At 34.6% G+C, this 142,760-nt stretch overlaps 12 protein-coding genes and 1 pseudogene across 17 annotated transcripts; 6 read left to right on the forward strand and 7 right to left on the reverse strand.

The window, feature by feature from the left end:
• The first annotated feature begins 18,671 nt into the window (after positions 1–18,671).
• On the forward strand, positions 18,672–25,447 carry LOC145564231 (uncharacterized). Of its 2 annotated transcripts, none has more exons than XM_081624558.1 (7): positions 18,672–18,987; positions 20,678–20,768; positions 22,184–22,299; positions 23,388–23,447; positions 23,529–23,594; positions 24,760–24,959; positions 25,037–25,447. In XM_081624558.1, exons 1-6 carry the CDS (start codon positions 18,931–18,933, stop codon positions 24,949–24,951), a joined length of 582 nt encoding a protein of 193 aa, XP_081480684.1. In that variant the 5' UTR covers positions 18,672–18,930; the 3' UTR covers positions 24,952–24,959; positions 25,037–25,447. The 2 variants fall into 2 exon arrangements, with proteins under 2 accessions (XP_081480684.1, XP_081480685.1); XM_081624559.1 differs by having other exon boundaries at positions 25,040–25,447.
• Positions 25,448–27,328: 1,881 nt separating this feature from the next.
• LOC145562601 (uncharacterized) lies at positions 27,329–40,423 on the forward strand. Its single transcript, XM_081622931.1, has 18 exons — positions 27,329–27,888; positions 28,933–28,991; positions 29,067–29,198; positions 30,235–30,375; positions 30,568–30,624; positions 31,106–31,200; positions 31,999–32,131; positions 32,859–33,035; positions 33,616–33,806; positions 33,933–33,999; positions 34,384–34,517; positions 34,686–34,752; positions 36,765–36,827; positions 36,981–37,222; positions 37,314–37,443; positions 38,423–38,515; positions 39,327–39,527; positions 39,971–40,423. Exons 1-18 carry the CDS (start codon positions 27,552–27,554, stop codon positions 40,256–40,258), a joined length of 2,607 nt encoding a protein of 868 aa, XP_081479057.1. The 5' UTR covers positions 27,329–27,551; the 3' UTR covers positions 40,259–40,423.
• Positions 40,424–40,868: 445 nt separating this feature from the next.
• LOC145562602 (transcription factor IIIB 60 kDa subunit-like) lies at positions 40,869–61,117 on the reverse strand. Its single transcript, XM_081622932.1, has 20 exons — positions 60,984–61,117; positions 60,616–60,695; positions 59,993–60,074; positions 59,822–59,897; positions 58,523–58,608; positions 58,358–58,434; positions 56,594–56,650; positions 56,273–56,385; positions 55,640–55,719; positions 54,998–55,084; positions 52,578–52,658; positions 51,431–51,598; positions 51,166–51,321; positions 49,342–49,396; positions 49,112–49,227; positions 46,735–46,815; positions 45,894–46,028; positions 43,884–43,964; positions 43,591–43,647; positions 40,869–41,236 (listed from the first exon to the last, which is right to left on the reverse strand). Exons 2-20 carry the CDS (start codon positions 60,684–60,686, stop codon positions 41,027–41,029), a joined length of 1,869 nt encoding a protein of 622 aa, XP_081479058.1. The 5' UTR covers positions 60,687–60,695; positions 60,984–61,117; the 3' UTR covers positions 40,869–41,026.
• Positions 61,118–61,997: 880 nt separating this feature from the next.
• LOC145562603 (uncharacterized) lies at positions 61,998–64,162 on the reverse strand. Of its 2 annotated transcripts, none has more exons than XM_081622934.1 (4): positions 63,994–64,162; positions 63,496–63,565; positions 62,325–62,503; positions 61,998–62,216 (listed from the first exon to the last, which is right to left on the reverse strand). In XM_081622934.1, the coding sequence occupies exons 2-4, from the start codon at positions 63,561–63,563 to the stop codon at positions 62,158–62,160; spliced, it is 306 nt and encodes a 101-aa protein (XP_081479060.1). In that variant the 5' UTR covers positions 63,564–63,565; positions 63,994–64,162; the 3' UTR covers positions 61,998–62,157. The 2 variants fall into 2 exon arrangements, with proteins under 2 accessions (XP_081479060.1, XP_081479059.1); XM_081622933.1 differs by having other exon boundaries at positions 62,000–62,219.
• Positions 64,163–64,707: 545 nt separating this feature from the next.
• Positions 64,708–69,040, reverse strand: LOC145564232 (uncharacterized). The gene is made up of 7 exons (XM_081624560.1): positions 68,839–69,040; positions 67,644–67,938; positions 67,279–67,556; positions 66,811–67,147; positions 65,834–66,708; positions 65,657–65,744; positions 64,708–65,568 (listed from the first exon to the last, which is right to left on the reverse strand). Exons 1-7 carry the CDS (start codon positions 68,950–68,952, stop codon positions 64,991–64,993), a joined length of 2,565 nt encoding a protein of 854 aa, XP_081480686.1. The 5' UTR covers positions 68,953–69,040; the 3' UTR covers positions 64,708–64,990.
• A 1,533-nt stretch (positions 69,041–70,573) lies between these two features.
• LOC145564233 (stress-response A/B barrel domain-containing protein HS1-like) lies at positions 70,574–73,686 on the reverse strand. The gene is made up of 2 exons (XM_081624561.1): positions 73,476–73,686; positions 70,574–70,934 (listed from the first exon to the last, which is right to left on the reverse strand). The coding sequence occupies exons 1-2, from the start codon at positions 73,613–73,615 to the stop codon at positions 70,745–70,747; spliced, it is 330 nt and encodes a 109-aa protein (XP_081480687.1). The 5' UTR covers positions 73,616–73,686; the 3' UTR covers positions 70,574–70,744.
• Positions 73,687–82,600: 8,914 nt separating this feature from the next.
• Positions 82,601–84,230, reverse strand: LOC145565461 (stress-response A/B barrel domain-containing protein HS1 pseudogene; annotated as a pseudogene).
• An 853-nt stretch (positions 84,231–85,083) lies between these two features.
• On the forward strand, positions 85,084–91,696 carry LOC145562604 (uncharacterized). The gene is made up of 3 exons (XM_081622935.1): positions 85,084–85,843; positions 87,903–88,897; positions 89,944–91,696. Exons 1-3 carry the CDS (start codon positions 85,659–85,661, stop codon positions 91,158–91,160), a joined length of 2,397 nt encoding a protein of 798 aa, XP_081479061.1. The 5' UTR covers positions 85,084–85,658; the 3' UTR covers positions 91,161–91,696.
• A 9,262-nt stretch (positions 91,697–100,958) lies between these two features.
• LOC145562605 (DNA (cytosine-5)-methyltransferase CMT2-like) lies at positions 100,959–109,104 on the forward strand. The gene is made up of 21 exons (XM_081622936.1): positions 100,959–101,289; positions 101,711–101,745; positions 101,887–101,992; positions 103,300–103,407; positions 103,733–103,852; positions 104,056–104,149; positions 104,410–104,603; positions 104,693–104,758; positions 104,863–105,114; positions 105,264–105,322; positions 105,409–105,475; positions 105,583–105,912; positions 106,379–106,447; positions 106,540–106,626; positions 106,697–106,784; positions 107,683–107,798; positions 107,888–107,989; positions 108,190–108,233; positions 108,334–108,403; positions 108,500–108,603; positions 108,700–109,104. Exons 1-21 carry the CDS (start codon positions 101,050–101,052, stop codon positions 108,890–108,892), a joined length of 2,544 nt encoding a protein of 847 aa, XP_081479062.1. The 5' UTR covers positions 100,959–101,049; the 3' UTR covers positions 108,893–109,104.
• A 64-nt stretch (positions 109,105–109,168) lies between these two features.
• Positions 109,169–114,302, reverse strand: LOC145562606 (altered inheritance rate of mitochondria protein 25-like). Of its 4 annotated transcripts, XM_081622938.1 has the most exons (12): positions 114,165–114,302; positions 112,571–113,008; positions 112,006–112,092; positions 111,806–111,847; positions 111,648–111,692; positions 111,354–111,419; positions 111,204–111,260; positions 111,055–111,116; positions 110,859–110,979; positions 110,418–110,495; positions 110,196–110,311; positions 109,170–109,828 (listed from the first exon to the last, which is right to left on the reverse strand). In XM_081622938.1, the coding sequence occupies exons 2-12, from the start codon at positions 112,991–112,993 to the stop codon at positions 109,792–109,794; spliced, it is 1,134 nt and encodes a 377-aa protein (XP_081479064.1). In that variant the 5' UTR covers positions 112,994–113,008; positions 114,165–114,302; the 3' UTR covers positions 109,170–109,791. The 4 variants fall into 4 exon arrangements, 3 of the variants coding, with proteins under 3 accessions (XP_081479063.1, XP_081479064.1, XP_081479065.1); XM_081622937.1 differs by having other exon boundaries at positions 109,169–109,828; positions 111,055–111,260; XM_081622939.1 differs by lacking the exons at positions 109,170–109,828; positions 110,859–110,979 and having other exon boundaries at positions 110,195–110,311; positions 111,055–111,260.
• Positions 114,303–117,705: 3,403 nt separating this feature from the next.
• Positions 117,706–124,792, reverse strand: LOC145562608 (altered inheritance rate of mitochondria protein 25-like). The gene is made up of 12 exons (XM_081622940.1): positions 124,650–124,792; positions 123,956–124,407; positions 123,051–123,137; positions 122,514–122,555; positions 122,356–122,400; positions 120,943–121,008; positions 120,796–120,852; positions 120,488–120,549; positions 120,279–120,399; positions 119,073–119,150; positions 118,864–118,973; positions 117,706–118,094 (listed from the first exon to the last, which is right to left on the reverse strand). The coding sequence occupies exons 2-12, from the start codon at positions 124,379–124,381 to the stop codon at positions 118,061–118,063; spliced, it is 1,128 nt and encodes a 375-aa protein (XP_081479066.1). The 5' UTR covers positions 124,382–124,407; positions 124,650–124,792; the 3' UTR covers positions 117,706–118,060.
• Positions 124,793–132,468: 7,676 nt separating this feature from the next.
• LOC145564235 (gluconokinase-like) lies at positions 132,469–136,422 on the forward strand. Its single transcript, XM_081624562.1, has 5 exons — positions 132,469–132,515; positions 134,690–134,740; positions 134,815–134,857; positions 135,568–135,647; positions 135,769–136,422. The coding sequence occupies exons 2-5, from the start codon at positions 134,722–134,724 to the stop codon at positions 136,194–136,196; spliced, it is 570 nt and encodes a 189-aa protein (XP_081480688.1). The 5' UTR covers positions 132,469–132,515; positions 134,690–134,721; the 3' UTR covers positions 136,197–136,422.
• Positions 136,423–139,333: 2,911 nt separating this feature from the next.
• LOC145564236 (cell division cycle 20.2, cofactor of APC complex-like) lies at positions 139,334–142,070 on the forward strand. The gene is made up of 4 exons (XM_081624563.1): positions 139,334–139,697; positions 140,062–140,328; positions 140,731–141,000; positions 141,093–142,070. Exons 1-4 carry the CDS (start codon positions 139,638–139,640, stop codon positions 141,813–141,815), a joined length of 1,320 nt encoding a protein of 439 aa, XP_081480689.1. The 5' UTR covers positions 139,334–139,637; the 3' UTR covers positions 141,816–142,070.
• The last annotated feature ends 690 nt before the right edge of the window (positions 142,071–142,760 follow it).

Below are 142,760 nucleotides of genomic sequence, written 5' to 3' on the forward strand. Positions count from 1 at the left end.
ATTCATGAGAATTAAGGTGAATTTGGACATAAACAAACCGATGAGGGGAGGAATGTTCATTACTACTGGTGCAGCTTCCTCGAAGTGGGTTGATTTTCAATATGAGAGGTTGGCTGAATTCTGCTTCTTCTGTGGAAAGCTTGACCATACAGAGCGTGAGTGCCTTGCAAAAGAGGACAGTGTTAACTCATCTGCTGAGGTAGTTTACCAATACGGCCCATGTTTAAAAGCTTCGCCCGCCAAACGAACTAAAACCTTGGGGATTGATCGTGAGAAAGAGAAGAAGTGGCTGAGTTCTCTGTCATCTAAGAGCTCTACCCGTACGATGTGCTATAATGATCCTACCACAATTAAATTGGGACCACCAGGGGCTGCTCGAAAATTGCTCTTTGCTCCGCCCTCGAAAGAACCTGACTGCTTGAACATGAAACGTAAGGAGGTGAGCCTTGTTGCTGTGACTGATCCCAAAACATCTAAGGTGGTTCTTCGGCCTAAAATCTTGACTAATAAGAACGAGACTGTTAAGAACGGTGGAGACGTGCAGAATTTGGAGCAACATTCGCATACTTCTAGGGAAGGGCAGAATATTACTAATGAGAATCCCTTGGCACCCCTGGTTTCGAGAAGCAACATCTGTTAACTATTCAGCAATTTTCTGCCAATGCTGAAGCTTCTGTCATCAGTTCTCCCTCTCTTGAAAATCAGAATAACAATGGAGTTGCATTTGAGAATACAGGAACAACAGAGAAGCTCACGAAGTCTGGGGCCCCAAAGAGATCTTGGAGACGTATTGACAGAGATATTGACAGCTCTATGGAAGAACATTCTTCTCTGGTAGGGAAGAGAAAGCTTACTGGAAATTCTGGTGAAGTGGATTTAGAGGAAACATCTTTTGGGAAGCGAAGCAAATTGAACCCTGAGATGGACCTTTCTTCTACTAGTCCGGCGGAGGTTGACATGGTTCAACCCCGCCCTTTACAATGAGTACCCTCTGCTGGAACTGTCGGGGGATGGGCAAACCCCGGGCAGTTTCGAATTTCAGGAGGTTGTGTACCTCTTTTGCCCCGGAGATCGTATTTGTTTCGGAAACTAAATTAAATAAAACAATAGCGGAAGATTTGAAGAGGAGAGTTGGGTTCACAAACTCTTTTGGTGTTAGTAGCATTGGTCGTTCGGGTGGTCTATGTGTGTACTGGAATGAGGCTATTACATCCTTCAAGATCAGTTCTTATTCGAATAACCATATTTGTGGTGATGTTGCTAGTCCCATTACTGGCAATTGGAGATTTGTTGGCATATATGGGTGGACGGAGGCTGGGAATAAACATAAAACTTGGGACCTCATTCGTCATCTTTGTGAAATTAATAATGTTCCGACACTCTTTGGAGGTGACTTCAACGAGATCTTGAGCTATGAAGAGAGGGAGGGCACTTCGGATTGTGAATGCCCAGCTATGTCCGGGTTTAGAGATTTGTTACAAGACTGTAATTTGCACGATGTTGGCTATGTTGGTCAGTGGTATACCTGGGAGAGGGGCTTGACGGTTCAGACCCGAGTTCGGGAGCACCTTGATCGTTTTATTGGTAATATGGCTTGGTTTGATAAATTTCCCAACACCCCAGCGCAGCACTTACTAAGGTACAAGTCCGATCATAATCCAATCCTTCTAGAACTCCGAACTCAACGCAAGAAGAAAAGAAAGAAAAAGAAAAGGGAGTTCAGATTCGAAACTGGATGGTTGCTAGACTCAGAATGTGAGAATGTGGTCCGCAATTGCTGGAGTTTAACCACGGGCGAAGGTATGACTATGAGGTTGGGCTCAATGGCTGCGTCCCTTTCGAGTTGGGGAAGAGGCAAGTTTGATGATCTGGGTAAGAAAATTACAGATGCCGAGAAACTCTTCAAGGAAGCTCAAGGAGAAGGAGTGACAGAGGGGTCAGTGCAGGAATGTATGAGGCTGGAAAAGGAGTTAGATGAGCTTCATGATCGACAGGAGGCATATTGGTTTATTCGGTCAAGATCCTCAGAGGTGAAGGATGGTGATAGAAATACCTCTTACTTCCATCACAAAGCATCGCAGAGAAAGGCAAAAAATACAATCAAAGGTCTTAAATATGAGAACGGGGTTCGACAGGAAGATGACGAGGTTATTGAGCAGATTGTGGAGAACTTCTACAAGAATCTTTTTACTTCTGATGAGCCCACCGAGAGTGCTAAAAAGAAGGTTCTTGAAGCTATTGATCCTGTCATTGCAAATGAAGCTAATGAGGAGCTCCTCAAACCGTTCACAAAGGATGAGATCTATGCTGCTCTCTCTCAAATGCAACCTTGCAAAGCGCCGGGGCCGGATGGTATACATGCTATTTTTTATCAAAAATTCTGGCATATTATTGGTGATGATGTTGCTCGTTTTGTATGTGATATTTTGCATGGTTTAATTTCCCCGAGTTGTGTTAATGGTACTAATGTGGTGTTGATCCCAAAAGTAAAGGATCCGGAATTAATCTATGAATTCCGTCCTATTGCGTTGTGTAATGTGCTCTACAAGATGGTTTCTAAAGCTATTGTTATGCGGCTAAAAAATTTTCTCCCTGGTTTGGTTTCGGAAAATCAGAGTGCGCTTGTTCCAGGGAGACTTATTACAGACAATGCTTTAATAGCTCTGGAAATTTTTCACACAATGAAGAAAAGGAGTAGAAGTAGAAAAGGTACCATTGGCCTTAAGCTGGATATGAGTAAGGCTTATGACCGGGTTGAATGGTCTTTCCTGAGAGATCTTTTGAGCAGATTTGGGTTTGCCGAGAACTGGGTTCGATTGATTATGTCTCTAGTCACAACTGTCTCTTACTCCTTTATTATTAATGGCCAAGTATGTGGTCATGTCACTCCGACTAGAGGTTTGAGACAGGGAGATCCTTTATCTCCGTATCTTTTTATTTTGGTGGCGGATGCTTTCTCTGGTCTTCTCCATAAAGCCGTAATGAACAATGTGATTCATGGAGCGAAGGCCAGTAGGGGGGTCCGAGTATCTCTCATCTCCTCTTTGCTGATGACAGTTTGCTTTTTGCAAGAGCCAACCGACAGGAATGCTCACAGATTGTTGAAATTCTCAACACATACGAAGCAGCTTCCGGACAGAAAATTAATTATGAGAAATCGGAGGTCTCTTTTAGCAAAGGCGTGTGTGTGTCGAAGCAAGAGGAACTTGTTGAGTTACTGGGAATGAAAAAGGTGGAGAATCATGTGAAGTATTTGGGGATTCCGACGATCATTGGAAGGTCGAAGAGGGTAATCTTTAATGCTCTTAAAGATAGATTATGGAAAAAGCTGAAAGGGTGGAAGGAGAAATTGTTGTCGAGAGCCGGGAAGGAGGTGATAATTAAATCGGTCATTCAAGCTATTCCGACCTATTTAATGGGTGTTTATAAGCTTCCAAGTTCTGTTATTGATGACATTCGAGCTATGACAGCAAAATTCTGGTGGGGGAGTTCGGACCGGAAAAAGTGTGTTCACTGGATCAAATGGGATGTTCTATGTTCCCCTAAATGTCTGGGGGGGAATGGGTTTTCGTGATATGGGGGTTTTCAACTTAGCGCTCCTCGGGAAGCAAGCTTGGAGACTCTTCAAGCATCCATCATCCTTGTTTGGCAGAGTCATGGCAAAGAAATACTATCCGAATTCAGATTTTTTGGAGTCCTTTCTTGGTCAATCAGGGAGTTATTCTTGGTCCAGTATCTGGTGTTCGAAATCTATCTTGAGAGATGGTTTGATTTGGAAGGTTGGTGATGGAGAAAATATCAAGGTGTGGGGAGAACCTTGGGTTGCTGATGAGCAGGGCAGTCACATCACTTCGAATGTAATTCCAGAAATTACCAAGGTGCGGGATTTAATTAATCAAGACTCGAAGGAGTGGAGGTATGATTTTATCTTGGACAATTTTAATACTCGTGACATGAAGTGCATCCTAGCTATCCCACTTAGCATTCGTTGCCCGAAGGATGAAATGATTTGGGCGTTTTCGAACAGTGGAGAATACACTGTTAAAACCGCTTACTTTCTGGGTAAGGGTTGCGATCTTGATGCGGTTCATGAGGCATGGGTTACAATTTGGAACCTTGATGCTATCCCTAAGGTTCGCCATTTTATGTGGAGAGCTTGTACAGGAACGCTCGCTGTTAAAGACTATCTTAACTATCGGCATATGACTGAGGATAAGAATTGCCCATGGTGCCCGAGTGAACCTGAAACTTTGCAGCATGCTCTGTTTGGATGCTACGCTGTAAGGGATATTTGGAGGGAAGTAGATTGCGAGCAGCTAGTGTGGAATGGGGAAGGTTCTTTTGCAGACTTAGTGGTGGATTGGAAGAGCAATTCGAGCAGCAAGTGCAACCTGGGTGCTGTTTTACTTTGGCAAATTTGGAGTAGGAGGAATGAGAAGGTTTTCAATGGAGTGGAGGTTGATCACCACACTGTAATTGAGCGCTCCAAACGGCTTGTGGCTGACACTTTTCTATACACAGAAAAGGTCTATGGGGGTACTCGCAGGCCACCAGTTCACAACAGCCCCAAGACATGAAAAGCCCCTCCTCACGGGTTTATAAAAATCAACTGCGATGCTTCATTGAGTGATGCTGGGTGGGCAGGAGCAGGTGCTGTAGCGAGAGACTCTACTGGAGCAATTATCTTCTCAGCTACTAGAAGGGTGCGAAGTTACTGGGATCCTATCGTGGCTGAAGGGAAGGCACTATTGATGGCAGCAAGGCTTGCTCATAGATTTGGCCTCAAGAGAGTGATTTTCGAATCTGACAACCTCACCATTGTCTCTAAACTCTCGAAGGCATCCATCTTCTTGACTGAGCTTGATTCTTTACTTGAGGATATTTTCTCTTTTACTGCTTGCTTTGATGTTGTTATTTGGTCTCATGTAAAACGGGATGGCAATCATGTTGCGCATCACCTAGCTAAGTTAGTCCCTTTTGGGGTAGAGCAAGTTTGGGTGAACCATTGCCAGTCTGAGATTAGCCCTTATGTATTGTCGGATTCTCTGCTTATTAATTAATTGAAGGCTCCGTTTGTTTCAAAAAAAAATTTAGATACTAAAGGTCTAAAGCCATGTTTAATTCTACTTTTTTTTTTAAGAAAATATGGGGGATTGTTTTGGGAATGCCCTACGGCACTGTGAGTGTTAGCCAGCAGCTAAGTAAGCTACTACCCTTACCTAACACAGATGTTACGTTGCTCTTAAACTTGTTCCACCACCTTAATGCCCCCACTTCAGTCACAAGCTTCTGTTGCCAATATTATTAATTTTACTTACTGGTATTTCAGAACAACTTAGTGAAAATATGAAAAAATAAGGTTTTTTTTTTTTTTTGGGGGGGGGGGGGGGGGGGGGGGGGGTGAGAGGGGAATGAAAAAATAATTTAATTATGATATACTTTAATTTTTTTAAGTGTGGTTTTTATCGCTATATATATATCTTTGATTTCATAATGAAAATTACATATTAGTAAAGGGTAATGCAATAAGGGTTATGTATAAGCATTAAAAACAGCCTTGAAAATTGTATAAAATTAGGAATTCATGGCAAAAACACGCGTAGATCAGTGTAAGTGTGTTTTTGTCATGATTTTCTAAGTTTAAACAATTTTCAAGAGTATTTTTAATGCTTATATGTAGTCATAAGGGCTATGTATAGCATTTTCCATTAATAAAATACACATTACTACATTAGTACAAATTTAACAAGATCGTACCAAATCAGAAAAAAAAAATAGATTAAAAAAAATTAATTTCAGATCAAATTGGATAATAAAAATATGTAAGGTGAGCGATAAGAGGGACACACAATGTCGTGCCCTCTAGATATATAGTATTTGACATCATTTACTTCTTGTTTACTTTTTACTAGTTATTTAATTTATTACCAATTTCGCTTTAATAGGGTTTGGGATTTGGTTGCAAAATGTAATTAAGATTGGTAGGGAATGTTATGAAGTAACTTGTGTGAATGCCACACAATTGTTGGTTTTTGGTCATCACCATTAAATGCATAGGCAATATTTTCCAAATCTAGTAACCTATGTATGACTTATGTATAGCTAGCTTTCTACTATAAATACACGGTGAAATGCATTTGCAAATTCACCCCATTTTCTCATTTCATCTGTAGTGCGATAATATTACAGATAGTAAAATACTTCCTTTGCTCTCTCTATATATATATAAATCATAACACGTTATCAGCACCATCTTCAATCAGGTATACTTATACCAATTATCCAATTTTAGAAAGATTTCAATTTCTTTCACAAAATATATTTTGAGGAGTATGCTCTATAGTTGCCCATACGGAATCCTCTATACCAGAAACTCACAATATATTTCTCCACAAAATTACTCTACATAATTAGCCATGTTGATAAAATAAGGATATTAATACATACTATATTTATGATATTTAGTTTGGTTACTCTCATGCATGGTTATAGAAAGTAACATATAATTACTTTTACACGTGGAAATATTTGTTGCATGCATGTTAATAGAGTAGATTTTCATGGTCACACGTTTCATGTTCATACTTACATACTTGTGCATAATTACTAAAATGAAAAAAAATGATGTAGCCTTCATATTTATTTAATTTTGGATTACACACTTTTTATGTTTCTTTCAGTTTTCGAACCCTTGATCACTTGAATAGATTAGGGTTCTCGGACCACTACAGCTTGCATCCCAGTGTGATACTTATTTACGTTTATAAATATTAATACCAATTTTACTAGTCTATTAGAATGTTGTGTGATATTTTTACAGTTATGTAAAACTGAAATGGATAATTTACCCCCTATAAAAGCGGATTACACCCCCCTTATTTCACCATATAATCCTTATCCCCTCCTCACCTTTACCCAAATTATTTCCTCTTCCTCTTCCTCCATTCACTCCGGCCACACACCATGGTCCCCGTCGACAACCGACAACCACCACACCCTTTTACCTTTGAAGAAGATTTAAGGAAATTAAAGCTATACTTAGTTTTAATTATGGCCCTAGTAGTTTTATTAATGGCAATGATGATTTTCATCATTTTACATAAGTAGCGCTCGGTTTTTCGACAAACGGAATTGATGCATGTAATCTCGTAGTACTTCAAGTTTTTTTTTGTCTTCTAGGTAGATTATAAGTGCATTTTGTTATAATAAATGTTCCTTTTGTCTTATCATTAATGATGTCATTAATATTATTGTTATTATTATTATTGTCGTTATTGTTTGTCGGTGAGGTAGTAATAGTAGTAGTATTTATTGTTAATATTATCTTTATTGTTGTTATTATCGTTGCTGTTGTTTAACTAACATAATTATCATGCTTTATTATGTAAATCATAATAATAACCCAAGGGGGAGAAGCAAAATATGTTTTAAATGGCTTATTATTATGATTATAATTTGATTACTTTAATTATTACTTGCTTAATTGGCTTAATAATAATTATTTATTTGATTGTAGTTAAAATGGGAGACTTGATGAAAAGACAATTTGACGTATTAGACTTGTCCGGACATAATTATCTTGAATGGACAGTTGATGCTCAAATGAATTTAAAGGCTCGGGGATTGGAACATACAATCAAAGAAATTACCATCCCAAGAAACGAAAAAGATGCTCCTGCTCAAGTTAAAGTTCCTACTGATCAAGAGAAAGCAAAAGCTATAGTTCTCTTAAGGCATCATTTACATAACAGTTTAAAAATTGAGTATTTAATGGTGGAAAATCCCAAAGAACTATGGGATAGCCTGAAAGAAAGATATGACCACCACAAAAGGGTACTCCTTCCTTCAGCACAGTTTGAGTGGACAAACCTGAGATTTCAGGATTTTAAATCTGTTAGAGATTATAATTCTTCACTATATAAAATTGTATCAATATTGAGATATTGTGATCAACCAGTCACTGAAATGCAAATGATAGAGAAAACGCTCTCTACATTCCATGCTAACAACATTGTATTGCAACAGCAATACCGTGAAAGAGGTTTTGCAAAATATTCAGAGCTTATTTCTACATTATTGGTTGCTGAAAAGAATAATGATCTTCTGTTGAAGAATCACAACCTAAGACCAACTGGGTCTCAAGCATTCAATGAAACAAATGCTGTAGAAAGCTCAAATCCGCTCGAGACAAATGTTGCTCATAGAGGTGGACGTGGAAAATACAATAATCGTGGCAGAGATCGTGGAAATTTCCGCGGACGTGGCCGTGGTAGAGGCCATTTCCCCCTAGAAACAACACTCAAAGGGGGAATCAACAAGGAAACAAAAATCAAGCCACCACAAAAGGAAAAGACACATGTTATAGGTGTGGCATGACAGGACATTGGGGACGTACTTGTCGTACGGCCAAACACTTGGTAGAACTTTACCAGGCTTCCATTAAAGGGAAAGAAAAACATGCTGAAGCAAATTATGTTAATGTCCCTGGAACTAGCCTTGATGTGTCTGATTTTCTCATAGACAATGGTGAAGCTGGTGGTGAATTTATCTTTGGAGAAAATAATCATGTTTAGATAATTCATCAATTACTATGATATGTATTATGTTTTCTTTATGTATTTTTCTTTTATGTTTTTCATGATTAAGTTATGTACTTTTAATTTTCATTACTAATAAAGTAAGTCCGGTTTAATTATCTTAAACTAATCTTATACTTATTATTTTATGAAGATATGGATCTCCCAGAAGTTGGTTCCAAATTTCAATGCCTTTTGGACAGTAGAACAACACACACTATTTTGAAGGATCGAAAATATTTTTCAAAATTAAAAATGTTTCAAGCAAATGTTAATATTATTTCTGGGTCAGCCAAGCTAATAGAAGGTTCTGGAAAAGCTTGCATAATACTCCCAAATAGAACAAAACTAATCATTAATGACGCTTTATATTCGAGTAAATCTCGAAGAAATCTTATAAGTTTTAAAGATGTGCGTCAAAATGGTTTTCATTTAGAAACAATGATAGCGGGTCAAAAGGAATATTTATGCCTCACGGCAGAAAAAACATGGCAAGAAACATATATATGAGAAATTGCCAGCATATTCTTCAGGGTTATATCATATAGATATACGACCAGTTGAAATAAATTTGATATCTAACCAAAAGTTAGATAATAAGAATTTGCTAGCTTTATGGCATGATCGTTTGGGTCATCCTGGTACAGGAATGATGCACAAGATTATAGCAAATTCAATTGGACATTCAATTAGGAATGTCAAAATCCCTTGATCAGATGAATTAACATGCTCTGCATGTTCACTTGGCAAATTAATAATAAGGCCATCTATGAACAAAATTGCTACTGAATTTCCAACATTTTTAGAAAGGATTCAAGGAGACATTTGTGGACCAATTAATCCTGCATGTGAACCATTTCGATATTTTATGGTATTAATAGATGCTTCAACTCAATGGTCACATATCAGTCTCTTGTCCAGTAGAAATGTTGCTTTTGCAAAACTTCTTGCTCAAATCATTAAATTAAGGGCACAATTTCCAGACCACATAATAAAAAGGATAAGGCTTGACAATGCTGGGGAATTTACATCCTAAACATTTAATGATTATTGTATGTCGATTGGAATTGTTGTTGAACATCCAGTAGCTCATGTTCATACACAAAATGGCCTTGCTGAATCATTAATTAAGAGACTACAATTGATTGCAAGGCCATTATTGATGAAATCAAAATTGTCTTCATCTGCCTAGGGTCATGCCATATTACATGCTGAAATTCTAATTAGATTGAGACCAACTGCTTATCATAAGTTCTCACCACTACAATTAGTTTTTGGTCGAGAACCTAATGTCTCACATCTTAAAATCATTGGTTGTGCGGTGTATGTTCCTAGTGCTCCATCCCAACGAACAAAGATGGGTCCACAAAGAAGACTGGGAATTTATGTTAGGTTTGAATCACCCTCCATAATTAAATATCTTGAACCAATGACCGGTGATTTATTTATGGCTAGATTTGCTGACTGTCATTTCAATGAGACAATATTCCCCAGCCTTAGGGGGAGAGAAAGTGGACCCACGAAAGAAAGAAATAGAAATCATTTGGAATGCAACACAATTGTCAATATTTGATCCACGAACAAATATGTGTGAACAAGAAGTTCAGAAAATTGTTCATTTACAAAGCATTGCAAATCAGCTGCCTGATGCATTTATAGATACAAAGAAAGTGACAAGATCACATATACCAGCTGAAAATGCCCCTGCACGAATCGAAATTCCATCTGGTGACAAGATCACTGAAAATGAATCTCTAGCACGCCGAAAGCGTGGAAGACCACTTGGTTCAAAAGACTCTAAACCAAGAAAACTTAAAAGATCTGATGAGATCAACAATATTCCCCTTACGGAAGATCAAGAAAGACAAAATACAGATGAGAATAAAGAAAAAGATGATAATCCGAAAGGGAATGAACAAGATGACCATGGCATCGATAACAATGAAACTTCAATAAATTTTGTTTCTACCAGGAATCATTGGAATAGAAATGATGTTATCGTAAATGAAATATTTTCATATTCCATTGCAATTGAAATGACATCTGACGAAAATGATAGTGAACCAAGAACAGTGGAAGAATGTCGTTGCAGGCATGATTGGCCAAAATGGAAAGAGGCAATGCAGACAGAGTTAAAGTCACTCGAAAACCGAGAAGTATTTGGCAAAATAACCCTTACACCAGAAGGTCTAAAGCCAGTTGGGTACAAGTGGGTATTTGTGAGAAAACGAAATGAGAAAAATAAAATCTTTAGATACAAGGCAAGACTTGTAGCCCAAGGTTTTTCTCAAATTCCAGGGATTGATTATGAGGAGACATATTCTCCCATGGTTGATGCAACTACGTTAAGATTTGTGGTAAGCTTGACAGTCTCAGAAGGACTAAAAATGCGATTGATGGATGTAGTGACCGCATATTTATATGGATCACTCGATACGGACATTTATATGAAAGTCCCTGATGGACTAAAATTACCAGAAAACCACAAGCCTAGACATTTACTTTCCATAAAATTAAAAAGGTCACTTTATGGATTGAAACATTCTGGGAGGATGTGGTATAATCGCCTTAGTGAATACCTTATGAAAGAAGGGTTCAAGAATAATCAAATCAGTCCTTGCGTTTTCATTAAGAGATTACAATCAGGATTTGCAATTATTGCAGTTCATGTTGATGACTTGAATATCATTGGAACTCCAAATGAACTTGAAAGAATTGCAAAATACTTGATGAAAGAATTTGAGATGAAAGACCTTGGACAAACGAAATTTTGTCTTGGATTGCAATTGAACACTTAAATAATGGTATTCTTGTCCACCAGTCTAACTACACTGAAAGTGTGTTAAAACATTTTTTCATGGACAAAGCGACCCCAACGAACACCCCGATGATTGTTCAATCTTTGATCATGAAAAATGATCCATTTAGACCTCGAGAAGAAAACGAGGAAGTTCTCGGTCCTGAAGTACCATATCTAAGTGCAATTGGCGCGTTAATGTACCTAGCTAATTACTAGACCCAACATAGCTTTTTCAGTGAATTTGTTAGCCAGGTATAGCAATGCACCAACGAAGAGACACTGGAAAGGAGTAAGACACTTGCCACGTATCTACGAGGAACGAAAGATTTTGGTTTGTTTTATCAATCAAGGAAAGATGCCACCCTCATCGGATATGCAGATGCTGGATATCTATCAGACCCACAAAATGCCAAGTCACAAACTGGATATTTGTTCACCTATGGAGGAACATCAATTTCTTGGAAATCAACAAAGCAAACTTTGACGGCAACATCATCAAATCATGCTGAGTTGATTGCTCTCTATGAAGCAGGACGTGAATGTGTGTGACTAAGGTCAATGATTGGTAATATCCAGGAAGAATGTGGAATGAGAGGAGTAACTGGAAATCCAACCATCATTTACGAAGACAATACTGCATGCATCGCGCAAGTGACCGACGGGTACATCAAAGGTGATAAGACTAAACATCTATCACCAAAATTGTTCTTTACACACGATTTACAGAAGGAAGGAAAGATAAATGTCCAACATATCCAATCATGTGATAATCTCGCAGACTTGTTTACAAAGTCCTTACCTTCAAAGAGTTTTGAACGATTGGTTCACAAGATTGGAATGCGTCATCTTCATAAGTTACATTAAAATCAGGGGGAGTATTATATGCACTGCACTCTTTTTCCCTTCGATCAGGTTTTTATCCCAATGGGTTTTTCTTGACAAGGTTTTTTAATGAGGCAGTACACTACGGCATATAATAGAATATTGTTTTTCTTTTCCCTAGCAAGATTTTAATTAGACAACATTTACTCAGTTTTGTGTGGGCATTCAAGGGGGAGTGTTATGAAGTAAATTGTGTGAATGCCACACAATTATTGGTTTTTGGTCATCACCATTAAATGCATAGGCAATATTTTCCAAACCTAGTAACCTATGTATGACTTATGTATAGCTAGCTTTCTACTATAAATACACGGTGAAATACATTTGCAAATTTACCCCATTTTCTCATTTCATCTGTAGTGCGATAATATTACAGATACTAAAATACTTCCTTTGCTCTCTATATATATATATATAAATCACAATAGGGAACTTTTTTTTTGGTTTTTTTAAAAAGAACAAATTGGTAGGGTTCTAGTTAAAGACTTAAAGTAGGTGTAGTAGGCCCTAGGCTGTTGGATTTTTTGTTGGGAAATTAGTTTCTTTTTCCATTCATATGTTCATGCATTTAATTACGGTAATTGTCTACACAAAGGTTAACCAAATTAAAGTAACAATGAAGTGTACTCCTCGGTAACTTTACAGGAACTATATTAAACTATTAATTACAGAAGATTTTTGTATTCTTCATTCACATCAAAAATTATGATACTTCTTACATTCTTACATGTTCATAAATTTGTCTGACAAATGCATGCATACATACCACTTATTAATGGAAAATAATTGAAATGCGTGTACCAAAATCCCTTATCTTGTTTAATTTGTTCCACGAAAAGATTTTAAATAGAAAGAACATAAAAGATCTTAGGGAATTAAAGGATTACTTTAGTTTCCCGTTCTTTCTAGAATGTTTAATCCCCAAGTGATCTTCTCGATTCATCCACCAACTTTTCAATTTTATTCAACTTTCATATCAATTCCATTAACTTCCCCAAGCAATTCATGGTTTAAATCTCCCAATCTTTTCCCATTCTTTAATTAAACTAGAATCAAACTTCATTCATAAAAATTCTATAATAATAGTCACTTCACAAATGACTAGTAACTTTTTCCATTACTCAAAATCATGCTCATTATCGAAATTTGATCTAATCCGTTCATCAATTCGTTTAATTTAGTAATAGGAATAATGCCAAAATAGGTTTAATTTCTCCTAATTTTTCATATGAGTATTTGGACACCAAAGTTTATAATAATGGGGGTGGTTTAAATACTTCAAATAATACTATGCTTCTAGGTTCAATTCCATCAATAGTAATAATGATCCACATCAATAATTTGAGGTTGGAAGTTTGTCTAGGTGTAACATATATGTCTACAATTGACTTTTAGCCTTCATGAATATCACCACAAAAAAGATGTTTCACTATTTCTCATCAATCTCAAACTTGTGACAAGCTGTAGACAAATTCATGATAGGACGAAAATTGTGTCAAATAAAATTCATCATAGAATAAAGGAAAATTTGTCAGATGAAACCTTTTAAAAGAAACTTTTTGTCAAAAATAACCTTTTAAACTTTTAAAGTTCGTATTTTGCAAATTGCAGCCATTTAAAAACAAAATTGCAAATTGCAGCCCAAAAGTTCGTATAAATTGTAAATTGCAGCCCGATTCAACTTTTTCATCGGTTTACAAGTCGAAAAATCTTTGATTAAGGTCTTAGGAGCCATTTTAGATTTTAGGGGACCGAATTGAGCTCGGAATTAGCAAAAAAATAACGCAATTTACAATTTATACGAACTTTAATTTTGGACTGTAATTTGTAATTTTTTTTTTAAATGGCTGCAATTTGCAAAATACGAACTTTAAATGGTTGCAATTTGCAAATTTTCCTAAACTTTTTGTAAAAAAAAAAAACCTTTTAAACTTGTTTTGGCAAAGTCAAACCTTAATAAGAAATTTTTTTTGTTACAACTAACATTACTCCACTTTCGGGCTTTATTGACAAATTTTCAGTGTTAACTTGATCACTTGTGTAGGGCATGTGACTCTTACTTTCCTTATTGCACCCTTTTTTCCTTCTATTTAATATGAGTAATATATAAAGTTCAAGTGTATTTGAAATCTCGATTTGAATAGTTTAATATGATTGAAATGGGGGTGGGTGCAATTAGGGAAAATAGGAGTCACGTGCCCTATACAAGTGAGTCAACGCTGGAAATTTGTCGGACAATGCGTGAAAGTTGAGTTAGGTTATTTCTAACAAAAAACATTTTAAAGGTTGTTTTTGATAAAAAAAAAATCTCTTTTAAAAGATCTAATTTGACAATTTTTTTTTTAAGAATAGAAGGTAGAACGCGACAATGAATGAATGAACGACTTGGCGGAGGATTCATTTGTTGCGGAAGTATGCTTTTGCTTAACTGATTATATGGAGTGGTTGGATTGCATTTTTGTTTGTTCATTCAAGTGTAAGTTTGTGCTTGTACATTTGTGGTTGTTTTTATTGTTTTTTTTTTTTTTTGTTTGATTTGGTATTTTCTTACATTCATTCTACAACTTTAAATGATCAAAATATAGTATTAAATGAGTAGAAAATACCCTTAAATGCATGTTAGACCCGAAAAATATAAGATGAAGGACTCTACTGCACCGACTTTAGTAGGTTTCAAACTTGTGACTTTGAAGTCACAAGGTGAGTTCCCTACCAACTTCATCAAACTTTGCTTGGTCTCTCTTCCATGTACATGAAAGAGAAAAAATAGTGATAGAGACCACAATCTACCTGTAAGATGGGTTAAATTTACCATAAAAATATTTAAAGTTTTCCTATATACTAAAAAAGTTACCATATTTCTAATGTAAATTTTACCCTTAAAAAACACAAAATCAATCATATCAGCCTTCATATTATGTATCCATTAAAAATTACTCATTAAAATACAATAAATTTCATAGACCTGATCAAGTCGAGCCCGGCCCGATTTTGGGCGGGTTTTGGGCAGTTTTTTCTGACTCGGCCCGAAAAATTAAAAATTTTGGGCGGGGACTTGGGAAATCAATTTTAGCATATTTAGATAATTTTTTTGTTTGGGCTCAAAATTGGCCCGAAAAGCCCGCATGTCCCAGGGTAGTTTGGGCAGGTTTGGCAATTAGTATTATGTGCACCATGGTGCACCTAGAAATAGGTACACCACGTCTATACTTTTGAACATTTAGTAAAAGACAAACATTTTACAAAAAATAAACATTTAGTAAAAAATATGAACACGTCACTGACAGACTATAGGCGTATCACCTAATCAAAAGAATAACCTAAAACCACTAACTAATAATAGATAGGGAAGTAGGGTTGAATCCACAGGGAAACAGTGTTCTTCTATTCTTAATTAATTATTATAATCTAAACTATCAAGTAATCAATTTTATTTTTAAGTGAATTAAACTAAGGAGAAAAAAAAAAAGATAAATCAATAATAAGAAACCTAGGGTCACAGGTTCACCAATAATTAATATTGCGGAATAAAACATAACAATCAATAATTAACATTGCACATATAACATGATTAACAGGCTCTCGCAATTTATTAATCAACATAGATCTAACAGGCTCTCGCAATTTACTAGATCTAAGTTCCTATTGAAAATAGCCTTTAATATCAAATTAACATCTGCTCGATTCATCAATGCAATATTGCTATACTTTTACAATCAAATCACATCTGCTCGATTCATAATCTAATTGTAAAGAATTAAAACAATTCAATAAGACATTAGCATGCAATATTAATAATCAACAATAATAATGCCCCTTCATATTAATTATGGATGCTCTAAGAACCCTACAATTAAACTACTCGTACATAATTAAATCTACACTAATTAAAGCAATTAAAGAAAGCATGATTAAAAACATTAATTGTAAAACTAATATGGAAACAATAATAAAGAAAGCTAATAAAATAACTAATATGAAACTAATAATTAAAAGTCACCAATACTAAAACAAAATAAAAGAGCAAAACTTAAAACTAACTAAAACTAAAGCTACCTAAGAAATTACCTCCCTCAAAGCCTACGTACTACTTCCTTATATATAGGAGTAGAAAAAGAAGTTTGACTCCTAATCAACTTCTAATCCCACTAAAAGTACTACTTTCCTAAACAATGAACACCGACTGAACAAAACTCAAATCTCAAATCGACAACAACAACTTATAGCAGCAGGGCCAATTGGAGTACACTCGCTTGACCGTGCAGGGCACGCCCGTCAGCCTTTTCTCTTCTTTGCTTTAATTTACAAGCTCGGGCCCCTTTAAGCTTTTGACCCAACTTCTTTCCTTGGTTGGTCTGTAATAATAACTTGTAAAATCTTGGACCTTCTCATATATCAAGTCCTTAATCATCGAACTAAATTTCTTTAACTCGGTCTTGGGCTTTAAATATACGGTCATACAATACGATTAAACTCCAATATATTTGTAGTGGCTCAATAAGCTCGGAAAGTAACATAAATCTGCAAATTCCTACAAAATAATACCAATTCTACAAAGACACTAGAAAACGTATATTAGTCATAAAAAATAGCTCCGCAGTGCTCAAATAAGCACAAATATGATCGTGGAACGGGGAATAAAAATATATATAAAATAAACTCATCAGTCACAAAAACTGAACATAAATATGCAATTTTATGTTCATATTTTATAAAGAAATGTTCATTTTGTATACAGTAAATGTTCAGTTTATATTACTCCCTCCGTTTCAATATGATAATCTCATATGGAATCAATCACATAAAATAAGAAAAAAAATAATATTTGGAATCTAACATTAAAGTACAAAACTGTTCAAAATTAATTTTTCCTTATTTATTTATTTATTTATTTATTTATTTTTTTTGGAAAGTATTAGCCATAATTGCATAATTCAAGGGTGGGATTTCCTTACTTAGAGTCATGATATCAATCAACAATTAATTAATTTAACCAATTAGAATTTAATATGTATAAAATAGGAAATAAAAACTAAGTTTAAAATGGAATATATTCAATATGGGTACATCTTTTTTAAACGCTTAAATTAGTATATGGGACTAACATTATGAAATGGAGGGAGTACAAAACTATTGAATTATTACGAGTCAGACAAACTTCTTTCAAAATTTGTCTGACTCGTAATAATTCAAAATTTGCGATTGTTCAGATTTTTTTACTAAATGTTCAAAATTTGTTATTGTTCATATTTTTTTTTACTAAATGTTCAAAGGTATAGGCGTGATGCATGCGATTGTTCAGATTTCTTCTACTAAATATTCAAAATTTGCGATGTTTAGATTTTTTTACTAAATGTTCAAAATTCCCAATTGTTCAGATTTTTTTTCTAAATGTTCAAAAGTATAGGCGTGATGCATTGCAATTATTTAGATTTTTTAACTAAGTATTCAAAATTTGCAATGTTCAGATGTTTTTACTACATGTTTAAAATTTTTAATTGTTTAGATTTTTTTACTAAATATTAAAAAATATATGCGTGGTGCACCTAATTCTAGGTGAACCATGGTGCATCTTAAAATTTGCGCGGGTTTGGGCACATATATTCCGGCTGTAAGCTTAGCCCAACCCGGCCCGACCCGAGAAATTAATTTCTCGAACCCGACTTGACCTGCCCATTGATCACCTCTTAAATTTTACTACAAATTAAAAATTATCGTTAAAGGTAGGGCTGAGCAAAACTACCCGAAAAACCAAAAACCCGAAAAACCGATCCGTAACCGTTCCAAAAATTAGAGTACCCGATCCGATAACCATAATGGTTCGGGTACCCGTTCCGATAATTTGTTATCGGGTATGGTTATTGGGTATCATTTTAAAATTAACGGTTACCCGATCCGATCCGATAAGATTTTTTTTGCTTTTTTCCCTACTTAAATCTATTTTTTTTAAAAATCTAAACTCTTACTTTAATTCATAATTACTATATAATATCAATGATTAGTAATATTATTAATAATTTGGTCAAAATCATATGAAATTGTTGTTAATTAGTGGTAAATTATATCATAATAACTACATAAATTAAGTTTAATTATCATTATTGGATATCTTATTGGGTACCCGGTAATCGATCCAAAAATCCGGGTACCTGAATTTCGGAAACCTGAACTTATCAGTTCGGGTTATGTATATCACTTTTAGAAATTTTGGTTATCGGGTACCCAAACCGTTAGTACTAACAGTACGGATACCCGTTCCATTCTCACCCCTAGTTAAATGGATTATTTTACATACTCCACGTAAAAATTTATAAAGTTACCTTGACCAATACCAAAGGTTGTTGGTGTCAATTTTTTTTTTTTTTTTTTTTTTTTTTTTTTTTAAATTATAAAAACAAAAAGAGACTGAGTCTTGACGAACAAAGTTGAAGAAAACAAACGCTACCAATTTTAATTTTCGATCCTTTTTATAATCTCTCTCTCTCAATTGATCAACCACGAACCCAAATTATACCCAAATTATATTACTACTACAAAAAAATTAATCCAACTCATTAAAGTTGATCATTTCTTCTCTCTTTTTTTTCGACCCCATTTTTTTTTTTCCTACAATTTTCTGCAATTTCTAGAGAGATCGGTGTTGTTGGAGATAGTAGTGAGAGTTCTTGACAAATGGGTCAAGCTTTTCGCAAGCTGTTTGATACTTTCTTTGGTAACACCGAAATGAGGGTTAGTCTTTTTATTTTGTTTTTGTTGATTAATTTCACGATTTCATTTGATTGTTGATTATTTTTTGATTGTGTTGTTTATGGGTTTTAAAAAATTTAATTATGGTTAATCATTTATTTTTCCTTGGATTGTCTTTAGTTTTCTCCGTATTATTGATTATTAGGTTACGTTAGCTGAATTACACCTAAATTGATGATTTCTCCTGTGTATTGATTAATTACTTTAATAGGGTGTTTATTGATCCTGTTTCTTATTATAGGTTTGTTTAGGGCTTGTTTGGCATTGTTTTTTGTTTTTGGTTTTCAGTTTTTTAGAAAACAAAAAACCAAAAACAGGAAACAAGAAAAAGGTGTTTCCACTAAATTATCGTCGGTTTTCAAAATTATCATGAGTTTAATAAATTTGACTAATTTTTTTATTCATTATATGATATATATCGTATGATTTTGAAAAACAAAAAACCAAAAAAAAAAAGAAAACCACAGTGATGCCAAACGAACCCTTAGTTATTTATTGTTGTTTTAAAGTTGTAAATCTTGCAATGCATTGTTGAAATTGTTATTTGTGTGGTATGTTACTCGGGTTAGGTTACTTGTGTTGGACACGGGTATGTGTGATGAGTCCAAGTGTCTAACTCGGCTATTTTGTATAAATTTTCCTTGATTTTTGCCCAAAATGAAGTGTGAGGATCTGACATGGTAGTCGAGGTGAATTGAAGAGTACGAGTGACATAGAGCTGAAGGGAAAGTAAAACAAGCTAGATTAGCTTCATTAGCGGCCTGTATAGTTTTCTTGTATGTTTCTAAAAAAAAATCAATCTATTGGGTTTGCGAGTAATATGAGTATTGGAGGCTTGGAGCACAGGGGTCAGTCTACCGGTTGAGGAAGTGGGGATGGGGTGAAAGAGCTGGATTATTTGGCCTCTCCTCAGTTTAATATTGAAGTTCGACTATGATATCTCTTATAATGGATTGATATTATAAAAAGTAAACATTATGAAAGTTATCTTTAATGCAAATACAACAATATTTTCATGTTGTCAATAGCGTGATTGAAGATAAATTGGCTGTCGAAATTAGATATTGTAAAATCTTAATGAAATATTGCATTTGATTGAGGGAGTTATTGCTAGTGATGCTGGTCTGTCAGGTCTGATGATTTGGGTGGTACTGAGGGACTATATAACATCAAGCTTCTTTGGTAGATAATGAAGTCAGGGAAATTTTCTACTACTGAATTAGACTGTGGTTGTTGTTGAAGAAGTATATATGTGGGAAGCTTGTTTCATGCGGAAGTTATTGGCACTAGACAATTAGTATTCAGTATAAGAGTAGTGGTAAATGCCTGCAGCCATTGCCAAATGTTGTTTGGATGGAAGCATATTAGGCAGGTTTTAATTGTATCATCTGTCACCTAGGTGAGTTTAAGTGTTTAACTAGTCACATATTGGGGCATGGGCGAGCTCTTAACTGAAGAGGACCTCTGGGTGCTTTGGCGTGGTTTGTATGTTTAATAATGTAGCAATTATTGCTTTTTTTTGGGCTGTTCATCGAACTGTTCTCTGTTTTATGTTTTCAATGTTTTTGCACTTATCTGCATTTGTTTCTGTCTTTAATAATTAAAAAGTAATTGGTGCTTGAGATTTGAGCGCATTATCTGAAAATGCATTTTTCTGTTCGAGTTGGATCAGGTTGTGATGCTTGGTCTTGATGCAGCTGGCAAAACAACCATACTGTACAAACTGCACATTGGTGAAGTTCTATCTACTGTTCCAACAATAGGTACATCTCATTAACATTTAATTTGTTTCTGTTATTCTGTACCTTGAAAAATTACTCTGTTGTAGAATAGTGTGGGAATGGCTGCGATTGACCTGCCACTGACCATAGACCAATCATAGTATGCTGATTAGGACTTTTTTGCTTCCTTCCATCCCCATGAACCCTCTTAGTTTTGCAGTATGCTAGTACCATTTTTCTTTTGATAGTTGTGAATTACAAGTGGCATTTTTTTTTTTTTTTTTTTTTTTTTTTTTTTTTTTTTTTTTCTGGTACAAACAAGCCATAAGGAAATACATATTACAAATGAGGGTGGGGGATTTGAACTTGCGACCTACTGTACACGAACCCTCAGTCTTAACCACTAAGCCATGAATTTATGGGTTGTAATTTTTATTTAAAGATAGAGTAAAACATTAAATAAGTTATGCCTCCAAATTTGCAAGTTGAATTGCAATAATTTTTCTGTGTGGCTTAAAGAAAGTATAATTTTGTTTGGTTTGGTGGGTCTCCATCTCACATACTTGAAAGAATAGTATTGATTTATCGGAAAGGACTTATCATTCCTAAGTTAAAGTCTTTTCAATCAAACCTTCGTATTTTTGAATCATATTGATGAAACTCAATCTCTAAGAAACTATAAAATAGATTTTTTGAACATTAAGCTAGCTGCATGAAACTGGAATGCCCTATTTTATTTTGTTTGTTGAGAGATGAGGTATTTTTGCAGACCGGTAAGGCATTTTCACAATTTTGTGACCGAGGGAGACTGAAAGAGACAACAAGGCAACTAACTATATAAACAAGTTAGTAAAATGTGCTGTCCTATCTCTTCTTATTTTAGGCTGATTGTATCTTGGAACACATAATTGAGTAAGTAATTTTAATCCCTTGAAGCCAATCTTGGTTGTAGAAAACTATAACATTATTATTAAGAGGTACAATGCTAGAAATTTGGCTTCAGAGCTTTTTAGGCTTAGAGGGGCTTGCTAGTTGATAGATGATGAGCGAGAGATAGGATTAAGAGTTGCAGTGATCTAGTTGGATTTTGAGGTCAGAAAATCTGCTTTGTTGGAGGGATTAAATTTGGCTCTGGGAAGCCCATCGGCCTATACGGATTAATCATTTTTGGTTGATGTAGCCGACCCCACTTATGGGATTTAAGGCTTTGATTTCTTTGATTGGGAAGCCCATTGGCCATCAGATCTGTCTACACTCTACACTCTTGAGGATCACAAGCTACGACCATGGTGGCATGATTTCCTGGCTGTGTAATAAGTTTAGAACCCTAATGCCTGTTATTTATGCAATTATCCTAGAGATGTGTAGTATCCTTACCCCTTGGTTATAATTTGCTAGGCTGAAGTTCATAAGGTGTAATCTGAAACTTCAAACTGATATGTTTTTCCCCTCTGTAGGTTTCAATGTTGAAAAAGTCCAGTACAAGAATGTAATGTTCACTGTGTGGGATGTTGGAGGTCAAGAAAAGCTGAGACCGCTTTGGAGGCATTATTTCAACAATACAGATGGGCTGGTATTAGTTCATATCTTTTTTCATATTGCAGGCATTTTTTTTTTACTTCATATGTTTCAATAAAAATTGCAACACTTTACTTTAGCACGCTTTTTATGGAAAGATGAGAGATGGGGTAAAGTAATGTATCTACCCAATTACCCATGATCCCACATCATTCATGTCTAGCAACCCCAACCCCAACCCCAACTCCAACTCCAACTCCAACTCCACCCCTTTGCGCAGCCACCCTTACCAGTGACAAATTGACAACCCCATCCACCGTCACTCAATACCAGATTAACTACCATACCACCCTACTTCCACAATAACCTCGAATTACTACCTTTAAGTCTCCGCCGCCACGACCACCTCCCTAAGAGCCTCACCCAACCATACCAGTATACCACAACAATTAAAAAAAAATTGAATGAGGAAGTACTGCTTTAATCTCTGGCATAGATTTTTAAGGGTCAAATTTGAGAGCTAAAACTTCAAATCATGAGTTGGTTGTTGAATATGACTATTAAACCCCCTTCGATGACACAATATTCTTCAACGAGTTAAATCCCTTAAAATCAAAATTTGCTAACTGTTGACGTGAAAGTAGATGGAGCCATGGAAGTTGTGGTGGTGCCATGGTGGTTGCTACTTGGTTCGAGGAAGATAGGGAGTGGTGGTTGGTGAGTGAACTTGACGGTGGTGGTTGGTGAGGGTTGTGTGGACTTGAAGGTGATGGTAAGGATGGAACATGGAAATGAGAGGTTGCCAGGTTGGTGGTGTGGTCGGATGTAAGAGAGGGAAGTAAGGGGAGGGTAGCTGTTCAATATTTGGGTAATTAAGGGCATATTTGGTATTTGGATTGGTGAAACTTACTATATAAAGAAAGTGTTGCAATTATTGTGAAACTTCTCAAAACAGAAAGTTTTGCTTTTTTTTTTTTTTTTTGATTTTATTTATTTATTTATTTTTTTTGAAATGGAGGAAGTATATATTTTTAAAATTAATTACAGAGCTTTTATTTTAGTTTTCATTTGTTTATTGTCGTGTATTGTGATGTTATGGCCATATGGTACTTTGGCCTAAATTTATCCATTCTATGGTTGCAGATCTATGTAGTTGATTCCTTGGACCGAGAACGAATTGGAAAAGCAAAGCTAGAGTTTCAGGTGATCCTATGATGAAATGGGAAGAGTTCCATTGTTTGGTACCATCAATTTCTTGAACTGACCTCCTTGTTCTTCTTTCAGGCTATCATCAATGATCCATTCATGCTTAACAGTGTTATTCTGGTGTTTGCAAATAAGCAAGATATGGTATGAGCTTACTACCTCTGAAATATTCTGTATAAATTAACACAGCAACAGAAATGATTACCCAGTATAGTTTTCACCTAATAACCTAATGTTTGGACAATCTTCACCAGATTGGACACTCACACGCACACACAGATATCACCTGTATCCTGACCCGATAAGGCACGAAGAGACCATTCAGTCTAAGCAAGTGCAAAAGGCTTTTAAAGAGTGTAATTATTACCAATCAGTCTTGCTAGCTTCAGTTTGATAAAACACATCATGTTGAACTTGTTTTTCTTTTGCCATTGGTCTATGGCAAAGGGTTTGTTTAAGATGTGATAAAACCTGCTGTGTCAAATCTGAGCACAGGATTACTATAGGATAGTTTTGTTATTTTAATTTCCCCTTCAATTTAGGGGTTAAGTGAAGGATTGATTCTAGTGGGTTGAGCTTAATTGCTCAAGTAGGTGGAGGTGATAAGGTAGTTAAATCAATGTCATGGAGAAAATACGATTCTTGCCTTTGTATGTGATGCCTCTTCCCCTTTTTTTGGTGGTATGGGGGTTTTTGTTCTATTATCATTATTTTATTTTATTTTGGAATTTTGTTTCTGGTAGTTAGAAGCTGTTAAAGGATCTCAAATGATAGTTTGACTGGCTGGTGAGTGGTGACTATGGCTGTGGAGGACTGTAGGATTAAACTAGTGAAGGAATTATATTTGGGAAGTTTATTGTCAATATTTGAACATCAAACACAAATGGCTGTTGAACTTGGTACTCTACTACCGTTCTCATAAGTCATGTAATCCAATCATGAGATCAGACCAGATCTTTTGGTGTTCATTAGACTGATGCGGCCTTTTCTTTAGGATGTTTTGGACCCTTTAAGCCATGGGATCATTTTTACACTCCATTTATCTCTGTCAAATTTTTTTCACCTTCAAGGCAATATGCAGGATTTTGAATCAGATACCCTTTCGTGAAATTGCTTGCTGTTGTCATTTGCAATTTTGAATCAGATCTGACTATAAGTCTTTGCCCATGCTATAAGCAGTGATTAAAGCTGTTCTACAGAAAAGATTTTTAAACTATTATATGACATGTTTTTGGGTTGTGGCTGGAACTTTTTGTAGATGTGTATCTTACAGCTCCATAGCTAACAAAGAAGTGCCTTCTGTTTACAGAGAGGAGCAATGACACCGATGGAAGTTTGTGAAGGGTTGGGTCTTTTTGATCTCAAAAATAGGAAATGGCATATTCAGGGGACTTGTGCTCTAAAGGGAGATGGTCTGTATGAGGGTTTAGATTGGTTGTCTAACACCCTCAAGGAGGTAAGAGCTGCAGGATACTCGTCTCTGGGGGCGTCATCCATCTGATTGACCAGGTATATTCTTTAATTTCTGACGCCTTTCTAGAATCAAGATGTCTTCATATTGCTTATGTCGTATTTCACACTTCCAGCAGGTGGACTCAAGGCGATATCTTTTGAAGGAAGTAGCGAGAGAGCTTACCATTTACTACGAATAGCAAGTGTAGGTAATTCTCGGGTTTTGTGGTGAGAACTAATGATGCTTTGGGCATTTGCTTTTGGCGTTGCCTTGCCTTCAAATCTCCTGACAACTTCAGATGTATATTGACATGACATGTTCACTGTATGGCTGTACCTCGCTGGGGATCTGTCTAGTACATTCATAGAAAGTGTGTTTTCAACTGAGGTTGATAAGCATCAATTTCTCTCACTGTGAGTTTGTTTCAGGGCTATCCTGAAATGGATGCAGATCTGTTTGTAAAAGTTCTTCATGGCAGTGTGATTGTACCATTCTCGAATTGCAACATATTAGCCATTACAGTTGAGCAAATTTTTTGATTGTGTCCGAATGTCTTATATTTAGGTTTACTTCACGCTGGTGAAATATCTAATTGTGTTAGACCATGCATCCCATTGAATTACCTATTATACTTTATACGGATTATCATTGTTCAGCAACTGTTTATAGAACCCTGAGTGGCTAAGACACCCGAAGAAATCTAACTACACTATAATTTTGTCAGATTCTTGAGCTGTGTATGTCACCTAGTTTCTTTTTTAAATTTTCCTCTTCGAAAAATTGAAATTTGCACTACATTTGTGAGATATTATATTAGAAGCATTGCGATAGTTACTTATTTTGTTTATGGCCATGTTTGGTAATTGGCTTTTTAATGGCTTTTTGGTTGGCTTTTGGCTTTTGGCTTTTTTAGGTGGTCAAACAGCCAAAAAATGTGTTTGGTAATTGGCTTTTTAGTCAGCGAAAAAGCTGGCTTTTAAGCCAAAATGAAAAAGCTGCTTTGAGTAGCTTTTTTGTTGGCCCACAAATTATCTAATAAACAGCCAACAACCAACAATTAATTTACCAAACACTTTTATAAACAGCCAGCTTAAACAGCCAATTTCAAAAGCCATTATAAACAGCCAAATATTCCAGCTGGTCAAACAAGCTAAGTGAACCAGCCAACAGCCAACCGCCAACAGCCATTTGCCAAACAAGGCCTATGTATTACTTTTGATATTCTCTTTTAGGATGTTCACAAGAATTTTGAAAAATTTCCTTACTCAACTAGCTTTTTTTTTTTTTTTTTTTTTTGAGGAACAACTAGCTCTTTTAACCTACCAATGTGTAGGAGCCCAACTTATATACTCCCTCCGTTTTTAAATACTTGCTCCATTTCTATTTTTTGCACTGTTTATTTGTGCTACTTTGACTAAAGTTTGTGATTTATAAATAAGAAAAAATATAGTCTTGTGGGTACTTGTTAGAATCATCTTTTTTTTTTGAGACAACTTGTTAGAATCATCTTAATGAATAGATTATTAATTTTCAATTATTAGAATGTATACTTATTGATAATTAAAGATATTATTAATCAAAGATTAACATCGGCATATGTGTTCAAGAGACATGAAGCAAGTATTTAAAAACGGAGGGAGTAATAGACTAATAGTAATGGTTTGTGACAACGTGATGTATTGTATAGCAACTCCATTGGTTGCCTATTTAAGGTGGGCATCAAGAGAGAGAAAGAGATAAAGTATTTAATAAAAAATCAAAAGATGAATAGATGATACTTTCGGAGAGAGAAATCTAATGACCAGGTCCTGGCCATGACCATTAGTCAAGATTGGGCAAACAATATGTATGTGCCACTTGTCATGGTATGAGTGGGTTGTTAGTTTTTTATTTTCTTATTTTTTGATGAATATTTATGATTTATAAAAATTTAGAGGGCAACCAAAGAGTGTATATGGACATAAGGTGAAAGAGAGATATTAATAAAAAAAAGTTGATGAACACCATTGGCTTGGGCGATCAATGATTTTGCTCTTACTAACATTATGGCATCAAATAATGAATCTGTCCTTCGCTCATCTATATATGTCACATAATTTGATAAACTTTTCAACTTGCACTTAATCTCTCTCGGTTTCTCCTTATTAATAAATATCGCTACACTATTCTAATGGACAAATATATTATAAGAAAATGTGATAACGTTTAAAAGATGTCTTATAAGATTAACTCGACAAGTTGGCATCACGAGTTCACGACTTAATGAAAATAAAACACGTATAAGTAATTTTTTTTTTTTGAAACACGTACAAGTAATTAAGTATGTACAATTTTAATTTTTTTCCGATGTACTGTTTTTCTTTTTTATTTTATTTTATTATTATTACCAATTTATGTTGGTTAACATTTTAACAGACAAGTTCCTCCCCTTTCATTTCCCGCAAAATTCCAACCACTTATCTTACTCCTCTCTCTCTCTTTACTCTTCCCCAATTTGGCGATTTCTCTCTCTTCCCCTAGTTTCCTGATTTTGAATTTCCACTTTACAAACATTTCATTTTCCTGCAAATTACTCAAAATCAAAACCCTAATTTCTGAATTCTGTGCACAATCAAAGGGCGAAAAATTAAATTAAAATCAAAACTCAAATGATCACATGCCACCCATCAAATTTACCAACAACGACGAATTTCTCAATGTTAGGGCAAAGAACTTCCACCACTACAATAAAATTATTCCATAATTTTCGCTGGAATTCCCGCCATTTTCGCCCCTTTTACCCTCACAAAGTTGGGGGTTCCAAATTTGTGATTAATTCTTCACTTGGCCCACTTTTCGCCTCGGCAGCAGCTGTTGGTTCATCAACTCATGCCGCTGTGACTTCCACCATCACCCAGGTGGCTGTTTCCGCTGTCGCTATCGCCTCCGGTGCTTGCCTTTCTACTAAAGTGGACTTCTTGTGGCCTAAATCCCATGATCAGCCTAGTATGACCTTTTTTTTTGACAATCTTTTTTATTTTTGTGATTTTCTAGAATTTATTATCTTTTTGTAAGTTTTTGCTTAAATATAGTAAGGAATTCTTAGTTTAGTGATATTGGTATTTGGACTTGTTGAATTACATACTGTTTTATTGGTAAACTAACTTTGAGTGTGATTTACATTACTACCTCCGTTTCATATTATTTACAACTTTGAAATTTTGTATGTCTCACAAATATTACACCAAAAGTTGCAAATAATATGAAACAGAAGTGTAACATATGATATGGAATGGAGGGAGTAACATTAGTGCATATGTGTTTGTTTCTTCGTTTGATATCGGTGGCACATAAGTATGGATGCTCAGCTTGCTGTTGTGACTAGAATAAGTTAAGGTGGAGTACCGGAAATGTTAAGGAAAACTTTAAACATAGTTTTATGCGGTGTTAGTTAGCTTAAAATGCCAACTCTTTCTAACAATAAAGTGGCTCTTTAAATAATTGTTCAAGTGACAAGAATCACAAGATTTAGAGAGCTATTTAGAGTAGAAGCATTGATTTTATTTCTGGAAGGAGGGAGATTGCTTGTTTTGTTATTGAATTTCATTACACGTATTTGGTAGTGGAGGTGCATTGCCATGAATATTTACATAGTTTGTATATATTGTGAAGGAGCTGCAATCTAGATAATAATTGCATTTTTTCTATCCTTAAACATAATCTATCTTTTGTTCGTCTTTTAGTTATAAAGGGTAAGGCTATATGCATCTGGACCTCCTACCCTTTGTTTTTAGTGGGTATTATTGGATTGTTGTTGTTTAGTTGTATTCATTAGTATAGCTGTTTCAAATTTATGTTTCTGACTACATTTCACTCGAAGCTGAAAGTTTTTACTCTTAATTTGGTGATGTTTTTTCTATCTTTGATGGATTGAAGTGGATGGGTGTCTTTATGTTTTAAATGGATTTTATTTATCCTTTTTGGTTTGCATTTCTGGAATTTTTTCATGACTTATGTTTGTACATTATTCCCATGCCCCCTCTGATTCAGGTCCTCTTATACTAGAAGGAGTGGATGTGACTGGCTACCCCATATTTAACAATCCCAAGGTTTCCTATCAGTACTCTAAAAGATATGTATACATAACCTTCTGCTGTATTGATGACAATGAATTGTGAAATCAGGTTCAAAAGGCTGTGTCTTTTGCTAGGAAAGCCCACCATGGGCAACTACGCAAAAATGGAGAGCCTTACTTGGCTCATTGTCTTCATACGGGAAGAGCTTTGGCTGACCTAGTTCCATCAAGTGGACAAAGGGTATGTATATGATCCCATGTATGGCCTTTGTGAAGCTTATTTACTTTAGAACCTCTCTTTCTTACAGTAGCACATATGCCTATGGAAAGTTGCATTGTCCTCAACTGCATTGCAAGATTTGCAACAGCAACTTATTGATGTGTTAAATGAACATAATGCCATAATTCTTGGAATTATACTGTTGTACACAATACTATCCAGCTAGAATCTGGTTGTCGGCTACTGCTAGGTCCAGGATTATGCTATTTCTATTTTCAAAAATTCACAGAGGATAATTTTTCAGTTTTTAGAAGTAATTTTTTTTTTTTAATTGAAATATATTTTTAGCTGATATCTATGTGTTTAGCTTGCAAACTTCTTGTAAAGTAAGTTGATTATCCCTGTTTATAATACTGTAGTAAATAGTATTTATCAGTACTCTGATTGTTGCATCTTAGGATGGAAAGCAATGCATAATCATGCGTCTAAAATACTTAAAACGTTATGTCCGAAGCTTAAAGGAACTGGTGCTGCTGTCTATTAAGTTTATGTTGTCTAAGTGTTTTATATGCTGTCCGTACAGTAACAGTACAACAGATATAGATATAAAAACTTTGTTGTTTGATTGAGCTCCTCAAAACTGATGAAAGGAAGAAAATGTCATTGTTTGTGCTATTGGACTACTGGATGAGATGAAATAGATCATATGCAGCTATGATAGTGCATGATATTCTCATAACGTCTAGTTTATAGTGGCTAGTTAATCTGTAAATGTATCAGCTCCATCTTTGGTGCCACAATACCAAGAAGGCATACTTGACTGATTCCACATTGCAAGGTGCTGTATTGCAGCTCCATTCTTTCATTTCCACTTGTCATTATTTTATTGTTTGGTGCTTTTAATTTCTTTTAATTTATTATTGTTGTTATTATTATATTATTTTTTTTTTATATATTTGTACTTGTAGGCTTGTAGCCTCTACTGAATGGATGTATGTACTTATATTGCTCTTTACCATGGTTACCCTAGTTTCTATCTAATTAGATGTTGCTGCAGGCTGCTGATACAGTGGTGGCTGGAATTCTTCATGATGTTATTGATGATACAAGTGAAACTCTGGTCAGTATAAGAGAAAATTTTGGCAATGATGTAGCTCAGCTTGTTGCTGGTGTTTCCCGCTTAAGTTATATTAATCAGGTATAGAAAGCTTGAATGTATTCTTGATGTTTCTTTTACTTTTCTCCCTTCTCCTTTAGCCTTTTAGGAGTTATCTTCTAATCTCTACTGGGATAACTTCCATTTTTTACAATTTGGATGCTAATATTGATTAGAAGGCTATAAAAGAGCTACACTGCAGCTTTAACAAAGAGTCATTTCATGTCTCTACAGTTGTTAAGAAGACATCGCAGAATTAATTCAAGCCAGAGCAGTCTTAGTCATGAAGAGGTAAAAGTTATTTCAGCTTGCTGAACACTAGCTCTATCAATCGCAGTGTTTTCAAATTTGTCTTATTTGTGTTCTTTATGTTGTTGGATCACTTAAAGAAGTACTTGTGTAAAGTGTTAATGTGTAACTATCAGTTTAACACATTCCTGTCAAAAAAAAAAAAAAAAAAATGGAAGAAATGGTACTGGCACAGAAAATTCTTCAAGTTATATTTAACTGAAAGTATGAAACTATTTATAGTTATATTGACATATATATTGTTTAGAGACTGGCTCATGCTATAGGCTTTTAGAAACTCCATTTTATTGTGTCTCCCTATTTCACCCGGATGCCTATTTGTGCACCACCATGAGAATTAGAAATGTGTATTAAACGCTTAAAATCTTACATAACCAAGATAAACATGTTGGCTCATGGATCATCAAGCATGTTAGAAAAGGCTAAATTGATTGATTCTTTAATTTCTTCTATTTTTTATCAGGCGAATAATTTGCGAGTGATGCTCTTGGGCATGGTTGATGATCCACGTGTGGTACTCATAAAGCTTGCTGATCGCCTTCATAACATGAGGACCATGTATTAGCTCTCTTTATGTAGTTTTTTTTTTAATTTTTTTTTTTTTTTTTTTTTTTTACTATTTGTGTTCATTATGAACTGGTCATGAACTTTTCACCTACAGTTATCTTCCTGTTTGGGAGCTTAAGACTAATAATGTGTTAGATTTCTTCTCCGTTAGTTGTTGATCTGTCTAATTTTCCAAGAACTTTAATCTTCTGACATGACCTCCCTCTTTTTTACCGCAGATAGTTAGAATTGTTGGAGATAGAATGGGTAGGTTGGAGACTGACTGAACTAATAACTATCCAAGGAACCTGGAAAGTCAGGTGAATTTCAATCATTCAAAAAGGAACCTGGAAAGTCAGGTGAATTTCAATCATTCAAAAGGGGAATGCTTAGGGTATATGCTAGTTAATTGGAAAAAAAGCTAAGTTATTATGTGGGAATTTAGGAGACAACAAGAATGTATCAATTGCATTTTTTTTCCCCGCAAATGTACAAGTTTAGCAGAAAAGTGCATGTAATTTAGAGTACATTACAAGATAAGTAGGTCAAGAAAAGTTGTAATCTGTGTGTACGTACATAATAATATATGCTAAGTGTTTTATTTTGAAGAGAGTTTCTCTCTTAATGACTTTGTGGATGAAATTACATGTTATCATAAATCTGAACCTTCTTTTGTATGTAGAAGACACACCAGGAGTACAATTAGTGGATTCTTTGTTACTACAAGAAACGAGAAATACCAAACCCTTTATTTTATTAGTATACATGTATTGCTTTTACAGCTATGTGATTCTTCTTATGATTGTGCAGTTATGCTTTGCCACTTTCCAAGGCTCAAGCTGTTGCTGAAGAAACTTTGGTAGTTTGGTGCTCTCTTGCTTCGAGACTGGGCCTTTGGGCTTTGAAGGCTGAATTGGAAGATCTTTGTTTTGCCGTTTTGCAGGTTTGCACAGTGTAATTTCATTCCTCTTGCAGGGTCTGTGCTGTTTTACTTCAGTCCAACCTTATCACATCGACTGGATTTTGTATTTCTTGGTCAAGTCCAGAGATGAATCTGGAAATTTTACTATTACAGGAAATTTTATGGGTCAGGGCAGCAACCACTTTTATATTCCTATGTGTCCCTAAGTAGATCAATAAGTATACTTTTAACATTTTAAGACTAAAAGATCAATTTGAGAAGTTTTTCTGATGTGCGCGCTTTGTACTAGTTGATATAATATCTTCAGTGCAAGGGTCCTCTCGTGGAGGGATTGCCAGAAGGAGGGAAGGGTGTGGAAGGATGCCAAGCAAGTGGTTTTAACTTCATTTATAGAGGACTGTATACATCCTATCCCTACTGACTGGAAAATACCGTTAGGCTTTCTGCTTTGCTAATTCTTAACATGCCTTAGCCCCACCATGTTCTGCCAACCACTGTTAGCGGCGACTTCAATAAACAGTAAAAAAAATGCACTTATTTACAATATTGCCACTAGATAAACAACTGTTGTTTATCATGAAGATCAACTTGTATTTTCTCATTTCCCGAGTGTGTATCAACATTCCAATTTATGCCTTTATGGTCTTTAGACTATATTTTATTTGGTGTTTCACTGCTCTGTAAAATGCTAACAAGTAGGAACAAACCAGCAGAATTGGCTTTAAAGTCTCGAGTGATGTTTTTGCAGCCTCAAATGTTTTGTCAAATGAGAGCTGAGCTGGCATCCATGTGGAGCCCTTGCAGAAAGGCAAAAAATCCCCGAAGAGTGTCCACAAAGAGCAGTTTGCTTTCAGCCTCTGATACAACTGCATCAAATAGCTTTAATTGTGCTGTGGCTACTGAGGACGATGATACAGAAATGAAGGTAGAGCTGTCATCAGTGAAAACTCTACTTATATATACGCTATCATCATATGCCTATGCACTAGTTTTACCTTGTATATATAATTAAATAATAGTAAAAAAGTATAAAAGTTGATATTATGAAAATTTATATTAATAACTATATTTCATGATAAAAATTGTTTTACTGCTTTAAAGCTAATATTTGAATAGCAAAAATAAAGTCAAATTTGTCAATTATTTTGGGACAGAGGGAGTATTATCTATCATGTCTATGTTGATGCGTTTGGAGTACTTTCCAATAATTCTGATGCATGTTTTTAAAAAATCATGCTTGTTAGTAACGCATGAATCCCTATGTATTTAAATGACTGTACCCTATTTTCTTCTATCAGAAATTGAAAAAACCTGATCCTGGACCTCTCTTGTAGCAACTGTGTGCATAAGCTGGCAATACTTTCAGCATGGGATCTCCCTTCATACTCTCTGTCAAGTGCTATTTCTAAATAATTGATGTTTGATACCAATCATGCTGTTTCAATATTGATTGTATCCTGTCTTCTGTCAAAGCGTTTGTTTTCTGAATGATTTATCATCTGCAGGATCTTCTTGAAGCAGTCTTACCATTTGAACTATTGTTAGACCGAGGAAAACGGATGAACTTTCTTAGTAATCTTACAAGCCATTCTAAGATTTCAACAAAACCGAAGGTTGTGAGGGATGCTGGAGTTGCTCTGGCGTCTTTAGCAATGTGCGAGGAGGCACTTGAGCAAGAACTTCTGATATCAACCTCGTATGTTTCCATCTTTTTCTAAATATTTTTATTGTGTTTGACTTCTTATACACATCTTTGAAATTGCTCATTACTGTGACAACTAAGGGTTACATGATGTTCTATGTATACATTCTGTATTTACAGTTACGTACCAGGAATGGAAGTTACTCTATCCAGCCGCTTGAAAAGCTTGTACAGCATTTATAGCAAGGTTCGGTTACCTTAAACTTATTTCTATGTTGTAGTGGCACTTTTGAGAATGGATTCTGAGACTAAATCGATGATAATTGGACATCTTCAAATTATGTTGAAGATCACTAAATAAGATTCACCTTGTGAAGTGCAAACAACCAAACAGTGTGAAATCTGTTTTTGAAGTGCAAAGTATATGTAGTTCGTTTGGCTGAGCTGAATTTTTGTATCTGGTGAAATTTTGCTTATAGTGCTGGATATTAGAAAATGGCTCTAATTTTTTACCTGTAGTAGTAGTAGAAATTACGAGTACTCTAGTTATTTGGTGAATGTTAATTGGGTGGCCTATGTTTGATGTATATGTTACTTGTGTATAAGGTTTTTCTCCTTTGTCTGTCTGTAGATGAAAAGAAAAGATATTGACATCAACGAGGTCTATGATGCACGCGCATTACGGGTAATTATCGGAGATAAGGATGGAACTCTCCATGGACCTGCTGTGAGTTGTTGCTACAGTGTCCTTGACATAGTACATAAGTATGTAATTTATCAATCATAACTTCAATGAATTTTTTTATTGACTTTTGTTGATTTTATTTGTGTGCTTCAGAAAATTTTACTATCTCAATCGTGACTTGTTTTTGTGTGCTTTCTTAACGTTATGTCATGCTATGGTGTCTGATAATAGTTAACTGCCTCATGCAGGTTCTGGTCACCTATTGATGGCGAGTTTGATGATTATATTGTTAATCCGAAGCCTAGTGGTTATCAGGTTAGATCCTCCTGTGTCAAATATGCTGCCCTTAGCTTTTCTTATTTTATTGAGTTTCATATTCTCTGAAGATGTAGTCCTATATTTCTGTTCAATTGTCTTAGATTTTGTGCTTAATGGACCTTTATGCTTAATTGCTTAGTTTTGTAGTACATTCCGGGGACTGGTGGGGATACTCAAAAAAGAAACAAAGAATAAAAAAAAAAAAACATGAAGGGAAGCCTTTTTATCTCTCAAGTAAAGCTCCTATTATAAATGAAAATGGTACCAAATTGCCTCATCATGTGCCATGGTGAGATTTTTTCTTTAATTTCTGTCAAAACTTGATTTCAATGTCTAAAAATGGGTCTTCAAGCCTGTGTTTATTGCCTTTGCTAAGAGATTGAACCTTGCAGCTCCTCTACCAATACAATGTAATACCGAAATAGCTACATACCTGAACAAAACTCAATCTAAGAACTTTGTACACCTATCGGTAGGCTTATTATGGTTCCAAACCAACTTATATGACCTTGAGGGACACCTCATGCATTCCCTTCAGTGTTGGAAATTTTTCCAAAATTGTCTAGAAAGTGTGGATTAGTCTTCAATTTTGGACAAATTTTGGCTTTTTCGGACCTAGAAAGAAAAGTGGTTAAGGTGCTTTCCGTAGACCCCATGACACCTTGGGAGTCTATTTCGGAATGGATGGAACTATCCTATTTGCCTTTAAGCCGGCAATTTAGCCAATACTAATTTACGCCCCCCTTCATCAATTCAAGGCCACCACAAGACATTATATGACCGACTAGTGGTCATATATGGTTCCAAAAAATATTATTAACCCCGGGATGTATCCCCTTTAATCCCGAGAATTTTTTAACGCCAATAACCTCTAAAATTGGTCTTATTTCGTATATTAGCCTTCTATTAGAGATATTTTTTTACTTTTTCGGACTCAGAAAGAAAAGAAATCGAAATGCTTCCCATGGACCCAACGACATCCCGAGAGGTCATTTGGGTGGTTGAAACCGTCCACTTTTCCTTTAAACCATCAGTTTATCCATATACCCCCCCCCCCCCTTTTTTAACTCAAGGTCACCATAAGCCTTTATGTGAATAAAATGGTCATATTTGATTCCAAACAACATTATATGACCCTAGGATGCATCCTTTACTACCTTGAAAACTTACAATACTGAGTCCCACCTCCAAAATTGGTCTGTAAACGTGAATAATAACCTTCAGCTTTGGAAAATTTTCAATTTTTACGAAACCAAAAAGGAAAGTGATTGAGGTGTTTCCTATGGACTCTAAGACACCTCGGGAGTCCATATGGGTGGTTACAACCGTCTACTTTGCGTTTAAACTGTCAACTTACCCGTTTACAACTTATGCACTTTTATTGACTCAAGGCCACCGCGATACTTTATGTAACCTAATAATGCCCGTTTATAGTTTTCCCTACGATCTCATGAGTTTTGGAGACCAGGTACCCATATCTTTGAAAATGGTTCTGGTTCGTGTTTTGTAACTTCCAAATTTGGCTTCCATAAAACATTTTGGACTCTAAAAGATTATGCATTGTTTCCTATGGCTCCCAAAGGACCCTGGGAGGCCTATTGGTGCCCAGATTTCCATATCTGTCGTCGTTTTTCTTTTAGTGGCTTTTATATGATGCAGATGAAAAATATGGACCCTAGGCAACTCTTGAGAGATTACATAATGGCCTATATTATAGGCCTACGCATGGCTTAAACATTGGACAACACTGTTTCTGGCCTTGGTTGAGAACATAGGATAACCACATATACAAGTCACATCTGCAAGCATTCACAACATAGTCCAGTAGGAGTAGGATATTAGGGTGGCCTTCATGAAAGTGCCAAAGTTTAGGTGCTACAAGGAGATATATAGCCACCATGATATTAACTCTTTTTGCTGGTTTGTTTGGAGCCTGATGAATTTTTGTAGATTCATGTCTATCTGATTTGATTTTGTATGTTTAAACTGTTTTTATTTGTTTATTTCAGTCTTTGCATACTGCTGTACAAGGTCCTGATAATTCACCCTTGGAAGTTCAAATAAGGACTCAGGTTTTCTATTACATCTCTCTCTCTCTCCCTCCCTCTCCCTCTCTCTCTCTCCGTCTCCCTATCCCCTCCCCCCCCCCCCCTCTCTCTCTCTCTCTCTCTGTTCTCTCTGCTTGTTTGGCTTCTAACCAAAAGTTTTTGGGAATTTGCTGGTAGAGGATGCATGAGTACGCAGAACATGGACTTGCTGCACATTGGCTCTACAAAGAGATTAACAACAAATCACTTTCTGGTATAAGCTTGGGTGATTCCCATGGACATGAGCTCTCCAATTTTTCACAAGGCTTGGAGGAGCAAAGCTCTGTAGGAGATATGTATTGGAAGTATAGTTCCTTGAAAGCAGGACATCCAGCACTTAGAGTTGAACGAAGTAACTTGCTTGCTGCTGTTATCATCAGGTAGTTTATGATTTGATATCAAATGTTAAATTAACAATGCTTATACCTGGTCAAGCTTATCTCATACATGCTCATGAAACTCCTTGTCCAGTGTTGATAAGGATGGAAGAGAATTACTTGTTGCTGTCAGCTTTGGATTAGCAGCATCTGAAGCAGTTGCTGACAGACGAACATCTTTCCAAATAAAGAGATGGGAAGCGTACGCTAGGTTATACAAAAAAGTACTCCTCTAACCCCCTGTTTCTTCAAAATTTATTATTGTATGAAGTCTTCTGCGTGTGTCAGGCTGAAGCACCCAGTTTGCTATTTGACTTATTTCCACTTTTCAATCTTTTTATCACCTTCCAGTTAGCTGTGGTATCTTAACTTTATTTCTGTTTTTAAATCTTGTATCATGCCTATTCTAGCAACAGCCAACAGCAAGCTTCCCATAAATCTTAATTTTTGAATGTGCTTTCTATCTTAGTCATGCAGTGGGTTCATTTCTTCTCAGTTGTTGCTAGCTTTCTTTGCACCATATTAGGTGGCCTTAAATGTGCCCTAGTGCTGCTTGACATTTAATGTGTAAGTACTTTCCATGCTTGGAATCTGGCGCTGACCAACTGGATCAGAGATGTATGCTTGTCAACTCACCTGTTAGGTTTTCCATATAGTCCGATCCATTGCATTGCTGTTCCTGGTTTAATACCCTTACTGAGTTACATCATCTACAGGAAATAGTACTCGTGATTATAGGTGTTGATCTTATTGTCTGGCTTGTATCGCTTTGATGATTGCTTATCAATATAAGTCAATGCCACTTCCTATTTTTATTGATGTGTACCGCTCGAGGTTATATTTTGGATGCTCTCAGCCTCCTATGGTACCTCGAAAACTTGATGAATTTGAGGCCATAGATGATTTTTTTGATCAGTCTTGACGAATTTGACCATTCTCTTCTATCAGAGTATTATTAATAAGATACAAGAAAATTTTGGCAATGACTGTTTCATACTATAGCTCAATATGTGTTTTTTTTTTTTTTAAACAGATGTATTTATTCTCTTCTACTTGAGCTGTATAATCAGAAAATGCAAACCAATTAATAATTTTACAGTGAAATTATTTTTCTCAGATCTCTCTTTCATCATTTAGGAAGGCTCACCATGGTAATGTCTTGGTCTTTCTATTTATATTTCTACTTTAAACTTTTTGCTCCAGGTCTTGGATGAGGGATGGTTTGAACCAGGACATGGAGATTGGTGTACATGTCTCGAGAAATATTCACTTTGCCGAGATGGACTATATCATAAGGTATGTGAGTGTGACATCCACTAGCTTTTGATAAGTGAGTTACTAAGGCTGATTTTATTCGATATAAAACAGCTAATTGGGTTTGCTGAAACATAGCTCGTCCCCCCCCCCCCCCCCCCCACACACACACACACACTCACACACACACACACTCACACACCCTTTAAAAGTGAAAGAGAGAAAATAGGTGAATTTTAGGGAATTATTGGTGAAGGTAACTAATTTGTGTGGAAGATGTATTATAGATTCAGTGATGGGGCCCTAAATACAAAATTTCCCAGTTGCGTTGTCTGTTAACCACTTTAAGTGCCTTGCACACCTTGTTAGGCCACCAGGAAGCAGTACCTTGGGATGTCCAAATAGGTGGCTCAGTGGCGTGAGCCGCTAGTGTAGCTTAATATCAAATTGAGTTTTTTTTTTAACGATATTCAAGCTGCAAGTATTATTGGACTCATGTATCATAGTTGATAGGGACCTTAGTGGCCACGTGAGATTACAATGATCGAGCAGAAATATCTGGTATTGCAAAAAATGAGCCATTTGAATATTAATGATTTGATGACATTTATGAATATGTAATTATTTATGTTCCAATGCAACCAATCTGAGTGAACTTTTTCTATGAGAGGGGAGAGGGAACAGGGAAGAGCGTCATGGAGAAGTAATGTTTATGAATCAGACTGCATGCTATCAGGCTAATGTATCACAATCTTAACTAGACTGTATCAATCAAGCGATGTCATGCGTTGTACATGTGCAGCTGAATTAAATATAATTCTGACGTGAATTTTACTGATATCCTTCCTTGCAGCAAGATCAATATGATCGTTTGCTGCCAACATTTATTCAGGTTATTGACCTGACTGAGGAAGAAGAGTCTAATTATTGGACTGTCATGTCTGCTGTTTTCGATGGGAAAGATGTTGATTCAGTTACGTCTTGTTTGGGGAGCTGTAAGACACCCATGTCTGGTGCTTTTTCTTCTTCCAGCGAAGCTAATATCAATTGCAAGGTTCGTTGACCATTCTCTTGTTTCAGTATGCTATCTTCTTTTATTGATGTTTTATATATATATATATATATATATATATATAATATATATATATATATATATATATATATATATATATATATATATATATATATATATCTATATCTATATATATATATATATATATATATATATATATATATATATATATATATATATATATATATATATATATAGATATATATATATCTATATATATATATATATATCTATATATATATCTATATATATATATATATATATATATATATATATATATATATATATATATATATATATATATATATATATATATATATATATATATATAATAAAGCTGTTACAATGATTAACATGAAGTTGTACTTTTTACCTAAATTGCCTGAAATTCCTGACACTATGAGCTCATTAATACATATTTTCAGGTTCATTTACTTAGGACAATGCTCCAATGGGAGGAGCAGATATTTTCTGAAGTAGGAGTGAAACAAGGCTCCAAGTTGAGTGAATCATATGATGATTCCTTAATCATTAGGGAAGTAGCAGTTGTTTCTTGGCCAGATGGTGATATTGTACGATTACGAGCTGGCAGTACTGCTGCAGATGCTGCCAGAAGGATTGGGCTAGAAGGAAAGTTTGTTTTGGTAAATGGTCAACCGGTACAACCCAATATTGAACTAAGAGATGGTGATGTGGTTGAAGTAAGATTATAAATTCTGTATGTGCATAGAATTGGTGTAGCTCGAAGCTTCCACAAAAAAAAAAAAAAAAAAAAAAAAAAAAAAAAAAAACTTGTATTTATGTGTTGTCAAGTGTACATAAAACTTCTGTATATTTGTCTATAGTCATAATTAATCTGCGAGAACAAAATTCTTGAAGCATCAAATATCTCATCCCTTAACAGCTTGCAGCAATCAAACAAGTCATACTTTATCTGAACCCTTATATTCTCTCTGTCCTGTTTAATAGTGGTTTACCAAATGCTGCAGTCTGCACAAATTTGATGTGTAACAGAAGTACATCATCAAGCCTAGTACAATCAAGCTTCTGAGCCTTCTGCTAACACTTAACTGCAACATCTTATAGTAATACATTTTATGACAATCAACAACCAAGAAAGAGTAATACTTAGTATATTGATCCACATAAATTGCACTTTTCATCAAGAAAAAATGTTGATAATTCAATTACAATGCAGCAAACTCCTACAATATACAGTACTCGACTGTAAAGCCATTCAAGATTCTTGTTGGGAACGTATAATTTCTATAACCCCCCCCCCCCCCCCCCCCAATAAACGAAAACTTTCTTATTGGAAAAAAATGCAGAAGTCCAAAAAATAATATATCATAGCTACTATGTATATAATTGAAATTTATAAATAATAATAATAATAAAATTAAAAAAAAATATTAAAAAAAAAAACCCTGTAATCTAGGCTAGGGACATGACAATTAAACTAAAGTATGCAGCTGGTGCTGTCAGAACAAACCATCATCAAAAGCTTCATAATCGTCTTCATAATAACCATTGTCTTGGTAGTCTCCGTAATTTCCTTCTTCAAATTCATGCACTGTCTCCAACTCATCCTCATTATTCTCACCTTCAGCTTCAGTTTTGCTAGTCCATGACATGCCATTCTTTTCTATATTGGTTTCTGACTGGCTCTTCTTTGGGTTATCAGGAATTGCCTGCAAAGACATGCAAACAAACTCGATAGTCATAAACTATTGATCCTGAAAGAGAAATCATAAGGTTTCCAGTCCACCACCTATGACCACGGCTCACTCCAAAATTTAGCACCACAGATCAATTCAAAACCCTACAACCTAGTAAGAATGTGTGCTATAATATATCTACCTTCAATTGGTAAAACCAAATAGCAATGTTCCAACACACTTTAAGGAACAGTATAAGGTTTGAATTTTGTAATTAAAAAAACAAAATACTTGCTCCACTTTTTTTTTAACTCACAATGTTTCCACAGTCTACAGTATTAACAAGTCCACTTCAATAACATTTTGTGATTTATACTTTGAGAAAATGATAATCCTATGCAATATTGTTGGATCTATCTCAATGTGTACTACTCCCTCCGTCCCCAAAACTTCGACCCTTTTAGGTTGATTTCGCGGTTATTAAAAAACTTAAATAAAAAGAAAGAAAAACATATTAGAAAGACAAATTTACATGGGGTTTGTAAAAAAGTAGAGAGATAAAGTACTAAAAATACGTGAAAAAACAAAATTTTATATGGGAAAGCTAATTTTGCACAAATATTGTTGTAAATTGGTGAAATTTTTTCCATGGAGGGGGATGCACAATGCTCCGTGCATCCGTTTTTTTTTTAAGGCGGAATGAACATTTAGTTGTTTAGTAAAGAACATCCAGTTATTTTGTAAAGAACATCTACTAGTAGCTATTTTATAAAGAACATCACATATAGTTGTATTGTAATGAACATATAATTGTTTTGTAAAGAACATATAACTATTTTATAAAGAACATCCAGTTTTATATGTTTTTTTTTTTTTTTTTTTGTGTAAATCTAAAGAACATTTGTATTATTAATAAAGAACATGATAATATTAAAGAACATTATTCATATAGTAATGTACATTTGGTATAAATGATCATGTAAGTATATGAAAAAAAACATTTTACTGTATTATAATATACATTGTATTATATTCTAATGAACATATGTGTTATAATGTTGCTTACAGGTTTAATGTACATTGTATTATTTGGATCATGCAAGTATATGAAAAAGAACATTTTATTGTATTCTAATGTACATTGTATTATTTGGATCTACAAATTATTCTGAATTTGTTTATTTGCTTGCTTTCTTCTTCCAAAATGTATTAATTGGTCGATATTCTTCAAGAACTTCATTTTATTTCTCATTGCAACAACAAAACCACATAAATCGCAAATTAATTCCTAATAAAACCAAAAATTACAATTTTCAACCAAAATTATAAAAAACAAACACTCAAACTCAAAATAAACAAGTATGAATTTCGAATCTGGTCTCACCTTTCGTTTTTATCTGTCATCTTGAACAATTTTGGACTCGAAATTTCGAATTTCTTGAAATTTTGCTTAAGGCTTGAGGAATTTAAATGGGTTTGAAGTTTTATTTGGAGAGAGAAAGTGAAATTTTGGTTTTTAAAAAAAAATGGTTTGTAATTAATGTATAATTATAGTACTATTTATTTATTCCTTACATAAAAAATTTCTTTAAAAAAAAAATATACAAAATTGTTGCACAAATATCTCGTGTACATTATAAATGAACATTATGTTCTTTTATATACCCATGTACATTAGAATAAAACTGCATGTACATTTCGCCTTTTTATAGTTTTGGAGCGGATGCACCATGCAGATCGTGCATCCCCCTGCACGAACCACCCATTGGTAAATTGGTGGGTATTTTAATGCAAATGGGTCGATCATTTTGGGACTAAAATTAGGCCAAAAGGGTCGAAGTTTTGGAGACGGAGGAAGTATATTATAATTTAATTTTCATAGTTTTTACAAAAGTATAATTAAAGATATTAGCAATTAAAAAAAAAAAAAAAGCACCGGCAAACGTGAAAAATATACTGCAGGTAAAAAAAAAATTAAAAGCAAAAATCTACACTGAATTCAAGACGCACTGTTAATGATTTGGTTAAACGGAAACTTGCATTTTCATAAAAGTGGGTTTACTAAATTCAAGAAAAGCGTGCAGGAATGGTGCATACAATAAAGAAGCACGACACTCCTCCCCAATAATTATTATGGGTGAAGATGCTGCCAAGGAAAATACAAAGAAACAATGTCACCAAGAACAATTGCGCTTTGGATATGGCAAATATTGCCATGGAAAAAACTTCACCCATATGTCGGAAACCATCAAAATTACTTACAGAAGAGGCAGTCACAGTAATGGATTATATAACATAGAGAGGTAAGTCATATTTTACACAATTTAGGTGTATCTTCAAGTAACACCCCTAAAGAAATCTTAAAAAAATTGAATTAGTGTACTTACAGGTTCATCAAACAGTTCCTTCAATCTATCATATTTGATATTTGTACTGGTCCTCCTCTGAAACCAAAAATAAATTCAATAGATATTAGAAATTGCATGCAGCATCTAAATCAAATGAGAGATGGATTAATATCTGTCCTAAGATAAGGTTAACAATAATCTATATTTTAAAAAAGTTAGAAATGGATACAAAGGGGATTAATCAACATGCCAACCAGTAATCAAATAGACCATATATTAAAGCTCCAAATAAAGAAGAAATCAACACCAATTTATAATATGGCAAACTTTACCTTTTTAGATAGCATTTGTTGAACTGCTTCTGCAGTAGTCTGAGGATTCTTTGTTTCAGCAGCCCTTTTTAGCTGGCGTCCCTGAAAAGTGGCACTTATAAGGATTTAAATAGTCATATATGGTTATATCTGCATTCTTGTTGGAATGGTTTAATACAATCACCTATATTCTTAAGCTTGGATTCAAATTATTCAATATTCAAACTACAAGGGCATAGGAATAGCCGAATAGGTATGGAGTAGTAGTTGAATGACACTGAGAGGATCAGATGAGCACAATAAAAGCACAAGAGATGGGGAAAGGACTTTTGTTTTAACCAACCAACAATCAATCAAAGGCTTAATCCCATAAGTGGGGATGGCTACATGAACCAAAAGTGACTATTCCGAATAGTTATCCACAAAAATCTTCCTCCTCCATCCCTTACGACCAAATACCTCATTCTCATGCAAATCCATTTGCTTCATATCCTTCCTAGCTCCTTCCAACCAAGTCAATTTCGGTCTCCCTCAACCTCGTTTAAGCACTCCTTGATCCCACTCTTCGTACTGGTGCACCTGGAGTCTCCATAATTTTCCCTTGGTATGTCTACAATGCCTTTAACACCCACTTTCTTGCGAATAACATTCATTTTTGATTCTATCTCTTAGAGTGTTCCCACACATACATCTTAACATGCGCATAAGGGCAAAAAGGTAAAATTAATACTATCACGACTAATTATTTAATATTTCACTATTCCAGAATTCCATCACCTATAAATTATCTACAGTCTAATTTTCAAAAAGGTAAAATAGTCTCTCATATTGGATCAAACGGGTTTTTTCTGTTCATAAATATCATTTAATGTCGTACCAAAAAAGCACTTTGTATGTTGTATGCATAGGAGTGATATGACCACTACAGAACAGACATATAAACTACTTCATATCAACTTTATTTCCTCTTGCCTACCACCTAGATTGTAATACATTTGGTAAAAAACAAGAATCAAAGAAATTATTGGTTAAATTGTTTTGTGCACTCAATGAACATAACGGCTAAAACAAAAGAATATGAACCCAAATGGCATGCTTGGATTGAGAGTAATGTATTACTAGGGAAATAAAAGTCAAATTAAACAAAATGAAAGTAAATATAGTGGAGGAGGGGATAATGATGGTGTGATTGTAATTTATAAGGAGTTTTATAATTTATAGTGATGTTAATCGGTGAAGAAAGGGGACTATTACCCTCATATTGGGGATAATGGTTACAGTATGGGGAGGGTGGGTAACTATTACCCTCATTACGAGGATAATGATTCTTCCACCCCTCTCTTTTCCTTATTTCACAACTACCTTATTTTTATAAACACCTTATCTCCTTACAACACCACCTCTCATCACTTATGTTTTTCCTAATTTGATTTTTATTACTCCCAATCCAAGCATGGCTTAAAAGAACATGAGAACTAACACAAAATAACATGAACCCCAAAAGAAACAAAAGAGCATGCAGTTTAACCCCAGAGAACATGTCTAATCTCCACAAAGAGAAAAAAAAAAAAAAAAAAAAAAAAAAAAAAAAAAAAAGAGGTAACCGTTTAGAAAAGAATATAAAGTAAAAGAACATGTAGCTCAAACCAAATATCTAAAACCCATAAAAAAAAACACGTTCATTATAAATTCTTAAAATAAAAAACACGAGTAGTAGTGAAAACTGAATAGATTATAATCTAAAGAACATATTCTTCAACCTTATATAAAACACAAAATCATACATGGCCCGTATTAAAAAGAATGTAAAGTTAACGAACATATAGTTCAACCCTAAAGAACATGGGTATTTTGATTGAACACACCATCTAATTTGTGACCTACTAATTTTTGACCTACTGGTTTACCACTAAAAGCAAGAGTTAAAAAGTTCATTATCCATTCACCAGAAAGAAACAGAAAGAGCAGGAGAAAAGAAAGAGAGCATCAAGATATCAAGGGAAAAGATCAGTTATAAGCAGCAAGAGTTACTTTTTTCAACTTTGCATAATTTGCAGCAGCTTCATCAGCCAGTTTTTTGGCATCAAGCGCCTGTGCTGAACCATTTTCAAACTTGGCCATCATTGCTTCCCTCGCAGCAGCTTCTGCTTCTTTAGCTGCTTGTTCCTGCACACATGGTCCACATCAAGTAAAAGTAGAAGGATAAGGTGGATAATCTGATCTTTAGAGTGTGAAGGTATAAATAAGATCATGTCTAAGATTCCAAATACAATCAACCTTAACCTAGTCTAGGTAATAAACCCAGGATTCAATAGCACAAGTGGTTCTCCAGGAAAACATAGTAGCATGTCCTCGGATTCAGATTAATGGGAAAATATGAATTTCTTACATTATCAAGTAAAAGTTTCTAACCCCCCCCCCCCCCCCCCCCCCCCACCCAACAAAATTAAAAATTAAACACACACACCAAATACACATCTGAACTAAGTGTCCACATAACACATACAATTTAGAAAAGCCACTTGATGACTGTTTAATTACCAAGTCCTTATCCACATACCCATTGACCAATACTTATTTAAAAAGGCAGCAGAGACTGAAATTCTAGAAGTATTGTATCTCCCATGCAACAAAGGACATATTCCTCTGTGACTAAAAGATAATCTTAACTTTTCTGCTAACTCTTTAATACTGCTTCATATTTACTGACATAATCCAAGCCATAATAAACTTACCCATATCCGAAAGTCATGAATCCTTCAAGTCTCCTTTAAGAAACTATGCTAAATAGCTCGCAGCATACATAAAAATTAACAAAAACCAAAGTATTATTTCCATTATGGGGCATAAATGCAACTTAATAATATGTCACCTGAAGGTATTCCTGATTTAAGCCCTCCCAGATTTGCTTCTTGCAGAGCATTTGTTCTTCATTATACAAGTAACCGGCTACCTTCAAAAAAAAAAAAACCAAATTAAAATTTTGTTTCAAAAGTTTTTTCCTCTGTTTCTTTGTATTGCACCACTTCCTAAAACAAAAATATCACAATGCTTGCAACACACCATAAAAGGTAACTTTTATTTGCCAAAAGTTACAATTTTATCCTTGTGTAACAAACTAAATTTTATTTAATTAACCTTCCCCTTTTTTTAGTAACTTTCTCTCTCTCCTCCCAATCCTTTACCTTGCACAATTTCATGAGCAACCAATATTAACCCCAGCCACCATTATTTCCACCATAACTGCCACTACCCCCACTGTGACAGCGATTAACCCAAGTACCCAACCAAAACCAACGCCTACCTAGTCAAATCACCATCCACCCTCGTCGATCTCATCATAACTACTACCAACTTCACTTAAACCACCAACTACCTCCACGAATCTGGCCAAACCACCACCCACTTTCACCACTTTAACAAAATTAATAGTCTACCACCATGATTTTCTGAAGAATAGAGAAAATGGGCTAAATAAAGCATATGTGGTCAAAATCGACCAGAGGTCTAAGACTTCCAACGCCAACGCCAACTCCAACCACTGAGAGGTTGAATGTTGCCTAGTTCATTCTCCCTCTCTCTCTTGATTTATTTTAAATGATGGGTTCTTCATTCTTTTTATTCTCCTGTCTTTCCTGAAATTTCTCTTTCGATTCTTTATTTTTAATGGCTGGTTGAAGGGGTCATGAGGGTGGTGATGAAGAAAAGGAGGAAAGGAAGATGGGTTGTGGCGGCAGTGGTGGTGGAGCTGGGTGTTCAGGTCATTGGTAAAGATGCAATTGTGGGGTGGGTGATTAGAAGGATTAATTAAAGTGTGATAAGTCAAGTATGGCCCACCCAATTCTACTTTCTTCAAAACTATGCAAAGGGCTATCTTGCAACAATAAAGAAACAGGGAAAGTATAAATCAATTAGAAAAATAATAGGACATGACTTGGACAGCTTTTATATTTTTCAAACAGTCAAACACAATATGTACATATCTTCAAAGCAAAACAACAATTTTTCTGCCAAAAATAGACTATATTTGGACAAGGAAAATGATACTAAAATTGAGAAGATATTAAAAGGGTTATCACCCAAACAGAGATGTACTCCTTCTGTCCCGTATTGTTTCTCCCATTTTCCAATTTGGGTGTCCCAAAATAATTTTCCCATTTTCAGACACTCTGAAAAGACCAAATTGCCTTAACTTTTTTTAATTTTTATTCACTCAACTACCTAAAATACTCTCAATTTTTCTGTAAATATTTGTGCCCCACTCATGTGCATGTACTTTTTTTTCTTTATCATGCACATATTATTTGTGCCCCACTCACATTTCTTGTACTTTTCTCTCTTTTTAATGTACTTCATATACTTCCTCCCATTTCTTAATTCCCGTGAAATTTTCACAGCGGCAAAAATAGTATGGGACGGCAGGAGTAAGCAAATAAAAATGTCTGAGGCAACCAGCAGTATAAGGTCAACAAATGAAAGGACTTTCTGCAATCTCGCACCATCACAGACACTGTCATTCCAACATTTCCCTTCATGTCAAAATACAAAAAGGATCTCTCACAGCTCACACCGTAACAGATACTGTTACTTAGACATTTCTCAACAGACTCCCTCTTCTTCCCAACCACCCCTTAGTTACAAACCCAACAATTTCTTTATAACGGTTTACAAATCACTATATGGTTTACCAATCAGGTTTACAGCTCAAAGTTTCATAATTTACCGCACGTGTTAAACACCTTAGACATTCTCCTTTGGTCCATCTTAACATTATTAGCTCAGTTGCTCGCCTTATTATTTTTATTATTGTTGTTAATAAAAAGAAAACAAGCTTAAATGACAATGCAGCAGCCACAAACATAGAATAGGGGTAAAAAAAACAAAAAAAAATATTTGACCATACCTCATCATCATCAATATACGAAAAGTTTCCAGATTCATCACCTCCTATACCCATGTAATCAGATTTAAAGGATTCCTCACCATTTGTTAGGTTTGTAAAAAAGGGAGGGTAGTTTTATGGTTCACCAACCAGGTCAACAGCTCAAAATTTCATAATTTACTCAATACACATTGTTAAACACCTTAGACATTTTTTGAAGGTCCATCTTAACATCCTAAGCTCAGTTGCTTGCATTATTATTATTGTTATTAAAAAAGTATAATCGAACAAGTGACGTGCAGATAAATGACAATGCAGCAGTCACAAACATAAAATAGAAAAAGAAAAAAAAAAACAAAAAAAATACCTCATCGTCATCAATGTCTGATAAGTTTCCAGATTCATCGCCTTCCACGCCCATGTAATCAGATTTAAAATATTCCTCACCACCATCATCTACTGCCTCATGCTGAGTTTTGACACCTGATAAATCAAAAGATTTAAGGGCAAAGCCGCAAAGTAGATATGTTATCACTTATTATGACCAACTTTTGATTTATAACAAAACGGCAGATAAAGAAGACCAACAATTAACACCTGCAGCTGCCATTTGGTCAATTCCATCAGCACCAAGTCTTCTTTCTTTCTCCATCTACACAAAGGAATAATGAGTAAATAGACACAGAAGAAAAGTAGAAGCCATCTGAGATTTTATATATATTTAGAAAAACATAGTGCAACATGACAAGAAGATGATCTGAAAACCACTCATGAAACATCAACAATATTCATTGCCAATGGAAGAAAGATGTAGGGAGTATGGACACTAACACTACTGAACAGAAAACTGCACAAAAAGCATTTATAATGTTCCAAAGAGAAGTGAAGTGGAAATAATAGATATAATACAATTACATATAATGCCCCCCCCCCCCCCCCCTCCTTCCTGATATAATACACCTTCATACAACTTCAGGTAGAGGAAGAAACTAAAAGATAAGATTTGCACTGTCATAATAGTTCAGAAGTGAACTATTATCATTACCAATTGTATTAAAATTACAACATTCTTATGAGTAATTACAAAGTATAAATAAGCAATAGACTAAAACAAAAGTAAATATCGATAAACAGAATAAGTGAGCTTGCATAGAATAATTATGATGCAAGTAAAAGCAATACCAGTACTTGGGGTAACTTTATTTGGATATGGGAAACTTTTGATGGGATGTATGTAAAATGATAAATTCTTATGGGGTATGAAGAGACATTTTATAGTCAAGGTGATTGCAGTTTTGCACCGTCTCAACAAAGCAGATAGTAATTAGGGTGAAAAAATGCAAATCATTAGAAAAGCACATATTGATTTGCATGGCTGCTGCACACACATGTGCCCTACCAAAATCTAGTGCTCAGTGACAGATCTGGCCATATAATCTATTGCTATATTCACAAGTCAAAATTTGGTCAACAATTGTCTTTACTGTAACTTAGCCAGTGGGTTTCTTGCTGCTAGTACCAAGCCTAGATAAAGGAGGGTTACGGTAGGCTAGTGACAGCCAGTGTAAAACTTTGTCACATCTCTTGACATGAGCCACAATGATTGAGAGTGTACTAGGATGGGTGACCTCCTAGAGGTCCTCATGTAGCCGACCCCACTTATGAGATTAAGGCGTTCAAGCAAGCAAGTAATCATTTGTCTTCATTAACATTTATTTTTAACTTTGATTGTAAAAAAAACTAGTATTCTATAGGTGGCAGTAAAACCATTGAAGGTGGGAGAGAGAGAGGTACCAAACTTGCACATCTCAAAATACATACTCCCTCCGTGTTTTAACAAGTGTTACACTTTGATCAAACACACATGTCGAGACACAACTTTGACCATTAATTTATCTAATTATATATTAGTAAAATTATAAGAAAATTGATATCATGAAAGTATACATTATAACGAACCCAACAATGTATTATACAATAACATTTTTTAAATATATATTAGTAAATTAATCAAGTCAAAAGTCAAAACCATTGTGTGAATAATGAAAAAAGTCAAAATGCAACACTTATAAAAACAGAGGGAGTATATTCTTACAAAAAGGCCAACGGATAAAATTTTCCAGTTTCATATTCTATACATTATGACCCTTTCTTCGTGTAAATGAATCCTATCAAGAAAGGGTTAAATGTAGTGGGGTCTGCACTTTAAATTTTTCTTTAATCAATGTGTAAGCAATTCAATATTCATCACAGATAGACCATTGTAAAAATGAAATAGGGACATAAGATATAACATAACATAAATAAAACAAGTAGTGAGGCAAATGATGCAGATAAGGACTGATATATAAAAAAAAAATTTAAAAAAAAAAAAATAATAAAAATAAAAAAAATAAATTATAATAAAATTATGGACAGTACATTTGAGTGTTCACAACTGTTTTCCACAAATGCGGGTTCCATAAGAGAATCTGCAGCCATTTCATTTGCACATGCCACTGCTAATCTTTCTCTCTCAGCACGCTGGAAAGCTGGGGGTTCTGATCCCCCATCAAGACCTCCTGAAAGTTTTATGAACTGTATCACCCAGCCAGCATGAACTATGTTAAGACTACTAATGTTACATAGCTCAGCAAAATAAACTGAATATTGTTAAAACAAGAGCCTGAATAAAAGTATAAAGTACCTCATGATAACAGCTTTCACAAAGTCCATGAGCAAATTGAGGCTCTCCACCACCCTTATGTTTGCAAAGCAATTCCTCTCCTTTGATCATGTTGTCTCCAAAGTTCGTATGTTTGACTTTATTACCATTTCTGTCAAGCTCCTCAGCTTTTTGGTTGAATTCCTCTATCTGTTACACCCAATACATTCATGACAAACTGCTCTCCAAGGAACAGAAGAATGAAAACTTCACAAGCAAATGACTAGTAACAGTAAACAATATACTACACGGAAGCACCCTACTACACACTCAGAGTGGTGTTTACAGTTATCAAACCTCTGGTCTTAAATTATTGATCCAACATTAGCCATACCCCATAAAAAAGCCAGATGTTAGGCTAGCGCAAGTTATTTGAATAAATATACGACATACACCAAGAGAAAGGAGGAAATGGTTAAGCCATAGAAAGCACGAGTGGGTGGTAGGATAAACCCTAACAAAGCTATGTGCCCACCATTTTAAGTTATTTTCTCCACTCAAAAACAGTGCAAGCACCACGAAAATAAATCCCCTCCTGGATTAGCACAAAATTTGTCAAATTTACGAGAGCAAAAAGGAACTTTGACACTAAGTGATGCAAGAGCAAGTAGATGGTTTTCATTAATTATTAGTCGGTAGTATATTAGTATCATTAATATTGTTGTTTTAGTAGATAATTATCTTATTGGTTATGGAAATTTATCTTTTTAGAGTTTATGTTAGTCGAATAACCCTATATAACGGATTATAGTATTAAATTATGGGCAGATATTGATTATATAAAAATATATGAGTTAAGCTTTAGTGCTTAAATTTAAGTGAGAGGATTCTTGTTAAGAGTTCGAATGGGTTTGTTAACCTGGAATTTAGTATCGTTGCCACTAAATCCACCCTTAAGGTCATTCCTTTCTAAGTTTTATCCTATGGTTGTCAAGATCTGCATCATTAAGCCATAGACATTGCAAGCATAGGCTTCTGGTACCCCTAATAGAATACTTTGAAAAGTCTGAGTTTGCTTTGCCACTACCCATCCCTCATTAGGTACCAATCCACAGACAACAATAACACGACAACGACAACCAAAAAAATGTAAACAAAAATTAAAAAAAAGTGCATAATATGCACGAACCGTGAGGCCCCCTGATTCTGTTCCCTCAAATTCAATCAACCTCTTGGTCAATGTGGCTTCACAAATATGTACATGTTTAACCTGCACAAAACAGTAAATCTTGTCAATGAAGGACCTAAAATCATTTCCATGTAAGCTTTGTAAAATGTAAATTGTATTAGGGATAAAACATCAAGAGCAATCCCATTAGTTGGTTTAAAATACAATCAACATTCTTCAAGAAATTGATCCCAATCTTTGATTTAGTTAGTCTTCAGATAGTCGAGGCAATCCAGAAATAAATAAATTTATCAATTGAGAAAACATCAAAACAATAACATTGACCAAGCAAGCATCCAACCAAAATCAAGGCCAAGGGAGTTGCTTTCCTTATTTTTTTTTCACATGTTTTATTCCCTAAACCAGACACAAATCTCAAATAACTTTTACTCTCATTCACAAGGAATGTCACATGCCCCCACTATCCGTTACTAAAACATTCAACTAAAAAGCCATACCCCATTTAATTGTGTTGAATTCTATAGTGAAAAAGGTATGAGGTGGAGGAAGAATCTTATTCACAGGTATGTGCTAAACGAAAATACTATGTTGGGCATTTTATGCATGTATAGATGCCTAAATATGAAGTTGGATCAAGCTAAATGGAAGAAAGAAGCAAGAAAGGAAGCATGTTAAACTGGAAAGATTAGCATGGTTGAACAGAGCCTCACAGCATGAACCATAGTAGTCAGGCAGCCCATATCCTTAGTCCTCAGACACGGCTGTGCAGCTCTAGTGAGTCACATGGTTTATTACATGTAAAAATTTCCTGAGTACTTTATGACAAATTCAAGCACACAGCCACTTTTAGTAGTCAATTTTTTATGAAAAGTAATCAGCTCTAGAGAAGTCTGACTTATCAATCAAGATACATGTCATGAAAAGATTAATAATTTCATATCATCAAGAAAAATGATATAAAATAAATTATTTAAAAAAAAAAAAAAAAAAAGTCCTAGTATGCTGATAAGTTTTTCATTGACTTTATGTATGTCTCTATATCCTACTTGATACATTGGTGTCATAAACCTATCTCTTGCTTAATCTCTTTTTCCCATACAAGTGCAAGTGCATAGTGACAATGAGAAATGTACACTTCAGGGAGTTCCCAGCATCCTTCAAAGTTTGTAACTGTTTCCATTATCATCCTCTAAATGCTTTAAGATCTACCATAATCTATAGACTATACCTTAATCAATTCATTGATCATAGCCATACTTTGTATGAGATATTGAGATGGACTCAATTTGTCAAACTAGATCATTTTGGCGGAGATAACTTCAAGAGAGGAGAAGGTAAGAGAAAAAACACTTTGTTTTTCAAGATACATATAGTGTCTCATACCTTTTCACTTCTCTAGAAGCCTGAGAATTTGAAAAAGAACCCTGAAGAACCTCAAACCAAGAAAAACAGGAAAATTAACGCATATATTGGCACATACTCAATGGAATGTCTGATGCATGGTTTGGTGCCTATCAAATGGTTCTTACAACTTCCTTTCTGTATAGTGCACCACTACTATTCGAAAGTAACCACCCTTCACACTTACATATTATCCAGCTTATCTTCATACTTATCTCAACATAAGGTTGAACCAAACTGATACAGAACAAAATTGAACCCAGTTGATACAGAACAAAGCTTAGAAAAACAAATCAGTTGAGATAAAACCAAAAGGGAAAAGAGTAAGTGACAAGGAAAAGATTCTCCTTCCACTTGACTTAAGCTTATAAAGGGTTGCAAGTGCAGGAGGAAAAGGAAATTGCATCCTTCACTGGGCCCTTCTTAACAACTTCTAGTGCTCCAATGTAAACAAAATGCTTAAAGAGGAGCCTTAATCTTTCAAAACTCAACTGCTGGGAATCTAGACGAATTCCCTTTAAGAAGATCACGACAGTTTCTTGACAAAAAACAATAAACAGATAAAATAAAAAAAATAAAAAAAAACCTCTCTTGTCATATAGCCAAAGCATCATATAGACTGATAATTTTCCATCAAGATCAACCTATAAATAAAGAAAACAGTCTAGCACGCTTCTACTTGTCTACAGGTTAAAACTGAATATTCTTTCTAGTCATTAGAGAGCCTTGAAAAGGGAACATTTTAATGGTTCTGATAATCTATTTACCGTTATACGCCATTACCTTGTTATTAGTTCACTCCACAAGAAAGGCAGTAATCAATACATGTAGGCATATAACCTTAAAAAATTGATCCACTCACCAAACTAACCCTTGATCTACTCTTTACTATGAAACCCTTTAACTGGTTATCATTATAAATGCCCATTGGTGTTGGAGTCATTATTGTTATCTGCTTCATAAACATAAAGTAATAACATTCTACAGTTGCAAGTATTTTATAAAGCAGGAACACTCACTATCTCTGCCTTTGAAAACTTGAAACCATGCGAAAGAGCTGATATGTACAGTGCTGCACCACATAAGCCACTAGGCTTTCTCCCTGTCTGCATGCCATGGCAATAGTAAGGAACTAGATATCTCACTATAAACACCAAAATGTAAGGTATGAAAAATGAAGATCATTAAGTACCATTGATCTGATTCAACTTGATTACTAGCTACTGAAAGCAACAGAATTTGGAAAGTAAAAGCAATGTTGACAGAAAAAAAAACAAAAAACTAACTGGAGCCATTACACCAACAGACATTAACTATGCACAAATTCTGGAGCTTTGTCTGACCATTCAATTCTAACCATGTTATAGTACAGCATGAAAAAGGGTACAATTCCATGCAGAGCATAAATAGCTTGATTAATATGTTTTTTTTTTTTTTTTTTTTTTTTTTTTGAAAAAAAATAAACTTTGCATTCAACAGAAGAAATCTACAATAAAAAAAAAACAACCCAGGAGGATAAAAAAAGGGAAAATATATCAAGTACATAGCTTATAACAGAACGGAATTACTTTACATCATCTATTCCATGGAAGTTTTCCAGCCCCCCACATGATAAAAAAGAAACTGGGGGGTGGGGGGGAGGGAGTAGGCAATGTCAATACCTGCATCCAGTTTAGTTTCATGCTAGCCATAATACGCAAAGCAGTCTTCTCTACGTCATGGTTTACCTCTCCCAGCAGAACTGCAAATAATTAAGTGAATATTTAGGACCTTATTTTTTCACAGATATGAGACTTTGACCCTTATGCGAAGGGCTCTCTCAGAAAATTCCACTCCCGCCCCAGGAAAAAAAAATCCGGAAAAAAAAAAAAAAAAAAGTAAAAGCCACCATGTAAAGAAGAAAGGAAATTTGACTCAAAAACATATAAGTTCATCACATTTATGCATAAACTATCCAAGGCTTAAAACATTAAGCAATAGTAATTGAGTTGCATAGATTATTTTTCACCAACCAGTGCAAGAAATCTACAATAAAAAAAGACTTCCTAAATTCAAGATTTCAAAGCAATATGCCCTTAATGAAAATGAACTTCTAAGCTCATCTTTATTTTATTTTCCTCTCAAGTACTTTAAGAAAACCAAAACAGAACAGAATATTAGAAAACAACAAAACTCGTTCAGGCCTCAGGGTTGGGCAGAAGAGATAAAAGAAATTAAGGCAAACTGCAGGATATTGAATATCATGTAAAATCTCTAAGGCATTAAAAAACTGTAGTCAATGAAATAATGCATACCATTTGCAAATCGGTGAATAAACAGACTCGGATCCACTGGTTTTTGAACAATTGGGTGTTCTTGAAGGTGCAGTACTTTACAGAGCTGCAAAAATACAGCGCCTAGCACATATCTGCAGTGCATATGTTATCAGGACATGCAATAGAAAGACAATTAGAGCTTTTTTATATTTAAAAAAAAATACAAAAATACATCAAAAAGAATGCATGCAAGGATAGGAAAAGGGAGATATAAATGACAAATCAAATTAAACTATGCATACATGCAAGTATATGTAATCATATATGCTGACTCAGAGAACAGGAAGATAACAGCCTTACACATTTACTCGCAAAAACTCTGAAAATTCAATTAGGAGGAATGGTTTGTTGTTATCCCTGCACATATAAGAATCCCAACAGCTAGTTAGGAAGGAAAATTATTTACCCATTAACAAATGCTATTCGTATTAGTAAAGTGTCTGAAAAAGGAAAGTGTAATATAACATGGTAAGCAATCTAGAAACCTAGTTCTCAATAAGTTTACAGTGAACGTTGTGGTCAAAATCAGCCTCAAATTAGTGCTGTGGATTAAATCAGTCAAAGAAATCCAAAATATACACAGCAAGGGTTTTCTGTTGGACCTAAAACCCTTGGAAGAACTATACAACAATCACCAAACAAAGAGATAGTCAAATTCAAAAGAAAAAGAGAAAAGCATTCCATCCTACAACTTCTAGCCTTCTACATTAAAATAGAAACTGATTCAAGCAATAGAAGTATAACAATAGTATTTAGTTGCCTTTTGAAAAGTGATAGGAAGGGAAGAATGGAAGATATTCTGAATTAAATCATTCTATTCATTCATAAATTTAAGGTTCAGAATATCAATAAGCAAAAAATTACAAGGGGCCCAGAGAAGGATTAAGGGAGAGAGAATGATCAGCATATTATGATAGAATATAGCCCAAGTGAAAGTAGAAGCCTAGAAAGTTGTGTATATTTTTCCTTCGGTTACATAAGCAAACAAGAACCCTCGTTCAATACTTTAAAGAGAAATAACTCCACTACTAAGTTTCAATACAAAATTAATGAGCCCCACCTCGAAGTTTGTATCCTTGGAAACAAAAATTGGCGTGTCATAGAGCACTAAGAGCAACTTCAATGGCAAGCTACAATAATCTAACTTGCTTAGCCATATCAAATTTTAAGCTTAAATACTTTCTGACTACAAGTACTCTAATGGTTAGCAATAAGACATTGTAGCTTGCAATATTTACGGAGTAAATAATGAATATAGTAAACATTATATCTACATGTCACATTGTAAGCGGCATTTGCTTTACTTCAACAAATATAAAACTGAAAAAAAAAAAAAAAAAAAAAAAAAAAAAAAAAATATTACAAATACTTGTTTGAGCTACCCATGCTTTCAAGCTAATATTATTTTTTAATACTCCAATTTTATCAACCTACTTGATATTTTTACTAATTTGCAAGTGGGTCCCTAAAAGTAACCATTGGAGATGCTCTACAAATAGGGACTTGCTTGCAAATTAATTAAATTTGCAAGCATGTAGCTTACCATTAGAGTGGAAAATTGATGTAGCTAGATTAAGCAACGTTTCTCGAACAAGCTACGTTGCTTGATTTTTTCGAAGATAACATCACCGATTTAAAATATGACATGTGTATAATAAAAGCTTATTTATTTATTTATTTATTTTTCTTCCAAGCTACAATATGCAACAATTAACCATTGGAGCACTTTGTGGCTACAAAATATACTAGCTTGAATATTTGATGTGGTAAGATAAGCTACAAGGTATTGTAGCTTACTATTGGAGATGCTCTAAGGACTACGACCTTTAGACAGATCAACCTACAATATACAAGTGGTTTCTCTAAGAAAACAACTCAAACATTGAGAGACAAACTCAAATACAACTTGAACTCTTTCCCTCCAGCCATCCGGCGCAGCAACAACCATTGCGGCAAGTTTTCTTAAGTTATTTTTTCACTAAAAGTCACAAGGGATAGATGCAACACAAACCCAGACGTGAATCATGGCATGAAGAATCAAAATAAGAATTTGGGTTGACTTACCGGCATGCAATGTAAAGACATGCAGCTTGAACCTGTTCAGCTTTACGTCCACGCACAAAATTTTTCTCAACAGCTATCTTTAATAAATGTAGACACTCATCAAGACATATCATATTATAAGTAAATTATGAATATCAGCAACAGGATAAATTCTTTACAACTCACTTCATAAAATCGTACAGCTGGTCGTGCTAAGAGGTCTCCACCACCCACACCCAAGTTCTCGGCCATGTGAATAATGTAGTCATACGCTGCAGTAAATAAAAATGAGAGGTTGAGATAATACAAATATATACATCAAGCTTCCAATCCCCATCCACCCCTTACAAATTAAAAAAGGTAAAGGAAACAACACTACATCAAAACCCCCTGGGCCTGGCACACCTCAATAACTTTTTCTTATTTCTTAGAGAGCAGTGAGGGTGGAATAGTGGCATGTCAACTAAATAAGCGCCAAAGTTTAGACTGCTCACAGTAATTCAGAGCCAACCGAGAACTTTTAGATTTTGTGGAATGGGTCATGGTGCATTCAGAAAAGTATGAATACAATTACAGAGGCTGTCCACAAAAAGAGGATCAGGAGGAACAAACGAACTTAATCAATGCTACAATTTTTCAATCATACCTGAAGTCCATAGAAGTAGTCTCAATCCCCAACCTTCAACTGCACACTTAATCATACTGCTTGCAAAATTTTTACACAATAACACTCCCACTACCTCAAAATAGTAGACCACATAATTCTGAAGTTGAAATGTAAAAATTATAAACCTGCTCTAAATGTTTCACTACTTTTTTTGAACATTACATTATCTTTTAATGCACATCAACTCCATATATGCTTTGATAAGTGAATAGCCAAGTTAGCAAGCATTGTTAACCAGGCCATATAAGGACTAGTCAAAATTAAGTTAGCAACCATAAGGACAGGAAACATCCCATTCCAACCTTGATATACGAAAAAATCCAGAAACACGTTTACATATGTTAAGAAAGAGAAGGAATTAGCCTAGCCATAGAGCAACAAAGAAGCCAGCTACAGAAAATTATCCAGAAATTACTACTTCCTCCATTCCTTTTTAGTTGACAGATTTAAGACTTTTGATACAATTCATGACCTCTACTTTAACTAGCTTTTGTAATTTATAATTATGATAAAACATATTCATGTGAGACCTTGTTGGACTTGTCTCAATGAGTCAATGTACATTTTCATAATATCAACTTTATATAATTTTATTTATCAATCATTAAAGATATTAATCGTTGAATTTGTGTGTAGGCAAACGTATTAATTTTTTAAAAAAAATGTCAACTCAAAAAGAACGGAGGAAATACATTGCAAAAGCATAAACTAGCGCAATCCAACAAGAATATATTTAGCAAAAAAATCCACAAAGTACATTAAGAATAACCAAATTTGGCAGTAACAATCACATCAATGTGATGCTAGCCACTACACACCTCTATTTAATGTCCTCTCCCTTGAAACTGCATTCTCAGTTTGTACAGTTTTCACATAATTCCCAGCCAACTGGCTCTGTAACACAGAAAACCACAATGTTACACCAAAGAGTAATAATGTAATATGTAAACAAATAAAGCAACCAACTCCTCTTAACACAAAGCACCAACCTGCCCTGCTGCATTTTTAACAAAACTTGGCTCATTTGAATAAATATCATGATCAACGACCTTCCCACAGAGAGTACAACATCTAACAAAACAAAACCAAAAAAAAACAGGAGCAAAATTAAGATATAATGAGGATACAAACCCAATTACTTTAGTATACATCAACATGTGACAATTGCGCTATTACATTACACAAATTCTATAGGAGCATCCTTAACACATATAATTCTTAACTTCTCCCACCTCAAAATTTATTATATCAGTATCACTATCATGGCAAATAAGAGGTCCAAAACATCAATAAATCACAAACAATGCAATACTCTATTTTAAGTAATACAAATACAATACTAACTTCCTCATACTCGCTGCTCGACCCACAAAGTTCATCACAATTCACAAAGTATTATCCCCACCCCCTTTCCCACCCTTTCTATTCTTAAGTCCAAAAACATGTTCTGTAACTTTGATGTGGAATGAAGAGTCTAAATAACATATAATCCAATTTCCAACACAAACCATATTTAAAACAGGTCATCACAAAGTTCGAAACCCGAAAATAAAATTAACAGGCAAATATATAAGACCAAACAGAATGGTTTATAGAGGATAAGTGAACTCACACATAACCCAACTCGGTTGTCTCAACAGGCTGACGTTTAGAGCAACTGTTGCAAAACAACAGGCGAATCATCCCCAAAATCTGAATGATCAAACACTTTCAAATTAATCAAAACCCAACAAATATATATAGCTCAAATTGAAAAATCGCATTAAATTCTTCTCAATTAAAATTATGAATTGCAAAATTCTAGCAACGAAATCACTCGTTAAAACCTTTCATAGCTTCGGTAATTAAAACTAATAGCTCAATAATCCACCCTAGAAAAACCCTAAATTTGACTGTATTGACAGTAAAAAAAATTAACGATTATCACTACAATGTGAAATTGATATTCTATGATTAAATAATGAAAAAAAAAAACCTTACCTAGGAAGGTGCTTCAATGGAGGAGAGAAAGCTCCTAAGCCGCTTCAATGGAGACTTCAGAGTACCCTTGAATGGAGGGAAGGGAAGGAGGGGCTGTAGCCGCGCAGCGTAAACGTTAAACGGTTAGAGAGCTCGAAAAGGGTAAAAAAATTAAAAAATTACGAGTAGGACTATAGGAGGCTGACTATAATAATGTTAACCGTCGTATCTTTAGATAGCATCAACGGTTAGAATTCATTCTCATTTAAATTTTATTCTTCGTGTTTTCAATACAGTTGTGAGCCTGTGATTAGATTATTGGCTCAATCGGCGCCGGGTTGTGAAGTGACGCTTATTTCAACATATGATCGAATTTGTAAATATTGTCTTATTTTTTATATTATGTATTTTAATACTCATATATTGTACGATTGGTACAAATTTAGTTATTTCAACATATGATCAAATCTTTTTTTTTTAATACTCTATTTTTTATTTTTAACATATGAACAAATCTAAATTATTCAAATTGTTAACAATTTTGTTATAATTTGATAAATTTAATGTAGACATGTCATTGGACGCACCTAACATTATAGTTGATGTTATCTCATTCAATTGATTATCCCTCAACGGCTCTACCTAGATATTACATTAATTGTCATCAAATTTTCCGGTTCTTAAAAATTGCATTGGGCATGTAATATTCAATTTTAGATTTGGACCCAACAATTGCTTATTGGATTGGAGTGAAATTGATCATGATGTTTGTATTGCAAATTGGAAGAAAAATGAAGCAAAATTTGAATGTCATGCACATATAGTTTGTGATTTTATGAAGCAAAAGCGAAAGCAAGCACAATCAAGAAAAACCTTTGTATTACACATTTACTGTGCTTAAAGAGATTGAGTTTGATTATTACTCTACTAGACTGCCAGAGTATGGATTGAAGGTATTTGTTATCAAATGGAAGACGTAATTGCTACTGATTATTGTGTAGAAAAATGAAAGATAAACCCCCAGCATTTTTTTTACTGAGTACGGAGTATTAAAAAAAGAAACAAGAGAGATCTTGAGTTTACACTACAACCACATTTGGGCCATAGAAAAAAACCTAGCAAGAGATGGCTTTAACCTCCTAATACATCATTAACCAAACTTGCACATTGCTGAAGTTTTCAGTTAAAGGGCTAGCTAGCCAACAGGCATTGGTTTTTCGAGCACGCCTGCAGTGATTGTCTCTGCATGTCTGGCTGCTGCATCATACATAACACACACCAGAGAAAGATGTGAAATAAGGGAATAAGGGTACACTTAAAAATTGATAGAAGAAGAAAATATTTCGGACAAAAAAGCCTCACCTGGTGCACGCTGAATACGTTTTTCAGCATCCATCCCCTGGGTCACAGTGGACAGAATTTTTCCATTCTCAGATTTAGCATCAGCCCCTACTTTTCCTCTTGTATTGTTGACATAACTGGGCTCATCGTCGTCTGAATATATAACTTGATCAATGACCTTCCCACAAATAGTACAACATCTAACGAAACAAAAACAAAAAAACAAAATTAAGATATAATGAGGATACAAACAACAAACCCAATTAATTCAGTATACATAAAAGGGTGACAATTGCACTAATAGTCTAACACATGACTCAAACTCTATGGGAGCATTCTCAACACACATAATTCTTCGCTTTATCTCAGTATCATGGCAAATTAAGAGGTCCGGGACATCAATAAAACATAAACTCTGCAAAATTCTATTTTATGTCATAAAAATACAGTACTAAATCCTCATACTTGCTGCTCGACCCACAAAGTTCATCACAAAGTAATATCTCCCCCCCCCCCCCCCCTCTCTCTTTCACACTTAAACCGAGAAAAATAAACACATTCATTATATTAGTACATTTTAGAGTGACAAATGCGCTAATATGTTCTCAAATTCGATATTGAAGCATCGTTGGTGAGCACAATAATAATGTGAACTGAAGCTTCTCTTTTTCCCATCAGATTTCAATATTTAATCATCTAAGTATCTAGGCAAATTAAGAGGTCCATATACATGGATAAGAAACAAACCCAATCAATCAATCACATTACATTTTTCATAATGCACTAGCATACTAGAAATGCTTTTAGCCTGGTTAGGACTATAAGAAACCTATGTACCCTAAGAAGAATATACGAAATAAGATACACAACCAATAAATAACACCTCCTTATTTACAATAGGAGGCTCTCGAGGTCTAAAACATGTAAAATTGTACACCAAATTACAACTTTGATCTAAATTTTAAAATAAAGAGTCCAAGTAACATATGATCCGATGCCAACAGATACATGTACACAAGAGTTCTTAACAACAGATACATGCCAACAGATACATGTACACAAGAGTTATTTACAACAGATACATGCCAACAGATACATGTACACAAGAGTACTTTACAACGATCGATAACCATGGAAACAAACAAGTTCAGCACACAACAAATTAAGAGTTTAAGAGCATAAGTAAACTCACATGAAACCCAATGAAGTGGTCTCAACCGGCTGACGTCGAGTGCAACTGCTACACCAAAGTGAAGCCATCTCTGTTGAGCTTGACAGATTAAATAAATTGATACCAAAACACAACAAATTTACAAATGTACCATAAAATCATCGACAAACAGTATTTTCTTGAGTTTGAAATCATGATTATACTTCAATTTTGTATAATTTAAGTACTTTTTCTTGACAAATCATGATTTATTCTGCTCTATATAGCAAAATATACATCTCATTGTGCATCATTGATCATATCAGATTAAGAGTGACCGTATTTCGTAACCAAATCAATAATTCTTCACATATTTTGATACCTCATACAAAATAAAATAAAAAAACAAGACTAATTAAGTTTTTCCAATATGATCCATAATAATTCAATTGTATATAATGTTTCAATTCATAATAATTCATATTTTGATACAATCTAACGTAAATAATAAACAAAAAGAATGAGAGGAAGAAAAATTACCGATTATGGATTCATGGGGTTTTGAAGATGCAGATGAACAGGGGTTTGAGGTGGGTTATGCTTGACACATTAGAACGAAGAACAATGGTGTGTCAGTGTGGCCGGAAAACTAAGATGATTGCTTTGAGAAGCAAGAGGATGGCGGTTTTCCGGCGAAGAAAGGCCGGTTTTCCGGTGATGAGTTATCAACCAAGGAGGGCTGATCAAAAAAATCCTGTGTTATAGGATTCAGGGCCTCAAGGCTTATAGGGTTTTATATGTCATACTCCATAGTCCCATACATAACAATATAACATGTATAGTATATAGATAGCCCGTAATCCCGTATTATAAACGTAAACAAATAAACAACTTAAAATACTTTTATATACGAGAAATATCAGGAAACTCTCTTTGTATTTTTTTGCGTTTTATTGACCTTGAAATGTCAAATTTCCTCTTTTTTTTTTTTTTTTTTTTTTTTTTTTTTTTTTTTTGAAGCATGTCAAATTTCCTAAGAATAAGGTTTTTCTATATTTGTAATGTTAGTTTTTTTTTTTTTTTCAATTACATCGCATAAAAAAACTCTTAAATTTGAGATACAAAAAACCTTTAATCTAGAAAATGATAGGAAATTACCTTCATCTTGTTAGTCAGTCTACCACTTGACTTCATCACTAACTTAGAGATATTTTTCGAAAAAATGATCCAAACTTGAGATATCATACGTCCTCCATTCATAGTATACAATCTTTTACACAATCCCATCAAGTTCTAAAGATGTTTGAGTCATCTATTAGACATTTGGATTGTATCCAGAAAATGTTTACCATCCATCTAATTAGTTGCATTATCATTTACTATATAAAAGATATCGAGTTTATTATCATCTAACAAAAAGAGATTAACATACCCACATTTGGACCATTGAGAAAAGCATAAAAACTATAAGGTAAAACCAAAGGTTTAACCTCCAACTATTGATCAGACTTGCAGGACTAAAACACAGGTCTTCAGTTCACGGGCTAGCTAAGAGGTTTTGGTTATCAGAACGCGACTGCAGTGCTTTTTTCTTCTTCTCTGACTGCTGGAGCCCTTTGAATTCCTTTTTCAGCATCCCCATGCTCAAAGCAGACAGAATTTTTCCACTTTCAGTTACAGCAACTTTGATTTTTCCAGGCTCGGTTTTACTGATACTGTCAATGTTCTCCTTGTTGACATCCGTAACACGGTTCTTCCTTCCAGCTGACATTGGAGTTTTGCAGGCAGATTTAGTTGGTGTAACCATGCTAACCGACAATGGCTTCTTAGTCATGCTTGAACATTTGGTTGGTGTAAGTGTTGGACATGGGACAACATCAATGTCACCAACTACTGCTTCTTCAGGTACAACTTCATTGTCCAGTAGAATGTCAACTGGGCAGAGTTTTGCAGTTTCGACGACAGAATTAATCTCTAGGGTCTCCTGAATCACATCCTCCTTGTCTTTCTCGGATCCTGTCTCATCAATGGTGTTTTCTTCTGATTCTTCAATATCGTCATCATTGGCTTCATCAGAACCAAGCATCACTTGAGAAACTGGAACTTTAACATTTCCTGTAAAAAAACATGACATTACTGTAAGTCTCATTCTAGAAATTACTCATATCGATCTATGGTTGGTAAACAGGCTAAAGTAATATACCTTCTAGCAAATTTTCATCCACAATGGCCAGTGGGACCTCAGTCTCATCCAAGTCCAATTTCACCATTCCCTCAACCAATGTTTTCTCCTGCAATTTGACAATAATAGAAATCAGAATTCATAGGTAAATAAACTTTTTGAAGAGAATAAGGCAAAAAGAAATTTCTTAAAACTCACTTGTAGTTTCTCCTTGTACATCCTCTTCAATTTTCTCAGACTTTTATGGTTCAAAGGTGTCTTACTTTCTGTAGGAACACGTGAATGAACTTGAATAGTTGATTCAGTGTCGAACTGGTTGGCAAGAAGTTCAGCTAGGCTAACTTCAGGTTTTTCAACCCAGTCTGTGGCAGAATCAGTAGTTATGTCTAGTTTCTCAAGCTGGCTCTTTTCAGATCCACTGTCCACGTTGGCTTCCATGCTCAGTAGATCAGACACCTCGTCATCTTCTGGCATCTCATAATCAGACCACTCAGACTCATCTTCTGTACAACTACCTTCACTTTCCACATTGGTTTCCAGACTTGGTTTATCAGCTGAAGTAAACTCAGTATTGAACTCTTCAGACACCTCGTCTTCTGCAGGTTCAGGTACATCAGAATCAAAAGTAAATGTGACCGCCTTTTCAAGCTTGGTGTTTCCAGAATTGCTATCCTCATTGATTTCCAATATGACTTGATCAGCTTCAGTAGTAGACTCAGAAGCAAAATCCTTGGGTATTTGATCTTCAGCATGAGTAACGGCAAGGTTCTCATCAAGGCTCTCTGCAGCAGAAACAGGAGCACTGGCCAGGTTCTCGAGCTGGCTGTCTTGAGATTCAATCTTGCTTGAGTTTTGAACCGTGATGGTTTCCAATTCACTATCAGCAGAACCCAATTTCAGGTCCTCGTCTTGAATGGCAATGTTGGCCACTGCTTCAGTCACCTCCAAAGTTTCATGGCTCTCATCTTCAGCAACCACTGCTTCAGTGACCTCCAAAGCTTCATGGCTCTCATCTTCAACAACAAGTTCACTTGATTCCGTCAGATTCTCGAGGTTGAGAAGATCGTTGTTACCTACGGGTTAAAATGGAAATCAGAACCATATGTTAGCACATGCAATTACTGTCTTCGCCACAATTGATACTGCACAATCTTCAGAAATGAGTAGGTACTTACTGTTACTGATATCATCATTGTTCTCAGAAAAAACTGAAACTTCAGAAATCTCAACACTAGAGATATCCCATTGCACTGCACTACCTTCCTTATTCTGAGTACTTGGAGCAGCTGGAGTTTCAGCTACATCATTCTTTCCTTGGTCTGTTTCTTCTACGAACCTCTTCCTTGAAACGCGGCATGATTTTGTTATCAGCTTGGAGCTTGGTGGCTCTTCTCTACTGATTTTCATTGTGGTACGTGATCGACGAGCATAAGATGAAGTAATTCCTGACATCAGAGGGGAGCTTGGAACTTGAGTGTCACATCCCATCAGTAACTCTTGCAGACCTTCAACCTATGAGAATGCAACAATTAGAAAATTAATACACCTAGCGTACAAACAACATTAAATTTAGAGATAAAATGTAGTCAGAATGGTTTAGGTATTAAAAGCCAAATTAAGATATGGCAGTAAAAGAAACTTACAACTTCGAGGGATTCAAGCGAAGCAGCCATTGCAGCATTGGTAGTATTGGCAGGTTTCTTGTTTCTCTTACACAGAGTTTGGAGGTCCCTTCGACTGAGGCTGTGGAAGTCCACCTTACTGTCATTCGACATCTCGGTAGCTTCTTCTTGTGCATCCAAATCAATGACTTCTTGCCCATCGTTGACCTGCTGCTCTACATCCTTTTGGGGTTCACTTTGTACTTCAATTTCCACACTAACTCCAGAAACCAGTTCTGAAATTTCCTTAATCTCACCTCCTAAACAAAAAATAGGAACAAAATTTAGGCTCTCAGAAATCAACAGCAGTAAATAACATCCAAAGAAAAATTCAGAAAAACCAGTACCAGAAATCACATTGTTGTCAGTAACTTCAGATTGCTCCTTTTCAGCCTCAAATTCAGCTTCCATATTCTTCTGCATATTTGTCTGGATTGAGGCTTCCTGAGATGCTCTTTTCTGAGTGGTTCGCGTTGCCGGAGTCTTCCTTGCATCAGTTCCTTCCACCGCTCTAGTCCTTGTACTACAGCGAGTTCTAGTGGCCGTGGTCCGGGGTGCATAAGATGAGTTAATTGCTGATCTTTCAGGGGATCCCTGGGTTTCAGAATCTGGTTTTGCCAAAAATTCAGCTAGTCCTTCAACCTGCACCATTGAATAAATCAGATTTAATTAAAAAACATATTGAAAATTGCAATAAAAAAAATCCTTTCTACAAATTTAATTTAACTTTGATCAGGATTTAATTTCATTTCTAAGCTGACAATCCAATATTATCTTATTACATTTAACAGCTCCAAATTCCAATTATAATGACATGTTTTCATTCATACATTAACAATACACTAAGAGAAGACATTGTATAAAGCCTAAATTTTAAAATTAGACTTTCTGCATTAATTAGGTTAAGCATAAAATGTATGCAACAAACCAGAACATGAAACATCAGAATTCATTTGATTCAAACCACAAATAATACTGAAAATTTAACAAACAATCTGCTATTGCAAAACTACCTGATATTCCAACGATTGAACAAATATGAATAATATTAGTCATCTTCAACATCAGCATAACTCATCTAATCCACAAAATAGCTCCGAAATCGCAATAATCGACTTGCTATTACACTATCCATCAACTTAACATTACTAATCCAACGATTGAAAAAATACTATTAAAATTAAATCTGGATTAGTTATCTTCTTCCGATTTTCAATTATTAACACATCAAAAATAATTCCTCGAACACCTACACTTTCAGTTCAATTCAAGCTTCACAAAACTATTGAAATCCAGATTCATTTAATTTGAAGCACGCAATAATTCACTGATTTCTCAAACATTTACCGATCAACAAAAACTCACAAACATCTCCACATTTAGGTTCAATTAAATATTTAAATCCAGTATAACAATAATCCTCACAAATGATTTATCAAATAACTAAAACATTTACCGATTCAACAACAACATCATAAGATTAAATCAAACAATATCAAATCAAAATAAAACCCTAGAAAACGAGATTAAGCAAAAACATACAATAGGAAGCAAAGCGAGAGCATCAGCCATGGCAGCATTGGTAGTATTAGCAGGAATATTGTTAAGCTTGCAGAGAGATTGAAGGTCACGTCTCTTGAAGGTTTGGAAATCCATGGATTCTGGAAAGTTCTCTTCAACAGAAAATTGAAGATGAAAGAAGAAGAGAGAGAAAAATAGGGATTGAGAATCAATCAATGTAAGAGAGACGATGATAAATGGTGGTGGCTAAGAGGTGTGAGTTGTGGGGACTTTATATACGATGGAAGAGAGGAGATTTGTGCAGGGTAAAACTAACCGTTAGAGTGTGAGAGAGCGGAAGTTTTGAATTTGAATTTTGTGTGATTATTTTATTATTTTTGTAATCAGGGTTTGTATGCGATTTTGTTTCCTAAGTGGTATAATTGTTTCATCGGTGCTGAGAATGTGGTTCTTGGGCCTTGGGTATTAGGGGGATGGGTTATGAGATTTATACCCGACTTAATCATGACATATGGTTATGGAGAGACGTGTGAAGTTGACCTAGTTACGAAAAGATCTCCGAATTCATGAAATTGACTGATTTAACTCATTTATCGTATTTTGTGATTATCATAATTTTAGTACAGAATAGACCCAAAATCTAACTCGAACCTAATCTATTGTGTATTGACACAAGCAACGAGTTTTATAGAAGGACTAAAACCAAGAAAAAAAAGGGATCATATAGTTAAAACTACGGAGTATAAAAGAAATGATACCCGACAATAAATTTGGCTCAAATATTTTGACACAAAATTTGGCTCAATTTAAAAGGTCACTGTTGTTTTTTAAGAGCAATTTCCATTAAAAAAAACGATAAATGAGTACACCGTAAAGCTCCTAGATTTTATAAAGTAGAACATATCTGTGCTAAAGCACAGAATATATTAATCATCAGTTATTATTTATTTATTTCAAATTTGACATGAGGAGATTATTGTATATTCAAGGGAAGTTATTGTATTGATAAAGTTATGATAAGTTATGGTTTATAAAAAATAAAAAGTAGGGAAGCTAATAGGATTTAAGGATTAAGAGTTTGGAAGCTTGTCATTAAAAGTTGTAAAACTGACAGCGCAATTATATTAAAGATTAGTATAAATGCATTATGCTTCTTACATAATTTCTTAGGGATATGCTAAACATCTAACTTGTTCTCCATGGATTAGTTTAGCAAAATACAAGGCATAACTTACCTTCAAGGCTTCAACTAAAGTTCTGGTAATCATAGTTTTTAGTTTGACAGTAGAATGAGCTTAAACTAATTGATCTGTATTTTCCTTTGAATCAAATTGGAAGTCATTGCAAATTTTTAGTACTGCGTAAAATAGAAGCAGTATTAATAAAAATAAAAATTATATCTACAACATTAATTTGGGTAGTCATTTTTTTTTTTTTTTTTTTTTTTTTTACAGAATTTGGGTAGTCATTACTCATTAACTTGTACATAAAATACTGGAATGTAAGATTAAAGAAGTGTAGAAAAATTAGGTAGTTGGTCTTTCAAAATATTGTTTTAGATTCAGATATAGTTACTTCAGCATATGGATTAACGGAACACAGGACATTAAGCTAACGTATACAAGGTTTCATGACATTATTCTAGCTCCATTTAAGACTTAAAAATGTTCATAGAAGTTCAGTCAAGTTCAATCGAATCCAATAACTTCAGGGTTGAAAAAGCACATAATGGCTTACACGCCCTTAACATCAGGTATAAATCGTCTCAGCCCCCCTTTAGAAAGATCCAGGCTTACAGCAATCATCAAAAGATCTAAAAGATGTACTCAATTTGATCCAAAATCCCAACTGGACCAAATCATCTACACATATGTAATGATTCATTCACAGAACAGAAATACATCGTTCCCCAATGCTTCAGTTGCTTTCAACAACGAAAAGTAGTAGGTTTGTAGTCAATCACAAGTACCTTGTCCGCGTGGGCAAGGAAGAGGTTTGCAAACTCAACATGCTTCGGGTGTGAAACATACTCTGCAACGCCTTCAGTGCTCTCAAATGAGGACTCAAAGATATGAGTGAAACCCTGATGCAGGTTCTCAATGCTTACATCCTTGCCCCTGCAACATCATTCAGCAGATATTTTAGGACCCAATTCCAATCCTGTGCAGGTATATGAATATAGCAACACCATGCTGAACAAATTTATGATGCAACTATCAAAAGTGTTCAACCCAGCTGAATACCCCCCCCCCCCCCCCACCCCACCCCCACCAAAAAAAAAAAAAAAAAAAAAAGGGGGCCTCCTACAGTTCCAAGATTAGTGCAGCTTTTAGGGCCGAGGAGAACCACTTATGTTGCTGTTCACATCAAAAAATCATTAGGAACACGATAGAAGAATCTTCCTTGATACTTCCCTGCTACAATTAGCCCCTCTGCCTTATGCGCAGACAGCAGGCTTCTAACCTGCTGAGCACATAGTAATGTTGGTGTTGCTTTCCTTCTGGTTTACTATGCTAGGACTTCCCCATGGTTTCCTCATCTCTATCTTTTTATTGGTATTTTTACTTTCATAATGCCAAGGTATTGTAGTATTCTCACTCTCTTGTGGAGCTGTGGTGGCTCTCTGCCGCACTTTGGAGGACAGCATAAAATCTTATATCATACTCCCAAAAATGTAACATAAATCAACACAGAAAATTTCCCTAATTCAGTTTCATCATCTACGGAGCATATGATATATATTATATGTGCATATTATGATGTGAGGCTGTGAACTATCAGCTTTGTCCTCTGCACATCTCATGTTACTAGAACTTAGAAACAATTATAGCCCAAACCAATTCAAGGGACCAAAAAAAAAAAACAGATGTAGCAGAATTGAGCAGCAACTGGCACCATATAGTACTTCAGCAAAAGCACTGAGCTATTGATCAGAGGCTAGCATGGCAAACTCCCCTTTCAAAAGCTATTTGTGAGCTTGTTCAGAACTTCAAGAGCTATCTGCATTTCCAGAGGCTCTTTAATTCAGGAAGGAACCATGGCATACCTTGTTAATTTTTTAGAAGACACCAACCCCTGTGGCCCTCCATGGCTCTATGCCAAGCGAGTCACTATTATTGCAAAGAAAATCCAGCTAGCAAAGAAGATTAGGTATCAAGAATGTAAAGCCAATTGACTGTTATTGTGTAATAGACTAACCTAAAGAGGGGTAGTAATATTAGTTTACTAGGTTAATAGTCCTCAGTATAAAAGAGGCAGAGGGGAAAGAAAATGGAGGTAGAAATTTATTAGGGAAACCTAGAGAGAGTTATGGTCTCAAGCTATTGTTAGAGAGGTATAGCCTCAAGCTATTGTTAGAGTGATAGTCTCAAGCTATTGACCTATTCTTTGTAAACCTTCTGCCATTTTCAATCAATAGTCAAGCTTCCATCTTTCTTATTTCTTCTTTATAAATCAATTTACCAAAAATCAGATTATTTAGCTAATCAAAGAACCAATCTTTCTGCTATTCAAAAAACAGAACCAATCTTTCTCTTTATTTTACTGTTATTAGCATGAGTAATATCAGTCTAATAGTCTACTACATATTGATATTGTTCAGCTTTGTTCTCTTCATCTTATTTGAAGAATTATTAGTTTCACTAATTATAATAGCTAAGGTAAGATAATATAAAAGTCAATAAGTTCAAATGATATAGGATAAGTGGATAAGGCTTGATAAGTTCGGATTAAATAAGGGTTAATAGTTACAATAAGGTCTACTAAGGGTCTGTTCACATTTACTGAACTGAGCTGAACTGAAGTGATTGGAGCTGAAGTGAACTAAACTGATTGGAGCTAAGCTGAAGTAAACTGAACTGAATTGAGCTGAAATGAATATTTTATAAGAGAAGGAAAACTGAACTGATTGGAGCTGAAGTGAACTGAAGTGAACTTATTAGAGCTAAACTAAACTAAACTGATCTGAAATTAAGTTGAAGTGAACAGGCTCTAACCCATTATTTGAGACCCATAAAGTTTAATAAGGTCCAATAAATAAGATGTGATAAGTTCAGGACAAATAAGATAAGTGAAATTCGGGTGTAGAGATTACTACCTTAGATAAGAGAAGTATATGTCAATGCCAGTCCTACTTCACTCTCTTAGTCTCTCTTTACAGTACTATCACAAACCGTTTTGGGTTTAGGTTTCCTGCTTGTAGCTAATTGACTTTCATCGAATACCACATCCCACAAAATTCGATACATAACTAATTTCCTATTAAATTTCTACCCGACACAATCTTTATCCTACTCAAAGACATTTAGTTATTCAGAAATCATCAAAGCTCACCCAAAAACGATTAATTATACAAACCATGATTAGTTGACGTAATCTGTAATCCACAGCATGTATGAACAATTGAGTTATCACAAAACAAGAACAACCCTAGTAAATTACAGATAAAAAATCACTGATAATCTCCCAAATTTCAAAAAGGGCATTCACATAAACTATAGCAAGTTATAGATCATCATACTCCAAAAGTCCAAATTGAAGATATTCAAACAAAACTAAGAGAATTAATACAGAATTTCGAACCCTAGGTTTTCCATAGCAGATCAATATAGAACGAATTGGAATGCAAAATAACAAGAAATTGAAGGGAAATGAGGTACCAATGAAAGGCTTTCATGGGTTCAATGTGATTGACGAGATTTGCATAGCCTTTGATGTGATCTTCAATTTTCTCAGGTGAAATGTCATCTTTGAACTTTGCTAATAGTACATGCTTCACCACTCCCCTTGCCTCCTCCATTTCTCACTCTCTCTTCTGACTTTGTGTTGCTCTTTTTCTTTTCAAGTTTGATGATAGATTGAAATGTCAATGCTATAATATTGCCATGACACTTGTGCCACTAATAGAGCTAATCAAGAGTAGCCACGCCCCTATACTCGCCTCTGCACTAGATTTTGACAACGTTGGTTGTCTCTTAGATGACCAAGAAACCAAGTTATCACCCAGAAATACACAATAACCAGATGTCGAGCGTCTCGTATCAGGGCATCCACCCCAATCTGCATCAGTGTATGAGACCAAAGAAGAAAAAGAAGAGGGATACAAGTGAAGATCATAGTCTATAGTACCCTTAATATATCTGATTACCCGCTTAAGAGCTGACATGTGATCAACCCGCGGATCATGCATATGAAGACACACTTGTTGGACGGCATAAGAAATATTCGTTCGTGTGAAAGTAAGATATTGTAGAGCCCCTGCAAGACTCCTATACAATGTAGGATCCTCAAAAGTAGCACTAGAGGTAGCACTAACCTTTGAGTTGGGGTCAACTGGAGTGGGAGACAGCTTACAAGAAGACATTCCGGCTCGCTCAATTATTTCTTCTGCATACTTTCGCTGTGAAAGAAACATACCACCCTTATGCCTAGTGACAGCAATACCAAGAAAATAATTAAGAGGACCTAGATCCTTCATAGCAAACTCTGAGCTAAGAAGATCCATTATGGAACGCCGGAGAGCATCTGTAGAAGTTGTGAGAATAATATCATCAACATACAAATATTATTGTATATTTCAGTTATCTTAACAATTGAGAGTTTGCCCGATTTGAAAATTGTCCGACAAGTTCGCTTAATAGTCCGACCGGCCAATCTTAGCCTAAATATATATACGCTATATTTTGGGTCTGACCTCAGTTTTCGCTGGCCGGGGGGAAGGAGAAGAAGAGTTTTCGTGACCGCTTAATTTTTTAGGCAGTCTGAAATTTTAGTTAAGATTTCGCCCGATTTGAAAATGGCCAAAAGCCGCTTGATTTGGCCCAAATATGTAGGTTAAGGGCTTAATGTATGTTATGTTCACCTTATTTTCTCTTAGTGAAGGCACTTTAGTTTTTAAACTTACGGTTGTGGGTTTAAATTTAATACAATCCATATAAATAAAAGACTCGATTAATTGAGGAGGGCACCACATGGCATATAGGCTTGTTTAGGAACATCTTTAATACATAGTATAGAGAAATTTGTTTAATAATTAGTACTTGAATGTAGTATAGAGCAATAGTTTATAATTTATACGAGTATATTGAGAAAGACCCCATTGTATTAAACTATTAAAGAAGAAGATATTGATTAGTGAAAACAAGATATTGATAAATACGAATTGAAGTATAAAAAAAAAAAAAAAAAAAAAAACGTAAAATATATTATAAGCTAAATTTTTTTATATATATACTGGACTATCGGTTTTTTCACCATATACCACTAAGTTTTAACTTACTTCACCATATACCACCAAAAACTTTCTAATTCACCATATACCATTGAGTTCCTGTACAATACCACAAAATACCTTTTTTGGTAACTGCCGTTAGCCCGTCGTTTGGGGTATTTTACTAATTCACCATATACCTATGTTTATAAAGTAATTTCACCATATACCATTAAATTAAAAGATATTTCACTATATACCCAGAAATTACAACGGTTATTTTTTAAATAAAAATTAGTCGTTGACTATTATAACGGATAGTTTATGTATATAAACATAATACTTGAGGGATTGAAGGAGCACTTCACCTTTCTAAAGCCATTTGCAAAGATGTCAACACACTCGAAATCATCATCGTCAACTTACGAATATGCATACATAAGAATGCCAAACAAAGCTTATACATGTGGGAAGAAATTTGCAATAAGGAGTTGTGATTCGGCAAAAAATCCATAAAAGTTGTACTATAAGTGTGATATATGAGAGAAATTTCGATGGTGCAAGGGTAATGCCAAGAAAAATGTCCTTTCGGGTTATGAATTTCAAAGCAGGGGAAGCATAGACACACAATGTCATAGAGATAAGAGCATGTTGAAGGAGCTCAAGAGAAGAGTAGATGCAACAATTAAAATAGTCGTTGCAAATTCTAGGTATATGGTGAAATATCTTTTAATTTAATGGTATCTGGTGAAATAACTTTATAAACATGGGTATATGGTAAAATAAATTTATAAACATGGGTATATGGTGAATTAGTAAAATACCACAAACGACAGACTAACGACAGTTATCAAAAAAATGTGTTTTGTGGTATTGCACAGGAACTCAGTGGTACATGGTGAATTAGAAAGTTTTTGGTGGTATATGGTGAATTAAGGGCCTGTTCACATTTACTTAATTTCAGTTCAGCTCCAATCAGTTCAGTTCAGTTCAGCTCCAATCAGTTCAGTTCAGTTCAGCTCATAATTTCCCTCTCTCATAAAATATTCATTTCAGCTCAGTTTAGCTCCAATCAGTTCAGTTCAATTCAACTCCAATCAGTTTAGTTTTGTAATACCCCGTATTTTTATGTACTTTTTATAAAGTATTTAAGTATTAATAAAATGTATTGTTAAGGGCTCAAGTATTTTAATTAAATATTTTAAAGGGTTAAAGTATTTTAAGTATAAGGTTTTATAAAAGTAAAATATATTTTGGACCAAACGTTTATTAATTATTGGGCAAAGTAAATTATTCCTACATACTCTTATTGGAATAACCCATTCCAAAACCCATAACTTAAGCCCTATCCCATAACTTAAGCCCACATTTTTATAAGCCCAAATTTAACCCTACACTCCCTACTCTATAAATACATCATGAATCCCCAAAAATTTCCCACACAAAAAGGTTAATCTTATTTTCTTTCTTTTTTATTTTATTAATTTGTAGTTTTGATTTTATTGTTTGAAATTAATTTAATTAGTATCAAATTGTATTCTGATGATTAAACTTTATAATTTCAGATTTTATAAATGTCATAATTTTCAGATTTTGTAAATTTTATAACCTAGGGTTTTTAATTATTGAAAATCACGATTTCAGGGTTTTTACGAACAATTGATTTAGGGCTTTTATAGTAATGATGTTTTGAAATTTTGGTGATTATAACTAATGATTACTTTAACTTAATTACAGATTATTTTGAACACGTAAATTCGTGTTTTAATTTTTAGATTTCCGTTTGTTAATATTAATCCCGTTTTAATCCCGATCAGGTTCTGAACTCATCCGATTTTGATAAAAAAAAAAGTAGTATTTTCCATGTGTAAACAACGTTTTAAGAAAGACTCACTACCTTTGGTAGTGAGCACCACCCTCTCGTGGCCAAATTCTACCTCTAAATATGATTTTCGGGCAGTTTTTGATTTTTAACGAAGTTTTTTATGCTTAAAATTTTATCCTTGAGTTTGATTAATAAAATTAATTATGTTTAAAGTTAATTAAGTATAAATATGTTTTTATTGAAGTTTTAAGAGGTTTTTCATCATATTATAATATTAATTGTTGGTTGTTTTTTTTTAGGAAGTGATTATTTCCTAGGAGATTTTTAATTAAGTATAAAAGTGATGTATTGATAAAGTTTTGAAGGGTTTTTAATTAATCTAAAGTGCTGAAAATAGTTTCTAAGTACTACTTTTGATGTTTTATAAAGAGGGTTTAATCACCCATTAAAAAGGGAGATTATTAGGGGTTTTTAAATAATTTTCAGATTTTTATTAAACTTTAAACTTGCTGTAATTTCATGTATAAGAATATATTTTAAGGTTTTTATGAAGAAAATTTAAAGAACTATATGTAAGCCTTCAATTTTAACTAAAGGGAAGGTTTTAAAGTGTTGTTTAATTGGATTTTGAAGGTTTTTACATAAGTTAGTATTGCTGTAATTTTAATTGCTTTGGTATTGATTTATTTCTCGTTGTTTGGTTTAGGAGAGGAGTTTATAGAAGGTGATTTCTAGTGAGTAAAGTGGCATACCAATTCGTTTACTCAAGGTACGTACGAGTTACGAAACTTTAGATGCATGTTTAGGGATGTATCAAGAACTTAGTATCATGTATAGGATTGACTGGGTTAAATTGTCTGGTTATACATTGTGAATTTCAAATGATGTGCACTAGTTTATAATGCAAGTATTATTTGTGCTTTAATTATGCAAGGTGCGCTTAAAGGCAAAGGTATGTGATTGGTGTAAAGATCAAATTATTACTCATTCATGATTATGTAAACAGGATGAGTAAAGGAGAAATTCAAGTCTTGTAAGACGAGGTTAAGGTTTTGGGGTGCCTTATGCACTCAAGGTGTTTATACACCGAGGTAGTAATGGAATGATTAATAAATGTTTTTTATCACTAATAAATCAAGAATCTAAATTGAGAAATTGCCATGTTTGATTGAATTGTTTTTGGGATGTTTGTATTGAAATGTATATGAGTCATCACCAAGTCTAAACCTGTAAATCACGTAAAGTGCAAGATGGATGAGCAATAAAACTCTGGAATAGTGCACATCTGGAGTAATGACAATCAGGGGTTGGGGTACATGGGGTATTAGCCGTGTACTTTTATCGAGGCCGTCTGATCTCCGAGTCTCCTCTTTCAAATATTATTTTTCTAAAACTAGGAGTTAGGTGAGATCTCATACTAACTACGGTCACGGAGTCGCGCCCGTGGTCGTTGGATGTTTATTGATGTTTCTGAAAGGAGGCATGGGGTTTTTCTTTATTGATGTTCCAAATGGGACATGGGTTGGACAACCTTGTCTATTGCTAAATCCAATGAACTAATTAAATGAGTCAGTCAGTATCCATTAGTGAGGTCTTAATAAATTTAATAGCCGAGTCATGAATTGAGTCTATATTTAATGATGCTTGTGCTTGATTATTGGTAGCATGTTAGGTATTTCTTATTTTATTTCGCAGCTTGTATGTACTCAGCTTTGCTGATTGCATGCTTTTGTGTGTGTCTTTCTTTGGTCACGGCCCTCGCCTTTCAATGACCCTGTGACGATCCAATTTTTACACTTGTAATATTGGGGAGCAGATTAACCATAGGTTCTTACACATGCAGCATCTGTAGCTAGGTGGTGGGATCTTGAGTGGAGTGTTGGTTGCTTTTCTTATTTTTATTGCTGTTTATTTTTGGAAGTTATTTAAACTTAATTTCACTTTTATACTACTTCTATTGGTTTGAGTTTTGAATAAGGGCCTTAATGGTTCCAAGTTGTAAAACTTAACTTGGTTTTGGTTATTCGTTTTGAAACTTATTTATAACTGATTTAGTTTTCCGCTGCTAAATTCTGATATAGCCTTAACGTTTGAACACGTGGCGGTAGTACGCCAGTAATTTTCTTGAAATTGTTCAGGTTACTCCCGGGTTTAAAGAGAGAATTATTGGGGTGTTACAAGTTTAGTTCAGTTCAGCTCAGTTCAGTAAATGTGAACAGGCCCTAAGTTAAAACTGTAATACCCCGTATTTTTATACGTATTTTCCTAATTAATTAATTAATTATTATTTTCTAAAAAGGGTATTTTAGTAATTTAACTTACTATTTAAATCTTGGAGCCAAAACGATATTTGAATTTTGGCGCCAAAAGTATTTTAAAAACAAATTATTATTTTGGATAAGATTTATTATCCATTTATCCTATTTTAAAACCGGATTATTTATATATTTTGGATATTTTAATTAAGGCAAAAGCTATATTTTATTATTATTTTAATAAGTCCGAAAATCCCATTTATTTGGCTAATAAATTTCGGATTTTCCTAAGAGAAAACCTGATTTTATTAGTTAAATTATTTGGTGAATATTTGGTATTTTATTATTTAATTATTTATTACAATAAATATTATTTACACAATTATTTTAATTCCTTAAAACTACAAAATAATTTCCTAAAGTACTAAATAGGAGGGCCGAAAATATGAGCTTAGGAAAGCTCAAAAATTTCGGCCATCCCATGTAGATTTTGGGAAAAATATTTTGGTAAATTGTATTTTTAATTATCTCCTTAAAATCTCCTATTTTCCTTAAATCTAATTCTCCATCTTTTTAGTATCCAATCATTATATTTTCTTGCCATCTATTTTTCTTAATTATTCCCCAAGTAATTCCAATTTCCTTAATATTTTTCATGACAATCATACCTTCCATATTCAATTATACATAATCTCTTCAATATCAAAATTTTCCTTAAATCTTTACTCACTTCTCCAAGTAATCCCTTAAACCCTACTTACCATAATTCTTCCCAAATTCTCTTACCATAATTCTTGCATGAGCTAGCCTATAAATACCCCTCCATACCTCTCACATTCTTCACACCAATTCTCTTCTTTTCTTCTCCTCTTTTTACACAAATCATCTCGTTTATCTTTGAAGCCAATTTTCGGGTACTTCTAGTCAGTTTTTGGGGTATTGTTGTTTCACAGAAGATTGTTCCTCTCGAAAAATCCTTGAGGTTAGGCTCAAAAATCACCCAATTCGGAGTTATATCAAAGGAGTTATAGCCTCTGCAAGTTCTGCCTATTCTTTCCAACGAAAATCCAATTCTTCTCTTTTCCTTAGTTTCTTATCTTTTCTCTTTCTCTTCTCTTATTCAATTATTATTATTATTATTATGGGGGATTTATAAAAATTATTATGAGTAGTTTTAATTATATAAATTAGATTTTTAATGATGTTTATGAAAATTAATTTAAAAGGTTCATGTACATATAGTTAGGGGTTTTTAATTTCATTGTTGTGATTATTTGTTAACCTTATATTAATTAAGGTTATATTTATTCGTAGGGTGTTTTTGATCAAGCTACTTGAGAGTTCTTTTGAAGTGTTTTTGGCTAAGCAAGGATCAAGGTACGTTAGGTGGCTAGATACCTTGAAAGTGATCGATTTGAATGAGCATGTTTGAATGATTTTATGGTGATTGAATTAAATTGACTTGAATTATGGTTTATGAAATAAAAGTATGTTTAAAAGATTGGTTTTAATAATTAAATTTGAGTATTGATTTTTATAACATGTTTTGATTAATTAATTTATTATTCATGTTTAAAAAGGATTGGTTTTGAAAGCTTGTTGGATTTATAAAAAAAAGGGAGTTTGAATTATTATTATTATTAAAGGTTGGAATTATTGGATTTAAAGAGGATTTATTTAATCATTGAACTAAATTTATTATTTATGCTTTATAAGCATGTTAGTAATCCCACTATGCGGATTTGGTATTTTGATAAGGCCTTGGACTTTGTATGACCGGGTCTTTCCTCAAGAATAGCCTTGTAACATAAGGAGACTAGCTTGGGGGGTGTGCACACTTGGGAGAGGAATTGGTTAAATTGGTTTTAAATAATTGGAATTGGTTTTATTGATTATTGGGATTTGAATATTGAGAATTGGTTTTGAATCATGAGTTTGGAATTATTGGAATAATTATTGGAATTGATTTCAAAAGCATGTTTGCAAATAAATTGAATTTAATTATCTTTCACTTACCGTACTTAGCATATTTTGCTAATCCGTATTTCTTATTTGTTTTGGTTCGCCTTGTTTACCGTAATGGTAAGTAGTGTTATTTCAGGTGGAGTGAATAAATTGATGCATTGGAGTCCCGGGATTTGGTTTCACTAAGTTAGGAATCGTGGTCTTTGTATCTATTTTTGAGTACTCATAACATTGGTTTCTATCTATAGTTATTATTAATAAAGAAGAGTTTTGAAGTTTCCGCTGCAAAGTATGGTTTTGTTAGTAAGTTGAGTAGCCTTGCGTAATCACGCGGCGGTAATACGCCTAAGTCTATCTCTACGGTATAATTATATGTATTATACTAGTATTTCCGTAGAGGGAGATTTGGGGGTGTTACAAAAACTCAGTGGTATATGGTGAAAATTCCGATTGGACTATATTGTTCGGAGTTGATTGCTCCACATTTGCCACATACTCATTGCTACAACTTATGCTTTACCATCATCATCTTATTATTGTTTAAAATAAGGGCATGTTCACATTTACTTAATTTCAGTTCAGTTCAGTTCAACTCCAATCAATTCAGTTCAGTTCAGTTCAGCTCCTAATTTCCTTCTCTCATAAAATATTCATTTCAGCTCGGTTCAGTTCAGTTCAACTCCAACCAGTTCAGTTCAGTTCCAATCAGTTCAGTTCAGTTCAGCTCAGTTCAGTAAATGTGAACAGGCCCTTAAGTTCAAACTAAAGCTAATCTATTACAAACTACTAAAGCAATAACAAAGAAAATATAAAATGATTGCATGCATAAGAAATTAAGAATATGTTGAGTACAAACAAGATAAGGAGAGGGGGGAAATGAAAAATGGAAATTAGAGAAAAAAAAGAGGGGGGGGGGGGGGGGGGGGACAACAATGTTTGGAAAAATGCATTATAATATATGAAGTATGTATGTATAAATTGCCCGTTATATGCATGTATAAGTTTTTATGTTATTATTATTTAAACATCTTATTTAATAAATGAATTCGAATAGAATTTTTATCATTCATGCATTAATATTGTTAAGCTTCATTCAACTTTGTTTGGGTTAACTAGGTGCGTGGTTAATCTTTCTAATTTTGCTTTAGATTAAATTAAATAAAGTTACTCCATCCTTTAGATTAATGAAACATGAGATATTAAGCAACATATACAAGATTTCAGGACATTACTCTTGCTCAATTTATGACTAAAAAAGTTTTATAGATATTCAGTCAAGTCTAACCAAATTCAATAACTCTAGGGTTGAAACAACACGAGTATATAATGGCTTAAATGCCCTTAACATCAGGTATAAATTATCTCGGCCTCCTTATAGAAATATACAGGCTTACAGCAATCGCCAAAAAGATTAAAAGATGTACTCAATTACATCGAGAATTCCAATTAGACCAAACCGTCTACAAATATGAGATGATTCATTTTCACCAATAATAAAAACAAAATAGTTTCCCCATTCTTCATCTTCTTTCAACAACGAACAATAGTGGGTTTGTAGTCAATAACAAGTACCTTCTCCAAATAGGCAAAATAGAGCTTTGCAAATTCAACATGCTTTAGGTGTGAAACATACTCTGCAACGCCTTCAGTGCTCTCAAATGAGGACTCAAATATATGAGTGAAACCTTGACTCTTGTTCTCAACGCTTACATCCTCGCCCCTACAACATCATTCAACAAATATTCATAATGCAAACATGGCATATCATTAAAAAAATATCAAGTGAAAAGTTTATAATGGCAATTCCAATCATATGCAAGAATGTGAATATAGCAAACATAACACTGAACAAATTTATAATGTATGAAATTGTTCAAAATGTTATTTCAAATTATGTAATACGGAGTAGCAATTATGGCATATTATTAAAAGAAATATCATGTGAAAAGTATTGACAATTTAGCATCTATAAATAATTTTAAATATATTAATCTTTTGACCATAATCATAATGAATTAATATCATTAAACTCTAAAAATTTGTTAAAGCTTTTATCTACTGTCAAAATCATACAACTGAATTAATGTACAATAGATTGTTTTAGAACTTATTTTTAATTTTCAATTAGTCATTTGTTTTTTTTTTCTTTCTAACAATTAGTCATTTATTATAGAAGATTCAAAGGGATATACACCAATTAGTTAAGGTAATTTCAAAAGGGGTAAACATTTCACAAAATTGACTTAGTAATGTTTGCTTACATGCGTTTCAAAAAATCACGCACGCATCGCGTGCATAAAAGGATATATATTACTGTAAGCTAAAACTTTACTCCAAATTAAAGATATTCAACCCAAGAAAAACCCTAGGCTCCTCTTTCCTAAACTCTAGCCTCCATTGTCAATTTTGAAGGGGCTTCTATCATATTTTTATCGGTGGAAAGTCCCAATCCTTATTTTCTTTTAAGCTTATTGTTTCTTATGTTACAATAATGTCTCCCTCATAAGAAAGGGTTTATCTCCTTCGAAAGACAAGGTTTTTTCGATCTCCTTCGAAAGACAAGGTTTTTCGGACTCTTTCAAAAGACAAGGTTTTATTTGTGTTTGATTTGGTCTCCGGTTGTGCGGGGCTACGATTGATTATGACTCGAAATCAGGTTACAGAATCAGAACAAGAATTAACAATTTCACAAAATTGCGAAGTGACAAGGGATCCACTTAAAAAGTTGTATGAGACAACGAATCGAGAATGTGCCGAATTGTTATATTTATGTGTTTCGATTCTTAGCCCTTTTCCGATTAATTCTTGTTTGATTTTGTTAAATTCGTTTTCATTATCGTTACTTGTCAATTGTAGATGCCGTATGGCTTTAATTAATGAAATTTTAGTATTCTTTAGGACTTCTTTCAAAGAAAAAAAAAATAAAAAAGATATTCAAACCAAACTAAGAGAATTAATACTCAATTCCAAACCCTAGATGAATTGGAATACAAATAACAAGAAATTGAAGGAAAAAAATGCTAAGAGAAATGTGGTACCATTGAAAGGCTTTCATAGGTTCAATGTGATTGACGAGATTAGCAAAGCCTTTGATGAGCTCTTCAATTTGCTCGGGTGAAATGTCATCTTTGAACTTTACTAGCAATACATGCTTCACCATTCCCCTTGTCTCCTCCATTTTTCTTTCTCTTCCTACTAGGCGTTGCTTCTTTCTTTCTTTTTTTTTTTTTTTTTTTTTTTTTTTTTTTTTTTTTTGGAGAAATGTCTATGACACTTGTGCCTTTATTAATAGAGTTGATCAAGAATAGCCTTACCCAGTTCTAACCTGTAAAATAGTTTAAAATTTGAAATTTTGGTTGAAATTTCGCAAATCCAGAAATGTGTCAAAAACATCTGCTGAATTTGGTTAAAAAAATGTAGGTTAGGGCACATTAAAGAAGTATTTCTTCTTTTAAGCCAATAAGTCAAAGGTTTCCACTCAGTCAAAATTTGTACACAAGCATTTATGGTAACATTTATCATTATATCAAAATCAAAGGATATCAAAATTATTCAAATATCTTACTTGTATTTAATTAGATAATTACCATTCATGTATCAATATTGCTATGGATTCAACTTAATTTGATGCTAATTTGGTCAATGACTCGATCTTTGAATCGAGTTTCGAAATTTTCATGCATCGTGTCACTCGCATGCCCTTCAAATAACATGTGTTCGAACATATGTTCAACATTGACACGTTAGTGAAGTAGTAGACTTTTTTCTATCGTATAAGACACATGTCACCACTTGATTAAAATTTATTTCACAAACATTTTTGGTAACATATAAAGGGCAGGAAGCATTTCTCTACAACATTTATCAGAGCCAGGTTTCGATCCTGGGACCTGTGGGTTATGGCCCACCACGCTTCCGCTGCGCCACTCTGATAAATTGACAAACTCTCCTCGTAAAAACAATAAACCCTCAAATAAAATCAAAATCCAAAAAAAATAAATTTGCACAAGAAAAACGAGCACGTGTAAAATCGTCCGAGTCAACCCAGGTAAAACTCAGAACCGAGTGAACAGAGGTCTTTCTTCCATTCCCAACAACAAGCTTCTTCTCTTTAGGAGAGAGAAAATCTCACACAAACACAAGAGAGAGAAATTAAATTCACAAGAAGAAGAATTTGCAATTTGTTCAAGTTTTCGACGTTTTTCGATCGTACAAATTCGTCGGAAATAAATCCCAATTTGATTGATTAATCGAATCCAAATCGATTACAAACCCTAGAATTTTTTCTTATTTTTTTTTTTTTTAATTTTTTGAAAAGAAAAAATCTACCCAGAAAAATCAAAGATGATTTTTTTCCCATTTTGAATGGAAACCCTAATCATCTTCTTCCTTTTTAATCAATGGCGTCTTCTCCTATTTCCCTCACCACTTTCCGCTTCTCTCTCTTCTTCGCCGCCGGTTGATTGTCCTTTGATCAAATAATTTCTTATATGATTTTTTCTGTGTAAAAATATTGAAAATCAGCCATTTTTGTTTGCTGTAAAGCTTTGTTAGTATACCCTGTTTTTTCCTTTTTTTTTTTTTAGTTATGGGGAGCTCAGAGTGTGGTGGGGTTAGAGATGGTGGGGCCGGTTCGATAGTGTGGGTTCGAAGGCGAAACGGGTCGTGGTGGCCGGGTAAAATACTGGGTCCGGATGAACTCTCTGCTTCTCATCTTATGTCTCCTCGATCTGGAACTCCTGTTAAGCTTCTGGGCAGAGAAGATGCTAGTGTGTAAGTAATTTGTTCTGATATTCTTTCTGTTATTTATGTTCTTGTTGATTGAATATTAGAATGAATGAAATTGGTATTTTTATATTAAAATTTGGGTTTTGTTTTACTTTGGTTGGTTTAGTAATTGTTTTTCATGAATTGGGTGCAATGTAGTTTGTGTATGTTGTGGGATGGGTTTGGTTTAGTTATTTAGAAGAGGAATGATTGATTCTATGAATGGAACTTTGTATATTCTGACCGCCACGAGCTGCTAATTTGCCCCGAGTTTTTATGAAGTATTAGCAAAGAGCTTGTGAGGTGCCACTATAGCTATATGAGATTGTTTTAATTCCTAGGGAGAGAGCGGTTTTCCTTGTTGAATATGTAATGATGTTGCCGAAAATGTTGGTTAGTTTAGGGATTTAGGGTCTTTGGAAGGAAGGGAGGGAATGTGGCTATTGAGGAGGGGTAGGGTTACTTGTTGGTTGAACCGTTGAAAGATAGATTGAAGCCTAGAAGTGCTAAATGGCGAGTGGCGTTTGTTTGTGGGTAAATGGAGTGAATCTTGGCAGAAGGCTGTATGTTATTTTTGAGCTGTAACATCCCGACTTATCATCTAGGGACTATTGGTATCAAATTGCCGTCGACCAAGTTGCAATGAGAAGGTATAGTGTTAGTAGCTATTTGTGTGCTAGGATAGGAGGTGGGTTGAGAATCTTAGTAGGAGGCAGGGGGCAAGGTTGGTTTGATATCTTCATTAGTAAGAACTTGATTTGACAATCAGTTCTAGCTTTCCGCTGCTGAGATCATAGACTTTGAGGACACATCTTTGTAAGATCTGCCTGAAATTTCAGTGATGCACATTTGTTAGTAAGTTGGGAAGAGACTTGTGTATTTCTTATAAATATCTTTTTTGCCCTTGTTTTGCTCTGAGGAGGACGAACCTAAGGACACTGAAAAAGCTTTTACTGGCCAATACACTAGTGAGTAGTGACTGAACTAGATATTAGTAATACTCTGAAATCTCTGTAGTCGGAGTGTCAAAACACATGCTCACCAACTTGTCTGGGAAGAGTGAAAGCTATCTTATCCCTTGAACTGGAAGCAAGAAATTTGCAGGAAGTTGAATACAGTTACTTTGGATTAAGGGTAACTGTTTGCTTTAAAGGAATTATGATATTATTGTTTTCTTAGAATACTAATCTCCTTATCTGGTTTGCTAGTTTGTTTCATCCACACCCTTCTTATGTCAAGTTGTCAGTTACTTGAGGGTGGTCAAACACTCGCAACAAAATGTGTACATGTTTAGTGCCTCAATTGATGCCAGACTCCTTAGCCTTCATGCAGGCACTACCCTTTCTATCTATCTCCATATCTTTGAGGTTAGCTAAAAATATTTGGTCTTCCTCTGTGGCTCTGCCACATATGACTGACAAGTTGGTAGTACTAATGCACACCTAAGGCCTAAACATGCTTTGGTTGGTAAAGTTCTCGTGGAAATAGCCGGTATACTATTGCACACTTAAGACCTAACTGTGCTTTGGTTGGTGAAAGTCTTGTACCACTTCTGGGAATGCTGAGGTACCCAGTGTTATAGAAATTACTTTTCCTTCTTCAGTTCCTACTATCACTTGCTGGTATGTTTTGTAAAAACATCCATGCTCTATACCCCTTTTAAGCATCTTTTAGTTTGTATTTTCCTTGTCTTAAAATACTTGCTAATTCATGTTCAACCTGACTCTAAATTCTGGCTGGCATCATGTTATCTACTTGTCTTGTGTGGTCTAAATAGGTGGGTGGTGCATAGTTACTACTGTCGTGAGCCTACACATGTATCTCTAGTTAATTTTTTAAAATATTATTATTTCTATTACTTCCTACTGTGTTATATTCATAGGCATGCATCTTATCAGGAAGCCAAATGCTGAAATTCTGTTATTTGAACAAACTGATCTCTCTTTCATTCATCAAGCGTTTTGCGTGCTCTTCACGTGAGTGAAGCAAATATGTTGAACAGGAATCACAACACTGCATTTCTTCGTCCTGATTTCCCATTAAAATTTTATGGATATTTTCTCAGGGACTGGTACAATCTTGAAAAATCGAAGCGTGTGAAGGCATTTCGATGTGGCGAGTTTAATGATTGCATTGAGAGAGCTGAAGCCTCCGTGGGACTTCCTGCAAAGAAACGTGAAAAGTATGCACGGCGAGAAGATGCCATACTTCATGCTCTTGAACTTGAAAAACAATTTTTTGAAAAGAAATATGGGAAATTAGGTAGCACTCATTCCATGCGAGAAAAACAATCAGATTCTGAAAGAAAGGACTTAGTTAGATCATCCAGAGTTCTGGAAAATGGTAATGGGAAACTTGGAAACCATGAATCAAGTCAACTTGGCAGGACAGTTGATATATCTAAGTTAATGGAGAGAAAATCATTTCCCTTGTACACTCACACAGCTATAGATGGAGCTCATCCAAATTTAGAAGAGAGTGGCACTGATTTGAGCCGTCAAGTAAGAGAGTTGCATGCTTTTGGCCTTAAGGCTGTGGCTACTAATAAAATGTTGTACACTTCAACTGTGTCTGAAGAATCTAATAGAATGGCAGTTGATGGTCTTGCATATGCTGTCCCAACAGCTGATCACCGCTTTGAGAATTCTAGTTCATCTGATTCTAGGAATTCCCTTGGCAAGCGGAAGCGGTTACTGGATGGATCTGTTGAGGAGTCTCTTCCAAAAATGCATGATAGGCTGAATTCCTTTGTCAAGGTCAGGCATGATAATGCAAAATTTCATTCTAGTTCTTTGCATCCTGATGTGCAAAGAAAGGGGCTTCCCATTGCTGGTAGTCATCGTTCTATGTATTTTTCATCCGAGCCGCGTGAAATATTTGTTAACAAGCAAGGTAGCCTGATAGAAGCGCCAGTTACCCAGCTTGAGGTGGGCACCTGCCAATCTCAGCACAGCGCTTTTGCAGAAGTGTCTACTTCTGGATCATCAGAAGAAACTGAATCTGATTCATCTGGAACTCGATCTTTAGAAGCAAATGTTGAGACAGGGGCAATGCTTTCAGGTAGTTGAACAATTTTGCTACTTTCAAGAGTGCTCGCAATGTGCTTGTTATTTTATTTTAATTTTTCATGTTTGACTTGGCCAATTGCTACACATGGCTCGGTCTATTTTTTCTACATTTTCTGGATCTAAGTGGCATTTTAGACATTCTCAAGTTTATCTTTTGTGCATATTTGACAGGTATGCATGTCAGATGCCTCTCAGCTCTTTTGATGTAATTGTGTAGTGTGAATTGGACTACATACCCTGACTATTTTACTAATTGTTTAGTGCTTGACTTTTTTTAAGACTGTTGTAAGAATGATTGTGAAGCATTGTTAGATTCACTAGTTTGCTAGTTCAGCAGTTCAAATTAAGTCTGATCTGATTTCAAACTTGGTCCGGGCTAGTAATTTTTTCTGTTGGACTTATATATGCAATCTTGAAGCAAAATTATGACCCCATCTTCCTGATTGCATTTGGTCCTGATCTAATTGGAGGATACACTTTGTAAGAGATCAAATTTTGAAGAGCCACTTCTTGAAGCCCATTTGAAGATTAAAATCAGCAGTTTCAAGTAGAAGTAGGACTGTAGGAGTATGGGTTTTTGGGGTTGGCGGCCGGGGGTTGGGGAGCTAAATAACTCATCATTTGATGTCTTGCTCTATCTTGATCCATGTGTCCTTTACAGGTATTGATTTTTGTGATTTGAACTGTTGTTATTTATAAGAGATTCTGTTGATCCTGGATTTTGTGCACTAGGTCTTTGCATAGTTACTGTCTGAACAATGTGTTTGTAGTAAAAACTCTAAGTTAGCAAATTATTAATTGCTTTGTTCATATGTAGCTATCATCCCTTGTTCCTACTACCAGTGGCTTAAGTGGTAAGGTTTGTGCAATCGTCTTGATGTGCATTTGGAATCTTGCTCTTTTAACACTTTGTTGCATTGCGACATCAAGCATGTGATTACTTAAAGACTTCTCTTTTTTGTATTGAAAATCATCCCACAGCTTGACGTAACTCAATTTGGTGGTTTATAATACAACTGAGTTTTGCTGCTTTTTCAGATGCTGAAACGTGCATCAGGGCTCAGCCGAGAATACTTGATAGGCTGCAAGTGCAAACGGGTCATGAAAGTACCAGCAGTGATGATTCTGAAGATGGTGATGAGAGGTCTGAGTTATATTTTCATGATCCAGGTCGTGCTGCCGCAGTCTCTAAATGGCAGTTGAAAGGGAAAAGAAATGTTCGCAATATCAACAAGAGACCTGGTGAGAGATTCACTTATGGATCATATCTTGAAACAAGGGGTAGGTCAATGAGCCAGAGGGCACCAAGCCATAGCTTGATTTACTCTCATAGCAATGGCTACACCAATGATACTGATTATATGGAGGATGACTTTGACCGCCATTCACAAGGATTCAGTAAAAGAGGTTACTTGCCATCACAAGCTGCAGCCAGAAGGCAAAATTTCACCGGCCAGAATATGAGTGATTGGGAAGAGTTGACATGGGGAAGGCCTTTGAGAGGATTCTGGGAAGATAGAAGTGGCTACTTTAATCCAATGTTTGGTGGCCGAAATGGGCATGATTTGCTAATAGATGTAGACCTGAAGGTCCAAGCAAACCGCCAAGGCGGTGAGCATGTACCTTGGGTGTCTTTGATGAGCAGGTTAAATGGGAAGGCAATTATAGGTCATCCTATCCAAATCGAAACCCTTGAAGATGGGTCAACAGATATTATTGTATCAGCTTGTGATGTATATGGTGATGTAAGATATGACTCTGATAGAAGCAAAGTTCCACCAATTTGGAGGACTGCCAAGAGGACGGCCAATTTTCGAGTGCCACGTCCTCGTTCATCTTCATCCCAGATGGATGTCAATGAAGATTCTGATGATCAGAGTATTCATCAGTCTATGAAAGTAAGTTCCAAGAAGTCACATGCTTCAAATTCTGTTCGTAAAGGCGGAATTTTGACGAAAAAGAATCATTCCACACATGTGACCAGGACTCCACTTCACGGGACGAAGAAGCTTTCTCGAAAAGTGAATTCATCTTCCAATCAGAAGACAAAGACACTGTCTTCCATTGGCTTTGATCAGAAGTTCCCTACCGAAAAGAAAGAGGATGATGGTGATGGTGTGATAAAATCTGTGAATTCAGGTCCCCAACCAGTGGCCTGTATTCCTGTCAAACTCGTTTTCAGTAGATTACTTGAGGCTGTTGGTAGGCTGCCTTCTGCACCTGATAAGCAAGGGGTTTCAAGTGAACAGCAATAAGGAGAGAAATCCCACCTGCGTAGGTACTCTGTAAATTGTTATGTGGGGATGAATAATCTATATACCATTTTAATAGTCGATATCTTGCTAATTCTTTCGCGATAGAAAACAAACCGCATCAGTATACATCACCTGCATCTGGAGCTTAACGGAGTCTTTGCTGTCTTCGGAATACTGGGATGGAGATGATCACTTACTGGTATATGGCTTCAGATGCATGTCTGATAGTGAATAGTGATAGTCTCATAGAGAGGAAAACAGCTACCCTTTGTTCAGTAGGAATTTATACTAATACTCAGTAATCAGTATTTAAAGAGAGGTAGAACTTTTAGTTTTGACATGAAAAATGTAAAGTTTAATGTAAATGCTTTCATATCTTGAAGCATACATTCCTAGTTTTTACTTATATGATAGCTTTTAGCTAATGTGTAACATTGGGGTTATATTTGAATGTGTTATCTTGCACATATTCTGGGGAATATATTGATGTATAGTCTGTCAAAATTTTCAGCACAATTTAAACTTGCCTAAATCATTTTAACTACAGTTTATGGGAACATGATGCTTATGCCTTGGAACTAATATTTGTAACAGGGGAATAACTGAATGAAGTGGGGAAGTGAAGGCTCATACTGAGCTGTTTTGCTTAGCCTAACCATGATTAATCTGATAAATCATTAACAATGATATAATGAAAGTGATCAAATGTGTGCATTGAATACCATTTTAAAAAAAAAGTGCAGTGTTAGAAAAAATGGAGGATTAGTAACTAGAGTTTCTAGGCACATAACTTAATGTTACTTTCGTACTAGTTTACTATTGACCCTCTATGATATAACATGGTTTACACAATGACTATTAGAATACAAAGAAGAGACCAATTCATTCAGGTTGTTTATTTAACCATTCATGAACATATATTGTCAAGCAAGAGGAATAGTTGAATTATTTTAAATTTTTGTAAAATTATAACTTAAAAAATATATATATTAATATTTGAAGAACAAAGAAATGAATCTAATCAATTAAGACCCCTTGTAGAAAGGTATATAATACAAGAAAAATATGAAAATGAATATGCATAAGTGTCAAATTATCTATAGTGACTTTGTGGCAACTCGCTCACACTAGAGTTATATTTGATCCTATTTCAATTTTTTTAGTTTTCAATTATACTATAGATGTCATATGACTTTCAATCAATGATTTAAAATTAGTTTAAAAATTACCTTATTGTTGGTTTCCATAAAACAAATCACAATTCTGACAGTTAACTTCCTTTTTTTGATTGTGCGTAGCTTACATCCTCCCCTCTTTCTTCACCTAAATACATTATAATCAATATATATAGATTACAGTAAAGATAAAATGTTTTAAATTAGTAAAAAAAAACAAAAATATATAATTTTACATAAAAAGTATTGGTAAATCGATGAAAGTTAATTAGTAATAATTAATTGGTTTAAAAAAGGAAAATTTATCAAATAACACCTTTTATAACCCTTTTGTTGTGAAAAAACACCTTTTAATTTTTTTTTTTTTAACACACACCTAAAACTAGAATTTTTTTTTTTTTTGCGAGAACACACCTTAGGACGGTTTTAGGGGGATTGACTTGGTTTCCTGGCGTTGACCATCACGTGAAGATCACATGCCGACACCCTACCTTTCTTTTTCCGCCTTTTTTCTCCGATTACTTTCTCTCTCCTCAAAACCACCAAACCACAACCTAGCCAACCCAGCCGCTGACACCGACACCACCGCCTAGCCAACCCAACCGTCAACACCACCACCCACCAACCTAGCCGCCATCACCAGCCACCCAAATCATTCTAAACCCACCACGTACACCATACATCACCCTCCAAAATCACTAGACCCACCATGAAAACTACCCAAAAAAAACCCTAACATCTCCATAAACACCCATAACCACCTCATAAATTGTAATCCCCCGTATTTTTAAATATTTTATAAATGAAAATTTATTTTATTTATAATATTTATTTGTATTTTTCCGGATTTTATTTTAAAAAGTTTCAAATTATTAATTTGGGTCGAAAATTATTTTAGTACAAATTATTTTATGAGCTTTCATTCTACAATCTATGCCATACAAACAAAGCCTAGTCCATTTCATTTACCTAATTGGCCCATTAATTTTATGAGGCCCAATACTCCTACTTACCCTACAACTCTCTCCCCTATAAATACCCCATACATCCCCAAAATTTTCCCCACACAAAAGGTTAGTCTTATTTTCTCCTTTGTTTTATTAATTTGTGTAATTATAATTATTGATTTATGGGTTTTGATTTTATTGTTTGAAATTAATTTAATTAGTATCAAATTGTATTTTGATGATTAAACTTTATAATTTCAGATTTTATAAATGTCATAATTTTCAGATTTTGTAAATTTTATAACCTAGGGTTTTTAATTATTGAAAATCACGATTTTAGGGTTTTTACGAACAATTGATTTAGGGCTTTTATAGTAATGATGTTTGAAATTTTGGTGATTATAAATACTGATTAGTTTAACTTAATCCCAGAATATTTTGAACATGTAAATTCGTGTTTTAATTCTTAGATTTCCATTCGTTAATATTAATCCCGTTTTAATCCCGATTAGGTTCTGAACTCATTCGATTTTGATAAAAAAAAAGTAGTGTTTTCCATGTGGAAACAATGTTTTAAGAAAGACTCACTACCTTTAGTAGTGTGTACCACCCTCTCGTGGCCAAATTCAGCCTCTAAATATGATTTTCGGGCAGTTTTTGATTTTTAACGAAGTTTTTTTTTATGCTTTAAATTTTATCCTTGAGTTTTAAAGGGTTTTTGATTAGTTTAAAATGCTGGAATTTTATTTAAAGTAGTATAATTGTGATTTTAATGAAAGGGTGTGATTACCCATTAAAAAGGAGTTTAATTAGGGGTTTTTAAATAATTTTCAGATTTTTTTTAAGTAATCTAAAGTAAATTTAAGTTGTTGGAAATTTGGTTGAGTATTAATTTATTGTTATTGGTTGTTCTCTAGGAAGTGATTATTCCCTAGGAGACTTTTAAGTGATTATAAGTGGTATCATGTTTAGGTACCAAAAAGAAATAACTTAGTTTCATGTTTAGAGAACACTTGGATGGAAAATGTTTGGTTATACATTTAATTAATTCATGTGCTTATGTTTATGAGACATGTTTTGGTGAATTGATTATGTTTGTATGGAATTATGGATGCAAGCATGTTGAATTATATTGGATTAATTGTTTGTATGGAATATTGATACAAGCATATTTTTATTGGATTGGTTTATTAACCACATTTGGATTATTGAAGGATTGGAATTGAATGGTTTAAGTGAAATGAATTTATTAATTATTCCACAAGGTTATTATTATTTTATTTATTACTCAAGCATGACTTGTTAGTATGTTGAGTAAAAGTGGATTAGGCCGAAATGGCTAGGTGGGTTGACTATGTTCAACAATTTTGGATAATTTGGAAGTTTAAAGGAATTAAAGGTCAATTTGTGATGTGATCACCATTGTCCTAAATAAGATTAAAAGTGAATTGATGTATGATTGTTATGTATGGTCTACTTGAATGAGTCGGCTATTAATTAAAATTGTAATCACGTAAAGTGAAACAAGGATGAGCAATAAAACTCTGGAAAGGGTGCACTTCTAGAGTATTGACAATTATGGGTTGGGGTACACGGTGGTAGCCCGTGGCTTTTCGAGGCTTGTTTGATCAACATGTCCTCTTCTCTTTTGGTATTTACATTTTTATTTTATAATGAAAGTTAGATGGGATCCTAGACTAACTTTGTGAGAATGGAGTCGCTCCCATTCTTGCATTGCGCTAAACTTTTATTTTAAATGGTCATTTGGGACCAAAATGATTTGGTGGGTTGGACAACCTCGTCTATTGCTTACTCCAAATTAAATTAATCAAACTAAATATAAAGAGTCAAGTGTTTGGAATTGGTTACTAAGTATGTTGAGTCAATTGAATTGTTTAAGTGTGGAGTCTTGATTAATGAATTTGTTTTGTATGTTTATTTACTTTAATTAATTGAGCATGTTAGGTTTTGTACGTTGTAGCTTGTATGTACTCAGCTTTGCTGATTGTGTGCTTTTGTGTGTGTTTTCTTTTGGTCATGGCCTTCGCCTTTCAATGACCCTGTGATGATCCAATTATTACACTTGTATTATTGGGGAGCAGTATTGCACAGGTTAGCTTGATGATGTGAGGTTCGGGGATTTGACATACGCATTGTCAAGGGATTGGTGTGATTGAGAGTATTCGTTCTTTGTGTTGAACTTATCTATGTTTTACTATTTCAATTATGTTTTGGGATTTTAAATATTAGTTTGGTTTAATAAGGGCCTTTATGGTTCCAATTTGTAAGCTTTGACTTATTGGTTTTCTAAATTATATTATTTTAAGATTTAAGTTGGATTTCCGCTGCAATACTTTGATAAAGCCTTAACATTTTAACACGTGGCGGTAACATGCCAACGGTTCTCCACTATTTTATTTAAATTAAGTGGTTTGGAAAAAGGGAGAATTATTGGGGTGTTACATAAATAACTTGACAAAAACCCTAAACACCCTAAAACAAACCAATAGAGAGAAGAGGGTTGATATGTCTATTTTATATAGTGATTTACCCCTGTCCCTTGGTCATAATTAGGAGTATTTTTGGCAGTTTAGAGCCACTTTTATTACTAATATGTATTTTCTAGTGTTTTCGTAGTTTTGGTAGTGTTTTGTAGGAATTGCAGATTTGGAGCATTTTTTTGGATTTATTTGGAGCCACTACGAGCATTAGAGGACCTTGACCATCTTTCATAGCCCAAGGCCGATGAGAATCATCAAATCGGTAATTAAGGGCTTGGCATAAAAGAGTTGCGGCAATAGACAGAGTAATCAAGCCCCGAAGAGGAAATTTGGACTTGGGCCAAGAAGTAGCCCAAGTCGGAAGTCCAGCCCTTGCCCATACAGCACCGCCCGACTGGATGGAGCCTCGCCCTAAGGCGCGCCCGGTCGGGCGGGGTGGAAGAACAAGAAGATATGCCCTTCGCCCTGTCTCGCGCCCGTCGGGTGCGAGAGAAGCATCAATGAAGAAAAGGCGGGCCCGGCAGGGCGAGATGGCACCCGACCGGGCGCGTGTTTTGGAGTATTGATTTCCGACGATTTTACTTAGTTTCTAATTAGGATTTGGAAGCTTTGTATGAATAAGTTTTGTTTAGTTTTGATACGATTATCCCTTTCTTTTAGCTAAATTCTCTCTTACTTAGTTTTAAGCTTAGACTTCTCTCTTGTTTCTCTCTCTACAACTCTTGGATTTATACAGTTCATCATTTCCGTTAATTTTGGTAACGATTTCTTCCCCTTTTATTTTCAGTAATTTAATTGCTTTGATTCATCATGTTTTGTTTAATTATTTTAATTAGTTTAGATTTTACTATGTGTGAGTAGTTTTATTTCTAGGGTTTGTGGGGATCCATAAATAATATGAAGGGGTAATTTATTATTGTTAATTGTCAATGCTTGATTAATTTCCTATTGATTGATTTAATGCTATGTAATTAGATTAGGCCTGGTTTAATTGTATGAGTTATGCAATGTTGATTCAAGATTCAAGAGATGAGAATTGATGTTTAGGCTTAGTTTCAATAGGCAGGTTAATTTATAAATGGTTAAGTCAAGATTCGAGAGATGCAATTTAATACCGGTAGATTAATTATGTGATTGTAATACGTGGCGAAAGCCCTTTATGATCTGATTAATTGATGATTGATTATTGTGTTTTACCCTGGAATATTATTTATTGGTGAACCTATGCCCAGGATTTTATTATTTGATTTCTCCCTACTTTAATCTCCTTAGTTTAATCCTTTTCACAACAATAAATTGGTCACTCAATGGTTTAGATTATATTAATTAATTAGGAATAAATTGACTTGTTTCTCGGCCTGTGGTTCGACCCTACTTCCCTATCTGCTTTAGCTAAAGGACTTAAGAACTATTTTTGATTAGGTGATACGACTTCATCGTGTCAAGGGTTGGTAGTGGTTTTTCCCCCTTTCATACCTCCAATTGAAACCCTAAACTAAGGTAAATAAAAAAACGACAAAATTAACAATCAATTTCATTAATTTTAACAACTTACCTGCCTCAAAATTAGGTTAATTAAGGTTCTTTGCAACAATTTGAGCAAAACAATGGAGTTTACCCCTTCATTTGATAGAATTCGAAGGTTCGTTGCTAGGAAGAATAAAGGAGAGAGAAAGTCTAATTAGAGGTGAAAGGGGAAAAAAAGAAAGGAAGGGGTTTTTTCGAGTGGTTGGTGATGGCGGCTAGGTTGGTGGGTGGTGGTGTCGGCAGTTGGGTTGGCTAGGCGGTGGTGTCGGTGTTGGCGGCTGGGTTGGCTAGGTTGTGATTTGGTGGTTTTGAGGAGAGAGAAAGTAGTTGGAGAAAAAAGGGGGAAAAAGAAAGGAAGGGTGTCAGCATGTGAGCTTCACGTGATGGTCAACACCGGGAAACCGAGTCAATCCCCCTAAAACCGCCCTAAGGTGTGTTCTCGCAAAAAAATTCTGGTTTTAGGTGTGTTTTAACAAAAACAAATTTATAAGATGTTTTTTCACAACAAAAGGGTTATAAAAGGTGTTATTTGACAAATTTTCCTTTATAAAATTAAAAGAAAAGTTTAAATAATTAAAAAAAAATATGTATCATACACCGTACAATAATTAGTATACAGTTGTACGTTAGTATTTCTTTAGTTGTTCTACTTTGACTTGTGTAGATACAAACCATTACAACTTTGACTATTAGCATATATATAATTAATCATCTTTAAATATAAAAAAAAAGTTATATTTTAACAAAGTACATTGAGAAAAGTTCTAGCATTTTACACAATAATTTTTTTTATTTAATTTTCCGTATTTGGGTAAAAAAAATAATGGTTAAAACAAGTTTTGTAAATAGTGTCAAAAGTCAAAATGGAATCGCTATTTAAAAAAAAAAAAAAAAAAAAAAAAAAAAAAAAACAGAGGGAGCAAGATTTACTTAGACTAGAAATTCAAATGAAGAGGAGTGGGTTTACCTCTGCATGTCTCTCGAAACACATTTAGTCTTAGATCTTTACTCAGGTCATTTAGATTATCAAATCAAATAATCGAATCTAAGTAGTATATGAAGTTATATCATTACATCATGCCTAAATAATCACAAATCTAATTGAAAATCAATTCTAATTAATGGCATAATTTAACAAAATTAAGTGCAGTAATCAATAAAATTTTCTTGAATCATAGGCATTGGATAATTGTAAATCTCCTTTTAAAAAATGACCAAGAATATTAACATTTTTGAACAAAAACAATTTTTTAAATTTAATTTCCATTATTAAAAAAAAAAAGAAAATCAAATCAAGTCAAAGAATTTAATTTGAACTTAAATTACATTCAAAAAAGTGAAAATATTAGAAATTGAAGGCATTACTTACAACAACAAGGGTCAAATTGGATTGTTAAAAACAAAGCAATGACATGCAACTCTGAATTCATATCTGATAAATGGATTTAGATTGTGCGAAAGCATTGAGAGATAATTAGGTAGAAAAGAGAAAATTAAAATTAAGAAAGAAAGGGGAGGAAGTTGAGTAGAAAAGGCCGATTAAATCAAGAGATTGAAAAGGAAGATGAGAAGAAATGTGGAATAAGGAAGAAATAGAGAAAATTGTTGGGAGAAAAGAGAGGAAGGAGAGTAGAGGGAGAAAGAAAAAAAAAAGAAAAAAATTATAAGAGATAGAGAGCGTGTGACTGGCTAAAAAGAAGAAGAAAAAAAAAAGGCAAGAAGAACCATCAAAGCCGGTTACTTACCCTTTTGGCTAGAGTTCTTTTTTTTTTTGACGTCTTGGCTAGAGTTCTTGTATCAAGGTAATGGAGAAACCCTCGCTTTTTTTTTTTTTTTTTTGGTTACTATGAGTATTTTACTAAATTGTGTAAAATAAATTAAGATATTTTATGACAAATTTATGAGCTGTAAACCCTTTATATAATTTTTCTCTTAAAATCCCGCTTTCTTGCCAAACATTAGGGTTTTATCTATTAATTAACACTTTAAAAAGAAGATTATTACAAGATATTAATGCTCTCTTGGCAGAAAATAGTAGAACATCAAACTTTTAAGGTAACATATTTTCTTCAATTGATAAGTTTAAACACAAAAAAAATAAAAGAAAAGATTAGGAAATTTTGTCAGAAAAAACCATTTATAATTTATAACAACTCTTTCGTTGGTAAAAACCTTTTGAAAATTTATTGGCAAAAAGAAACCCGATTGTAATTTTTTTTTTTTTTTTTGTTGAAGACAACCAAAACTTGTATTTCGGCATTGACTTGGTCTTATCCGGTGTTGACCGTGCAGGTCATGTGACCTCCTTTTTACTAATCCCACCCAATTTCTTCTAATTTTCCCCCTAATTTCCCTCTAACTCTCTCATTTTTCTTCCCCCTCCCCCTTCTTCTAATTTCCCCCATCTTCTCTATTGAATTGAAGATCTTTCAAGGGCATGATTTATTGAATTAATTGCAGAAATAGTTTTCAAGAAATAATTTCAACCAATGATACGATAACAGAGTTATTGAATGTTGCCCGGTTCATCATATTTAATTTGCAGGTATACTAAAAATTAGGGGTTTTTTTTTTTTTTGCCCTTTTTTAATTTGCGCTAATTACTCTTATTTATCTCAATTATGCAGCATCCATGGCTCCATCCTTTTAACTTTTTAGAACAAGACGCATCTCCTACGATTGCCTCCTTGCTTTTGGCAGAGCAATTGGAAAAAAAATTCGAAAAAATGTACTCAGAAAAGGAAACCCGCATCAATTAAATACAAAGCAATAACTAAACTTACAATTTATGGTGGGTGAAAATTATCTTCCTCGATTGATTTCCAGCTTCAGGGTGATGCCATGACAGAGCACAATAGAGAAGAGGATTAATTACCTCGTTTTTGTAGAGAGGGGATAGAACAAGGAGGGAAATTGGAAGAAAAAGGGGGAAGAAGAAAAATTATGACAGACTTAAGAGGAAAATTAGGGGGGAATTAGAAGAAATTGGGTGGGATTAGTAAAAAACAGGTCACGTGACCAGCACATGTAGGGTCAATGCCGGAATGTGAGCCTTGGTTGTCTTCAACAAAAAAATTTTACAATTTGGTTTCTCTTTGTCAAAATATTTATAAAAGGTTTTTTCCAACAAAAAAAGTTGTTATAAATGGTTTTTTCTGACAAAATTTCCAAAAGAAAATGATTCATGTTTATTTCTTATTGAATCATATCATCACAACTGATATATTATCTTTACTTACCTCTATCTACATACAAAAGGAAAATTTAACAAGAACGTACAAACCTTTGCTCCGTTCTTCTAAAATGCACCAACCTTTAATCTGCCCAAAGTAAACCTAAATTTGTAAATTTTCTCAAGTAGTAAAGGTTGATGCATCTTGGGAGAACGGAGCAAAAATTGGCGCATTCTTGTTAGGATTTCCTTCAAAAAATTGAAATCAAATCTCAAATTACAAAAAAATTCCGTAATCAAAATAGAAAAGTTAAGGCGAAAATAACATAATCCAGCTAACTAAGTTTCAAACCAATACTGAAGTACAATACTTCTCAATTTACTTCATATTGTGTATTTACCTCACACTTAGTATGTTTTGACCATTAAAATCAAATACGCCGCCCATATATCTCCATTGACGTTATAAAAACCCCAACAAAATCCTAAAATACCCCTATTTCTTCTTCCTCTTCCTCTCTCCTCACTCCTCTAAATTCTCAGAGCAGCTGTAGTAGAGTGACAAAAATGGCGTCGGATCTAACAAACTCAGATGATCCGATGAAACATCGGAAGTCACCTAGGTTGTCTGTTGAAGGAGGAGGAAAGAGAGATGCTAAATTGACTGATTGTCGTGCTTCCGGTGACAAACAGACCAATAAGATAAAGAAGAAAAGGGGTAATTCTGCCTGTGTTTCTTTCTTGATCGGTGACCCAATTCCCGATAAGGAAGCTCGCCGCCGGTGGCCGTATAGGTATACGAATAAGGTACATTGTCTTAATTTTACAATTTTTCTTTGTAATTTTAGTTTATTTATTTAATTATTAGGTAAATTAATTGGGTTTATTCTTGCTTAGTTTTTCAAATGCATGCAATAATTTAAAAAGAAATCCAATTTTCTTTGAAGATGGGATTAATTTTAATTGCTAGATGTTTTCTTTTTTCTACTGTAAAAAGTAATAATTATAATGAGGGTGAAAATGAAGGGAATAATATTGTCAAATTTGTGCTGCTTAATTGTTTTTTTGTATCTGAAAATTTTGCTGATTTTGGAACAAAAAAGTGTTTGTTTTGATGGATAGTTTTTTTTTTTTATTTTTTTTTTATTTTTTATTAATTTAATTTTAAGACCTGTGATTCTGGGGTTATACTGGTTGATGATCTAGTTGTGATGCTGTATTTTTGCAGCGCCAAAGAAATAATCGAGGGAACTCGAAATCAATGTAAGTGATCAATCATTATTATTATTATTATTATTATTATTATTATTATTATTATTATTATTATTATTATTATTATTATTATTATTATTATTATTCAGTGTATGTTTATTCAATTGGTATATTTTCCCCGTATTTTTACAGTGATGATGATGATGAAGATGAGTTGATTTTGGATGTAAAATGTCATTATTCGCAAGCTGAAGTTGCGAATTGTATTTTTGAAATCGGAGATTGTACATATGTAAAAGTAAGCCTCAATGCTTTTCCTTTGGTTCTTTTCAGCACCTGTTGCTTTATTGTGTCTTGAAATTATGTGGTGGTTATCCTATTGATACAATTACTATGTCCGGGATTTTCAGAAGAAGCTTCTTACAATCCTCACTTGTATTACTTTGTTATTAACATTTTATGGTGTGCATTTATGCATGTGTATTGAGGTGGGAAGTTGAGTGTGGATAATGAGTTAATGACCTTGGATGATTGACTACTAAGCCAAGCAAAATGCTAATATACTCCTGTCTGATAGCAGCCTCTTTTAAACACATGATTGGTAGCTTACCAATATCTACTTTATTGGTATAATTCTTCTAGCTATAATAATAGAAATCTGATAGTAGTCTTGTCAAATGGAAGGGGAACATGAAAGAAAACACGAGAATAGAAGTTGCTCCTGCTATGAAATGTGATGATTTGTAATGTTAGGGTATCTGGTCTGCTAGTAGGATTGAGAACGAGGAAGTGCAAGTATGCTAACCTTGAGGCTTAGTCGAGGAAATCTCCTCCACGTTGAAGTCAGTGTGGGATGCCTTAGTTGAGTGAGTATGTGGAGGGGTATTTAGTGACGCTTTGTATGATCTTTGGACACCTGGGTTGGGGGGGAATTAGTCTTTGGAGGGTGCCAACAAGACAAGCTGCTACCATGGGTGCTTGTAGAGTTGTAGGCTACGTTCATGGTTGCAGGGAGGGTTAGGTTTTCTGTTGTCTTAACCATACTTGCATTGTATGATAAGCCGCCATATAGCCCCCGTGTTTAACTAGCCTCCCAGAGTGGCTACTTTGATCTCTGTAAATCCTGCTATTTTGGCAGGTTGGTGGGCTTCGTACTTGTGGATCACAGTGTGATTCATTCCTCTATTATGTGAAATGGGAATCTTCTGAGAGAGGCTTGTTTCATTATTCGAAAATTTGGTGCTTGGACCCACGTGGGTACTTCAGTGCTCTGAAGAAGCTAAGGATGTTGATCTTTGTGTGCACTTCAGAGCTTCCTAATCCAGTTTCAAAGATCTAGGAGGGTGGGACATAGCTAGAATGTTTAAACTCTCAGTGTGGTTTTGAGTTGATTATAAGAGGCCTATAATGGAATTATTGACCAAAGGATGGACATTCTATGGCATCTTATGGTGTCATGACTCTGAAGAGTCTGAACTCCTTGAACTACTTTCAAGACCATGCATATCTTATATTCAGTGTTAAACACCATTTTTAGTCCTTTTATTTATTTTTTTAATCCATTTCCTCTTTATTCTTTCCTCACAAACTATCTATGTTTTGTAGGGTGAAAAACGGAAGAAAAATTTTATTGGCAGGATTGTAGAATTCTTCAAAACCATGGATGATGAAGATTATTTTCGAGTTCAATGGTTTTATAGGGCTGAAGATACGGTAAAGACATAAACCTCTTAGGGATTTAGTTTTTCTGTTGCATATTAACTCTGTTCATGCTTCATTCTTTTCCCTGCCTTGCAGGTAGGTTAAAAAAAAATACACATAAGAAAAATTTACTGAGTGTTGATTCTGAAGGATATATGGTCAATTAGTAGCACATTTGCTTACAGAAATCTCAGTCAATACAAAGGCCTTGACCTTTTGAAAAGTTCTTTTTAAGCAACTTGGAAATAAGCTGGCTATTTTCTTTTGTCATCATGATTGGGAACTTTAATGATTTAAGAATTGCAACCTTTGTGTGATTGCTTTGGCTCCTTTTCAGGTTATAGATGATGAGGCAAAGCCTCATGATGAAAAGCGGTTGTTCCTTTCAGATCTTATGAATGACAACCCATTAGATTGCATTGTTTCAAAAGTCAGGATTATACAAGTACCACCAAGTGTATGTTCTCTAGCCACGTCTTTTATTGTAAATGTTGCATGCTATCCTGGAGGTTGTGTCTTAATTCTAAATTTCAACTTTTAATTGATTGCAGTTACAACAGTAGTTTCTTGCTGATATCATGATACTCGTACTTTTGTGTTGGCTATATTTTGATTATGTTACTTTTAATTTGAAGTTTTTTGTTGCCTTTTACCTGGCAGGTGGACTTGAAAACAAAATCCCTTTCTGCCTTTGACTTCTATTATGACATGAAATACTGTGTGGACTATACCACTTTTTCTACAGTTGTTGATGGTAAGTTGATGATCTTGACTGCAGGCCAGGATATGTTAAGATCTCCTTCTTTGAGTTGCATCTACTGCTGTTAGTGTGTTGGACTCATCACAGTGATAAGCGTTAACATCACCAGATAAATTACAGAAGTGATAAAAACTGAAATTTTGCCTTCTTTATCTTGAATACTGTGAGGGGAGTGATGCTACAGCCAAAGAACTAAAATTGAATTGGTTGTATCTGGGTGTCTTGACATTGAAGTCCTCTTTGGTTGGTTACAGAGGAACCTGGCCTTTCATCAGATGATAACATGAAGAAGATCCAAGCAAATGGACTCAAGCCTAATTTCTGGAACTTTTCTGCCCATAAGCCACATAAGTCTGACATGGCATTGTTAGACTTGTACTCTGGTTGTGGAGGAATGTCAATGGGATTATGCCTAGGGGCTAAACTTGCTGGAATTAATCTTAAAACGGTAAATTGTAGATCTTGTGATCTTTTTTGGGTTTCTAACTGTTGTGATTTCTTTTGTATTATTGAACTTAATTCATTGCCTTATTCTAGAGATGGGCTCTTGACATCAATACATCAGCCTGTGAAAGCCTGAGGTTAAATCATCCCCAATTACAAGTCAGTAAGCCCAGCCTTTACACTGTCAAGCTATGCTCTAATTTCATTGGTTGTTTTCCTGTTTGAGAAAGAAGGATGTGTGTTCTTATATTATGCCATTACAGATAAGAAATGAGCCAGCTGAGGAATTTCTTGGCTTGCTGAAAGAGTGGGATAAACTTTGTAAAAGTTATGTTGGTAACTCGAGAAACAAGAGTATGTCCTCTCCTAGAGTTCAAAGCCAGTTGCAGTCTCAGAAAAGTGATAATTCGAGGAGCAAAACTAAGAAATCATCTAATGAGTATGAGGTTGCTTGCCTTACTGATATCTGCTATGGTGATCCCAACGAAAGTGGCAAGCCTGGACTTCATTTTGAGGTTGGTTTGATTTGTCAAAATCCATAAGCCTGCTAGCCTTATTGATATCCTCCTTGCTGTTGCTGCTGCTGGTTTTCTTTTTTTTCCTTGGGAGAGGGGAGGAAGTGGCTAATAATATCTGACTTTGCTAATTACCTTGGTGTACTTAGGTGCGTTGGGCTGGTTATGGCCCGAGTGAGAACACATGGGAGCCAATTGAGGGACTAAGGTATGCAAGTTTCATTTTTGTCAATTGTTTTACTTTGCTGATCATTGATTTTTACTTATTGATACATGCAAATGTGCAATTTCTAGTAACTGCCAGGATCGAATACAAGAATTTGTTCAGAAAGGTCATAAACTTGGGATTTTGCCTCGGCCGGTATAGTATTTAGGGTTATGCCTTCCTTTTAATCATTTGATTTAGATCTTAATTAATCAATTTGCTAAATTTCAAAGGGGTTCTTAATCTTGCATTTGGATGTGCAGGGAGATGTCGATATAATTTGTGGAGGTCCTCCATGCCAAGGAATTAGTGGGTATAACCGTCACAGAAATGTTGATAACCCTTTAGATGATGATAGAAATCGCCAAATTGTTGTGTTTATGGATATTGTAGAGTTTCTCAAGCCAACATATATATTGATGGAAAATGTGGCTGACATTCTGAGGCTTGCCAATGGTCAGCTTGGAAAATATGCAATTAGCAGATTGGTTCAGTTGAAGTATCAAGCAAGTCTAGGAATTATGGCTGCTGGTTGCTATGGCCTTCCGCAATTCCGCCTACGTGTTTTCCTATGGGGAGCTCATCCTAATGAGGTTAGCCACTTAATGTTTGCTGAATGGGAAAAGAAATTCAGGCAAAACAATGAAACATGACCAGTACAACAGTAATACATAATTATAATAATTTTTTTTTTTTTATTATTTTGAAAAGGTAAGAAAAAGAAACATTAGTCATGTGGCAATGTATACGTAAATAACGTGATAAATGATTGATGGTGCATGTTTGTCAATTACTAGAATTAGCTTGGATCACAGGTTTAAATTTTCTTTCTAGCAATATCTACAAGATATTTAAGAAAATATGCCTACTTGGACTGTAAGTTACTCCGATGATTCAGTTGGATTATATAGGGTTCTTCAGAAGCATAGGTGGGGTTTTCTTTTCATCAGTAAAGTTCCAACATTAGTTATCAATGCTGAAGAAAAACACAGAAATTAGCTGTAAAATTGCAGAAACAAGATTATGAATTTATGACATAATTGTTCATGTGCTGTACAGAGATTACCGCAATTTCCTCTTCCTACGCATGATGTGGTAGTGAGATATGGGGCGCCATGTAAATTTGAGGTATTTATCCTTTTTGTGTATTTCAATAATATTACTTCTAGTTGTTTTCCTATAGTGTTGTATCCCTATTTACTATGATATTTAATGTGTAGCGCAATGTTGTTGCATATGATGAAGATCAATCTCCTAACCTTGAGAAAGCTCTTAAACTGGGAGATGCTATTTCTGATCTTCCGCCGGTAATACCTTTACCTGTCCTTGTTCATTTGTTCCTCTTGAACTCTTGTTCACTAAAATTTTCCTTTCAAGGTGACAAACAATGAAGTTCGAGTAGAGATGTCATATCGAAAACCTCCAGAAACGGAGTTTCAAAAGTATATTAGATCAAGTGAATGCGGTAAGTATTCCACATTGTTCTCCATTTGCGCCATCCGGACTTAATCTTGTGATTCATATATGGTCAATAACCCCATTTTTTTTTTTTGTAAAAAACTACATTCTCATTTGACTCCTACCTAGTACTAAATTGGCATTCTATGTGGTTAAATTTGCTCTTAGTATAAACCCTTGAGATTCTAGTTTTTGCTTTCATTAATCATTACTATATTTTAGCATTAACCTTAGCTATAATCCCGTCCTCCAATACAGATTCTTCTGCAACAGTGTACACCAGGGTATCTCATCTTGGATAGTTGGATAGACCCTGTTACTTCATCCAATGTTGTGAATTGAAAAAGACTCAAAGCGGACCCCTGTTACTGTCCAATCATGATAGGGAAATCCTCCATTACTCCCCCACAAGTCCGCACATTTGGATTTATGTCTATACATTGTAAATTCATACGAAATTTTAAGCTTTTTACATGTGAAAGAAAATCATGTGCAGATCCTTCTTCCTATCCATATTATATTCTCACTTTTCCTCAACAGACAAGTGACTTCCATGATATATCGCCCATCCCAGCATAAAACCAATTAGTTTCTCTAAACTGCTTGTACGTTTCCTCAATATATGCGTTATCACTCTCTTCCAGTAATTTATCTCCTTTTAAAACTTTTCAAATCTTGTTCGATATATTCATAAACCAATAATACCAATCAATATCAGCCTTCCTTAGACACCTCAAAGTCTCAATAGGAATGCCATATGAATTAGATGAGATCGTGAATAATGGAATTTTTGGGAAAGCCATGTTTATAAAAATTCCTGTTGTTTAGCATTTGTCTCCCATTCTGGGATAGGTCATCTGGGTAGGAGTGCATCTTATCTCTGTCATGTATCATTTATGCTGCAGATATGCTCAATACTCCTGGTGCCACAGCACGAAAAAAACCTGTGCTTTATGATCACCGACCACTTGAGTTAACCGAAGATGATTACTTGCGAGTTTCTAGAATCCCTCTGAAAAAGGTTGAATTCAAGTTTTAAGTTTCATATAATTTCTTCCGTTAAAACGTCATAGTTTCTTTCATAAGTCCTTGGAGTAAAACATTTTGCAGGGAGCAAACTTTCGAGACCTACCAGGTTTAATTATTGGAAGAGACAATGTTGTTCGTAGAGATCCAGAATCAGATATAAGATTACCATCTGGGAAACAACTGGTAAATCTACTGTACATTTCTTTGCCTTACCCAACTCTTTTTTTCCTCTACATAATGATTTCCAAAAGTAAACTATGAATATGTGGAAGTGGAATCTGGCTCCATCTCGATTGCTACCAACTTAAGTTTGTAATGTCCTACATTTGGCTTCTTCATAGGGCATCCTGTATTCTTACTTGCACTCTTTTGACATTGAACAGGTTCCTGATTATGCAATTAACTTTTGTAGTGGGAAATCATTGAGGTATTTATCATTTATGAATCTGATAGTTGATAACTATTAATAATTGTCCTTCAAATGTACTTATAAAATTCCTTCTGGTTTGCTTGACAACCCTGTAAAGACCATTTGGTCGACTTTGGTGGGACGAGACAGTGCCCACAGTATTGACGAAACCTGATCTTCACAGCCAGGTAGCCCTTAAAATTTTTATTCTTCTGTAGATTATAATGTGGTCCAAATTTTTGATCAGTGTTGGAGAATTATGAAGTCTAAATGTGAATTTGTAGGTCATTTTGCATCCAGATCAAGACAGAGTTCTCACTATTCGTGAGTGTGCAAGATTACAGGGTTTCCCAGACTTTTACAGATTTTATGGGAGTGTGAAGGATAGGTTGGTCCATCTTTATTCTTCATCAGATTTTGTTTTATAGGTGCAATCTGCAGCTTCCTTGAATTAATTAATATATGTATGTTAATTTTTGGTTAGATACTGTCAAGTTGGAAATGCTGTATCAGTTTCAGTTGCCAAAGCTCTAGGGTATAGTATGGGCATGGCAGCGCAAAAGCTGACTGGGAATGGTCCTCTCATGACTCTCCCACCCAAGTTTGCTCACATCACAGTAGCTGAACATTTGAAGTCATCAATTAAAGAAGTGACCGAAAGTAATTTTCATTTCTAACGTACTGTAGAATTATGAACTATATGATTTAAGTGATTATTTTCCGATTCAACTTTGTAATCTGCTGTAATTTTCTTTCTTGACCCTTCTGTGTAGCTCTGAAGTTTCTTCAGTGGTAACACACAAGAGTCAGGGAACCTGTGATAAGTAGATTGACAATTTGTACATTGTCTCACAAATTTGGCAGTTTACTAATAATAATGTGCTCTATATTTTCTTGGTGCTTAAATTTTTCCTCTATTGTTTTGGTACAATCAGTATTCCAATATTTTAGGGTAAAAAGGACCCAATTGCATAGCACCTCTCACAAATTTACAAGTCTTTCAGTCCAATCACATGTATAACCCTTGAAAGGGGGAAGGTAAGGCAATCACAATCCCCACTCCCAAGCACAATTAGATGGCGAGACTTGAAACAGTGACCTCAAAGTCACGAGGTGGCTCTTTGCCAAGCTCGCTTAGTTTAGTACACCAACCATATGCCTAGTAAATTTTAACATACAAAACTTGCCCTTAAGCAGCAGAATACTAAATTCTCCAAGTAGTTGACTAGTTGGAACAAGGTATATAATTAACTTGGTTAGTTACCAAGAATGGTAATCCAGCAGAAGCTAATGAGTACCTTATCTCAGTTACATTACCTACAAAGCTATTACTCCTATTAGTGCATAGTAAATAGAAACAAAAAGGAAACAGAAACAACACAGGCAGATAATGTATTCTTCCAGGCTTCCATCTCATTGCTTCCATATACATTGTCAGTACAGTTAGGTGTATGAGTGTATCAATCTCGAGTAGGCAGTTCCCGAAGTATACGGAGGACCTGAGACCATGAAAATAAATTCCCCTAATTCATGCTTGAAATCTGCTCATAAATCCAGAATGAGATGCCACAGTATTCTAGTCTTCTGTGACATCAAATAGCCGATATAGGATCCTGTAACAACAAAGTGATGTAAGCAGACAAAATGTGCATCATATCAGGCAATAAAATAAATTCTGTTATGAAACCACCATTTCTATGCTTAAAGATGATCTAAAAAAAAAAAAACCAAAGCAATAATGTTCAAGGTATGTCGTTGAACCATTTCGAATATTATGATCCTCAGGAAGCTTGATATGTGAAGGCACATATAATTACTCATCAATATTGGATCGCACACAGAAGGCTCATATAAATATAACTTGGTCACTTTTAGTAAACCATGTAGCTTATAGGCTATGGCATACGGATTACAAGGGCTTCTAGATGTGCACACAAATATACTTACAGTAATTGCCCTTAAAATGAAAATTCAGCTTACCAGCTCCCGCTGCCACCATTTTGGGAGAAGAAGTCATTATCCAGTGACACAGCAAGAGCTAACACCACTGCTCTCTCTGAAAGGGTCAGTGGGCGCGCAATTTTTAAATCCTCAACCTGCGGAGAATGTATAGCAGTATAGGATAGAGAAAATTTTAGCAAGAAAAACCAAACTCTGGCACAATTGTACATAAGTTGCTCTTTCTTCAGTACAGCATATTACCTCTTCTGCAAGGCCCGTTTTCAATGCAGGATCAGAACTCTCAAATCTAATGACATATTGTCCAGCATCTGTGAGCAGCTAATACATTGTAGTGAAAAAGTTCAGTAAAACAGAAGCAGTGATAGAGCACAACAGATAACTCTCAATAATTAGAGCAATAAGGTCCATCATTAAACGAAAAAATCAGTTGAAGATGTCCCAATCCCAACTCCCAAGCCAATATTTGCACCATTTTTTTACTTATTGGGAAGCATTTAGCACTAAGAACACAACATTCATTACCCCAAATCAGGGTACTGAATCATGATCCCTCAAATAAAAATTGTGGAGACATCAAATACAACTGCCTTTGTGTTATTTTTACCCGATTCCTCAATATGACTCACAATTAGAAAGTAGCCAATTATTTGAGATGTTGTGAGCATCAGAAATAGAACAAACCTCAAAACCGAAACCTCTCCAATTACGATTTATCTCAGCGAGCACATTACCATCAAGATCTTTCATTGTATATGTCCAATTCCAAAAACCAGGATTTTCAACCACAGCAAACTGCTTGTTCCTAAATAATTAAGGCCTGATATAAGGGCTACTAAACTATCAAAGCAATGAAAGTGTACAAGCAAGGAAAGCTTACCCCAAAAATAGATCGTAGATTCTCTTCCACGGATGCCATCGTTGGTGTACAACACCAATCTCCTGTTCACAAACATTAGTGTAATCATAGCAATGTAATTGCCCCAGAGAGCTAAAGATGAAGGTGTTTAAAAAAACAATCTGGCCTACCTTTCCGTTAACCTCAGCATATATTGAGCTCATAATCCACCAAAAGGGCCTACGAATCTAGATTACACGTTGAACAAGTCCACAAGGTTAACAAATTCACTTGCAAAAATGACAATAGTAACCACTCTAGACGAAAAGATAGAATTATACCCTGAATAGCTCAGTGCCTAATGCATCAGTTATGTATGCAACAAAGGGACGTCTCTTACGAAGAAACTGCAAAATTGTAAAACAGCAATCCATTAAACATATCCTGCTGTCAAAATATCAAAACATATTCAGACTCAAGTTTTCAGTCTGCACAATTTCCATGTACAATGGGATAATTCGTATCAGTTAGATGAACATCAGTTGTCTGCTACTCTCCTTTAAAGATAATATGGGAAAGATTGCAAAACTAAACAAGATTGATTGATAATATACACACTATGATGGATTTGTTACCTGTCTCAAAAGAACATCACTCTCTTCGCGGATGAAACCAACAAGCTAGATAAAACACACAGAACAACCCAAGTAAGAATTCTACAATGACTTCTTATTCCTCCAAAAACTGACATTAAAATGCAACAGAAATTCAAGCAAATGCCAAGTGCACTTACAGTCTGAGGGTAGCTTACATCCACTATTGCATACCGATTTTGCTGCAAGGGATATTCAATAACCGTTCATTATATAAAACTAAAAGAAATATAACAGCAAATCTCTAACACAAATATCAAACCAAACGCCGTAACTTTAACCAAACCAAATCAAATCAAATCATCACTATGTGTAATAAATGAACAAGACAACAAATTACCTGCTCAAAGCCAAACACAACGTCTGCCCATTCTATATCTCGGGTAATTAATAAATTTGCTCTAGCAAGAAGAGGGGAAACTTGAACCTGCAAAATTCACATAAGCATTATAGATTGTTAGCACATAAAAAAACCAGGTATTTAAATGTAAATGCTCCAATTCAAAACAAAGCAAATTCAAACACAACTAGTCATGCAAATATGCAATCATGATACTATCCAAGAATGGGAGTGCATACAATAGTACCAATACTCCCTCCGCCCCATGATACAGCTCTTGTTTTGTGAAATTTACAGGAATTATATTATACTCCCTCCGTCCCAATTTCCAATTTAGACACGGAAAGCATCATCATGATACAATAACACAGTTCAACTCTAGCAAATGATCACAGAATTTACCGTTCTACAAAATCGAAGCAAGGTAATGTTATATATAGCCAACTAGCAAAGCAAACATAAGCCATATTATGTAAATGCAAGATGCAACAACTCATAATAAGCACCAAAGAACACATCAACTCAACAACTAACCCCATCAAAAAGAGACAGAAAATATTTATACCTCCTCAGGAGAAGTAGGTGCCAAATATCTAGTAGTAGATTGACTAACAAAGGGCAGCTCAAATACATGAGTTGTTGAACCACGATATTTCCTATTCCTATAATTATTTATCCTTTTATAATCCATATTCTCTCTTTCCTTTGCTTTCTCCAATTCCTTGTCTGAAACCCAAAGCCGAGCAAGGAAATCCCGGTCCAAATCCGGCTCTTTTCGAACGACGCTATGCTTAAACCGACGAGATTCGAGCATTGGTACAGGATGTTTGGGCATTTGGGGTTGTCCATCAAAATCATATAACTGAAATAACCCAAGAATTGAACCCTTTACAATGCCAGTTGTGCTAAATCTGCTAATACCCTTTAACAAACAATTGCTTGAGATATTACTCTTAGCAATTTGCTTCAAATGCCTACTCCAACTCATTTTGCAAATAATTTCCTGCAATTGTAAACAACAAAAACTTAAGTTGAATAGCTGGGAATACAAAATTTGAAGCCAATCTTAAACACCCATTATCAGTCATCAAATGATTTTCCAAGCTTTATTGAGCAATTTGTTGGAAATAAAGAGAAAATTTTATGCAAAAACATTGCTGTAAGTGACATGAATGAATGAAGAGAGAAAAAGAAAATCTTTAAACAATTCAAAGCATGCAAACGCCTGTTAAAAAAACACAAACTTGGAGAGCAAGTCTTGTTTTGTTGTATAGTGACTTGATTAATCGTAATATCGTACAACTTTATATACTGTAATTAACATGATGGAAATTATTTCTTAAGTCGCTTATAAATTAATTTGTACATAAGGAAATATTAGTATCTTATCCAAAATAAAATTCTAAACCACTATTTTATCAAAAATAAAACTCTAATCTAAATTTTTTTATCTTACAAAATCTATCCAACTTTTTTAATTAATAAAAAATCCAACTTTTTATAACAAGTGTCGTCTGGTGTCCTAGTTAATCATACAACTTTATATAAATTAAGGGTATGTTCACTTCAGCTTAATTTCAGTTCAGTTCAGCTCAGCTTCACTCCAATCAATTCAGTTCAGTTCAACTCCAATCAGTTCAGTTCAGCTCCTAATTTCCTTCTCTCATAAAATATTCATTTCAGCTCTATTCAGTTCAGTAAATGTGAACAGACCCTAAATTAGAAGATATAACATGATTAGAGTAGATTGATAGATGAGTTTTTTTAATTAGTTTTTGCTAAGTATGCTACCTCTTTAGCAAGACACAGTTCTGAATATTCATGAGGGTGCAAGATTACAGGGTTTCCCAAATTTTTACAGATTTTTATGGGAGTATGAAGGATAGGTTTATTCTTCATAAGGTTTTGTTTATAGGTGCATTCTGCAACTTCCTTGAATTAATACCTAACATATTGTGCACGCAATGTGTGCTTGTGTAAAACAATAATAAAAAAAAAAAATCATTATTAATAGGAAAAAAATACTTTTAATAATCCCAATTTTGTCCGATTTTCTTTGAATAATCTCAACTTTCGATAATTCTGAAATAATACCCAATTTTGGGGTGTGTTTTCTTCTAACAATATTCCTGGTAAATTACAACATACAAAATACTCACCCAAATGCAGAAGGTTCAAAGTAATAGGAACAAAATATCAGTAGCTTAGTTACCAAGAATGGTAATCCAGCAAAAACTATTGAATAACTTTTGTGATTTTGTCATAAATTGTGAGTTTAGTTATAATTTGGACAATACATTCCATAATCAATCAATCAATCAATCAATCAAAGCCTTAATCCCAAAAGTGGGGTCGGCTAACATGAACCAAATTTGATTATTCCGTGTAGTCATCAACATAAATCTTTCTCCTCCATCCCTTACGATCCAAAACTTCATCCTCACGTAAATCCATGCACTTCATATCCTTCCTCACTCCTTCCAACCAAGTCATCTTTGGTCTCCCTCTTCCTCGTTTAATCCCTCCATGGTCCCACTCTTCCACTCTTCGCACCGGTGCACCCTCGGGTCTCCGTCTTACATGTCCAAACCAACGCAGACGATTTTCCCTTAATTTATCTACAATGCCCGCCACACCTACTTTCTTGCGAATAACCTCATTTCTGATTCTATCTCTTAAAGTGTTTCCACACATCCACCTTAACATGCGCATTTCCGTAACCTCCATCTTTTTAATATGCTCTTTCTTAGAAGCCCAACATTCTGTACCATAGAGCAACACTGGTCTTATGGCAGTCCTGTAGAATTTTCCCTTCAACTTTAAGGGAATGCTGCGGTCGCATAACACTCCCGTGGCCGCTCTCCATTTAAGCCACCCTGACTTAATCCTGTGGGTCACGTCTTGATCAATGTCACCATTCTTCTGGATGATCGACCCTAGGTACTTAAAACATTCACTCATGGTCAAATCCTTTCCATCCAAACTCACCACTTCATTGCTTGTCCCCCTCTGAGTGCCAAAACGACATACCAAATATTCAGTCTTACTCCGACTTAGCTTAAACCCTCTAGATTCCAACCTTTGCCTCCATTGCTCCAACTTGACATTAACCCCATCCTTAGTCTTATCCACCAAAACGATATCATCTGCGAACAGCATACACCATGGAACCTCATCTTGAATTGGTCTAGTTAATTCATCTAGAACCGTTGCAAAAAGAAAAGGGCTTAATGCAGACCCTTGATGCAATCCGATTGTAATAGGGAAATCTTTTGTCAACCCTCCGCATGTCCTCACATTTGTTGACACATCCCGATACATATCCTTAACTAGGTCTACATACCTTCGTGGGATACCTTTCTTCAACATTGCCCACCAAAGTATCTCTCTTGGCACCTTGTCATATGCCTTCTCTAAATCAATAAAGACCATATGAAGATCTTTCTTCTTTACCCTATAAAACTCCATCATTTGTCTTATCAAATGGATTGCCTCCATAGTAGATCTCCCAGGCATAAAACCAAATTGGTTATCTGAAATGCTTGTGCATGCCCTCAACCTTTGTTCAATCACCCTTTCCCACAACTTCATAGTATGGCTCATAAGCTTAATTCCTCGATAGTTAGAACAATCTTGAGCGTCTCCTTTGTTTTTATAAACCGGGACCAAGGTGCTCTTCCTCCAATCTTGTGGGATCCTTGTAGCCGTCCATATCTTGTTGAAAAGGTTTGTTAACCAATCAATACCAATCTTACCCAAACACCTCCACACCTCTATCGGTACCCCATCAGGGCCAACCGCCTTCTTAGGTTTCATCTTCCTCAGTGCAATCTCCACCTCTACTCTCCTAATCCTTCGCACATACTCCATGTTGATTTCTTCATCACTCATAGAGGTATCTCCTATCACAACTCCATTACTTCCATTAAATAATTCATCGAAGTACCCCTTCCACCTGTCCTTGATGCCCTCCTCTTGCACTAGGACCATTTGGTTCTTATCTTTGACACACTTCACCATGCCAATATCCTTCCTTGCCTCTTGTCTTCTCTTTGCCATCTTATAAATGATCCTTTCTCCCTCCTTGGAATCAAGCTTTTCATAAACCTCCTGATATGCCTTTTCTTTTGCTTGGCGAACAGCTGCCTTTGCCTTACTCTTAGCCTCCTTATACGCTGCAAAGGTTTCATCACTCCTACATTTTCCTAAGGCTTGATAGCATTCCCTTTTTTGCTTAATTACTGCTTTCACCTCTTCATTCCACCACGAAGTATCTCTCTGTACCGAAGTTCTTCCTCTTACTTCCCCTAAGACCTCTTTGGCCACTCTTAGGAAACAGTTCTTCATTCGTAACCAAGTCTTGTCCGGATCCACCTCTCCATCCCAATCCGCTTCTTCAATTACCTTTTCTGTAAAAACCTTAGCTTTTGCATCCCTTAGGGTCCACCATCTTATCCTTGGTTCTTCTTGTCTAACTTTTTTCTTCGCCTTCTCTTTCAGACGAATAGTCATTACCAATAGCCGGTGTTGGGTGACCACACTCTCCCCTGGGATAACCTTACAGTTTATGCAACTTTGTCTATCTATGCTCCTTGTGAGCAGGAAGTCTATTTGAGTTGCATTTGCTCCATTCCGAAAAGTTATCAAGTGTGAATCCCTCTTCTTAAACCAAGTATTAGCCAAAATTAAATCATATGATTGGGCAAAATCCATAATAGCTTCACCACCGGCGTCCCTCTGCCCATACCCAAAGCCTCCATGGACACTCTCATAGCCATCTCGGCTCGCCCCAACGTGCCCATTTAGATCCCCTCCAATATATAACTTCTCTGAGTGGTGGACACCCTGCACCACCTCGTCTAGGTCCTCCCAAAATTGTCGTTTCTCTTCTGCATCTAAACCCACTTGGGGAGCATAAGCACTGATAACATTCACAATCTCCTTGCCACATAGCAACTTCAGCCTTATCAACCTATCGTTCTTCCGATAGACCTCGATCACCTCTTTTGCCAACCTCTCATCGAGAACCACACCAACTCCGTTCCTAGCTCCACCATTCCTTGTTCTGTGGCTCGTTTCTTGCCCAACATACCATACCTTATACCCCAAAACCAAGCCTCGAGCTCCTTCTCCTGTCCATCTTGTCTCTTGGAGGCACATGATGTTCACGCGTCGTCTTTTCATTACTTCTACCAATTCTGCTGATTTTCCCGTAAGAGACCCCACATTCCAAGAACCAATCCGCAAACTAAATTCTTTTCTCCCACGCTCCCTCCTGATCCCAACTCCAAGCCCTTGATTATTTGACACCACAATTGGGCAATATGGCGCGTCGCTTCTGGGCGACGACCTAGCAACCCTTACATACTTATCACTGCACCCGGGTCTGGGAAGTGCAGCGCGTCGCTCAGTAGGGAACGCCCCAATGGCACGCCCTTGCTCATTTGACACCACACTCGGGCAATGTGGCGCGTCGCTTCTGGGCGACGACCTAGCAACCCTTGCATACTTATCACTACACCCGGGTCTAGGAAGTGCAGCGCGTCGCTGAGTAGGGAACGCCCCCACGAAAATATCTGTTTGGCTCATGTCATGGGATGTGACGAAGTTTTATACTGGCTGTCACTGGCCTACCGTAACCCTCCTCCTTTATCCAGGCTTGGGACTGGCAGCGGGAAACCCACTGGCGGAGTTAATACATTCCATAATGCATTTCATTATTCTAAGGGAAATTCCACTCTCCCTAAAAAATATTCCAGAATCCGCCTTTATACACAGTTTATTAGTAAAAACTCACATTTGTATCAGTAATCAGTAGCAACCTTAAACAAAACAGGCAGATAATGTGCTCTTCCAGCCGATTCTTTGATTTCTCGACCACACCAATGAAAAGCCCATTGCTTTCATTTACATTGCCAGTACAGTTAGGTGTATGAGTGTATCGACATTGTGTACGCAGTTTCCGAAGTAGGTGACAGGCCCGAGACCATGAAAATAAATTCCTCTAATTCATACTTGAATCTGCTTATATTCCAGCATGAGATGCCACAGTATTCTACTCAGTGACAATAAATGGGACGCCCAAGAACCTGGTAACAACAAAGTGAAGTAAGCAGCCAGAATGTGCATATCGTGCAATAATTAAATTCTGTTACTTAACCACCATTGAACTAAAAAAGCAGATCAGCAGAAGGCAGAAGCAAATCAAATATAAACCCAAGTAATAATTTTGCTCTTCTACTCCACTTCCTAGGCTAGTCAAGGTATGTCGCTAATGAATCATTTTGAACATTATGATCCCTCAAGAAGCTTAATATGTGAAGGCATATACTGATATACACATTAATATTGGATCGCACACAAGTGGCTCATATAGATTTTCAAGCAGGAAAATAAATACAAAGTATTAATTATCATCCACAAAGGCCACAAGCTACATGGTTTATCTTGAATGACCAATTTAATGTAATAATCCCTTTTAAGACTGCATATGAAGCCCGCATGATTAGGCCAATAACATTGACAAACACGGTTGTTCCTGGAAATGCACCAACCTAGAAAACACGCACACACCATAGGCCACAAAATAGCCCGCATTTTACTCCTTTTCATCACCCTCTTAAAAGGTGTGCTTGTATTTCAAGATGGGGAATTCCATGTACAGAAAATAATTTCATCCACAATACCATGAGAAAATCAATAACTCTCCAGGTAGTTAAAGCTTAAATATGGTGTGACATTTATAAATGCAACTTAAGATATTAGCTGTAGCCTGTAGGCAATAGTGTAGTACAGATTGCAAGGGCTACCAGAAGTGCATGCAAATAAAAGTAATTGCAAAATAAAAACTCAGCTTACCAGCTGCCACCATGTCGGGAGAAAAAGTCATTATCCAATGACACAGCAAGAGCCAACGCCACTGTTCTCTCTGAAAGGGTCAGTGGGCGGGCAATTTCTAAATCTTCAACCTACGGAGAAGGCATAGGAAAGAGGGAAAATTAGTGAGCAGGATCTAAACTCTTGCACAATTGTACATAAGTCTCTATTTCTTCGGTACAACATATTACCGCTTCTGCAGGGCCGGTTTTCAATGCAGGATCAGAACTCCCAAATCTAATGGCATATTGTCCAGCATCTGTGAATACCTAATACATTGGAGTGGAAAAGATCAATATAACAAAAGCATTGATTGGCTAAGTAACCCCTCTAACTACATAGAACAATAACATACATCTCTAGATGAACAGATCACAAGTTTTTTCTATTCAGAAGTCCAGAAGACCAGAACAGTTGAGGATGTCCTGTGCCAATATTTAATTCAGCAATCACTGAAAAGGAGTGATTTCCTAAGACCTAGTGGCAGTAGCAGTACACATATACACATGCAAGCGAAGACAGAGCATCTCACAGATGTATTTTTATATATTTTTATTATTGTCCCCGTGTCAGAGGAAGGGGGGGGGGGGGGGGGGGGGTGGGGGGAGGGGGGAGATAAAGGCCACAACAAAAATAATCAAGATTAGGAGCTACATATGCAATTCGTACTAGTTTCTGGACAAACATGACATTGTGGCACAGAGTAGATTTAGTTATTGGCACCATCCCTTTATTTCATGTCAAATTGTAAATTTGAAGCCTGGCATGTCATATTACGCATGCATAACTTCTTATCATTGAAAATTGATGTAATTTTTCTTCCAATTTTTCAGAATTTGAAACATGTAGAAGCTTGCTTCTTTTACACACTAATTAAATAATCATGTTGAATGGTATTCCTACTATGTTCAACACAACAACAGAGCTAAGAAATTGATGATGCAGATCGAAGCTTTTTTTTTTTTTTTTTTTTTTGACACAAGATCGAAGCTTTTTACCAACATAAACAATACAATATTGCTAAGAACTAATAAAGTCAGATCACCTAAATCTTAGCATTTGTTTTAAACTTTTAAACAGTACTCCTAGTTAGGAATGGGTACTGGGAATGTAATCCACTCAAAAAATGTATAACAATTTTCACATAGGCCACTTTCTATAATCAATTTGCAACATTTGTTAACTAATGAGGAAGCATTTATCACAAAGAGTGCACATGCATTACCCCAGATCAGGACGACTGAATCATGATCCCACAAATAAAAAGTTGTGCATAAATCATATACATCTGGCTTTGTGTTATTTAATACTTATTTTTACCCAATTCTTCAATTTGACTCCCAATTAGAATATAGCCACTTAGTTGAGATTGAGTGAGCATGGGAAACAGAACAAACCTCCAAACCCAAACCTCTCCAATCACGATCGATCTCTGCGAGCACATTACCATCAGCGTCCTTCATTGTAAATGTCCAATTCCAAAAACCAGGGTTTTCAACCACAGCAAACTGCTTGTTTCTACATAATTAAGGCATGATATATGAATTAAGGGCTACTTAACTATCAAAACAATGAAAGTAAAAATGTACAGGCAAGGCAAGATTACCCCAAATATAGATCATAGATTCTCCTCCAGAGATGCCATCGTTGGTGTACAACACCAATCTCCTGTTCACAAACATTGATTTCAGAGCTGTGATCTTAATGGAAAATTGTAATTACCACTAGTTTTCCAATTATATATCATTAGACAGGAAAATAAGAGAAATCCGTATTGAGAAAGGGTCATCCAAATGGAATAGAGTACTTAGAACCATAGCAATAGTTTCATATGCATGAACTTCTAACATTTTGTAAACTAATTGCCTAAGAGAGCTAAATATCAGGGTACTTTCGAAAAACAAAATGGCATACCTTTCCATTAACCTCAGCATATATTGAGCTCGTAATCCACCAAAACGGCCGACGAATCTAGATTTTACATTGAACAAGTCCACAAAGTTAACAAATTCGCATGTGAAAATGATAGAAACCACTTTAGAAGAAGAGATAGAGTTATACCCTGAATAGTTCAGTGCCTAATGCATCAGTTATGTATGCAACAAAGGGACGTCTCAGACGAAGAAACTGCAAAATTGCAAAACAGTAATCCCTTAAACATTTCCTGCTGTCAAAACTTTGAACATACTCAGAATCAATTTTTCACTGTGCTCAATTTCCATGAGCATATGCGCACAGTTAAATTTGCTAGAAATTCTATCTGATCTTAGAGTGTCGTCAGTGCTTAGTCATTGGATATTTGAAGTCACAAATGCAAGTTCATCATCTCGAAGAAAGGTAGTTTTCTTAATAAAAATTCAAAAACTAGTTCAATTCTATCAAAATTAGCTAATTTGGACTGGACTTGTAAACTTTAGACTTGAATCAATACATCCCTTTAGAGGACAAAAGTCTAAGATTCAATCAAGATACTTTCAAACTTCAATCTGAAGTTTTGAATTATGCTGAATGTACTGTACGAAGTATATTTCAAATCCAATTTCCACTTTCTTGACTGAGAATGAGCCTATTTCAATAAACTTTAGTCCATCAAATACACATCCTTCTAAATCCACCCTTCCAAATATTCGAGGCTCAAATATTTGAACCACTCCTTCTGAGTTCAGAAAAGAAAAAAAATAGCACCAATGCAAACCAATAAATTACATCAGACAGCCATAACCTTTTCCTTTACAGAGATAGATTAAGAAGGGTAAGAAAACAGGTGCCTCTTCTGTATCAATCTGCATATCTCCTGCTTAATGAACACTGTTGGTCTCTCTGAAACACTATTCCACCCTTCGAAATTAATTGTCTTAAATTTTCATATGATACTCCTTCCATTCCAAAATACACAATACACTAATTGAGATATAATTTATTATATTCCCCATCATATATATCCTAAACTATATATATTCAGTGTTTAACTATGTTATTAAGGATGGTCAAACTTAAGGACACTGCAATGTAGCATATGCTTTTGAAGGAGAGGATGATGTAATGGAAAGCAAGATGTTCTGCGTAAGGCGTCACGACATCAGTAGCATAGTTTAGATTTTTTTTTTTTTTTTTTTTTATTTTAATATAAGCATTATTCGTCTCCTACCCTCCTATAAAGATATTGATTGCACAAGTGAAAATTATTGCTTTATAATGTTGCATGATTCTGAGTCAAATCTGATCATTTGTTCAACAACTGTCTCAATAAAAGAGTTCTTATATCTATTGAAATTTCCAACAGCAACGAAAAACGGCGGTGGTAAATGAAACACGGAACCAGGTTTCTGTATTTAGCCATTAACTATTTTCAAGGCATTTAAAAGGTCCTGTAAAGGAAAAAGGTAAGCAAAAGAATCCCTTACAGACCAAAAGACAATAAATAAATGTAATATGATGACTTTCATAATGTTTAGATAATGATGAATTTGTTACCTGTCTCAAAAGGACATTACTCTGTTCACGGATGAAGCCTACAGGCTAGATAAAACACACATAATAATCCAAGTCAGACTTCTACAATGACTTTATTTTCCTTCAAAAACTGACATTAAAATGCAACAGAACTTCAAGTAAATGCCACATGCACTTACAGACTGAGGGTAGCATACATCCACTATTGCATACCGATTTTCCTGCAATGGATATTCAATAACGTTTTTATAAAACTATAAGAAATATAACATAGCAACAAATTTCAGGTAATGAAGGGTCTGGGAATGATTAACGCCTGAAATCCGCATTTTTAAAGATATAAGATTCTGACAAATATTCATGATTAGCATGACTCCATAACAAATTATTGGTGGTGCTTAGCTTGGGGTGGTACTGCATTGGTCAAGTGCTCACAGTGCAGAGTGGGGTATAATTTTTGAAACAGATCATAGCTACAAATATCAAACCAAACTCCATAACTTTAACCAAATTAAATCATCACTATGTGTACACTAAGCAAACTATATCATTTGATATGGGATTAAACATTGTGGAGTCAGCATTGTTTGTGGTAGTTTAGAATTCGACCCAGTCACTTTGGGCTTTGTTTCTTTCCAAGTAAAATGTTCCAACTTCACACTATTTTAATCTTGTTTATGCACACATAGCAATTATTGAACAAGACCAAAAATTACCTGCTCAAAGCCAAACACAAGGTTTGCCCATTCTATATGTCGGGTAATTAATAAAGTTGCTCTAGCAAGAAGAGGGGCAACTTGAGCCTGCAAAATTGACAAAAGCATTATAAACATTTAACATATAAAAACCAGGTATTTAAATGTAAATGCTCCAATTCAAAAAAGCAAGTTCAAACACAACACATAATCGTACAATCATGATGCTATCCAAAAGTAGGAGTACAATACTATACAATAAGCTAATACACCATAGGCTATCACAAAGACACAAATAACACCCTCCAAGTACAAATAAACAGCTTATGAAATCCTGTTCAAAAGAAAGACATGTGCATGAGATATAATAATGAAATCAGACAACCATTTAACTATTAAGCACAGCCTAAATGATTTCACAAAGTTATCAATCCATGATCTTTGCCATTTAAAGGCTATATGTTTCATAACTGGGCTTGCAAATTAAGGGATGAATATGAAACAATGATGTATGAATGATCCCAAGCTCTGTTCCAGGAATAGCTTAACTGATACACTACAAAGTCCAACCCTTCATAGATGCAGATACCTTCCTCATATGACCCTATCAAATCAACAAAACAAGACAAACCAAGCTTTGACTTGTCAGCCTGGAGATATACTCGTACAACATTACAACTTGTTCCCAAACCAAACAGACATTGACCAGTAAAACCTTCAGCCCAAATTTTCACTCAAAAAGCATCATGATACTATACAGTTCAGCTCTATCAAATGATAACAGAATCCACCATTTCACAAAATCGAAACAAGGTAATGAATCCACCATTTTATGTAAATGCAGGATACAATAGCTCATAATAAGCACAAAAAAACATACCACTCAATAGCTAACCCAATCATAAGGGGACAGAAAATAATTTTACCTCCTCAGGAGAAGTAGGTGCCAAATACCCGGTAGTAGATTGACTAACCGGGGGCTGCTTGAATACATGTGTTCCTGACCCATGATATTTTCTATTATTACTTATCCTTTTATAAGCCATTTTCTTTCTCTCCATTGCCTTCCCCAATTCTTTGTCTAATACCCAAAGCCGAGCAAGAAAATCCCGGTCCAAACCCGGCTCCTTCCGGGCGCTATGCTTGAACCGACAAGATTCCAGCATTGCTATAGGATGTTTGGGCAATTGGGGTTTTCCATCACAATCAAACCCTCCCCCATGTAATTGAAATAACCCAAGAATTGAACTTTTAGTACCCTTTACAATGCCAGTCGTGCTAACACCCTTTAACACATAATTGCTTGACACATTATTCTTAACAATTTGCTGCAAATTCTTACTCCAACTCATTTTACATAGATTTGACAAACTATTTCCTGCAATTTAAACAATATAAACTTAAATTGAAGAGCTGAGAATACAAAATTTAAAGCCAATTTTAAATTCCCAGTATCAATTATCACAAATATACATGATTTTACAATCTTCTAAGTTTGATTATCTCGAATCATTATATCAATTTCTTGAGCAATTTTTGGAAATACAAGAGAAAAATTTAATGTATAAATTATAGTCCAAAGTCAGTGAAATGATGAGAAAAAATAAATAACAAACAAACCTTAATTAAAACTAAAGGGTGCAACTTCTGGTGATCGTCGTAGTAAAACTTGGGAGAGAGATTTCCGAGGAGCAGACGAATTAGAAACCTCTCGAACTCTTTGGCCAATCTGGGTTTTTTTCTTTCTTTCGTTTTTTTGGGTGTTATTTCATTATTAATTTATTTTCAATTCTCCAAGATGCATATTCAACTTTCTTTTACAAGTACGAGTATTAAAAAAAGTACTGTAATATTGTAATTTTTTTATTTTTTATTTTTTTGAAAAGTAAGATATAGGAAAATTAGGAAGCAAGATTGTAACCTAATTTATCGAAAAGTAACAAATAAGAAAATTTGCTATCCATGAAGGGATCGATATCTTGATGCAGTGGGGTAGAATAGCCTAGAATGTAGAGGTGATCACTGGGGATTTGGGCCGGGCCAATGTCAAAAAATATGTCCATTTATCGGGTAAAGCCGGTCTAAACTTCGAGGCGGAAAAGTGTGTGCCCAAACTAGGCGGGCCATGCGGGCTTTTCGGGCCGGGCCAAAAAATCAACTAAAATTGCATAAAATTAGTAGTTGAGCCCTACACTCTAGTGTTGGGTCTTCAACCTACACCCCATGCAAAACGAAGTCGTTTGATTCCACTCCTCTACTAACCTCTAACGTTCATTACCTGTAGTACATTGTTTCACATATACATTAAAAAAAAAAAAAAAAAAAGTCATTTCAAATCATTTTCTCTCTCCTCACCCATATCATTTATCTACACTCTCTCTCTCTCTCTACACCCTTTGTCTGCCATTTTCTCTCTCATCAAAAGTTTTAATTGTAAAAATGTTTTAAAATTATCACAAAAGTGTTCAAACACTATGAAATTCAACAATACAAGGCGCAAAATTCGAAAGAGTAAGTTATTTTGTTTAAATTTGGAATGAAAAAGAGTATGAACCTTAGGTTTTACTAATTTTTTGCTGGGATGTATTTGGGGAACATAATCGAAACGTCAACCATAATAAATGTATATCAACGCAAGTATTATACTATAGTTTTAGTAATTTTTATTGAAAAACTAGTAAATTAAATCAGTACATTTTTTTTTTTTTGGCAGAGTGAAGGAAACAGTTTCAGAGAAGAAAACAAAGATTTTGAAGAATTGTAAGCATTAATAAATATAGTTTGTAGTTTTTTTTTAAAAAAAAATTATTTATTTATGAATGTTCATTTCCATTTTGTTAAATGTTCATTTATATATTAGTATTTATATATTAGTATGCTACCATTCGCATTTTAATAAATGATAAATACATATTCATTTATATATTAGTACATAGTCATTTTTATAATAATGTTCATCCTTATTTCATAGTTTGGATTGGAAAATTATTTTGATGAATGTTCATATTTATTTTGGTAGATGTTCAATCATATAAAAGTATATGATCATTCACAATTTCACATATTAATATTCGATTATTAGAATTTTAATAAATATTCTTATTTAGTCATTTTCTTCAAATATTTCATGTTCATTTCAATTTTGAATTTCAATATATGTCTTTTCTTATATGGATATATGGTAAATCAAATATTGATAGCTTCAAGAGTTTATTCACGTATATTTCATGTTCATCGATCGTTATCTTTCATGGTCATTTTCAAACTAATAATGTTCAATTTATATTAATAAATATTCATTTTCATATTAAATTACATAAATATGTTCATTTATGTATTAATAGTTGTTCATTTTATATTTATAGATGATCAGTTCCACACTAACATAGTAATATATGTTCAATTCATTTACATGTTCATTTATATTGATAGATATTCATTTCCATATCAATCATGTCAATTATTATACTCATCCATGTTTGTATTCATATGAAAAAAATTGGTTCATTCTAACCCTTATTCTTGCTCAAATCCAATAAAATAATTTATATATTTTTGTCTGTTAGTTAAACAAAGAATCGTGGATATAATGAGTTAAACCACACAATAGCAAGGAAAAAAGGAAGACAGTAAAAATAAAGAAATCAAGAAGACATGGAGTCACCAACCAATATGAACCAATAACATGTGCTTGAATTCTTCGAATTTGGATCGAGAAGTTTATTTTGTTTGATTATATATGTGGAATTGTATTGTATAATTTAATATTTATGTTTTTGGTGATACACAATTTTATTTTGGTTTTATTAAGAAGAAAATAAACATTTTCTTTTGCCCTACCTTGAGTACTACTATATATAAATTTCATCCTTCAAAAGCAATCATCTAGATAGTATATATTTAATGTTCATATTAGGAGCAACATGTTCATAAACAACTGTCAAATTTGAACCTTCACTAAGTATTTGATAAAAAAAACTAAGTTACACTAGTTATTATTAGTAATTACACATCTTACCCGTTGAATATGTAAAATGATAATTAACATATATCAAACCTCCCCCCCCCCCCCCCCTCTTTACATAGTATTCATGTTATATGCTTATTAATTTCAACAAAAGATAAATTAATTTTTATTATATATAAATGTTCATTTACATATTGATAAATGCTCATTTTTATTCTTATTCATGATCATTTCATTTTCAACAAGTAAATTCATTAATTTTGAAATGAATGAACATATACATATATTTAAAAGTTCATTTTATATTAAAGCACCCGCGCATTATATCATGAAGTAGTTATTTTTAATAAATTTTATTCTATTATGTAATAATGAACATTGCAATATCCTCACTTTTATTTATGTACATAATCCTATTGTTAAATGTTCATTTTTATTCTAAATAAATTATCATTTCATTTTAATAGATATTCATTGTAATATTATTCGTACATGATAAATCACATAATATGACCATAACCAACAAGCATGCTTAATGGAATTGGTGGAGCTCAAACTTGTGGCCTCATATATTTTCATTTTTGTATTGATTATATATGTTCATTTTTCATAATTCAAACAACAAATACATGTTCATTTCAAAAGGCAAATATGTACATTTGTAAATTAAAGCTACATACATTCATTTTCATGATTCAATCAACAATCTAATTATATGCGATAGAATTTGTTTTGACAAGAATATTGTGTGATAGATTGAAAATTATGATATTATATCTTTTTTTTTTTTTAATTTCGTTATATAGAGCAATTTCTTATAACGATTTTTATTAGCTAACCCCAAAACGACTTTGTTGTTGTTGAAGTATGTTTGTTTTTATTATTATTATTTTTTTTTTTTTTTGGAATGTACTAAATCCATTTTTTTGTCCAAAATCATTTGTCACTACCCTTAGCTTGCTTTTTTTCTTTTCAACATATAGTAAGTACAAAAATATAAATTCTATGCATTGTCATCATCTATAATACCCCCATGATTAAATGTTCATTTACTAATTGTTATATGTTCATTTACAAAAATTTATATACTCCTTATATAAAGTTATATACTCCTTGGTAAAACCACAAACTTCATCGATGGTGATTTGAGCTTCTTTATATTTTCTCCGCTTCTTATTCCTTTGCATTTCCCCCTCTAACCCACAACTAATTAAGCCACAATAACCATTGTTGCCTCATTGCCCCACGACCACTGTTGTCTTGCTGTTGTCGCTACCACCGCTGCCACGATAATAACCACCATCATCTCGCCACCACCACTGCCATAACAATTGCAATTTGCTTGTAATTGCTTCAATTAGGCTTGTAATTTGCTTATTGAGTTGATTGCTTGTGAGTTAGGATCATTAATTGTTTTTTTATTTTTTTTGAAACAAAGGATCATCAATTGCTTTATTATAATCGATACCATGGAAATCTTTATTTTATACGAGTACAATAATTTTTACATGGAATTGAAACTCAAAACATTGAATTAACTTGGAGTGATTTCCATGAATATTGTTAAAAGAAATCAAAATTCCACGATTACACTATTTTTTATAAAATTTCCCTACATACCGTCCACGTCATCTACCTTTTTTTTTTTTTTTTTTTTGTAGAACAAAACCGCTAATTGAATTAGCGGTTTTAGGTAAAACCGCTAATTCAATTAGCAGTTTATCTTAGTAAAAAAAATCACCTTACAAAAAGTGTGGGTTTAATATAACATAAAACCGCTAATTGAATTAGCGGTTTTATGCAAGGTAAAACCGCTAATTGAATTAGCGATTTTATGCAATACTCTTAACTAAGAAAAAAATCAAATTTTAAGAGGTTGGATGATGTGGATGGTATGTAGGGAATTTTGATAAAACGTAGAGTTGTAACACCTTAGAAATTCCTTCCTTTTTAAAATACCTGTTTTGCCCTGTTTAAAACTTTAAATAGGAATATCTAAGACATTACCGCCACCGTGAAAACGGCTAAGGCAACTATCAAAGACACACAGCGGAAAACTAATTTCAAAACCATTCAAAACAAAGTCAACTTGAAAAGTCAATCAACGAAAGTAAAGTCAAACCAAAGTCAAACGAAGTAAAATAAAATCAACCTACAACTTGGAACCATTATAGGCCCTTATTCAAACCAAACCAAATTCAAAACTTTTGCGTTAGTCATGCATAATAATAATATCATAAATAATTAAAGCAATAAACACATCATATACTAATAGAAACTAGCATGATTCGCTCTTCACTCATGCCCATTCATGAATATGCTTCATCACCTGAAAGGCTTCTCTCTACTTGTTTCCACTACTCTCCATTAAAAATGGTCATCATAGGGCCAAGATAAAGACAAGGCCAACAAATACACAAAACACACAATCAGCAAAGTTGAGTACATAAGCGTAATTAACACACTAACATGCATTTACCTATCAACACACAACTTACCTTGTTGCACCTATTTTTCAAGCATACAACATACAATACAAGTTCTCACTAGACACTACATAATTTATTTAATGTTGACTACGTATCGAACGGGTTTCCCCACTAAACTCCCCAAATAAATTGAGGTTACTGACACGGGAGCTAATCGTGCCAGCATCAATAACCACTCGTAAGTGGCGGAATTCCTGCGCATAATAATAATAAAAGGAATGTACAGCGTCCTATACTCCAGTAGAAGTTATGGTTAAATATAAAACCACATAACTCCCCCTATATGTTCATACTCAAGGTATATATGTTCCAAGAGTTTTGGAGTGTAATCTCTTTCACTTTACGTTATTTACATATTATTAAACTTGGTGATGACTCTCAACCCATAATCATTCACTCAACAATAATTATTCAAACAATCAAACATACTAATTTAATTCTTGAATAATTAGTGACCACATAATATTTAATGTTGAACCTTTTTTAAATATACCTCGGTGCCAATGACACCTTAAACGCATAAGCGCCACAAATCCTATCCCTCGGTGTTGAAAACACCTTAAGTGCACTAAAGCACCAAAATATAATTTATTCCTCGTGTACAAAGACACTTAAATAGCTCATTTCCCATGCTTAAAGCACCAATAAAATTATATGAACCATAATAAAATTCCTTTTCAATATTCTAAACCAAATTAAACATTTAGTTTAATTAAACATGCTCTCTAACATGCCATAAATAAATATGTGGTTTATAAACAATACTCCAAACTAAAATTTTCCAACCAATAATACATCACAAATAAATCATGCCTCATTATCCAAATCACCAACAACAACCAATTCATAATTTCCATTCCAAATCTAGCATGATACTACTTAATTGTAATCAATTAAACACATTTAGCATGCTATTACATCAATAATATTATGCTAAGTACGCGAACGTACCTTGTATACGATCTTAAAATCGCTACGACTAATAGAAATCGCTCACTTTAAAGTCTTTTACAATTTAAAATCATAGAAGAGTATTAAAATCCTCTCTACACAAATTTCCAGCAATATATACTATTATAAAACCCCTCATAATTTAATTAAAAAAAGCTGAAATTATATTTAAAACATCATACTTTAATCCCAATTAATGGGTAATTGAAATTCCTTAAAAAAACTTGATTTTTAATACACTATCAAAAATTCCAGCATTATATTTTAATGAAAACTTGCTGTAATTAAGCCTTAAAACACTTTAATCAAAGGTTTAAACCATTATACATCATAATCCTTCAATAATTTATAATTCAAGAACCTAGGGTTTCAAAAATTAGGGCTTTTAAATTAAAAATATAATCTAAAAATTAATTAACATAATACTCATAATCAAACATCAAAAATCAAATCACAAAACTCATAGTTAATAATTAGATCTAGGATTAAACTAATTTTTAAAACAAAGTTTTAATTTAATTTTTTTTTTGTTTGAAAGGGGGTGGGTGGCAGTGGCAGCCACCACGCCTGCTGCCAGCGCCAGTGGCTGACGCTGCTGGCAGCCGACGGCCACCTGCTGCTGGTGGTCGGCGATGAGAGAGGGTGGTGTCGAGAAGGGGGAAGGGGAAAAGGAGAAAGAAAAAGAAAAAGAAAAATAAAGAGAAAAGGGAGAGAAGTTACCTTGGGTTTTTTCCACTCTGGGCAAAGTTTGATTTGCCTTAAATGTTGAATATTTATACCCCTTCTCTAGAAACCCTTCTCCCTAAACTTTCCTCTTTTAATTTTCCTAATCTCTTCCCTAATAAAATTTTACTAAAATAAAACTTTCCTTAAATTAAACCCCAACTTAAATAAAATAATAGATTAAATAAACTTTCATTTTATAAAATATTTTCAAACTTATTTAAAATAAATAATTAAAATACTTTAAATAAAACAATTCAATTTAATTAAATACTTCTCAAAATACTTATTTTAATTAAAATACGTACAAAAATACGAGGTATTACAAGAATAATTGAGGAATTTTGGATTCTTTGAACCATATCCATGGAAATCACTCAATTAACTTGCAATGGTATATAACAAAAAAAGAAAAAAAAGAAAGTAAACACAAAAAAGAACAAAATGACGTCACCAGGGGGGGTGTGTCTGTGCAGGTAGCAGAAGCTACACCGGAGTGTAGTGTAAAATTTGCAGCATAAAATTGATTTCTCAAGCCTGCTCAAAAAATTTTAAAAATTGGGCCGGGTAGAAAAAAAGTTGTCCAAAGCCCGCACAAAATCGGGTCGGGTCGGGTCGGGCCGGGCTCAACTTGATCACCTCTACTAGAGTGACAACATAATCTGCTGCTCGATTTCCCTCGATCACAATAAATATGTTGAGAACCAAAAGCTGAGAAAGACTTCAGGATCTTTTTAATGTCATTCAATATGAGTAGATGCAGCTTCCAGGGGCAGTTGAATTTTTCCTGTAAAATATTAATAACAGTTAGAAAAAATACTGTAATATTCAACTAGATTAGGAAGCTATTTTCAAGAGTAACATTTAGCTGACTAGTAGAAACTGAACCACCTCAAGTCCTCAATTTGTAGGGTGTTAATTTTGAACTCATATTTTATAGCTTAACTGGTGTGTAGCCCGGATGTTGTATCACGTTGTTACTTTGAAACATTACGTTACTTCTTCTATCTCTTAATTATATGCCTATTTCTTTCATTTATTACTCACATAATAGAGAGAAATAGACATATAATTAAGGGACGGAAGGAGTAATAAAAAAGAGGATTAAAGAGAATAATAATCCTATTTTTTATTACTCCTTAGATGACTAAATCAAATTGCCTCAACCAAAATGCTACAAATACTTTAGTTTAAGCACCGTATTTGACCTTAACTCGTACTATAGTAAATATTTGGCAGTTTGGTAAATTGGTAATTTCTCTCTTACGATTTCAACGCTTATAAGAAATCAATTTTAATTTAGTGCAGAACCCAAGGAATTCTACCAAAAGAAAGTCTCGCGTCCTCCATAATTTGGTAATGAAATCTTATCCTTTTTTGTTTTTCATTTGATTTTGCTTGCTAAATTTCTTGTGAATTGTGATATACCCTCTTTGTTGGGAGACTTCTGCTTAAATTTTGGTGCATCTTCCTGTATTTTCCGTTCTATCAAGTTGGGACTTATGGAATGTTTTGCTGTCCAGAAATTTCAGAGGATGATGAATATAATTCATTTTATTTATTTTTTTTGGAAAATTGATTTATTGAAAATTTGATGTGAGAATCTGGGTTTAATAATTTTACTGTAATTGTTGCTTGCCTGCTTGGTATAGTTTGAGTTCAATATATATGTTGAATAATTAAGGATCTAAAGTTTTGTTCATATGAATATATGATACTATGATAGAATCATAGCATGCTCAAATTTGATTAAAAATTGACAAATGCTAAGGTGCTTAAAGTTGCCTTCTTTAGTTTGATTGAGCCTTGGGAAGGTTATATTTTTAGTTGAGCTGCTTATAAGGTGATTGGATATTGATCAAACCATGAAACTCGAATTTGATTGGGAATTGAAAATCGACCATTGAGGTGGTTGTTGGCAGTTGATCTAGAAACACGTCTCGTTTGGAGAACCCAAATGCATATTTTTAATATTTTTGGCTTGAACTCTACATAGGATGCATCATTAGCGCTATTAGGAGTATAGGAGCAAGAATATGGTAGGCCGGTCTGTGAAAAGGAGCTTGCAAGTAAGATGAACTTGTGATTAGAGCATGAAGTTTTATGTACAAACTGTACAAGGTTGTGTGGTATGAGTTAATGAGTATCAGAATATGAATTCGAAATGTGTATAGAAGCATGCTATAAGTTCGAGCTTCAATTTTGTTTAAATGTACAAAGGGAGAGTATTTCCATATAGTAATGCTTTGCAAGTTTGGAGATTTAGACAAATAATAGGTAATGAAGAAACTACCTATAATGTCATTTTGGCTATTTATTTCTGTCTGATTTGTTCACTAGTCTACAGCAAACAAGGTTTTAATTCACTATTTAAGTGGTTATAGACATATAGCTGGTTTGGAAAGAATATAGTTATTCTAGGAAGCAATTCATGACGCCATTGTCAGTTTCATATCTGATTTCATATATATGACCTTTTGACTGCTATCCCATGTTCTAGAGTCCTCTCATTTTCTTTCCTAATTTCTTTGTGTTTGTGCCACTTTTAAGGCGTGTTATTGTGTCTTACAATTGTCATCGTAAAGTATAGATTATAGGGCATCATCTCACGTTGTCCATGGTCTTTCCTGACAGGAGTGAGGGAAAACTTCTTCAATAGGATTAACCAGTTGTAATCACAGATATAAGTATCGAAATTCCGAAAGCAACCACTGGAGTATAATCTCTAAATTAAGTTAACTTCCTTAAGAAACACAGCCTTTTGCCAACATCTTATTTGAGCCAGTTTCTAGGGATGAAGTCATGTTGGCTCTCTTCAGGAATGAAGTATGTATTCCAATCAAATTCGTTTCGACAAGCAAATGCCTCAGTGCACATCTGTGTGCCAGGCTGCACTATTACTTCTATAGTTAAATTGAACAGCCCCCCCGAATGTTACTGTAGTGCTGCTTCTGTGGACTACAGCTCTTGTCTAGGTGTGTGGATGATTCTATAATTATTATTGTGCCTCCCGCCGCCCCCCCCCCCCCCCCCCCCACACGCACACACACACACACACAAAAAAAAAAAAAAAATCACCACCTAATTCGAAGCATCTTAACGACCTTCACTGTGTTCTAATTATATTGGATCGGGAAAGGGGATGGATATAGAATTGAGGTGAAAGGCAAATGAAGAATAAAATGTTGCTATTCTGTTATTTTGAGACCCATTTATGGGGTGGAATTGCTCTTCTGTTTTTTAGTGACTCGTATTAGGGGTGCCTTTCTCCTTGTTAATCTAATTTGAGATGGTCAAATATTGAAGAAATGTTCTAGCAATTACGTCTCCCTTTTTATTATATGCATGCTCATTTTCACATGCTTACATATTATTAATTCAAACTGTCTGTTACATCCCCTTTTTGCTTATGTTGATCCCAGATACATGCATTTGATGCAACCATGTTGTAAAGTTTGAACTTTGAATACAAGTTGAAAGTGTGACTTTATTTTGTTTTTCTTACCCCTGACTTTAGTAAGTGATTCCAGGGGCACAGTGTGCTTCAAAATCCTTCTCAGAAATGGCGCCTATAGTTCCAGGTGATCGTCTACATCTATGTATATGTATTCCTCATTTGATAAATGTATTGCTCACACTTCTATTGGAAATACAGGAGCAGTTATCGTGATTATGGGTGTTAGCGGTGCTGGAAAAACGTAAGTCTTAAAAGTAATGTAGGATGTCTTGTGATATGTGCATGCCCTCATTCTGTTGAACTATTCTGGGGGATTACAATCATTTTCTTAACAGTTGAGATGTTTGCCATTACGCCTTATTCATTTCCATCTTTCCAAAGAAAGGATTGTTGGCTGGATCCACGTATTTTCATTGAATCATACTCTGAGGAAAAAAAGCACGAAAATGGTTGTAATGTCTGGATGGAATTTTATGATAGAGTTCTAAAAAAACCTTGCATATTGTAGAACTACAAGAGATAAGACATGAGACTCAACCCACTAGTTGAATTCAGTGGCATAGATTTCCCATAATCTTGCAAATACATAAACCAGCAATCATGAAGAAAGGTGGATTGGAGTGATGATCTTTCGGCTGCAATCCCTTGATGAGAGTAGTGATTTTTATGCTGGACATAATCCACTAAAGACTTGCTAATATTTGAAATTGTAAAGATGAGTGTACTGTTATATATATTATCAAACCACTCGTGTCATGCATTGATGTGTACTGTGGGTAAAATCTTGAACATGCATGCACCTATGGCTGCTATGGCATCATTTCTTATTGGAGTCTTTTTTTTTTTTTTTTGAAAGAATTTCTTATTGGATGTCCTAATGTTTATAAATCATTTGAAAGTTGCTGATGATTATTTGCCTCTACTGATGTCTTATGATTTTTAATTTATTAGAACTATAGGTAATCATCTAGCTGAAGCTGCAAGCTGTGCTTTTCTTGATGCAGATGACTTCCACCCTGATTCTAACAAAGGTAGCTACACTATATGTAAACCCGGAGCTTTACTGTAATACATTTCCAGTTTATACACTAATCTATTGATCAATGGAGATAAATCATCTAGATTTTCTTATGCATTGCCATTCATAAATAGAAAAGATGAGAAAAGGAATTCCACTCTCAGAGGAAGATCGGATGCCTTGGCTTCAAATGTTATGCAATGCATTGAAAGAGCGCATAACTAATGGGGTGATTACAGTTCTTGCTTGTTCAGCTCTGCGAAAGAATTACAGAGAAACTCTTAGATTGTCAGACCCAAATCATAAACCAGGGAGAGAGGGTAGCTCAGTGAAGTTTGTTCTTCTTAATGTTCCTGTTGAAGTACTTGCTGACCGGCTAAATAAAAGACTGACAAACGGGGAACACTTTATGCCACCTTCATTGTTGCAGTCTCAGTTGGAGTTACTTGAGATTGATGCCTCTGAAGAAATACTTCAAGTTGATGCTACACAGGATCCAACAATAACTGTGGAAACTATACGACATTCGCTTGTCCAGTGGAAGATAATTGAAAGCTACTGACAGGACTGCTATATATACACACATTCATTTCTGATTTGCTCGATTCTATATGGCTTCAATTCTTTCTTGGATAAGGTCAAATAGCTTGATTCTTGAATAAGCAAGTAGATATGGAGAATTCTTGAATGTATATGTTTGTTGATGGTCCCTTGCGTAGGAACTTAAAAGATGGGTGTAATGGATAATTCAACTGATGAAATCAAGATTTTACAATCTATTTTGTTAACATGCATTTGGCAGAGATGATTTTTTTTTGTTTTACTAGTAAATTTTGTCCAATCATCCACCCCCAACTCCCACCTCCTCATTTAAATACAAACCATTAAAAAAAAAAAAAAAAAACAAAACAAAAAAAAAAAAACCTTGTATATCATTATATATAGGTACATTAAGGCCCTGTTCTCTTCAACTTAAAAAAATAATGTTAAGCAAAAATAATTTTAGTCCAGTAAAAATAAGTTCAGTTCAGTAAAATTAATTTCAGTTCAGTAAAAATAATTTCAGTTTAGTAAAAATAAGTTCAGTTCAGTAAAATTCAGTTTTCTTAAAGAAGAATTATAATAGAATATCAGTAAAAATAATTTCAGCTCAGCAAAAATAATTTCATTTCAGTAAAATTAATTTAAGTTCAGTAAAAATAATTTAAGTTCAGCAAATATAATTTTGTTTCAGTAAAAATAATTTCAGTTCAGCAAAAATAAGGTGAAGAGAATGAGGCCTAAAACTGTGATTTAATCTCAATTAGGCCCCGTTCTCTTCACCTTATTTTTGCTGAACTGAAATTATTTTTATTGAAACAAAATTATATTTGCTGAACTTAAATTATTTTTACTGAACTTAAATTAATTTTACTGAAATGAAATTATTTTTGCTGAATTGAAATTATTTTTACTGATATTCTATTATAATTCTTCTTTAAAAAAACTGGATTTTACTAAACTGAACTGAACTTATTTTTACTGATCTGAAATTATTTTTACTGAACTGAAATTATTTTTACTTAATAATATTTTTTGAAGTTGAAGAGAACAGGGCCTTATATCATGAATAAGACCTTTTGTTCTTTTACACTTAAATAAAAATAGAACAATAATTTTTCCAAGACAATATTCATTGTTGTTAAGAAGTACGTAGTACATGCCTCAAGAAAGTATTGTTCAGCGCTATTAGTCTTAGCATCAATAAATACTTCCCATTTTTTTTACGAGAATAAATAAGTGTCCTTTGTATTTAGATAAATGCATCATTTTTGAGGGCACTCGTGTCAATATGCAATTTTGACCATTAATATACATAATCATGTACTACATATTAGTTTTTTTGAGTAAACATAATCATATATTAGTTTGCACCAAAAAAAATATAAAAAAATAATCATATATTAGTTTAACTTAAATAAATTTGATATTATGAAAATACACATTATGCTAACAAAAGTTTATAATATTTTGGGAGGAACTTTTCTCCCTCGAAAGAAAGAGTTTCCGATCTCCTTCAAAAGACAAGGGTTTTTCGACCAACTTCAAAAGACAAGGTTTATCTCCTCTTTTCGAGGGGTGAAATTTCTTAGTTTTGAATCCATGATATTAGATCTAATGGATTGTTATGAAATTATTTCATTGGTGAAAAAGTTATCAAGTTTTCGAATACAAATAGATGAATCAGAAGGAAAATATCCTCAAGGCTACAAAGGATCGTTAGATTGTCTCTCTAACAAGGCTGTATTTTCCAGCGTTATAAGTGGGAGATGTTCCACAGTGCAAGATCTATTCGACGATCGTAGTTTTTATGAAGGAAAATTTTATTTGATTCAATATCTTATGTATTTGTTAACGTCGAATCTCTATTTTAGATTTTGTATGAGTTTTAATTAATGAAATATTTTTGCTATTCAAAAAAAAAAAAAAAAACATTTTAATATTATGTATTAGTAAAAGATCAAGTCAAAGTTGATATGTGTATAGTGCAAAAGTTAAATTGATGCACTTATTCAAACTCGGAGATGTAAGGGAAGTATTACTCAGCCATAAATATCAATAACATATTAACATCTCTTGTGATCTTAAATCAACCATTTTATGATTTTTAGTTTTTTCACACCTTAATATCTCTTGTGATCTTTTAAATCAACCATTTTATAATTTTCAGTTTTTCATACCTTAATATCTCTTGTGATTTTATAAATCAACCATTTTATGATTTTTCAGTTTTTTTTTTTTTTTTTTTTTTTTTTTTTTTTTTTTTTATAATGGATTGTTATTTAATTTTTTTTTTCACACCTTATTATCTCTTATGATCTTCTAAATCAACCATTTTATGATTACACCTTAATATCACCTTCATATCTCTTGTGATCTTCTAAATCAACCATTTTATGATTTTCAGTTTTCCACACCTTACTATCATACATTCCTAACTTAATACTCTTTCAACCAATAAAATTATTCCTTAACTAACGCCCCGGGGCACTTGTTAGTAAGATCCTTTTTTTTAAAGGAAAATTATCTTCTCTTGTTTAAATGAGAATGAAATTGCCTAAAAAAAAAGAAGAATAAATCATAAAATGGTAGATTTGGATGATCACAAGAGATGGCGTCAAAATCATAAAATGGCATCACAAGAGATATTAAGGTGTGAAAAATTGAAAATCATAAAACGGTTGATTTAGAAAATCACAAGAGATAGTAAGGTGTGGAAAACTGAAAAACATAAAATGGTTGATTTAGAAGATCACAAGAGATATGAAGGTGATATTAAGGTGTAATAATAAAATGGTTGATTTAGAAGATCACAAAAGATAATAAGGTGTGAAAAAAAAAATTAAATAAAAAAAGATCTTGCTAACGAACGCCCTGGGGCGTTAGTTAAGGAATAATTTTATTGGTTGAAAGAGTATAAGTTAGGAATGTATGAAAAAATCACGCGTCGTTCGATGTAATTAATATTAGTTTTACTCTAATAATTTGACTTTTAATTCTCTTATCTAATATTCCGGAGGCGCTTATTAGCAAGAAAGAAGAGAAAAGAAAAAAGCCCGGCCCAACTTCAACACACAAACCGGGCGCCGCTCACCAACTCACCTCTGCAATAAACTTTTTTTTTTTTTAATTGGAAAAAAAAACCAATTTCAAACGTCTCTCAAAAAAATATAGCCGTTGGGACCCTTGTGAAACAAAAACCCTAAATGCTATATAAAGCCCCAAATTCAACCATCATAAACACAATTAATGAATCTGCTCTCTCTAATTCCGCTGCGATCTAATCATTCTCTCTCTCTAATGAGCTGATTTTCTCTCTCTTTACAATCTAACAATTTTTTGCAGGAAATTTGGTTTCATTTCTTCAATTCTTTTTCATAATTGTGTTTTTGCTATTATTATTTGTTTGCTGTTTGTGTTTTGGTTTGTTTTGCTGTAATTGTTTTGCAGAAATTCTTTCTAGATGAATCCCAGAAGTGCTTTTCAAGAAATCGCCCTTCCCAGGAAGAATTCCAAAGAAAATGTAATTTTTCTTGAAACCCTAATTTTTTCTGTTTCGATTTTCAATTTTTTCGTGTCCTGCATCTAATTTTGCTACGTTAGATTATTTTTTGAACCATTGTGTGAATTTTACAAATTTTCCGCTGAATTTGTCGATTATGCTGGTGTTTATAAGATTAATCAATTGTTTGGGGAGTTCAATTTGAAAAATTAAATTGGGGAAATTTTTTTTGGATGTCATTATTTACATCTCAATCAGTTTTATTTTGATTAATTTTCTGTTTGAATTGCAATTTACAACACTCGTTGTTCAAAATGATCATGAATTTGATTTAATAATTAATGGGCTGTATTTCTGACTCTTTTTTTCTTTTGATCTTTGGCAGTTGGACAGGTTCATTCCCAACAGATCAGCTATGGATTTCGATTACGCACACTACATGCTGACCGAGAAGAAAGGTAAGGAGAACCCGGCTACGAGTTCACCTTCGAAGGAGGCGTATCAGAAGCAGCTGAGGGAGGTGTTCAACATGAACAGGACAAGGATTCTTGCTTTCAAGAACAAGCCACCTGCTCCAGTTGAGTTCATGCCCCAGGAGTATGCTTCTGTTCAGCAATCGAAGCCCGTTAAGCCTCGCAGGCACATCCCTCAGGTAGTTTTCATATCTTATCTATATCGAATCAACGAAATCATTTGTGTTAATGAAGAAATGTAGTCCAATAGTACACTGATTCAACTAGCTACTCAAGATTTACTTGACTGTAATGTCGAACTTGAAGAAGCTGTATCGTAGTTTGTCGTTGTCATCTGTTAAATTGTCGGTTTGGTGTTTCAATACTAGATATCCTTAGGCTGTTAGCATCAGAGTGATAATATTCATTTTTGAGAATTTGTTTCTATAATGTGTTCAATTTTCTGTTTGTTCTGATCTGATTATCGATTGCAGACTTCAGAACGTACATCAGATTGATAAAATTAATTTTTGAGAATTTGTTTCTATACTGTGTTCAATTTTCAGTTTGTTCTGATCTGAATATCGATTTCTCGATTGCAGACATCAGAGCGTACATTGGATGCCCCCGATCTCTTGGACGACTACTACTTGAATTTGTTGGATTGGGGTAGCAGTAATGTTCTTGCAATTGCTCTTGGAACCACAGTATACCTTTGGGATGCGTCTAGCGGGTCTACTTCAGAACTGGTTACAGTTGATGATGACAAGGGTCCTGTAACCAGTGTGAACTGGGCTCCTGATGGTCGTCACATTGCCGTTGGCTTGAACGATTCCGAAGTTCAGCTATGGGATTCGACATCCAACCGGCAGGTAGTTAAACAATCAATTTTACAGTAATTGCCTTTACTGTCTGGTTGAGTTTTAATGGTTCCATTCTGACTGTCTATGTTTTGTTCCTGCAGTTGAGGACTCTGAAAGGAGGCCACCGAGCTCGTGTTGGGTCACTAGCATGGAACAATCACATCCTCACCACTGGATCGATGGATGGGAAAATTGTTAACAACGATGTGAGGATCAGAGACCATGTTGTAGAGACCTACAGAGGACACCAGCAAGAGGTTTGTGGCCTTAAGTGGTCAGCTTCAGGCCAACAGCTTGCTAGTGGAGGCAATGACAACATCCTTCACATTTGGGATAGATCGATGGCATCCTCGAATTCTGCTACTCAGTGGCTACACAGGCTCGAGGACCACACCGCTGCAGTGAAATCCCTAGCTTGGTGCCCCTTCCAGGGTAATTTGCTGGCTTCTGGTGGCGGTGGGGGTGACCGATGCATCAAGTTCTGGAACACCCACACCGGTGCTTGCTTGAACTCGGTTGACACCGGATCACAGGTCTGCTCTTTAATGTGGAGTAAGAATGAGCGCGAGCTGCTGAGTTCCCACGGTTTCACTCAGAACCAGCTGACCTTATGGAAATATCCTTCTATGGTGAAGATGGCTGAGCTTACTGGGCATACATCCAGAGTTCTTTTCATGGCTCAGAGTCCTGATGGCTGCACAGTGGCTTCTGCTGCAGGAGATGAAACTTTGAGATTCTGGAATGTATTTGGTACTCCTGAAGTTGCTAAACCTGCACCAAAAGCTGCTCCTGAGCCATTCGCTCACGTAAACCGAATCCGGTGATCAACTTACTACCCACCCCCTAAGGGAAGACAATCTGCAGTTTCGTTCTGTATATTTGTGAATTTTATCTGGTGTTGTGAAATGTTTGCATTTTGTTGGTAAATAGGAACATTGGCTGTATTTAATTTGAGATAATATGTAAATGAAATACTTGGAATACTTTTTATATATACCTGTAAAGAAAAGTGTTAGAGTGCTGTGCTCAACAGTTTTGTTGATCTATCACATATAAATGAAATTTTGTTTTCTGATGCATTTCTTTTCTCTTCAATGTTTCTTATATACTTAAGCACATACATATATTAAGACTTTCTTCACCAACAGTATTTAATTAAGGCTTGCTGATAGTGCGTGACCAACACCGGAACATCGAGGGATAATCTCCGGTGGCGAAGACGCCTCAAGTCCTCAACAAAGAGTTGATTGAGTATATTTTTACCTACCAAGTTTGTCAACCTTGTAGATAACTGCAACTATGCAATAACTAATTTCTAAAAAAGTTTGTCAACCTTGATTTTTAAATTTCTAAATAAAAGGTTTTAAACACTGCAAAAGAAAAACATTGGACTCTTCTCATTGTCTTTTTTTTTGAACAAATATTGGACTCTTCTCATTGTCTATTGTGAAACTTGCTATCATTTTCCAATATGCCTAAAAAAGAAAAAGATGTTGACTGGTAGTTTTTGTTGTAACGCTATAAATCACACATTTGGTCAATATTGGAATCTTCGCAAAAGAACAATAATTAAAGACTCTGCTTGCAGGACCATCCAATGAGAAGTGGAATTTACAATTGTAACAAGTTAGTTATTCACTTTAAGAAGTTAAAGTCACTCTCAGGCTCTTTAATTCAATTTCAGTTTAGTTTGCAAAGACCTTGACTTTAATACGCCATTTTTAAGGTTTAATAAGTTTTGATAAAGGGTAGTGCGTTTAAACTCGTAA

The sequence above is a fragment of the Chenopodium album genome, chromosome 10, assembly GCF_948465745.1.
Source record: "Chenopodium album chromosome 10, dcCheAlbu1.1, whole genome shotgun sequence".
NCBI classification, from domain to species: domain Eukaryota; kingdom Viridiplantae; phylum Streptophyta; class Magnoliopsida; order Caryophyllales; family Amaranthaceae; genus Chenopodium; species Chenopodium album.

Bases quoted from the DNA above. Each gene is read 5' to 3' on its own strand.
- LOC145564231 (XM_081624558.1), top strand. From the start codon at position 18,931: ATGGGTCAAGCTTTTCGCAAGCTGTTTGATACTTTCTTTGGTAACACC. The intron at 20,769-22,183 runs GTACATCTCATT...TCCCCTCTGTAG, and splicing joins ATCTACTGTTCCAACAATAG to GTTTCAATGTTGAAAAAGTC. The intron at 23,595-24,759 runs GTATGAGCTTAC...TTCTGTTTACAG, and splicing joins TTGCAAATAAGCAAGATATG to AGAGGAGCAATGACACCGAT.
- LOC145562606 (XM_081622937.1), bottom strand. From the start codon at position 112,993: ATGAGTTGGAGTAGGCATTTGAAGCAAATTGCTAAGAGTAATATCTCA. The intron at 112,093-112,570 runs GTATAAATATTT...TGAATTTTGCAG, and splicing joins CACCTACTTCTCCTGAGGAG to GTTCAAGTTTCCCCTCTTCT. The intron at 110,312-110,417 runs GTAATATGCTGT...CATTCTCCGCAG, and splicing joins AAACGGGCCTTGCAGAAGAG to GTTGAGGATTTAAAAATTGC.
- LOC145562602 (XM_081622932.1), bottom strand. From the start codon at position 60,686: ATGATTCGCCTGTTGTTTTGCAACAGTTGCTCTAAACGTCAGCCTGTT. The intron at 55,720-56,272 runs GTATGCATTATT...AATTATTTGCAG, and splicing joins TATTCACCGATTTGCAAATG to TTCTGCTGGGAGAGGTAAAC. The intron at 41,237-43,590 runs GTAAGTACACTA...ATGTCTTTGCAG, and splicing joins AGGAACTGTTTGATGAACCT to GCAATTCCTGATAACCCAAA.
- LOC145564233 (XM_081624561.1), bottom strand. From the start codon at position 73,615: ATGGAGGAGGCAAGGGGAGTGGTGAAGCATGTACTATTAGCAAAGTTC. The intron at 70,935-73,475 runs GTACCTCATTTC...ATGATGTTGCAG, and splicing joins CCCATGAAAGCCTTTCATTG to GGGCAAGGATGTAAGCATTG.
- LOC145562605 (XM_081622936.1), top strand. From the start codon at position 101,050: ATGGCGTCGGATCTAACAAACTCAGATGATCCGATGAAACATCGGAAG. The intron at 105,115-105,263 runs GTTGGTTTGATT...TGGTGTACTTAG, and splicing joins AGCCTGGACTTCATTTTGAG to GTGCGTTGGGCTGGTTATGG. The intron at 105,323-105,408 runs GTATGCAAGTTT...TGCAATTTCTAG, and splicing joins GAGCCAATTGAGGGACTAAG to TAACTGCCAGGATCGAATAC.
- LOC145564232 (XM_081624560.1), bottom strand. From the start codon at position 68,952: ATGGATTTCCAAACCTTCAAGAGACGTGACCTTCAATCTCTCTGCAAG. The intron at 67,557-67,643 runs GTACTGGTTTTT...TTTTTTGTTTAG, and splicing joins TGACAACAATGTGATTTCTG to GAGGTGAGATTAAGGAAATT. The intron at 65,745-65,833 runs GTGAGTTTTAAG...GTCAAATTGCAG, and splicing joins TGTACAAGGAGAAACTACAA to GAGAAAACATTGGTTGAGGG.
- LOC145564236 (XM_081624563.1), top strand. From the start codon at position 139,638: ATGAATCCCAGAAGTGCTTTTCAAGAAATCGCCCTTCCCAGGAAGAAT. The intron at 140,329-140,730 runs GTAGTTTTCATA...TCTCGATTGCAG, and splicing joins CTCGCAGGCACATCCCTCAG to ACATCAGAGCGTACATTGGA. The intron at 141,001-141,092 runs GTAGTTAAACAA...TTGTTCCTGCAG, and splicing joins ATTCGACATCCAACCGGCAG to TTGAGGACTCTGAAAGGAGG.
- LOC145562604 (XM_081622935.1), top strand. From the start codon at position 85,659: ATGGGGAGCTCAGAGTGTGGTGGGGTTAGAGATGGTGGGGCCGGTTCG. The intron at 85,844-87,902 runs GTAAGTAATTTG...ATATTTTCTCAG, and splicing joins GGCAGAGAAGATGCTAGTGT to GGACTGGTACAATCTTGAAA. The intron at 88,898-89,943 runs GTAGTTGAACAA...CTGCTTTTTCAG, and splicing joins GACAGGGGCAATGCTTTCAG to ATGCTGAAACGTGCATCAGG.
- LOC145562601 (XM_081622931.1), top strand. From the start codon at position 27,552: ATGATCACATGCCACCCATCAAATTTACCAACAACGACGAATTTCTCA. The intron at 30,376-30,567 runs GTATAGAAAGCT...ATGTCTCTACAG, and splicing joins GCTTAAGTTATATTAATCAG to TTGTTAAGAAGACATCGCAG. The intron at 30,625-31,105 runs GTAAAAGTTATT...ATTTTTTATCAG, and splicing joins GCAGTCTTAGTCATGAAGAG to GCGAATAATTTGCGAGTGAT.
- LOC145562608 (XM_081622940.1), bottom strand. From the start codon at position 124,381: ATGAGTTGGAGTAAGAATTTGCAGCAAATTGTTAAGAATAATGTGTCA. The intron at 120,550-120,795 runs GTATGCCATTTT...GTTTGTGAACAG, and splicing joins ATGCTGAGGTTAATGGAAAG to GAGATTGGTGTTGTACACCA. The intron at 118,095-118,863 runs GTAAGCTGAGTT...TGTTGTTACCAG, and splicing joins TCCCGACATGGTGGCAGCTG to GTTCTTGGGCGTCCCATTTA.
- LOC145564235 (XM_081624562.1), top strand. The intron at 134,858-135,567 runs GTAAGTCTTAAA...TTAATTTATTAG, and splicing joins GTTAGCGGTGCTGGAAAAAC to AACTATAGGTAATCATCTAG. The intron at 135,648-135,768 runs GTAGCTACACTA...ATTCATAAATAG, and splicing joins CCACCCTGATTCTAACAAAG to AAAAGATGAGAAAAGGAATT.
- LOC145562603 (XM_081622933.1), bottom strand. From the start codon at position 63,563: ATGGCTTCACTTTGGTGTAGCAGTTGCACTCGACGTCAGCCGGTTGAG. The intron at 62,504-63,495 runs GTGAGTTTACTT...TTGTTTCGTTAG, and splicing joins ACCACTTCATTGGGTTTCAT to ATGTTGTACTATTTGTGGGA. The intron at 62,220-62,324 runs GTGAGGCTTTTT...TGTATGATGCAG, and splicing joins ACGTATTCAGCGTGCACCAG to CAGCCAGACATGCAGAGACA.